The sequence below is a fragment of the Megalops cyprinoides genome, chromosome 4 (assembly GCF_013368585.1).
Source record: "Megalops cyprinoides isolate fMegCyp1 chromosome 4, fMegCyp1.pri, whole genome shotgun sequence".
In the NCBI taxonomy this organism is placed as follows: Eukaryota; Metazoa; Chordata; class Actinopteri; order Elopiformes; family Megalopidae; genus Megalops; species Megalops cyprinoides.
In genome coordinates, this window is record NC_050586.1 from 19,932,425 (window position 1) to 20,048,843 (window position 116,419).

General features: G+C 41.5%; 5 protein-coding genes across 7 annotated transcripts; 4 read left to right on the forward strand and 1 right to left on the reverse strand.

Moving 5' to 3' along the window:
- Nucleotides 1-28,538: 28,538 nt before the first annotated feature.
- hk2 (hexokinase 2) lies at nucleotides 28,539-45,202 on the reverse strand. The gene is made up of 18 exons (XM_036526236.1): nucleotides 44,961-45,202; nucleotides 40,251-40,413; nucleotides 38,721-38,869; nucleotides 37,503-37,622; nucleotides 37,288-37,383; nucleotides 36,629-36,728; nucleotides 36,353-36,536; nucleotides 34,049-34,210; nucleotides 33,661-33,894; nucleotides 33,175-33,479; nucleotides 32,662-32,810; nucleotides 31,488-31,607; nucleotides 30,930-31,025; nucleotides 30,731-30,830; nucleotides 30,330-30,513; nucleotides 29,698-29,853; nucleotides 29,141-29,377; nucleotides 28,539-28,982 (listed from the first exon to the last, which is right to left on the reverse strand). The coding sequence occupies exons 1-18, from the start codon at nucleotides 45,021-45,023 to the stop codon at nucleotides 28,838-28,840; spliced, it is 2,763 nt and encodes a 920-aa protein (XP_036382129.1). The 5' UTR covers nucleotides 45,024-45,202; the 3' UTR covers nucleotides 28,539-28,837.
- Nucleotides 45,203-56,677: 11,475 nt separating this feature from the next.
- figla (folliculogenesis specific bHLH transcription factor) lies at nucleotides 56,678-59,849 on the forward strand. The gene is made up of 3 exons (XM_036527984.1): nucleotides 56,678-56,863; nucleotides 57,355-57,510; nucleotides 59,670-59,849. Exons 1-3 carry the CDS (start codon nucleotides 56,678-56,680, stop codon nucleotides 59,847-59,849), a joined length of 522 nt encoding a protein of 173 aa, XP_036383877.1.
- A 974-nt stretch (nucleotides 59,850-60,823) lies between these two features.
- Nucleotides 60,824-78,829, forward strand: add2 (adducin 2 (beta)). Its single transcript, XM_036527502.1, has 15 exons — nucleotides 60,824-61,234; nucleotides 67,462-67,676; nucleotides 68,353-68,494; nucleotides 68,877-69,028; nucleotides 69,136-69,216; nucleotides 69,422-69,571; nucleotides 69,920-70,063; nucleotides 70,176-70,274; nucleotides 70,749-70,925; nucleotides 72,456-72,704; nucleotides 73,553-73,669; nucleotides 73,849-73,935; nucleotides 74,743-74,905; nucleotides 76,803-76,889; nucleotides 77,694-78,829. The coding sequence occupies exons 2-15, from the start codon at nucleotides 67,509-67,511 to the stop codon at nucleotides 77,984-77,986; spliced, it is 2,109 nt and encodes a 702-aa protein (XP_036383395.1). The 5' UTR covers nucleotides 60,824-61,234; nucleotides 67,462-67,508; the 3' UTR covers nucleotides 77,987-78,829.
- Nucleotides 78,830-82,856: 4,027 nt separating this feature from the next.
- Nucleotides 82,857-87,385, forward strand: snrnp27 (small nuclear ribonucleoprotein 27 (U4/U6.U5)). 3 transcript variants are annotated; one of them, XM_036527709.1, is made up of 7 exons: nucleotides 82,857-82,896; nucleotides 83,239-83,293; nucleotides 84,354-84,480; nucleotides 85,293-85,405; nucleotides 86,008-86,087; nucleotides 86,405-86,469; nucleotides 86,951-87,385. In XM_036527709.1, the coding sequence occupies exons 2-7, from the start codon at nucleotides 83,257-83,259 to the stop codon at nucleotides 87,003-87,005; spliced, it is 477 nt and encodes a 158-aa protein (XP_036383602.1). In that variant the 5' UTR covers nucleotides 82,857-82,896; nucleotides 83,239-83,256; the 3' UTR covers nucleotides 87,006-87,385. The 3 variants fall into 3 exon arrangements, with proteins under 3 accessions (XP_036383602.1, XP_036383598.1, XP_036383599.1); XM_036527705.1 differs by lacking the exon at nucleotides 82,857-82,896 and adding an exon at nucleotides 83,085-83,150; XM_036527706.1 differs by lacking the exon at nucleotides 82,857-82,896 and adding an exon at nucleotides 83,089-83,132.
- A 2,001-nt stretch (nucleotides 87,386-89,386) lies between these two features.
- Nucleotides 89,387-108,221, forward strand: mxd1 (MAX dimerization protein 1). The gene is made up of 6 exons (XM_036526501.1): nucleotides 89,387-90,186; nucleotides 90,959-91,058; nucleotides 97,211-97,240; nucleotides 105,913-106,027; nucleotides 106,177-106,336; nucleotides 106,533-108,221. Exons 1-6 carry the CDS (start codon nucleotides 90,120-90,122, stop codon nucleotides 106,724-106,726), a joined length of 666 nt encoding a protein of 221 aa, XP_036382394.1. The 5' UTR covers nucleotides 89,387-90,119; the 3' UTR covers nucleotides 106,727-108,221.
- Nucleotides 108,222-116,419: the final 8,198 nt, after the last annotated feature.

The following is a 116,419-nucleotide window of genomic DNA, read 5'->3' on the forward strand; positions in this document are numbered from 1 at the left end:
AAAAATTGACCACACATTTTTGGTCATCGTTTAATGTCATAAACCAAAGTGTAACAGTCCTTGACGGTATATCAGTAAATTAACATTTAATTGAGAGTATAAGTATTTTACTTGTAGAGTCAGCCCCAGCTATAAGCCTTATAGGTGGCCAGACAAAAACAATACACAAACAATACAAAACAAACAATAATAGATGCCAGTAGCAATTTAGGTTTGTAATTTACAGTACTGCTTTATGTAATAATTATCATTTTCTATTCTGGCACAAGGACTGAAAATTAGTTTTTGAACTAGGCAATATGTCTTTTGACAGACAGAATTATTGTTTGATGAAGTTATTTGGCTTTGATTACATAACTTTATTTTGTTATAATGGTTAATGAGTGAAATGTTGTCATTTCATTTAAAACATTTTCTTCCAAATCAAGTTTGTGTTATCAGTGAAACCTGACCAAAATTTTGAGTTTTGCATGTCTAATTTGTCTGTAACTGAAGTCCCAAATGAAGATTCAGAGGAAAATTTACCGGCAATCCCTACACAACCATCCTAGACAAACCGACTATAAAAATTGCACCTACCACTTCCTTTCCATGTCCGCTATTAACAGCATCCCTCTTCCACCCCATCTATCCCTTTCATTTCCCTGGGAATTAATATCTACTGAAAAACAGTTAATGGTTTTGATATTGTATTAACCAGTTTTGACATCTGGGTCAACATTAAAAAATATGTTCAAGCAACAGAAAAAACTAGGTTCTGCCAGATGTCCAGAAAGGAAGAGGGGTTCATACACCCAGTGTAATGGCTGCTTGAAGGGAACACAATAGAAAACAGAAGTTCCCAATAAAATGCATATCATGGCCTTTCAATGCAAGAAGCTAGGTAAAGGCTGCAACCCAGTATTACTGCAGTTGATCAACCAAGCACCTACATAAAAAAAAAAAATCTGAAAAATCAGCAAACAAAGTTTAGTGTATTCACATTCTTTTTATGTTATTTTTATTCAATGAAAGGGTGATGGGAGCTGAATCCTGCTGCTCTTCAAGTACAGTAAATACACAACCATTTACACAGTATTAATATCTTAGGAATATTCAACTTATTAATGCAAGATATAAAACATTTTTACTCAAAAGTTTAGGAACAGAAATATGCTATTATCATGGTAAGTTTTCTTTGTAATATTTATGTCATCTCTTTGTAAAGTTTGAAATTTTTTTCAGAATTTCTTAAAATGAATTGTTCAGCAATTTATGTACTCAAGTACTTGCAAAAGGGACATTGTTTTGTGGGACGTTAAGGGATTCTTTTAAAATAATTACTTCCCATATGTATTCTGTTATGGCACCTCCAAAATCCAAATATTTCCTACTGGCAACCCAGTCCAGCCACTGAATTGAATGCTGCAAATGACACACATCCATGACAGGAGAGGAGAAAGACAAAATGTGGACTGTATTACACTCATTCACCATGCAGAGGGCTGATGACCTACGAAAGCCTCAGATTCTAGAACACACCGGAGGGGAGGCAACGAGAACAGCCCGTTTCACCCTGAAGCGGTGAAAACTAAGCTGCGTCTAAGCTGTTTGGGGGGGGGGGGGCACTAATTCATCCCAGAGGGAGCCAACTGTCTAGCTAGTCTCATGGTCTCGCAGGATTCCAAGGTAGTCAGACACAGAGAAAGTCACAAACCACATAGCTGTGAGTACGATAAATCAGAGCTGCAAACCGAAGTCACCAGGGAGACCAGTGGACCACAATAAGGTCAAGCTACGCAGGCAGTAAACACAGATATGTGAATCCACAACACCGACACAGCATCGGCTTACGTGAAAGTCAAAAAAAATTATCTGACATCCTGTCAACTCATGATGCCAACTGTGCGTGTGTGCTGCACCAGCTGTAACAAAAATGTATCCCTCACATTTGAGCAGTGCAGACAATTGAACAGTATGTATGTAACACTTCCCTTCCAAAATGACCTTTCACCATAGTAGTGAACTTTCAGTAAATGCAAATGATCATTCTTTAGATACCTTGCTTTACAGTTATTATATGTTTTTTTATAAATGGGATAAATGGTAACAAAAATTCAACATATAAAATGTATAACTATACAAATGTGCGTGCATGCGTGCGTGCGTGCGTGCGTGCGTGCGTCTTGCCCAACCCTGTTTTGTGTCTCACAAGTCTCCAGTAAGGGTGGCTTTGTTTTCTTTGACCCACACCTTTTGTGTCTCAAGTCCTCTCTGCATTTGGGTTTACCCTGGTCCTTATCACAGTGCAGGCCCCTGAATTATGCATTCTTAACAAAGCAGTGCGTGTTCTCCTGACAGCAAAGGGTTTCTAGAAGGTCATGTAAGCCTAGGAGCATGTTGTCATGTGGTTGTGATATTGTGAATATTCATAGCAAATCCAACGATAATACACAAAGGCGCTGATATAACAATGCACTATATTAATATTATAACAATATTTACAGTATTTATAGCATGGTGACTTTATATTGTTCCTTTGTATGATGAACACTGCCCTAAACTAATTAATAACAAGCTCCTTAGCTAAATAGACAGGTCACAAGTAGCTTTTTACTCCACTGAACTCCACTCCACTTGGGCATGATAATGTTTGCACAGTTTCAAGATTTTTAGAACTTATGTCCAATGTGTATCTAGTGAGATGTGAGTTAGATATACCCTTAAGCCACCACTGCAGGAAACAATACACAGTCTTTAGGAGCCAATGGCGTACACACTGGGCAGATAGGTGCCATGGAAGGTAAGATACAGGGTGATATTATTTATTTTATTCAATTTATTCTTTTGTTGTTTTGATGTGTGCCGTGCACATGTGACACTCAAATTTCCTTCGGGATTAATAAAGTATTCCTTATTCTTATTCTTATTCTTATATGACACCCTGTTACATGATGTAATCAATGTTTTTGTGAATGTATAGACTTGCCTCTTCCAAGAAATTATACTGACAGGGGGGTGGGGGGTCTTGACCTTGTGTGTTCCCCTCTATGATTTCAGCCTTTTTGACCACAGTTATGTTTATTTTGACAAATGATCCTCTGTTTTATGACAAGTTTGATAGCTAAGTATCATCAACATGCAATAGGGCACCCATGTCATTTTCCTCTATTTCTATGATATGTACTGCATGACCATCAGAAATTTCAAAACAATTCTCTTAATTGTCATTTTTTGCTAGATAGTTATTACCAGGTCACCAAAGTAGACAAGAGTAGACATTGTAATAGGTAGTTCATGGAGTTCAGTCTACAACAGAAAAATTCATGGCAATAAGAGAAAAAAGGCAAAGGGTGCAAAAAACAAGGACAACAAGAAAGGTATAATAGAATGGGACCTTGGAGAAACAATATGAAGGGAGATAAAAAAAAATAAGACAAAGCAAAGATAGTGCACATATTGCTACTCCACACAATATCACTCTGGCAGCACTCTGTCACACCCACTCTGTCCCCTCAATCGTAATGTATTTAAACAATTTCCTCTCCCTCAACATCAATCTAAGATGCCGTGTACACTCACAGGTAAACTGCTGTATAACTCCACACAGAAAAATAGATTTAATGTTAGAAATACACACATAGTGTACTCATTCATCATGATACAGAACTGTCCAGTGCATCAAACATAACAGACAACCGTGGGGCATGAGTATATAACTTGTAAATATGCAGTGAAATTGTACAGTACTGAAAAACAGTATTGTTGACAAAACTTTCCTTTTCATGTTAACCTAGCTTTGCCTGTTGCCTTGACATATTGTAAAATGAAAGATGAAAGTGAAATGAAAGTCCTATAGTTACCACCTTTCTTGTTTGCTCCATGATGTGACAAAGCCTCTTACACAAATTCAATACCTGGTACAATGACAACAGGACCAGGAAAGAAATATACCTATTCAGCTTAGTTTTAAACTGTTCATGTCATGAGATAAGGAACATTTACTAACATCAGTGAAGTAACAATTCATGGCTTTTTCATCCAACATCCAAACCCAAAATATTACAGCAATGACCTCTAGCGCTAACCCAAGTCATATCTGTACCAATTTCAAATCTAAGACTGAGAAGCAAGTGACATGGCACCATAAAAATTCTTTAAGCATATTGTTTTTTTACAATTTGCTTAGGGGATATTCAGTGTGAATAACAAAGAGTGAAGCACCGGTATCAAATAACCAATTATCCCATTGGCTTCCAGCAGTGACTTCAACAGTTAGTCTTCCCCACCTGACATGTGACACAGGTAAAATGTGATAGGAAGGACTGTGCTGCCTATGCAGTGAGTGAATGAATGTCTTTGTTGCCTGCTGTTATCTTTGCTATCCCCGCCTGTAAATCATGCATTTTTCAATCAGGGTCTCCTAATCTGGTTCTTTGTTGTGAGACGATTTGCACTCTCTTGTTATGTGCAGACTCTTTCCGCATGCAAAACACAAAACAACATCATCTGAGTTGAAAGCAGGGAGTCTTTCTCCTTTCTGCTGGTTGACATCATCAGGCACACATCTTTCCTTTTCTTAAGAAATACCTTTCTTTACAGAGTTTTTGTAAGACGTTGGTGTGTCCCCAATGGCAGCCACAGGGTTTCTCCTTTTACTAGCGGTGCTGCTCTCTGTGGCATTTTAGAAATGCGTCATTTTGGTGACGATATTGGCACATGGAGCATTTGAATCAATATTCAAGTGCAATATTCAAGTGCTGGACCACCGCTTGTATGGGGGTCATTTTAAGCGATCAAAGCTGACTTGTCCTGTTGAGTCAGGTTTTGTATGCTACGATAAGAAGTGAAGGGTACCTGTAGCATTGATGCATAAGCTGCTGGATGCTTCCATGGCTCTATTCTCTCCAAATTGCCTGAATGGGTACCTGGCAGCCCAAGTGAAGTTGGATTTCCTTGAGTATTATAAGCATCTTAATTAATAACATCCTGAGGAAAGGCAATGGTTATCACAAATTATCAACATAAGACAAGCTTCAGGATCTGTCAAACTATGTAGATCCACTGACCGCTCTAGACTAGAAGCAGATTCCAATCGATCTGTCTTTGCAGGCTCAAACTGACTGATATGCTTATTCAATGATTCTATTTCAAATGTTACTAGTTTAACAGTGATGGAACAGTTTTTCACAGTACAAGTCCCAGAGTGCAATAGTAGAGTGAATGACAATCAGTGGATAGGTGCATTTCCCATCAACCAAGGGACTCATGGTCCCTGACAAACTGCAGCGTGCCAAGCATAGCAGGATGAGGGAACTCCAGTGGAATAAGGCTGTTTTGGTTCTGCTGTTCCTATTCACTGTTCTTGTTCTGACTCCTCAGAGTCTGCATGATAATGGATCAGATTGATCAAATAATCAGAGGGACCCTGAACTCACTCTGTCCTTTTTTGATTTTCCAATGTTAATCTCTCCAAATAGTGACTAAACTCTCTTAATTGTGCTACTTACTTTATTCAGCTGAACTCTAGCATGACAATGATATTCCTTAACAGAACCAGTGACTTCAGTTATTTTTGCCTGCCATTTTTCCCTCTTTGTCTTATGAAGCATGTTTTTTATACATTTTGTGTCTCGTCGATGTTCCTCATAAAGCAGTGGCTGCCTTTCCTTTCTTGTTTTTGGGTATTCTAGGATGTTCCTCAAGCTATGATTTTGGGTCTTCTTATCTTTCAGAGCAGGTGTTTTCAGTCATGAATTCAATTGAAAGTAAAACAAGAAGAGTACAGAATAGGTCCTCAGTCCTGTTTGAAAATGAAAACAAAGCAACAGCATACTAAACAAACATTAATATACTTCACAAAGAAATTTAGCAGCAGCATAAATCTTCAAATATTGCAAATGCAAATATTATTTATGTATACACCATATGAAAAGGGATTTTTGAAGTAACTAAATTTCAGTTAAAGGGCAGTCTACATGTGTGTCTCCTGTCAATGTTAATATTACCTGCTATAAAGACATTTTAAATCAACTTTCAAAACTTTAAAATGTGAGTTGAGTTTCTAAAGCAACATGTGACATCAAACAAATGTTGAAGAGGTCACATAGTTGGTGCCCAAATTTCATATATACATGTTGACATTGTGATGCAAAGCAATTGTAAGTCTCTAATACAAAACACATTGGAATACACAGTGATCAATTGCACATGAGTAAGCACATGTGCATGATCTTTCTTCATTATGTTGTATAACCTGTTCCCACATAAAATTAGAGATTAATTAGAAAATTCTTGGTGTAGTATATTTTTATCTGTCATCCACAAGGGTTTCTAGTCTGAAAACAGATTTCTCATTAAATGAATGAAGTAATTAATAATTTCATTCCTTGTTAAGGTCTGAGCAGAACAACCTGAAATGCAAAGAATCCCTTCCTTCTTTTTCTCTCCACAGTAACACGACTGTCATTTAGCTGTAGTCTCTGCTTTACACACAAATCTGGAAAGAAAAAAATATATCTGAGAATACAACATTAAGGTGGAAAGAAAAAAGAGAAATATCTGTCCTCCTGTGCTTCTCCATGTCAGTTTCACCATACAAGGTGAAAAAAGGTTTCTATGGATTTCCCCTTCAGGCCACAAAGCACCTCATAAATATCAAGCTTTGGCCTTTGTCAAGCTGGTCCTTCTGTTGGAGGCACAAATCAATCAGGTCAGTCAAAAGAACTTTTTATATCCTTCAAGGGAACATCACGTGCACTGTAGGAATGTAAAATCTCATGAAAAGTATGACAGTACACAGTACCATGCAAGAGAATGCATGTGATACCCCTGTATTCAGTAAAATTACAGCACCAATACAATGTGTATTTTGGAAAACTAGAGAGGCAGTTCTGATGCTCAGATTCATTCATTTGACAGCCCTACACAATTTGAAGCTGAGCTCTCTTTGTTTTCATTGATTAATATCAAAATCTGTGCTCTGACGGTAGCCATATGAATATATTAGGGATACACTGAATTCATATTATTAGCATTTGTATGAATTCTGCACTAAAGATTTGAGAGATTCAAATCAAATGTAGTGGTCATGGATTCATTGCTGTTATTTATCAGCTATCCTCTTTACTTTCACCTGAATATTTCTCAGTACTCAGTTGAGAATTTGTAATGTGTATTGGCATGTGCCTACTGTTGAAAAGCCTCACGATGGCACTTGTGTGATTGGAATAGTCATTCTTCAAGTGTGAAATTGGGCATATGGAAGACTGGAGAGCATACCTGTGTGTGACTCACACTTGATTGCTAATGCTGTCAGTTTGTCAATTGATTTGCCATTGCGCTCTGTTACGGCCCCATACATCTGCTGCTGTTGTATCAGAGAAAAAAAAAAACATTGAGATGATACCATTGATTTTATACTGCCAATGGTGCCATTGATTTTATACTGATTTCAAACAATTCTAACAGTTGTGTAAATCTGATGTCCTTCACAACAGTATAAGGCTGCTTGCCCATGGCCATCATCTAGCCTATCTCAACATGATATTGTTTCCACATGAAGCTTGCCCAAAGTTCATTGCTGTTTTTTGCTGGATACATGCAGTGTTTTCATGGAGTTTCATTTCTTTTGTGCCTAAAATCTCTGCTTCACTTCCATTGTAGGGCAAGTGGAATCTAAGGCATGCACTCACCAAGATGAGCGAAGTATATTTCCATGCTGTGCTACATGGAGCCACTTTCAAGAGAACCAAAGAAAAAAGGATTGAATCAACATAAAAGCATTGTACCAAAACAAGGAAGAAATGTTTTATGTAACCAACTGCTTTTATATGTGCATCCACAAGGTCTGCTCTCCCAGACTTTTTGGAATTTTAGTTTGGGGAAACCCACGCAAGAGGGGGAAATAGGGAAAATAATTACTACAAATGAAAACAGAGAAATCCTTGTAGCAAGCCCAGGATATAAAATGTTTAGTTTTGTGGTGCTGAAACCCAGTATCTAACACATGCAGATGATAAGACCTCTGCTGAGGGCTCTTCTTCAGACGGGCTGTAACATCTGAGTATTCCCCTTCTTCCACTTATTTTTTGGCTATGGGACCACAAGAGGGACATGGCAAGAAAGGTCTCAAAAACAGTTACACTATGAGGCCTCAATTCAAAATGTGGGACATGGCTACACTGAAATTTTGGTCAATGCTACCTATACCAGAGCATGGAACATAAACAGAAGTAAGCTATTGAAATGTGGTACAAGTGAAAAAAAAATAAGATACATACATTATGTTTTTCAAAATTTTTCATTAGCAACCCTGTCGTTAAGGCAGTTAGTAAAGAAGCACTGGCATATGTTGACAACTGGTCCTAAACTGCAATCTATATGTATCAATTTGGGGGTTGACATTGACAAGTTACTCCTTAAATGAGATACTTATTGGATCTAATATCTGGGTACAGTGACCAGTGGGATCCTCAGTGAAGAAATAAATTTCCCATTGGCTATTTGAAATATTTCCTTTTTTTATAACTGTGTTGTAGGTTGCTTCTGTTCTAATTGTTCCTACAGTAAAGTTACACTCATATGTACATCCATACAGATTCACATTCATCCATACATATTCACACATAATATTATGTGTAACCACTTTGTCTGGATATCCATGTGATGGCCACTTCACATGAAGTGAGACTTTTTTAATCTTTTGGGCTTTTTCTTTTCATCAATTTTATGATTAGTGCACTGAAGAGTTTATTAATAGGCCTTGCATTTTGGACACACACTTGTTTCGTGAGTAACACTCTTAGTGTTGGATTTGGAACCTGTTATTGATCGGTTGCTGGTGCTGTGAGTGACAACACTTATTATTTTACTCTGGTAGAGTATTGAATTAATTAATAGTAGAATCCACAAATTTGCAAGGGTAGTTGTTGTATTCACTTGATGAACATCTCATTGAGGCATGGTTTTTGACTTTGTTCTGATGAGTGACACTTCACTTAGCTGAGTTCTATTATCTTAGTGATTGGCTGTGTTCTGATGTAGTCCTTGTGTATTCATGCCAATTCTCTAACAGCACTTCCTTGAGAAAGGCCTTGTAAAACCTGTGGGCTGTGTGCTGGCTTGGTCTTTCAGTTTTGGCCATTTTTAAGGTTTGTGATGGATAAAACTCCCTATCTTATGTCTTTATTTCTTGTTTTACTTTGATCCCTTCTCAAAATTATTACTACAGCATTAAACAAAACTGATTGTGTTACAATTTGTTAGACACAGAATTTCCAAGGGTATAAAATGTGAAATTTAATGTACCTTCTCAATAAAATCAAGGTCTTATTATTTTTAATTTAATAATTCTAGTCTAGATTATTCTAATGCTTTTGCACCTAGGTCAAGATGACACTGTCGTTCTGAAACATTGTCACATTGTCATCTGTGCTATTTGATTTCTTAAGAAAAAATTCACTGGGACAGCAACCAAAACATAATTGCCAAAAAGGGCTGGTATTAACTTTTGAAAAATGTAACCGTGCGTCAGCATTAGGTATGGAAGATATGAGTTCAGTTCACTGAACTCTGAGAATATGGCTGAACCGGAATCTTTCTAAATAATGGAGGTTTTCAGCCAAATCCAAAATCACATCCTGGATTTGGTACACACTTAGATTATATTGATCACTTAAAGGGTATGAGGGTATGAGGGGTCAGATACAATTTCCCCCCCCTGCTTTTATTCTGGAGCAGAAGTTTTAGAAATGGCTCAAAGGCTTTTCTGCTTGCTCTCCACAATTTTACCACTCACTGTCATTGCTTTGTCCAGGATTCTCTGGTTTGCTGACTGAAAGAAAGAACAGTTTGAAAATACCAAACTGAAATACAATGTAAGTTGTTTACTAAAAAAAATCTGTCCAAATCTCCTGCACCAATGATTGGTTTAAATCTAGCTGTCCTAGTTTATCCAAGAGAAATAAACATGGCTGGTATTTAAAGGACCTGTTGCATTTAGAGACCATGTACTATCCTTCAAATGCAATTCTTCAAATACACATGTGTAACAGGTATAAGAGTTCTTTAACTGGGATGTGATGTTGTAAGTTGAGCCCAATAAATATTCCTGCCAATTTACCTAAGCCAATATTATGTGCAAAGCTCATTTTACTTTCATTTTACATTTCATAGGTGGGTGTTAACACTTGGGCCAACACATAAACAGAGTTGCCGATACTACAAACCATCAGTTTTCAAAGATGTGGTTGTTGTGTTGTTTTCCACAATAATAAAAAACATGCTACTAATTAAATGCTTGAAGAAGTCAATTTCAGGGTTACATACAGTTAAATACAGGTGACGGCTGCTCCTTCACATTACCTTCCTTCTCCGACAGTCTCACACACCGAGATGACTGAAGCGGTGGCCTGACAGTTTGAAATGGTCATCGAATATCCAAGAATCTTAACCACAAATTTGTGACTTTTGTGACTCAGAATAACTGAATTGAGCTCACTTGTGTGAGCCATTTTGTTTTCTTTTGTGTGGCTGTACAAGACTAACCGAGTCCTTAAACGTGACACTGCCATGTCATTATTTATATATGTATAAATTATATATATGTATATAGCAGATATTGTGTTTGTCTCCTCAGTATATATATTGCAGCCTCTTCTTTCGGGTCATGTGTGCTGCTGTATACTGCTGATAATGTCTCATTTAAAAACAGTTACGGGGAACTGAAATACATCACATTTCGTTACTTACCTGCAGGGTCACAGGTCTGTGTCTCTGACTTTAACAATGTAAGCATGATTGGAAAGCAATCTCATCGTAAAGGTGCAGCAAGTGACTTAATGGTACATAAACTAAGAGAAGTGTTGGTGATGATTCAAAGCATGGGACACAAAGGGGCTTAATTAACTTGCTACTAAAAATACTAATTTGTTGATCCAGTGTTACTTGAAGAAGGTAGCTAATTGAAATCTTGCCGCTTCACTAAAGTGTCAGATGATATTTAGGTCAGAATATTAGGTGAAATCCTGGTCTCCTGGCAGCTCAGTCAGATAAAGCTCTATGGCCTGGGTTCAATCCCAGCTGTATCACTCCTATCATGCTAGTCATGTCATAGCCACCCCTGATGCGGTAGGGGTAGTCATCTTTCTGCTTCAGGTCCTTCTAAAGCCTTGTGACGTGCTTCAGAAGTCCCCCAGGGATGCCAGTGGGGATCCGTCCCATTCTCCAATTGGTGTGCGTCCCACTGTGGTGCACTGTGGGACTTGAAATGTGAAAAATAGTTGTTGGCCTGCATCAGAGTTGCAGATTGCATTTGTCTCACTCCACCGCTCCTGTGCAAACATGGAACAAGTGTGTACAAAGAGTTACTCCCCATCTACAGCTGGTGATTAAAAATACAGGGAAAAAATCCATCACGTGTCAGGCAAGTGTTATAATATCTGTCTATGCCAGTTTAATGTTTGTCAGTTTAATTTAATTTTGCACTCTGGCTTTACCCGTGGAGCAAGTGCTCCACAGTAGTGTTTATCAAATTCCATCAAAATACTTGCTGTTCACTTTGTGAGCCTGATCTCAGACAACAGGAAAATGTAAAATCCAGTGCCACAAGCAAAATTTCCCATTTAGTATAGACAAAACAAGATTGAAAATGTAATACCACCTCCCAAAGAATCGATTTATCCAAATCTGTGTTTCCTGCTAAGGAAATTTAAATCACTTTCTGATTTCTTTTTTTTTTTGGGCTGGCCCCAAAATTGAATTGACAAACATTACATGTAACTATCTTTCTCAACTTACTGTTTTTTTTTTTTTTTGCTCTCAAATCAACCATGGTAATCTTATCAGATTTATCAGTATATAAACCTGATAAAAACCAGATGTGGCAACAAGCGTGAAAGAGTTATTTGCAACAAACAGATATGAATAGGTGTCTTTCAGTCATTTGTGTAGAACATAAATAAGATAGGAGACATGACTGTCACCTTATCAGAACTGCACCACTTCTGTCAAAATGTAATCGTAATAAATCTCAGTGTCGATAGTTCATCACAATTATTCACATACTTAATGACATGTTAGAATTATAGGTCATTAATATATCTGCCGGGAAGAGTTGGCTGGCAAGGGGCCAGTAAAATTTCTCTCCCTACTCTGGATGCTTGCTCCCTGTGGCTTCAATTCAGCATGAACAACCACTGAGATCAGGTGATCAGCTGACCAGCCCTGAATATCCTAATGGCTTACAAAATAATATAGCCTGAAAACTAGTTAAATGCATCAGGATTGATCACAAAAACCCATAAAAAACCCATCTGTCAACCTTTGTTTAGAATGACTTATTTTTAATTTTAAGTAAACATTAAGGTACAATTCTAACAGAACATTTGGATTGGATATACTGAGACAAAGAAAAAAAAAGCCTGCAAAATAGACACATTACATTCAGAAGATGAACTAGAGCCACATTGCAAGTGTTTATTTTTCCCCTTTTTCTTCTCTCTTTGTGATGGCTGCAGCCAGTTTGGACATTTTTAACTCATACGCATGCAACGATTTCCACATTCTAAGATAGATGACAGACTCTGACAACTCTTCACATCTGCTATTAGCACTTTGGCTATTAATGTTAGAATGTTTGCTCATAAGTAGTAACTCAAGCTTGATGAATTTCTGAATTGTCAAACTGAAATTCAGTATGACAGAAATTGCAGATTGCTTTAATTTTATAAACTGAGCCATCTAGAAGTAACGTGTAAAAAAAGAAACATTCAAAAATCCAGTCTCATTTTTTTCTTCATCATGATCTGTGTAGCTAGCATTACTGTCAGCAGTCCTAGCAACTGATTTTTTTACTCAGTGATGGATACGCAGAAAGGTTACAATGTTACTGTTAACGTGTGATTTTATGGACTTACATATGCCAAAGAAGTCATCTTCTAACAGAACATCGCAACATTGACACACATCTCCATCTTCACAGCAAACATGAAGAGTGCGCACCTGTTTCAGCACCTACTCTACACAGCTACTCGTCCAAGGCATGATGCTGTTCATCTGGACTATCGCAACTATCTCCTTTCCAACACCATCTGACTACTCCAACTCATCCGATGGCTTCATGCCTTCCAATCTCTCATTTTTCCCTCGGAAAGTGAAGTGTTTTTTCACCTTATTAAATACTGTCTTGGCTCATACTGTTTTGTTTCCATTCACTTGGCTTGTATTTTTTGTAGGTGTCATCTTGAATGAACAATATTGCAATATTGATTTTTAAAGATAATGTTTGTGAGGCTGGCAGAGGACTGTCAACATTTAAATAAATAAAGAGACAACCACAGGAAGCATGCTGTTATGGATATATTTAGTATATTTCAAAATGTGTTTTTATTACAGCAAAACAATGGTTATGCATTGGCTTAAATCAATCATCTGAGTTAATGTGAAGATTCAGCCAAGAGTAGTCATTTCACAGTTTCCTTTAGAACTACCTGAAAATTTTTATGTTTACTGCAATGTTGACAATTTCTTGCAGAAGATATGATATGGAGATATAGAGTTTTATGGATTTCATATAATACCAGATATCAGAGTGTCATATAGTTTTAGCCAGTGCCTTCAGTACTTTTTTTGCCATGCTCAGAACAACAATGATTGGATCGCCAAGTCACCTGACTGGCAGCTGGTCATCTGGCTGGCAGCATCAGCTATGCACCATTGCTGCCCATTGAAGCACAAATACAAGGATGGGGAAGCACTATCAGTCCATTATCACCATCTTTGGAATCAACTTTGTTAACATGGGAAGTACCAAATATTAACCAGTGTAACCAGCAGACTGATGTATTTGAAGGCCCTTCATCTGTTGTGCCTCAGTTTCACTGTCTGAGATAGATGCTTTTTTCTTCTCAGTTTTTCTCTATTTCCTCAGAATTTGAGAAACTAGTTGGTTCAAGCTTATACTATGTGACTTCTGCCATTGTTGGCTCACAATGACTGAGGTGTATACAATCAGGGGTACAAGCTTGTGTTATTACCACACTTTCATTAAGTCAGAGAGGTGAGAAGATAGAAAACAAAAGGTATGTCCAAATCAGTTCTGTATAAAAAAAAAACACAAATAGCAAGATTACATGGACTGGCGAATGCATACAGGGTGTGACAAAGGTGCGTGGAAACTAACCAATCAAGATACCTGCTACATTATTGTTGAGTCACTGCCCCATCACTCATTCTAATTTACACACATCACCTTGCAGAACTGGAATGCAGGTACATCCTGTTGTATACGTTATAGCAGGGATTTGTAAGGAGTAGACTGTAAATTGGGGAGCTCTTGTGGAAAATGGATTAAAATAGCGTATCAGAGGCGTCAATTTGTGAAAAACACCATGGCTTAGTTCAGTTTAATTTCATCATCAGAAATAAATAGGTTTTTAACTTATAAGAACTCCTCATCATGCAGACTATGACAGGAAGAAAGGACGCATCTGCAAAAGGCATAGAGATTCCGACTGATAGTCTGTGCAAGGAAGCAGCCTAATTGATATGTTAGCATTTAGATCAGAGATTTCATCCAGTATCAAAATGGACATGGCTGCTTTGTTTAACTCAGAAATCTGGGCTGTGTATGGTGAAGACATTTGCTTCATAAAAAGCAAATCATTGGCAGTAAAGTTTGAGTTAGGATCTAACATTACGGCAATGTGAAACAAGGTGGACTGAGTGAAGTCAAAATGTTACTGACATGAAATGGACTTTGATGCTCAGATGATTTGACTGTACTAGTTAAACTTTCTGCTGAAGCAGTCTACCTACTGTGGAACTGGGATGATTTGGTGGGGATATCACACTGGAATAATATCCGGACTATGAGAATACCAGAACACCAAGTACCTGAGTCCACTAAGTTTATTTCTAAACTGCTGAAAGAAGTCTTGAAATGGAGGAAGAACCTTTTCTGGGTGGGTGCCATAGGAATTTGCAGCCAAAACAGGGAGAGACCTTACACGTAATCATAACAGCTACATTACAGCCATAACTAAGGTTAGATATTGCTTTGGGTTTGAGAGCTCGAACTGCTTAACTGTTGGGGGAAAAGAATTCATGGCTAGTGTGCCCAGAACCTGATATGAATACAAAGATGTCAAGCACCTACTTTGCGGGGTCAAATGTCCTAATCCACTGTATGGGAGACACAGAGAACATATTTGTTATAGATCTATTTTGACTTCTGTTAAACAAAACAAGCCGAAAACCCTCCCATTTGGACCCAGTTACAAAAACTGAACATGGGGACAATGAACAAAGCCAGCAGGATGCTTGCTCATCAGGTCCTACAAACAGTGGCGAGCAATCAGACATCCACTTTGAATCTTTTGCCATGTATTTGGAATTTTTATAACTTTTAGAAAAAAAGTGTACATATCTGAATCTGCAGGTGATGATCCCTTACCTGAAAATCCTTGTGTTCCCACAATGGTCCCTGAAATTGTAGTGGAAGCATTCTCCATGCATGAGATTGCATCAACAATACAATCTAGGTAGAGCAATTAAAGCCCAGGGCCAGAAATGAACACTTTAAAAACAATTACCTCCTCTTTTGCATACTGTTTACTGATTTTTTTTCTTTAAAATCCCCACCCCAAATGCCATGTCAGGCAGCTCATCCACTCCTATTGAAGAAGGATAAGCATCACTAAGTACAGTTCCTTCCACCCTGTCTCGTTACTTTATGTCGATGTCAAGATACTTGAATAAATGATTGCCATCTGCCTTGAGCGGATGCTCCCCTCAGCCACCTCCCCAATCAATCAGACAGGTTTTTTAAGGACCGCCACACTTAAATATTAGATATCTTAAAATATTCTGTAGTCCACTTCCACATGTTAGGTCCCTGATGCTATCATTAGATGTGGAAAAGGTGTTTTAATCGGGTTGAGCAGGACTATCTTGTTTATCTTTACTACTTCTGGGCATGAATACTTTTGGGTTTGATCTCATCCTGATAAGATGGATCAAAATCCTTTACTTCTTCCAATGTCCCAATGGCAGCTGTAACACTAACAATAGTATTTCTCAAAAAAGATTTTGATGTGAGTGCTGTACTAAACAGAATGGCCCCCTCTCACATATTCTGTTTGCTAGTGTGAGTCAACCTGTAGCCATAGCTCTGCATTGCTGTGAAAATATTGAAGGGATATTTTCAAATATTTCTCCTTTAATGTAGCAGTTAAAACAAGATGTTGAATGCTAGAATACCTCTTTTTCTTGGTGGTCACATATAAGCAGCGTTAAAATGAATACTTTTCTGAAGTTTCTGTAATTACTCCAGTGTGTTCCCATCTTCATTATAAGGTCATTTAGATAGATTGATTGTCTGTATTATGCAGAATAAGAAATATCCCCATGATTGTAAAAATACTCTACAGAGACCTCTAGACATTGGGCCTTGAGACAAGGGCCTTACCAATATAAAAAAATAGCTTAAACATGAACATGCACTGCAAAACAAAAGAACGTAACACATCTAAACGTGCAATCGACGGTCCATACAAGCTGTTGACCGAGTGCTAATACTACAGTTCACTGAAGAGGTCATTAGAGAACCTGTGCGAATTATCTGGTCTTTCTTCACACATCCATACTATGACTCAGTGCCAAACAGTCCTGCTCCTGACACAGCTCAGCGACTTTCTCTGCACGGGCTGTGCCGTTGTTATCATTGTTTATTATGGAATCAGATTCCCATTTGCCTCTCACACTTCAGCATCATGCAGTGGCAGGGACAGAACATTTCTGACATGTTCGAAATTCATCACAGGTATCCTAGACTGTCCAGGAGCCGGCAAAGGCAATTATCAGGACGTGTATGACCTTCACACGCTGACCGACACAATTTTTCATCACCATAACAGAGGTCTTTCATTTTACTCCCTTTTATAGTGAAGATTATGCATTGATAATATGCTGGTAGTGCCTTATTAAGTTTAGACCTATTAAAATCAAACAAAAGTCCAACAGGGCTGACCATGAAAAGGAAAGAAGCATCAGAAATACCCATCCAAGACAGGTATTTTAGTCACAAGAATCTGGCATGCAACACTACACCGAGAGGTTCACTGTTCTAGTCAATGCCCCGTTGACACAAACACATACACTGCCTTCATGTTGCTTTTCTCTGTTTTCATCCAGTCCTATATATAGTCTGAAGAATGGAGTTCCAAATCAGTAGTAAGCTCAGAATCAGTAATGTCTCCATCAAACCATGCCTCTGTGAGACGGATGAAAGTGGTTTCCCTTGATGCACAGCAATATTTTAACTTAGCATGCTGTCCAGGTTGGAGTGAGAGGAGGAGCAGCAGGCACACTCGATTTCCATCTTGTCTCCGCTTCCCTCTCCTCTTCTCCCAGCTCCAGTCCTTTATTTTCCCCTCTCTGGCAAGCGTGTCCTGGTGGCTTTACTGAGTTTATTGACCTCGGCAGCATCTCTTTGCTCGGGTTGAAGTAGCGCCAGTGCCAGACCGCCATAGCAGGTGTTTACAGGTGACTCCATCACCATTAAGCCTGGCTGAAATCACACAGCTTCAGGAATAACGCGAAGCACTGTGAATAACAATGCCTCACCAGAGAGGAAATGTTGCATGTGAGGCAGTCCTTGCAGGTGGGTGGACACCTGCCTGCCTAAAAAATAAGGACTGGGAACAAGAATTGTTAAATTTTGGAATTACAGTACATATATCTAATTGATGAAAATTAAGCTGTAAATAGGGTATCTATATTTTTCGTGGCATTTATGTAATGAACAACAAATATGGTTATGGTTGTGTAAAGAAGTTGCTACAAGGGATAGGAATGGACAAGTATGGATGGAGGAGGATACAATCTAATCTAATCTAAAAGAAAACTAATCGCAAACAATTGAGCAATTTATCAGGAGCTTCTGTCACCTTGAACACTGAGCTTTGGGGAATATTGAATTAATATTGAATTAAAATTCATGCACAAGTGGTTAAGGTAGACATTCAAAATTGGAGACAAACCTGACCTTAAAATCAGGAGGCCCTGGGTATCATTTGTTCAAACCATGTTTAATAGTGCAATTGCCTAATGGAAGGCTGTTTTTTTTAAAAAAAAAGGAGCAGACCTCTGAATGGAAGTCTGCACACTGCATCTGCATAGAACCACTGTCCTTTTGAATGATATTGATGATTTATATAATAATGGTCAGATTTTTCCTAAGAAATTTATCAACTCATATTGAAAAATGAACTTAAATCCTGGATTTGGTTTGTAACCAGTCTTGATACAAAAAATATGGAGGATGAATTGCAAATGTAGCAGCCTTTTTTGTCTATATTACATACACACAGTAGGGCATTTCAGTACTGTCCTGGTGAAAATAAGATGGTAATTTAAAAAACAAAACCGATTTCTTATGTTGAAATGCCTCAAATGAAGCAGCTGTTAGATATTTCGTCCTGTTCCCTTTCTGAGTCAGTCACTCCCCCTCCTCTGTGAGACCCCATTTGTCTCAGCTTGGCCTTTTACCAGGATTCAATAGCTGCAAGCAGATATTGCTCTGAACCTCTCGGCTTTTCTGAGCCAAGTCTCAGCAGCTTGTCAAGGTGAGGCCCCGAGTGTCTGTTTTTGATGGGAGAAAGACTGACCAAAAAAATTATTTTCACAGAATTGTTTTGACAGTTAGGTACTTTATTGTACTCATTTATCAATTAAGACGCTCCTCTTTTAAATTAGAGTAATTTTAAAAACCTACCTCTCCACTTATGTGCAGCCAGCACTACACATATTTTATTCATACAGAGTGTGAAAGATGCTAACACCAGTGAAGGTAAATATCAGAATTGTCGCAGCTTTATACATGTATGGATCCACAATCAAATTGGGCTGGGCTTTGTATGGATACTTACACATCACAAGCTTGTTTCTTTTTTCAAATGGAAAATGATGCTGCATGACTTAAACAAATTACACTATGATGGGCTGTTGCAGGCTTATCCCAAATATTTTGTCCTGAAGCTTCATGTAACCAAATATGTTCCTTACGTCAGAATTATCCCCTAAAATACATTCTCTCCATCCTCCATCTACTATGGTCCTCACATTTGTCTATTAATTTCACAGTGTCTGACACGTGGCACTAATATTTGTTTAGTGAAAATAATAAGATAATGGCAATGATACTATACGCAAATAATAATGGATTATATTTATTTTTCAGCCTGACAAGCTTCTCAGAGCACTTTACAGGGAAGGGGCAACTCACCTCAACCACCACTAATGTGTAACTCCCACCTGGGTGATGCATGGCAGCCATTTTACGCTAGAACACTCATCACACATCAGATGAGCTGGAGAGGGAAGAAATTATTTAGCTTCTTACATTAGGGAATTATTAGATGGCCAGAGTGAAAGACTATGGTTGAGAATTTAGCTGAGGCACCAAGGAACTGCCTGCTCTTTGCAAGATGTTTCATGGGATCTTTAACAACTGAATGAATCTTTAGTTACGATCTGAGTCAGGACCTTGGTTGAATGTCTTCTACAGCACAGTGTACTTGTCATGGCACTGGGGCATTGTTTTTCTGTTAGGTCCAGTGGGAAGAGTGATCTCAACTATCGGTCCACTATCACCACTTCCAGCAGCAACCTGGTTCCTCCCAGATGGTCTAGCATGGAAGTAGTAACCCATCACAACCCTACTTAGCTTCAGCTACCAGGCAGAAGACAGTTGCAGGGAAATATGGCTGCTACAAATATGAGATGACTACCCATAGGTGCATTTCAAAGAAAATTTCTTTATCTGATGGTTTGAAGTTTTACAGTGAGATCCTTGAGTTCTTTTTGGTTTACATTAGGGAGAAATGTCTTACCCAAACTGCATCATACTTATGTATAGTGGGAACAGACAATCTGTAAACAAAAATTAGTTCTCTTGAATCCTGAAATGAATAAGCATCAAAATACCATTCCTATCATATGTCAAATATGACTCGCATGATACAGCCCAAAATGAATGAAATTACATAGGTTTACCTTTTTACACCAGACAAATGAAATAATTTTGTGATTGAGCCCTAATGATTCTAAAATTTTTCATTAAGAATCACTGCTACTGTGTAATGGGGACAGACAATTTGCAAGCAAACATTCGTCTGTTTAAACCAAAAATAAGAGAAAGTTTTAAAACACCAGAAATGAATTACATTTTTTGGCAATTGCTTGCCGGAAGGAATTATTTGCTTGACTAATTAGGCAATTACTCCCTAAAGGGCACAATTAAGTTTGCTTGCTGATTATGTTGTCAGTTTAGATTTGTTTGTATGTTTCTTTAGATCTACCCTGTCCCTGTCCTTATCAGGAGTTGTTAGCAGCCTTCAGCACACTGTGTCTTATAGAATCATAATTGTTAACCTTCAGTCTATTCAATTAGATGTCTATAGCTATGCAGAATACCACTGTACACAAGTATGTATCTGATACATCTGAAAAATATGGGAAAGAATTTCAAGGCATACAGAAAAGTGCGCTATTGAGCATAAGCTGTTTTCAGACTTAAAGTATACTTTCACACCCACAATGGGGAAGGTACATATTTTCCATTCTGCATCAAATCTCTCTGCCTATTTGCCTATAGAAGTCAGAGAACACACACAACTGTTACAGTGAAACATGCCTGAATAAGTTCAACACTGTCCACAATTCAGCATTCATGCAAGCAGCAAAATATAAATGTAGGAAAACCATTTGTTACAATTTAACCTTGCTTGGAGTGAACACCTAGAGTAAACAAGTAATTCACAATATCTTGTCTAACCCAATCTCCTCATATGGACAGCTAGACATTTTTGTCATTGCAAGTACTATTTGGCTCCATCCCTATTGACAGAGCACAGGTCTAGAATATATGGAGACTAGCCTTTACTGTGATGGGCAATTGCATAGTACAGCAGTGCTTTGTGTGATAAACGTGTGTGTGTGTGCATGCGTGCATGAAGTCTTCATTAATGAGGTAGACATAATCTCTGCTATGTATTTAATGTAAGTCCAAAATACTCCTGGAAACTCCAGTAAATGTGGAGTGCTAGGCCTAATTAATTTATACCTAAATAAATTATATAATAAGGTAATTGTGACAAAACAGGCATGTTTGCTAACAGTGCTGACTGATGCCACACTCATTAAAAACAGTTAATTCTTTAAAAGCCAATAAGACTACCCAGAACCAGCCTTGCCAATAGCTGTTCTAACATATTCACAGACATTCCTCACATGGGTATAACAAAACCAGACTGAAGATGAATATGCTTGAATGAGCTCAGTGCGTGAACTGGTAATTAAGACAGGGGATCGTTCATGAACACATTCATTAAGGATCACACATTCATGATATTTAACCACTCCTCTTGATACGAAGCAACATTACTAATTAACTAATACATTTTAAGGAAGTTCAAAGGTAGGTACAGGATGTTCAAAGGTAGGTACAGTTTTGAAGGTGAAATCCTCCTTCACACTGGTCAGAATCACATAACTTAAAAGCCAAACTGTTCTGATCTCTTCACACTGTGTCTTTACTATGCATAGTGAGGGACTGTATTTCCGCCTGAGTCTGGGAGAGTGGGACAGGAGGAAAGTGCTAATTAAAATTTGCATATCTAGAACAGCATCATTCTTTACCCATTGGCTGTTTGCAGCTGAGGTGGATGTTATAAAAGTTCAAATCATAGTTACTACAGAGAAGGTGTAATTATTAACTGCAGGTAGAGACTACTGTAGATTGTGAGTAGTATTTTGTTCCTGGGATGTAGTTTGTTCTGTTTGAGAGGTTCTTTTCTAATGTTGAATTGGGAACAAATAGTTCTACTAAAATTATTGACTGAGTCAAAGTAACTGACCCATTTTATGTAATTTAAGTAATTGTCACATTGAATGCACCCTCTAATCAATGAAATGATCAATGTCATCAAGTTTAAGCGTATTATTGTTAGTGCAATAAGATTCTCCTGCAGGAACAACATACTGTCTCAGAGAATATGGCTGTAAAAACCTCACTGCCATCTGGTGGAGATGAAGCATCACTACAATGGAAGCAGGTTGTAAAATCCACAATATGACAATATTTAGCACATTTATGGGCTTCACTGATGTAGCACATCTGGTACAGCAGTAAAAAGCATACTTGCAGAGCAGATTCTTATGACTTAGATCTAAGCCAGAGGATCGGTTAAGACCCCTGCAAGAGAAATATGTGTGAAAATTTGCAGCTGGGAGCAGGAATCCAGGGTACATAGTTTTTTACTGACCGTGAGACCTACCCTTAGATGATTCCCCTTTAGAGATACCATTGTCCCCTCTGAAGTCAGTATGATGAGAAGCTTATGTGATACTTGAGGGCAATTAGGGGGTGCTACAGTTCCAACATGAAGAGGAAAGATGGCAAGGGATGCAAAATCATAAGAGCAGTGGTTTGGGGCTGGGGTTTCCCAGAGGTAAATTGAATTTATTTTCTGCATGCTTACCATTTTTGGGGGGCGTCTGGTATGATACACATATAAACCATATGTTACAGTCATTACATACTATGATACACTATATGGCCAAAAGTATGTGGACACCCCTCCTAATTTTTGAGTTCAGGTGTTTCAGCCACACCGATTGGTGCATAAAATCAAGCACATAGCCATGCAATCACCATAGGAAGTAGAATGGGTCATACTGGAGAGCTCAGTGACTTTAAATGTGGCACTGTCATAGGATGCCATCTTTGCCACAAGTCAGTTTGCGAAATTTCTGCCCTGTTAGATCTGCCCTGGTCAACTGTAAGTGCTATAATTGTCAAGTGGAAGCATCTAGGAGCAACAACAGCTCAGCCATGAAGCGGTAGACCATGCAAACTTACAGAGAGAGGCTGCCGAGTGCTGAAGCGCATAGCATGTAAAAACTGCCTATCTTCTATTGAATCACTCACTACAGAGTTCCAAACTGTCTCTGGCTGCAACGTCAGCACAAGAACAGTGTGTCGGGAGCTTCATGAAATGGGTTTCCATGGCCAAGCAGTTGCACACAAGCCCAACATCACTGTGCACAATGCCAAGCGACGGCTGGAGTGGTGCAAAGCACACCGCCACTGGACTCTGGAGCATTGGAAACTTGTTCTCTGGAGTGATGAATCATGCTTCACTATCTGGCAGTCTGATGGACGAATATGGGTTTGGCAGATGCCAGGAGAGCGCTACCTACCGGAATGCACAGTGCCTACTGTAAAGTTTGGTGGAGGAGGGATAATGGTCTGGGGCTGTTTTTTAGGGTTTGGGCTAGGCCCCTTAGTTCCAGTGAAGGGTAACATTAATGCTACAGCATACAAAGACATTTTAGACAATTGTATGCTTCCAACTTTGTGGCAACAGTTTGGGGAAAGCCCTTTCCTGTTCCAGCATGACTGTGCCCCAGTGCACAAAGCAATGCCCATAAAGACATGGTTTGACAAATTTGGTGTGGAGGAACTCCAGTGGCCTGCACAGAGCCCTTACCTCAAACCCACTGAACACCTTTGGGATGAATTAGAACGGCGATTGTGAGCCAGGCCTTCCCATCCAACATGAGTGCCTGACCTCACTAATGCTCTTTTGGCTGAATGGGCACAAATTCCTACAAACACACTCCAAAATCTTGTAGAAAGCCTTCCCAGAAGAGTGGTGGCTGTTATAGCTGCAAGGGGGGGGGGGGCAACTCCATATTAATGCCCATGGTTTTGGAATGGGTTGTCCAATAAGCTCATATAGGTGTGATGATCAGGTGTCCACATACTTTTGGCCATATAGTGTATCTTATAGCTTCTGAATATAAATTTTGCTTCACTAGTTTTAATGTCTCTATATCTAATTTGGCAACACTGATAGCTTTGTGTTAATAATTGTGAAGTGTAAATGCTAACTGTAAAATATCTCATACAGTATCATGAATTGAACAGAATCATGGAACACACTAAGCAAGGATTTCTGGGTCCTAATTGAATTTGTAATGTCCACAGTTAAGTGGCTATATCCCTTTTAGTCAATTTCAATTCCCCTGAATGCTTTTTTAGCCTGTGCTTCACAGCAGGTTTATTCCAAAGGTAGAGAGGTGGAGAGAATGCTGCAATCTAACATTTTCCACTCACCACTCATTTAGATGGTGTAGTTAGATTGATGGTGGGATTTGGTATTAGATGGAAAAGAATAAAACCATCTGTTTGTCTATTCAGTTAATATAGTATTATAAATTTTTCATTCAAATTGCATGTGGAATGAATGCAAGTTGAATGCGCATTTAAAGCAGCAGACCCCCTTTTCAGTGTGCTGTGTATCGAAGAAAATAGCTCTAAAATTAGCGCTACCATTTTTTCATCATTGTAGCTACATTTAATTTTCAGTCAACAGATAATTGCTTGGCTAATGGGCTAACTGATCTCAGTGCATGCACAGGCAAAGCAAACAAAGCTGTGTGGCAAACCACTACCCGTGTAACTAGCCAGCATGGATTTTGACTTAAGGAGGACCATGATACTTGAAAATTTGTTGACCGGTGCATTTAGGGTGATGGTAAGAGGATTTAAATTTACGTCCAACTGCTACCTAACTGTGCCACAAGTTCAAACTTGTGTGTATTTTAGCACACTACAGTTCTGCAAAATTGACGTCTGGAGAGGGTGTGTACACAGTAATTGCTCCGAAGCAAGTCAAAAAGCCATTGTTGAACAGAGTGTGATTTTAGAACTCTTTAGTACTCAATGAAAAGAGGAATAGCATTGCGAATGAAAAAAAAGCCCACTTAGGTTTCAATAGGAATGGGATCCATTAACATTTAATGCTGCTCAGTTCACAATTTATGAGGGCCAGGGTGACACAGATGGAGTGTTTAAGTATGTTGTCATTCTTACAAACCTACACGCTCAAGAGTACACTCCTGCACTTAAAGATTCTAAAATAAGCTGTTGAAGTGGGGCTCATTGAACACAGCACAATGAGGTTTTTGCTTTCTTTCTGTGACTTGAAAATATTTTTTCATTAATACTTACAGCCACCTGACATTTTAGGCATTTGAGAAACATAACTGATCTTTCAAGGGCCAGAAAAGGAGGTTTGTAGGAAATAAGTATGTCTTGTCTTCAGCCAAAACATATTATAAAAATTATCATTTTATGTCTACAACTTTTGTTCATTTCCTGGACACATGACATTAATGTGTTAAGCTGGTTTTGGAAAGAGATGCATGCTGAATTTCACCCATAGGCAGCTTCAGAGTCAAGCTTTTCTAATCTCAGTGCAAGGGAAACATGCTTTGCACTGCCTATCCTTGCCACCCTGGCAATTCCCTGTGACTGTTGATGTATGAGGAAAGCAGAGACAAACTCATATTTCAGCGTGACTATTATTATGCTTTGATCCACCAGCCACTCGTGGCAAAGGTGGGAATTATATTTAAAATCAGTCACTGTAATCAACAGAACTGTAATTACCTCAGATGGAAACAGCACTGTAAACATTTCAGGTGAAAATCAATGTCCATTTTCGGAATTTATTATTGTGTAGCACTGATTCTGATTTTAGATGAAATAGAGAACGGCATTTAAACATTTCAAACTCACGTCACAATGCCCCATAACTTACTGCAGCCAAATTGCCTAGTCACCCCCATTCTAATCACTAATCTCTTCCCCTCTCTTTCTCCCTTTCCTCCCATCCAAGAAACAAGTGCTTCTGCAACATCGCCACCTGCTGATCTAGTGGCCATGACAAACAAGATAAATGGACCATCGCTGTACTACCTACTGTCAGATGGAGGGTACCCACTCATAGCCTTCCTATGGCCAGCATGCCATCTCTTGTTCTCACTGGCTATAGAATGGAAGTGTTGAACTGATGCCTTTTATGTGTTTTAAATGTTAACATTTCCACTCTTTCCTAGGTGTTCCTCTACTGCCGTTTCCCTGGGTCAGGGAATAATTTTCCATTTTCGGAAAATATCTTCTCTGGAAAATTCACTATGCTACAGTAAAGCCCTTTTTAACAATCTTGATTGTAAAAATGCACTATGCCAAATAAAATTTGATTAACTGATTGAAAGGTAATTTGTAAAATACCATTTTACACAGAAAAAGCTGTAAAAACATTACTGACCTCTAGTGGAAGTAAGGCAAATTAGAAATATAAAAGCATTGATTACCTGTGAAAAGATTATTAAATAATAGGCTGGTGAAAAGGTAATTTCATTTTCATGTAGAATGGATTATGGATTTAGGAATGAAGAGTTCAACTACTGAATGCATTTTAATGCATATTTAATGTGTATTCCAGCCTTCTGGGATAATTCCAGACAATGTTGGCTAGCTAGCTACAATCTGCCATTGAGCCAACAACCCACATAGTGTTCTTCACACACTGCCATATGATGTGCCTACGTCATACCATTTGTATTATTCAGGTAACCGGTTTCAGTAAAGAACAGTATCCACACTTTGTCTGAAAGAGAGATTTGTTCTGTGCCTTGGAACACACCTTTGTTCATACCTTTATTTTAAATTATAACGAAAAAAAAATTACTTCACCTAAACGCCTACAGTGTTGTAACTGTCCTTAACAATCGTCCAGATGTCCAGGTCTTGACCTGGCTGAATTTGTCTGTAATAAGCATGAGGACTATTTGGATTATAAAAACTTGTTTTAAATTCCAAAAGATTGTTTGGTGTTAGCCAAACATTTCAACATGCAAAACACTGTCCTGATCAGTAAAGAGGCCAAGCAATTGTGTACATACCAGACAGCAACAGAACAAGATTTTTTCTTTTTTTAGAATCCCAAAAATATAATTGAGTGAAAAAACCACACACTTAAGATTAAGCTTTTCACATTGAAATACAATTTATTTTCTAAATGGCCTACACTACACTACAGTATAAATTTTACCATTTGTGCAGCATTACCTTGTCCTTGATTAGCAGAGACATAACTGAAATATTACTTTTATTCTAGAGGTGGAAAAAAGTAGCAGCATTCTTGATCCAGTCAATGGAAACAGAATCACTTGTTTACACATAAATGACTAAGGGAGAAAACAGTGAAGGCTTTGGAACAGCTGACAGTATTCTGATATTCCATTATAATCAAAGACAATGACAGCATGTTCACCTAAATTAATGAGTTAACTATATACTCATTCTTGGTTCCAGAATCAGCTTACCTTTTTAAATCAAACCAATTTAAATGTACAGCTTAAATGCAGCTTTGCAATATTAAATGTAATCTTACAGGAAAAATCGAACCTATTGGGGCTATTAGAACAAACCACCATGCTGTCATTGTTTGTTTAAATGGAATGTTTTATTAAATTGGTCTACATTTATTTCTTAATGTAATATCATACAACCATCAGCATTTTATTAGCATTGTGACATTTTGTGGTATGTCCGTCTTACCTTATTGTGTGATGCTTTGTGAGGATTTTACTGTAAGATCTTTAGTTTTCTCCTGAATCACTATGCAGCGTACCATCTCAGATTGTGAGATTTCAAATGTAATTGCTTGAAAAACTGCTGAATCAAAATTGTGTATTACTGAACAAATCGGTAACAGAAACCTTGTGCCTACTGAGGGTTTCCAAAAGTTTTAACAGCTACAGTATCAACACAAACATTTTACATTCTTGTAAACAACATCTGAACATAAAGATTGCCATTATTCAAGGTTATAAAATGATGTTACAAATATTACAGGTCTGTGATTTATCTGTATGTGAGTGAAAGCTGGGAAATTTCCCTTGACCCACAGCTGTGCACAAAACAATGTCTGGACCTAATGGTAATAATAAGAGCTCTCAGTACTTCAATGCTGCATACGTGACATATTTCCCTGCACTGTCATAAACACTCACTCTACCCTCTCCCCATTCTCTACAACTCAGCACCACCTCGCACAAGGAATTCCCTTTTTAGCCTTTTATAATTGGACAACTACAACACAGATACACTTGGGTATAAAAACTATAGTGTACTATTCCACTCTACACTATGTAAAATATTATTGATACATTTTCTATAAATAGGTCTGTTTATTCTCCATGTGGAGGTGGAGAACTTCAAGCAGGGAAGGAAAAAAAAAAAAGACTTAAATTATTGCGCGCGCACACACACACACACACACACACACAAACTTGGGAAATCTGAAAGAACTCAAGATTCCCATTCATTCTATGTTGTTAGATTCATGTAAATTAGGAGACTGCCAGAAATGTTTGAGCTACTACCCCATTTCACTCAGTCCTGCTTGACTCCCAAACTTAAGATTCCTCACAGTCCTTTTACATTAAATTATTTGCCTCATCGCTGCTGGTGAGAGAAAAAGGAGTTTGCGTTATGCTGTCTGAAAATACAAAAATAATTCATAATGATTGTAAAGACAAATACAATCAGTTCCGACAGAACACTCACAGAAGCATGCCACGCTTGAGCCCAACCCTTCAGGAGTGGACCAACAATCTCCTCACACACACACACACACACACACACACACACACACACACACAATAAATTCTACATATACTTTTAAACAGGTAAATATAATCTCTTCAGCTTCACAAAGTCCCTCCCTCTCATCTGTTGCTGCTCAGTGTTGCATTCCAGTAGTCCTTCAGAACACACCCCCCACCCATACACACAGCTGCTTTCCAGGTCAAAGAGATCAGGTATCAGCAACCATCTCAAAGACACGAAAACATTCTTTGACAAACATAATGTGGCACAGCACAGCCCCCCTCCCAACCCCTACCCCTGCCAAATCTACTGAAGTAAGTCCGGACCGGCTCAGTGCTGCCCTGCATCCCGGATGCGGCAGGCCACCGCTGTGATCAGAGCCGCGCCCTTTCCGCTGCCATCCTCGGACTGGATGAGGGTGACATCGCACTGAGGGGCCAGGTCCCGCACAGTGTTGAGCATGATGGTAGAGAAACTGAGGAAGAGGGAAGGAACGGTTTAACATTTTGGATCTGGCAAACAACAGAAATGCAAACATGCTGAAAAGACACATACACAAGCACGCAGGCAGACAGACAGACAGAAAGATAGAGAGACGGATGCACACACATGGGTACACATGGAGGAGCTTACTGTGGATGCAGCTTGTACAGTGTGCCGTCCACCCCGACAGTGATGCGCAGCTGGTCTAGGTCACGGTTCTGCCGGATCTTGTCCACCACGGCAGCGAGGCCAGCTCCGCAGAGCTGGGCGGCCCGGCGTGACACCACACTGCACACCTCCTTCACCAGTATGCTGTCGTCACAGGTGCTGCTGGTCAGGCCCAGGTGCTGCAGGATGGAGCGCACCTGCCTCAAGGCAAGCCGGTCGCTGGGTGCACAGGTGGGGGCGGGGGGGAGGGGGAGAGTGAAACACCACTACACTACAACATATGTGCTTACACACTGAATGCACATCAAATGATTGGTTCATGACGGAATGGCTAACATGATGGGCGGCAATGTAGCATAGTGGTTAAGAAGTAGGCTGGTTTGATTCCCCGCTGGGACACTTCTGCTGTATCCTTGGGCAAGGTACTTAACCCACAATTGCCTCAGTAAACATCCAGCTGTACAAACGGATAACATTTATAAAACTAACTGATGTTAGTGAGATAAGGGCGTCTGCTATGTATGCCAATGCACACATACCTCTCGATCTGCGAGAGGAACCTGGTCTCGAAGATGCCGCGCGTTTTCAGCCGCTCGGACAGCCTCCCACGGAACAACAGGCCCTTGGCGGTGAAGTCCAGCAGCACGTTCCTCACAATCTCCCCCAGGTACATCCCGCTGATCATCTTCTCATACCTGAGACAGGGGCGAGACGCTGTTTGAGTCCTGCGCCACAGCATGGTCCAATCGAGGGACCAGATCCAGAATGCGGCACATCAAACTTGCGGCATGCCAGAGGGGTGGGAAAGGGAATCACGAAGTATAATATGTATGACACAAACGCACCTATGGGAGCACACCTATGTCCAGGCCCGCATGACTCATATGGTCAGAGCTTTGCCCTAGTACTTTGGTGTCGTATCTGAATGTCTCTGAATGGACAGAACACGGCATGTCCATTACCTCAATATAAGTCTTCAATGCCAGAGAGATGGAAAAGACAACATTTTTAAGTCTATAGTATGACTCAGTTATGACTCTCGTATACGACTGTTTTTTACTGGTTAAACGCTGTTATTGTGTGTTGAATATTGTTCAGGCTAAACACTATGTGATAAAACTCACTTTAGTTCCACATCTACCTCTCCATCTCTCTGTGTCTTTCTCCATACCTCTGCTTGCCGGGGTTGGTGGAGTTATCATCGACGGCTCTGTCGAACTCAGTGCAAAAGTCGTCCAGCTCCCCCTGGTCCCCAAAGGCTCCCCACTCCATGTTGACACACATGCGCCCCTCGTCCCCCTCCACTATCTCCACATTCCGCATCTCCTCCATGTAGCAGGCGTTGGTGCCCGTGCCTGCAGAGGACAGTCAGAGACAGGCACACGGGACCCAGTTAAACACAGACTGCCAGCCAGGACATGCTGAGGGAAGGACAGTCAGAAAAAGACCAACACAGCCAGAGCAATACAGACAAATAAATACAGAGATGATCAGTATCGGGCAGTGTAGCTTAGCAGCAAGTAGGGCCACTTTGTCACAGACAGACAGAAAGCAGAGTGATGGGGAACGCACCAACGATGAGCCCCACTTCACACTGGGGGTCCTCGTAGCCACAGGTCATCATGGTGCCGACGGTGTCGTTCACAACGGCCACCACGTCCAGGTCGAACTCCTGTGGAGAGCCAGCGAGAGAGAGCATGAGTTTTCAGCAGGAAGCGATTTTGGCGGGGGGGGGGGGGGAGTCCGTGGGGTGTGACGGGAGCATGCTCACCTCTCGCCGGTGGATGGCATCCTTGAGCAGTGAGACCACGTCCTCCCCCTCGCAGCCTGAGGCCTTGAAACCTTTCGTCCACTTCAGCAAGATTCCCTGGAGAGGCAATGAAGGAGCACAGTTAATACAGCGAAGGGTATGATATACCATGGAATGACCATTCTTTTCCTATGGTGTTCCAAGTCTTTGACACATATACAATGTGTCAATGCGCCAACATTAAAACAGGATTACATTCTGGTTCACTTTGTTCCCGCATCCCACATTAGCACAAGACTACAGTCTGATCCAGTTTGTGAATATGTGCCCACCTTGTGCAGAGGACTACAATCCACAGAGACGGTTAAGAGGGTGTCTGGCTATATGTGGTTCTAGACCGATGCATTCTGGTTGTACGTTATTGAATTGCGATGTGTGCATCATCCTCTGCTTTATCATCGTCCTCCATCTATGTGTGTGTGTTTGTGGCACCGTATGTGCATTTCCATGTGGAGGTGCACGTGTGTTTGTGTGCATTGTGTGCTCCTGCATGTGGAAGCCCACGTGCTCTGGTCTGACCTGGTCCAGCTTGTTCTGATGGCAGGGGAAGGAGAAGGTGAACCCCAGGGGCAGAGCAGCACCCTTCATGCCCATGTACTCCAGGAAGTCAGCGATGCAGTGCACAATGTGGTCAAACAGCTGTCATACATGTAGAGAGAGAGAGAGAGAGAGAGAGAGAGAGAGAGAGAGAGAGAGAGAGAGAGAGAGAAGCCATTTAATGCCATGTGGGAAAGATGCAGTCAAAGATATATAGGGGGTGAAGAGTAAGGGACAAGGGAAGCAATAAGGTCCTTGGAGTTCATCATCCCTACTACATCAAGCTGACTTTTGGAAACTTAGCAGACAGCCAGTTTGTCAGGACAAATTAGCATTTCAGTTCCATTCAGGACTGACATGTTGCATCTATGAACAGTCCCGACAGGTCCTCCCACAGAGCCTGAATGACAGGAACAGAATTAACACTCCAGAACAGCAGGATAGATTTTAAAATGAGTTCATGGTGGCTTCCTTTCATTTTTGAACAGGAGAAAGAAAAAAAAACCCTTATTTCAGTAGACGAATAAAAATGGAACTACCACTAAATTAAAGACATTCTTCAATCTCTCCCCAAGCATTATATGTAAGGGTTCTGTCCTGGTGACTTTTGTATTACAAAGTTTCTTTGTAATAAGATTTTATCTGTCCAAATGCTTGTCTTTTTCCCAAAAAAAGCATAAATTCAACAGTGTGTTCTGCTTCTATTACTTCCTGTTGAAGCAACATACATATCACTAGTACCCCACATGCCTCTGAATGGCTCAAGCATACGCAAAGAGTGTTCAGGGCTGCTTCTATCAGTCTTATTACTTTGACCTCTTAGGTCCTACAACCATGGCATTGGAACTGCTGCTTGACTAAATCTGCTTGATATTATAGACCCTTCTAGACATGACAGGCCCAGCACTGCAAACCTCTAAGATACAAGGAATTTCACCAGCCCAAGGATCGTATTGGAGTAGCACAACCTGTTTGGACTCATCCATTGGAAAACCCCACTAACCAGTCAGACAGGACAGCATTCCGTACATTCCTGCCAAAGGGAGCTCATCAGAGTGGCTTGTTGGTTTGCATAACATAGGTGCTACAGTAGGTGGTGGATGGCTAGAGGGGATAGCGGCGAGCTGGGTGTGTGTGGTTTTCAGGCGGGCCGCACCTCCTCCCCCGTCCCGTGCATGATCTCCTGGGGGATGGCGTAAATCTTATTGTGCATCTCCACGCTGCGCCGCTTCCCGTTCCGCACGCGCACCAGCAGAACCCGGAAGTTGGTCCCGCCGAGGTCCAGCGCCAGGAAGTCCCCACGCTCTGGTGCAGAGAGAGGACGTGTCAGTATAGCGCATAAAGTACAGCATTAAAGGCAATAAGGGTCGAACGGTGCACTGGGCACTGGAAAACGGAGTGCTGCAGTTACTCTTTCGGAAAGTTGAAGATGTTGCTGCAGCAGCTGTGTAAACCTGTCTCGTGCTCAAATGACGGCAGCAGCCACCATAAGAAGTGTTGGCAAAACATACACACGTGCGAACATGCAGACACGCACCTCACAAGTCGCACCGGTCAAACAGGAATGGGATGCACGTTTTGTGGAGAGGCAAATTAGTGCATCGCAATCGCTGAGCAAGCAGAGGAATGCCTGGACACAGGCTCACACTCCAGAGGCTCTGCCCCTCACCTGTGCCGTCCGGCGTGGACCTGACGTAGGTGGGCAGCATCCTAACGCTGGCGCTGGCGTGCATCTCCCTGCTCAGGCCCCTGTTGATCTCCTTGGTCATCCTCGCCTTCACCTCCAGCAGCTGCTCGCGGCTCAGCCTCAGTGTGTCCAGCACGCGCTGCCGCTCGGCCTGCTGGGTGGCCAGCCGGTACGCCACCGCCGTCACCATGGCAGCGCCCTTGCCGCTGCCGTCCTCGGAGCGGAGGAAGCGCACGTCGCAGTCTGGCACCAGGCGCCGTACCATTTTGTGCAGGCGGCGCGCAAACCTGGGAGACAGGGGAGATGCATTCGATCATCCGTTTGTCCATTCACTCACAAACTCAGATATGCTCTGCAAAGCAGAAGCGCTCTTAATACATGTGACATGTGTGACCATGCACACGAACGCTCACATCCCGAAGGGAGACGGTTTCACGCACACGCACACACATGTACAGTGCTGCTTACTGCGGGTGGTTCTTGTAGACGGAGCCGTCCACTCCGATGGTGGTGCGAAGCCTCTCCGCCGCCTTGTTGTCACGGATCTGCCTCAGCACGGCGGCCAGGGAGGCCGCACACAGGTGGGCGGCGCGCGTAGACACGATCTGACACACCCGCTGCGTCGCCACACAGTCCTCCGCGGATGGAGACAGTCCGAGTCCCAGCAGCACCTTCTCCGCGTTCACTAAACCCTCATTGTTTCTGCAGGGGGAGAGGGGCGTCACATTCCAAACGCTCACAAAGCTACGAAAACACAGACAGGGTTTGACCACTATTTGCATTTCATAATCAAAAAATGCATAATTACAATGAAACAATAAACAGAGTATAGTTACATAGAACAAGAGCTACTGACTTCTCGTTCTCGATGGCGGAGACAAAGCTGGTCTGGAACCGGCCTGTGGTGAGGAGTTCAGGGGTGGCCTTGCCCTGGAAGAGCATGTCGTCCTTGGTCATCTTCACCAGAATGAGGCGCACCAGCTCGCCCATGTACATCCCGCTGATCATCTTCTCGAACCTGCACACAGAGACTGTCAGTTGTTGCCAAAAATACGTTCGTTGTGACACATAGCCTGTTCGTTTGGCACAAATCTTCCTCCAGGGTGACATGGCTTATATTTATAATAACACCCATTTATAGAGCCAGATGGTAACTGAAGCGATTCAGGAGGAGCACCTCGCTTTACCTTACATCAAATGACTTTTTTGGAACTATTCCATCTGGTTTCGGAAGCGAGATGCCATGCAGAAACATCCCCCCTTAGAATAGCTAATGATATCTTCATGGCAGATGATACCAGGCTTATTAAAATACTGCTGCTGTTGAAGCTCAGGAAATCACAAAATTCTACTGAGTCACACAGAGATAATAATTAGATTCTCTAGAAATGCTCTCAGGTGGTTGAGCTCTAATTAAGTGGCAGACAAGAGTTCATAACACTCAGTAACTGCAAGTCTAACCCCGCTAAAGCAAAAGAAGGAGCTCTGCAGAGCTCTGCTTAAGGTCCTTGACAATTTCACATCCATATCCATGCTCTGAGCAATATTACTAATAATTGTGGATTTATCACTTTTGGAATGGAGTTATCTTTTTATGTACACCATCTTAGCATTTAAAGTGCACATAAAATACTGTCTAGAAAGTTCTCTCTTTTCATTCAGTTTATTCCATTCAGATGAGGATAAACTGGTGCAGGGTTTCACCACATTATGCATGGACCATTATAATGCCCTACTAACAGTTCCTGCAAGGTTCCTCACCCAGGGACAGATTTTTACAAAACTTAGCTGGAAAAATCCTCCTCTACATTGCCCCAACTGGCTGCATTAATTGTGGCCTGTTTAATCTGTGCTGATTCCCAGTCAAATTGTGAATGACGTTCATGGTCACACTCCTCTTGCAGGTGTCTCTCCAGTGCACCGCACCCTCTACATTAGTCAGCTGCTCCGTACTCAAACTCCAACGACCATGTTAAGAACCTCAGGCTAGTGAGCTCACTGTCCCTCCCGCAATCACACCACGGTGACAGAGCTTTCTCTTCTGTAGCTTCCCTTCTCTGGAGCTCCTGAGAATTTAGCATTAAAACCGCAGGTGGTTTAGCTGTTTATAAACCTCTTAGCACTGCCCTTACATTTGTGATTTTATCTGTGTTTCAATAGATATGAATTTCCATACAATCAAAACATGAAGATAGCGTGTGAAGTGACTATAGCAATACTTTTATTTGGCTTGGGCCGAGGTTGTTGACCCCCCCCCCCCCCCATGTAGACATCATTAACAGGGAAAAGAAAGGGGGAAGATTGGGTAGAGGAAGGATGCAGTGAATAGGAAATGACACGGACAGAAAGTGGTAAGTGGGATTTTTATAGCTGTGAATGGGACCGGTTTGTTAAGGTTTGGTTGTTAATTTTTTGTTAATTGCACAGGGACTGTCTGAAAATTCTCCACCCAAATCTATGTTTGGAACTTTAATTTAACATTCTTATCTCTTAGCAATGCTTTGTTGAACTTAAAAGTGATGACCCCTTTTTTTTCCTCATGCCATTTTCAAACTTCCATATGTATGCATCATAAATAATATGCCCTGTTTATATCATTACTGCTTCAGGGTTCAACAGCGGTGCTCCTTACCACCACACCGTGCTACCTCATTAAACTACCTCATACAACTAACCTTATACTAAACTAGCTCATTCAAGAGCACTTTTTGTATCCTATAACCCCTCACTGTCTCCTACCCCCATGTCTATACTGCCTGAGCAGAAACCAGAGCATAATGAACTATACAGCAGCATCTACAAGTCTCTACAAGAAAGTTAGCAGCTGCAGATTCCCCTGCGGACCTATGCTCACCAACTGAACACAAAGATTACACCTCTAAATCATCACTGTTGCATGTTATAGATACTTTTCCATTTGTAATTGTACCTTGTTTGAAAAGTACACGTCCTACTCTGCATTTGACTCTGTGTGCCTGCAGGGCATTTTATTAGCTGTTTCTATTTATAAATATGCCATCGCTATGCTTGGAATGAGTGTTTTGCAACAGATTCTGCCCTCTACTTGCACTGTCTTGTACCAGACTATCTGCTCTAGAACTGGTAGTCTGTCAGGCTTGACATTAGAGCAGGATTTTAACCACTCATCTCTCTGACTCACAGCTGCTTTCCCGGGTTGAGGGAGCCGGCGTCTATGTCCCTGTCGAACTCCGTGCGCAGGTCCCCTAGCACACCGTCATCCCCAAAGGCGCCCCACTCCATGTTGACACACATGCGCCCCTCATCGCCCTCCACCAGCTCCAGGTTACGCATCTCCTCCATGTAGCAGGCGTTGGTGCCTGTGCCTGGGGTAAAACAACAGGCGGTGACTGTGAAGCAGGAGTAGGCCCTGGATCGTAAGAGTGTTTGTGATTGGCTAGGCGGCGGTGCGGCTCACCAATGATCAGGCCAATCTCGCAGTGATGGTCATCGTAACCGCAGGTCATCATCGTGCCCACTGTATCATTGATCACTGCCACAATGTCTATGTCAAAGTCCTGAAGACAGACATTGTTATGCGCTTACTGATGCTACCATCCAGGATTATAAACAGTTTTGGTGACTGATAGGGCTGAAAAAACACACTCAAACCATGACAATATACTAACTATCCTCAGAACTTGAATGTATATGAATTTTAAAAAGCTGATCATTTAGCTGTGCTACAGACCTGGCCTCACACATAATTTTTTTTTTCAGTTTATAAGTTGCAATGATCTTAGCTCAGTTTAAAACAGTCTTATCTTACCAAGAAGCGGCTGCATAATATTAGCACAATTTAGCCACGTCATTTTATTCATACAAATGTGTTTTCAATACTAATCTCTAAGGATTTAAGTGAAAAAAATACCTTCAGATAAAAAATTGTGAACGTAATCAGAGGAGAGGGTGGAGCAATGTAGTGAATATTTGCATGGCTGGGTGTGTTCCTAGACACTGGACACAGCTGAGAAAGTAGCTTTGGTTAACAAATTCATTAACTTCACATCAGACTCCAGGACTGGTCTGGAGTGCAGAGGAAGGTGAGCATCTGAGCAGTCCACTGTCTCCACTCACCCCTCTCTTCTTTATGGCTTTCCTCAGCAGGCTGACCACATCCTTGCCCTCCACCCCACTTGACTTGAATCCCTTTGTCCACGTCACCAGGATGCTCTACAAACAGAGGCAACACCACAGAGACAGCACTGGAGATCACTGTTGTAACCAGTACCAATGGAGATAACGTTCTTCCCTCACAGTCAGCATGCAGCCGTGCTCTCTCTTCCCCCTACCTCATCCAGCTTGGTCTGTTGGCATGGGAAGGAGAAGGTGAATCCCAGCGGTAACTTCTTGTCTTTGATACCAAGCTTCTCCATGAAGTTGGCGAGACATTCAGCAATGTGATCAAACAACTGTAACAAACAAAACAAACAAAACAAACAAAACAAAAAGAACAGAGACAGACAGTTCAGTTGTGACATCCTTTTTTGTGACAAACTGATACCCATTTACAAGTAACAGTTCCCTTTTGCTTCCTCACACTCTCCCTCTTTGGGCACTTTAATATTTGCTGCTCCACTGCAAGCATTTCACCTTCTGATGCATCACCTACGTGTGTGACAAAGTGTGTGAAATTGTTTGCCTTCACAGTAATCAAAAGGTATCTGTTTTCTTCCTCAGAGATATGCAACAGTGTTTCTGTATTTAACAGAATCCGAGACATTCCTTCGCGATATGACTTCGCATTGTGATTGAGATCATGAGTGAACCAAGGACACAGGAAAGCAGGCATCAACTGATATTGTGAGTATGCTCTGCTGCTCGCGCCTGGGCAACCAGCATACTGCTAGAGCACATTATAACCCCGCATAGCTACACGGCCAGTGCTGACTGTCGAGAGCTGGAATTCAATAGTGAATGACAGCAAAGTCACTCCACCTTTTCTATTAATTGCTGAATACCTCAAAACATCCATAGTATATTAGCAAATGAAAAAAAAATAGAGGTGACCCGTTTTCCACAAAATTCATACCAGAATAGTAACAATAACAGATTGGTATTGAGGAAATGAAAGCAACGGGCAGTAAAACCATGGAGGTATGGTCATTTAGCACTGCCAAGGAAGTGATGTCACATTTTATAGGTATACATTTTACACAATTCACAAATGTCCACAGACGTTTGCTTTTTATTCTTCGTGGATTCATAAGAGGTCTACAAATGTAACACTTGCAACTGGAGTGTGTACTGCTTTCTCCCCAAACTGTTTGCATATCCATCTCCTCAGAGAGGGCTAGCGAACTAATTGCTTCAATTAAGATTTCACATTAGTCCTAGAACTTGTTTACCTAGAGCACATGGAGGCTTAATTGATTAATGTGATCATATGAGACAGACCCCATCAGAATCTTCCCCGCCCTCCTTCTCCACCTCATCCTCCTCTCTCCACCAACCCATCCCCCTCCCTCTCTCCTCCCCTCTTCCCTTTTCCTTCCCTCTCCCCATCTCACTTCAGAGCCAGGGCCCCTCATCAGATGTTCAGGAATGGCGTAGATCTGGTTCTCCATCTCGACTTTCTGTTTCCCATTGTCTGAAACCTTCACCAGCAGCACCCGGAAGTTGGTCCCTCCAAGATCCAGAGCCAGGAAGTCCCCTTTCTCTGGAAATGCACAAACGCCCCCCCACACACACATACACATACACACGAGCACACACACAAGCACATACAGCTAGTGAGCATTCAGACTGACTGCCAGCTACATGAAGTAAGCCTGTCAGACAGGCACAGTTATTTTTCATACTAGTTTTCAAGTTGCCAGTCACTGACAAGTCTTCTGCTGTGCAGTTAGTCCCTTCACGCTTCTCTCCGTTCAATCCTTCCATCCCCTTGTCCTTCAGTCCCTTCATTCTCTGAATAGACTGAATGGATTTCTGTAAACCTGCTGCCACCTCTTATTCACTCCCATACTCGTTGTACAAACCCTTTTATTCACCACAGGCATGTAACGCTTGACTTCCTTAGTGCAATGACCTTAGATTGTACACCACAATGAAACCAAAATGAACGACTGTATTATGCTACAATAAAATAACTGTCGTGTAATGAACAGAAATAAAGACTGTTCTGTCAAGGGAATAAAAACATATCCTGCCTCTGACAAAAAAAAAAAAGATTTAGCGAACATTCCACCTCCAAAATACATGCATTCACACATAAAGGACAGCAAATGAGTTCTTTGAGTAAGGATGTACAGGCATGTTAATGTGTAAGGGAGAGGTCATAGAGAGTTTCCCACATGACCAGCTGGAAATGAGGAAGTCAAATGGAGATAAAAAAAAATCAAAGAAAGGCTATGAAAAAGAGCAGAGGCCCGTGAAAGAGAAAGGAACTAGTCCAGGTGGCGTGGCACTGTTAACAGGCCGACTGCAGCTTAATCAGCCAATAATGCCCTGAGTCAACAAGCAAGACAAACAGAAATCCCGGCCAGGCACTCCGCTTCTGTCTGAGTGGCCAACTGCCTGAGAGCTGCCTCCAGCCTCTACACAAAATGCCACATATCACTCCTCGCACTGCTAGTCTGTCTCCCTCACAGCTCTGTTACTCACTCCCTCACGTTGCTGTTACTCACTCTCTCACACTGCTGTCACACACAGCGCTACGAGTAACTCATACATATGCAGAGCACGGACAGCCTGGCAACAGCAATACCGCTTCAGTCACCAGGCAGCAAGGACAGCAGCCGCTCTCGCAGTGCAGAAGGCTGTCACTCCCGACTTTACAGGTGGCAGGCTCCGCCTCAGTGGACGGGGCCTGCAAATGTCATTTGTCTTTGTGAATAAGCACCCTCATCTGCATACTTGGGACTCAAACACATTAAAAAGGGCATCCAACTGTCTTCCGCTGGATGACTAAGCTTTGACTACAGCTGGCTGCACCTCATGCTGGACAGAGATGGAAAAGGGACAGCTCAGTCTCACTGTCACTTAATCCCCCCTGATGTGCCCCAAACACACACACCCCCCCACCCCTTTTCCCTCACCTGTCCCGTCAGGGGTGGAGCGCACAAATGTTGGCAGCATCTTGACAGAGGCGGTAGGGTTGGTGTCACGGCCGAGTCCCCGGTCCATCTCCCGCCGGAACCGCATTGACACGTCCATCAGATTCTCTTCCGACAGACGCATGTGAAACAGATATTTGTCCACCTGACAGAGACAGAGAGAAATCTTAAATCTGTATTTTCAATCAATATGATTGAATTACTTTCAGTGGCAGTCTTAATGCGATGTAGTACAGTGTGTGAGTATGTCTTAGGTTAAGAGTCAGTCTGTCTAATGAAAGCTGTGATTAAATAATCATGGGACTAAATGATTTAAATCATCAATAATGTTTTCGCCATTGACATCATGACATTTGTGCTCTTACACATCTAATAAACATTTAAACATCGCTGGTGGATAAAGAGGATACACTATTACTGCCAGCCATAAATGTACAGAATGCTTCTGTCACCCAAATTATCATATATTTTACTAAAATGTCAAGTTAACTGATAATGCCACACCTTACTATTAAAATTACCCTTTTGTAGACCAGGAGATGGGAACAGATTGTAAAAACTCAAACTGCGTATGAGTTAACATTTCCACAAGTGTGTATGTGTAGAGGTGGGTGTGTCTTCTGTCAACACTATTTACATAGTGAGTGTTTGCGTCATTCAAGCAGGAGAAGGGTTAACACAGCCAGAGTTTCCTCTTGATCTTGCTGACAGAAGCATCTAGTATTCCTTCCACACTGCTGTAGTGCACAATGCTCTATTTGACGTTTATAAATTACCGTTCTATACAAAAAAAACACTGTGTGACTAAACCCTGTGACTTGTCCCTCTGTTACAACCTATCACCTTCCACGTTCCTTCCCTGCCATCTCCCTCCCTCTACATTTTTCAACACTGCAATGATTCATTTCATCCACTACCTCCTTTCAGCCCCCAGCCCCCAGCCCCTGGCCCACAGGGTCCCCCGCCACCCCTCTCAGACTCCAGACCCCGCTGCAGTGTGCCCCATGGTGAATGTTAGGACCGTCCAGGCTTGCGAAACCTGCAAGGCAGCCAGCATGTGACAGGGGAAAAGGGGAAACATGGGACCTGGTCGTAACTCACACGCAGTAGGAAACAGAGACCCCCCACACACACTCACACACTCTACAGCCATACACACAAAAACGCTGACCCCGTCTCTGAAGGGCACAAAAGCACTGAACCGAAACAAGGAAAGTATCACAGCCACATTTTCACACCCTTCTTTCATTCTCTCACAGACATACATACACATACACACACACACACACACACACACAAATTCTCAGGATCCTCTTTACGCAATGCACAAATTTTATTGAGCTTTGTGACTCATTGGATTACTTCGTGAAAACCTATTCCTGGTAGCATTCAGTATATCATTGGCAGGAGTGTGTGTATTACACAATCACATTAGATCCAGGCCAGTAAGAAGAGATCATGGTATAGTCACCTTGGTCTGAAGGTTCTTCCTAGGCCTGAACAGATACATATGATGCACTAACAGAACACAAAGTTCTGGGTATTGAAAGGGACCAGACTGCACACCGTTTATATTTGTAACCAGAACAGGGAGGGCGAGAAAGGAGGGGCAGAGGCTAGAAACACAAAGTAAAAACAAAATAAAAATAAGAAAAATAAAAATAAGCCTGAGGACGAAAGTGAAACAACTGTGGTAGGAACCAACAGGAAATCGTAGACATCAAGAGCACGTAGTCAAGATCAAGAGATGAAGAGCATTAGGGGGTTTATTTGAGAGAGAGGTAAGAGAGAGGAGACAGGGTGGGGGGGGGAAGCGAGTAACATAATATTGCAACACACTGGATCAGCAAAGCCTAACACACAATCAGATAGAATGGGGAAAACAAAATGGACTGACAGGAAAAGAGAGACGAGGAGAAAGTCAAAGGGGACACGGACAAAAGGGCAATGGAGGCAGAACACGCATGTGCCAGGCCACGCTCCCTCCTTCCCAAAGAATGCCACCGTGAGGAGAGCGCCGGGACCAACACCAACCGGTTTTCAGATGCACTCACATAAATCTAGGCCGCATCAGACGGACCGTAAGCTACTGTGTTACAGCGTTCAGCCTGTCTACAATGCACCCATCCTGCAATCCCTAATCCGTAAGTCACACTATCCACTGGCACAAATCCAGGAGAGAGAGAGAGGTAGAGCACAGCAGGGGGATCCAGAATAGGGCAGCAGTACGTGAGACCAACAGAGCGTCACACAGAAACAGCATGGACAGACTGACGTAAAAAGACTGGCAGAAACAGATGCTACGGAAGTGGACCGAGGAATGAGGAGCAGCAACGGAAGGGTCCCTCTAGAAGTGGCTGTTGTTTAAGAATAAATACAGGGACAAGGCGAGGGGTGGAAAAGTGCCATCACCAAACTGGCAGCGTAACCTTATTTCCACCCTGACCGTTACGGCCAAGTGACTCCTCAGGAGGTTCTGGACCTTTAAGAGTGGCAGAGAAGCACATCACTCCTCTATCTCAGCAGTGACAGCTGACCCGCTCCTACGGCACATAAACCGCACACACACACACTGCCTGACATTTAATACCGCCAGCCCATCAAACTGTTACCTCAGGCAAACTCAACATGCAATGTTAATTACGGTGTACTTAAATCCCTCTCCATACAGCTTTTGAGGACATTCAAATGAGTTTGGACAATAGGATGAGGACAGGGTATGAAGTTGTCTGGTGTACTGCAGTTTAGTAGGTTATATAACTTACTGTATCTAATGTTGACATGGTAAAAGTTTATTAAGCATGACTGGTTTTCAAAACTGATCAATAAAGTAAAATGCCTTGAACATGTCTCAGAAGGAGAAAAGTACTAGCCTACTACTTGTAGTGCTACAAAAGTATTCCCACCCCAAGGTTTGTAGGTTAGGTGACAGTATCAGGTACATAACATAAATTAAACATCCACCAGTCTTTGCCATAAAGTCCACCACCTCGCTGTACTTTATAGCATAAAATTATTTGATGTTTTATGTTTCTTGACACAGGACTGTTGCACTGAAACCCTTGATCACTAGCCGATGCACAAAGCAGATTCAGTATATGTTTCCCACAAACTCCGTTATACCTACTTCTTAGCGAGCATTGATCTACATAAATCAATAAAATATACACTGAGTTGGAAGATTGAACATACATAGGCATCTCTCTCAGTATTTCTAAATAGCAATATGGCATACTATAGACGTTTGTAATTTGACAATGGCCAGCGACATCTGAATAAAACTGTAGCGACTTATTCGTCACGAGAATCCTCGAAAGACACCGGTCCAGTCACGTAGCTGTGACTGGCAACTACCTCATTAAAATGCGAAAGTGGGAGGAAGTTGCGATTTGTTAATGTTGACGCAATACTGGGTGAACAACCGGGGTCACGTTACAAGGAGCCCCGTGGTTTCTGGACACTCATGGGGGTTTTAAGTGCAGTCGTGGCAGTCGATGTTGGTAAGACTGTGGGTCCTCTAAATGTCAGTCGTTCAAAATTCCTTTGAATAGGGCCAAATAGGTTATTCTACATAGCTAGCTGACATTGTGTAGCTAGCTACGTGACTTGAGCGTGATGATAAAATGAACGCCAGCTAGCAAAACTTTTGTTGGAAGTAATTTAAATAGCTACATCTACACTAACTAATTTAGGATAACGTTATAGTTACTATAAAGTGTAGTACTACACCTTGTTTGATATCATAGCTATACTATATATTATTTGTGATCAGCCTAAAACGTGCTTTGGAGTAAGTTAGCTTAGCTAGCTACAAGATGAAGTGTGAAAGGGTGTTTTCCCTCTAGCTGACAGGCTAACCAAATCGGTAGCATAGCAATCTGGTCAGCTTCATCGATTACAAAAAAAACTGCACTTTGCGCAGTATATGGGAACAATTTAAACAGTTAGGTAATGTGGTTAAATTAATCACAATCAGAAATTTCTGATGTGAATCAAGCTACTTGTTTTATTCATTTGAACGCTGATAATGATGTAGCTACCGATGTCAGTAAGCTGGTAGCGAAAATAAATGTAGCTGGGAACTCTACACTGATGAACTGCAATCGTACGCAAGTGACCTGATGACGTATGTGGTTAGCCAACGGGGTTTTGCCGGGCACCCAACACCAAGCCTTAATGTCCCGAGTTTCGGAAGGTTGAAATTATCATTGAAATTAAATTAAAAAAAAAAAACCAAGTGAGCTGTAAGTCTCGGTCAGTGCAAAGAACTATTTCGTCTAACCCTTGAGCTAACTTGCGGCTTGAATTATATCGCTAACAAGCTCGCTATTCACGTTAACTAGACTGCTCTCCCGTAACTCAAAACTCATTTATCTAATGTTAAATCATGTTAGCTGGCAAGCAAACCAGGAATGCTGGTAGAGACAGTCGCCCACCTTTCCACAGGCTGCGCAAGTAATTAGCCACCTCTACTTGGTCACAATGTACGGGTGGCTGAACCTATCAGACACGTGTGACATCTTCTCATTTCACACAACTTAGTCACCTATTTTGCCATCCAGCTAGCCATACTTCCTATTCTTGGCGGTATTTTCTCTGTGTTTGAAGTTTAAGTCTCACAAGCAACGTTTTCAACAGACAATAAATATCTAATAGATATATTAGATATATTAGGTCACTCAAGTTACTTACTTTCTGCACCTGGTCATGGTGGAGCTCGGTAAAATAGTACGCCAGAAGATGCGAGGCGATCATCGTCCCAATTTCCTGCTTCGTGTATAATTTATATCCTCTCTGTTAAGTACTCGAAAACTTATTCCAACCTGTAACTACTTCTCAACTGTTTGTGGTCTTCACATAACACTTAAAAAGACGTCTACAAACTTTTTCCGATCTTCCCTTGTGATGCCGGTAAATGTGGGGGGTTTACGGATGTAAAGTGAACGCATTCAACTTCCACATCTCACATGAAACTCGAGCCTCCCTGGCGTCATCACACTCCGTGTCGCCAATTGGCCACAAGGAAGGTGTGGTTTACTTCTCGGCTAATCAGTGGCGCCTGCTCGAGCCAAGTCGATTTCATTTTAAGTCCTCTCGAAATTCATTTCAACTAATTTTATAGGAAGTTCGTAAGAAAGTGACCGGACATTTTTAGCATGGAGAATGCTTGACTGGAATTTTGAGATTTAGAAGGCGAAACAGCGGTCGTAACGGGTCTCGTAGTATTTCTCACACATTAGTTTCTTTTTCAAAGAAGGAGTAGTATTGTATTTTTTTCCTGAATGTCAGTTACTGTTCAAGTGATTGTGTGAGATTCTATGGTATGCAGTAACTGGCCTTTTTAAAACTACTTTTTAAGCTACTAAATGTAGTTTGTTAATAAATTTGTTCCATGTGAAGGCTGAAATACTGTATTGTAGATTCTGTTTACAGTATTATTACTTTTATACATTTTCAGATGCCCATTTCTAAATCCATCCAGGATAGGGCACAATGCAACATTACATCCTGGTCACAGAAACATACAGAAAATATGAACACGAGCTACAATATGTTAATATATTTTATTAATGTATACAATAGTAACCATATATAACCATATATATATCTCCATGAGAGTGCAATGAAATATACTTATGTTTTTTGGTGTCATCTGTAAACACAGGAAGTTGGTTGTTGGGCACACCTTGTTAGAGGGCCATTAGAATAGAATAAAATTCAAGTACAAAATATTTTTTTGGTAAAATGACAATTTCTCATATTTATGTGCCTCTCCAAAATGTAATTATGTATGTACCTATGATTCTGTATTACTGAAGGAGCCAAACAGTGGCTTTTTTTTTTTTTTTTTTTTACTATTTTAGATAATTCCTTGGAGTGTATGAAACACATCAATTAAGTTTTAAATATAACATTCATCAGTTCATATTTTTAGTCATTTTCTCTTATAGCTTCTCTTGGTCCTAGAAATGGACAGGCTGTTTCAGTGGGAGAAGCACATTTGGTCATTCATTTTCATGATCCAATGCCCTAACTGGCTTACAGTGCTATCAGACTACCACTCAGGCTTCACAGGGTTTTGCTAGTTAATGTATCTAACTAACACTAGCTAAGATAGGGCAGCTACTGAGATGTTATAGATACAATATTGCTAGTAAGTAAGTATTGCTAGCATAGCTGGTAACATAGCACATGTTTAGCTATCATCTGTTATCACTACTATCCGTACATGACTTAGGGTTCTCTCTTGCACAGTTGTGGTTCTCCCCTCACCATTGCTACCACTGTAATGATAGTCAGCAATGGATTCCAGTCAAAACGTTGCATTGATTCATGCTAAGGGCAGGAGATGAGCAAAGTATGCCTTTGTTCAGTTGCTGAATGCTTCACTTTAGCTGCTTAGCAAGTCATGATGTTCCACCACACCAAGTTAGGTGAGCTACCAGTAAAGCAAAAGCTAGATAGCTAAACCTAAACTACATACACAGAGATTTATGTCCCAACTAGCTGCTTACAAATCACATTGTAAGCATTGTTGGATTGGTTTGTTGGCACTGCTCCTTGTTTCAGGATCAGTTTTCCAGAAAATAGTGTTCAATTGTACCTGGTTCTCAAAGCAATCAGCTAAGAAATGTGTGCGGATGACTCACAATTAAATGGTAGTACAATTACGAGGACCTGTAGCTATTATATGTGATGTATACTGCAAACTGACTATTTGAGTCATCTGTGTTTGTGGCTTTCTTACTGGTTTTACTGGTCGTGTAATCTATTTGACTTGTAACTTGTAACTAGCCCCACCCCAGACTGGGATGCAAACTTACTGGTTAGTCAGCATGTAATTTTCATTATTTTCACAACCCAACACAACACAAACCATCTATTGAAATCAGCAGGAAAAAGTTCAACAGTTTTCCCCCTTAAATGCGGAGGCAATTCTACAATGTATTTTTATTATGGTGAACTCTGAATCCTTTCCAATAATAAAAAATAACATCATGATGCAATATAATATCATTGCTTTTGGCCCAGAATGTACCACGCAGGGCAAAAGGAGACAGACAAGATTGTCATATAATTATATTGTTATATAAACTGGAGGAGTCTTGAGAATCAGATGTATTGAAACTGCTGGTAGTATCGAAAGTTCATAGTTCAAGCAAGACAATTTTTGATTATTATTTTGGTGACAAAGTCTTCACTCTACAAGAGATGGTCAATACACTAGCATCCTGTACACATGAGCTTTGAAGCCATTGGTAATTTACTACTTATCAAAGGAAAACATTCATAGTCACCACCTGAACCTTGGATCTTGGCTATTTTCACCTTAAAATGCCTGAACTTTGGCTTGGAGACACATATGTATTTTGAAAAGTACTAATACTGTAGTATTTAGAAACATCTTATGTTTTTTCTATTCCTTATAAACTTATTCCTCAAAAATTCCTGATAAACGTTTGATAGTACATTCATTGATTGTTCCACAGAAATGTGTCTGTGCTGCAGGATGAATCACATGCTTCACTGCCCTGGCTGTCTCATGGTCTCCAAATTCCAATGTCCCGATTCATCCCTGTTGATTCTAACAATCTGACAGCTCACCCCTTCTTCACACCCACAGTCCCTCCCTCTCAGTCTTGATGGGGAATGGACAGACTGGAATAATTCCAAAATCACACTCCCTGAGGGACTAACGAAGTGTGTCCATTACCAGTCCTCATCTCTGAACTCTGATATCTCTGATTACAGAGAGTACACAGTGTCATTCACTGAAGACATCCAAGTATGTACAGTACTCCCACATCCAGCCAAAACACTCAAGAACTACGAACACATTGGAGAGACAATGAGAATAATGTACCCAAGCAGATGTCGTACCAATACACCAAGCAATATTTAACTTTATAAGTCCATGCCATCACATGCCCAAAGCTATTCAACAAAAGCAAACCTGTATCACTGTTATATTACAGCAGTTTTGTATATGTATGATTACATATGTAAGTGTTATGTCAATATTATTTTACACAGTAGTTACTTCATGGGAATCTGTCAAAACGTAATGTAATTACACATATGTACTTAAACAATACTGCCACGTGTAATTAGACTGAAACACATAATGTAAAGAGTGACCTGCTATACACAGGCTCTGCTGAGCACGTAGACAAGGGCACACTTACATGCACGTGGCATGCACGCAGACTGTAATAATACATCAGGGTCTGTGTGCATTATTTATGTTCAGCTGATCCCCAGCCTCCCCTGCTCCCTTGATATCCACAGCACCAGCGAAAACTTTCCTCCATCACAAGAGACCCATCTTGTTGACGATGACGACGTAGATAGTGATGGTTATTATCGCTATCATGCCTGTCAACATTAGGTACATTTTAGGGCACATTAATCAAAGACAGCTTTCAGCTTGCGTCACTGTTTGGCATAATGACACCTCAACCACATTCAGCTGTAATTATTAAAACACAGAAGAGAGCAACTCTATGACAAAATTGTTGAAAATCATGTGAAAGTCCATTTCTTTTGATCTGCTTTTAACATTCTTGTGTAATATTCTACAGTCTGAAGGTCTAATTTGCCTTTCACATCCAAGAAAATTTGGTTGATAAACATTGATATGTAATTGAAATATAAAAGCCTTGCTAAACAAGTAGGTAGGCCTTAAAATGCACCAATATGAAGGGAACTGTGGCCATTCCTTTGTCTGTGAACTATAGACTTTCATTAACTGAAGGAGTGTGTGTGCTCCTTCAGTACACAAAACAATAGTCTCATAGACATTAATGTGGGATTTTCTGCATACCAGTAAATTACGAAGGCGTGGTTATTGACATATCATTTGGCCAGTATGCTGATCAGCTGATCATAAAAAGATTCAGGGTCATGAGAGTCAGGGTTACGGAGGAGGAAATGAATTACGTTAAGGTCTGTGTGCTGTGTTCCTGTGCGTGTTTGTGGATTTGAAGTGGTGAGGAAGGTTATCAGGTCTGGTTGGGGATGGAGATACTGTACAACAATTGTGTGCTGCTTTGACTCTGAAAGCAATACACTGTCATTGTATATGACTGTACGCTATTTTAACACATGCATGTGCTGTGCATGTATTTATGTTTCACTTTGTGTTGTGTGTGTGGGTCTACCTAATAGAGCAGGTTAACTGCGCCCTTGGTGAGCCACAACTATTCAATTAAAAACGGAAATAGAGGGGAGATAAACATGAGGAATATCACATTTGTATTATTTTTTTCTCCCTTTCTCAGTTCATTTTCCAAATCGCATTTGTTTGTGTGTTTGTTTGTAGCCTAGCCAGATTCTCATATGGTCATTACAACTGATTCCAATTCATTTTAATCTTACCTGGGGGAAACTGGGGGATAGAGAAGACAGCAAAACAGAACATACAGCAAGAAGCTGTAACAATAAATACAAATAATTGATTATATCATGTTACCTATACTTTTCACAATACTGTTAGCATTAGATCAAGAACTGAGGGTAGGTTTGAGAAACGTTTTGTTTTGGATCTTTCCCATACTAAAATCCGTAAGCAAACATATAACAATACATATTTCAGAATTAAAAATCACAGGTTACCTTCACTGCAAGTGTAAGTGAGTTTGAGAATCATTCACAATCAGAAAATGACTAGGACTATGTATGCATTCAGTATCTAAGAATCCAAAATGTAAAAATCTAGAAATTTACAATGAGAGGGCATTTAAACAGAGTGTGCAATTTATCATCTGGTCACTCATTCTCGAAGCAATGACAAGGGGCATAACAGAGATCATGTACAGTTTAACAGTGTATTAACCAATGAGGTAAATCCCAAAAGTATATAAAAGTCTCCTTCCAGATGACATGCCAGTCTTCACTGATAGTGTGAGCCATTCTCTGCACCAAGCATGTGTTACACAAAGAAGTACATTGTACTGTAATCTGTGCCTTGTTTGTGTTAAAAACACTATACAGTGCAGGTAATGGGTACTGGATCTTACTCCAGGTTGAAATTTCCACATTTTCAATTAAACTGGGAAGCTCCTATGTCCACAGCCTTAGTGTATGTTATTGTCTTGTCTGATGTGTATTCATGGTCAGTTATTATAACTTTCTTTATGTAATTTTTTTCATGAAAATGATTATGATGTGAAAGTTAATGCTGGAGGTTTTGATTTTGACAATGATATTCGCAAACCAGGCAGACTAAGTAGATTGAGCTGGTTGTTCTGCTTGATTAACAGTTTATTCTGTACTGTAAAGATAAAACATGCAGTTGTGAGATAGAAAAAAAAATTATCATTATGTTTTGACTCACTCAGATATTGACCTTCAAGTGAGTTGTACTGCTTAAGCGTTTTCACTTTTTTTTAGTGCTGTTGCCACTGTATAGCGTTGGTTAACACCGATTGACCCCTTTTCAGGAATTCCCCCCTGTCTCAAATGACAGTATTTTCATTTCAAATGCACTGAAGAACAGGAAAAATGGAAGGATATCAGTCAGCACATCCAAATAAATGATTCCGAATAGAAACTAGAATATATGAGTGGTTGGGCGGTGACTAAAGCTGACTGCGGGTGGTGTCCAGAGCGTTGCATTACTGAATTACAGAGAAAGGAAGTGAACAACGGTTCATCTGACAGTACAATTGGCTGTGGGGGATGTGGTAGACTGAGAGTATGTGCAGCTCTGCACGTTCTTCAGGAGGCACTGAAGTCATGTGTAACTTCTGTGCGTGACTATGAAAGTGTTTTATCCATTGTGCCTTTTTAAAATCTTGACTCATGTTTTAAATGTGGCAAATATGCAAGTACGTCTTATACTTTATTTTACCCACTTTATCTGGAAGAGTCATGAAGTGCTTTGTAATCCACACCCTTTACATTAAAGATTGCAAGCAATTATTGCAAAATGCATAGTGCCTGCCCTTACCACTTCCTATTCCTGTTATAGATTCCTGTTTTATTGTATGCATGATAAACAATTCAATGATAAGACGCATCTGTTCGCTAAGAGGTGATAGAAAAGAATTCCAAATATGGTTGGTTTGCCTCTTCATTCTCCATCATTATTGCACAAATTCTCTCAAAAAGAATAAAGAAAATATGGATAAATGACTGACCAGTTATGCAAGGTTTATCTTTAATCCAATTTCTCATGTGATATGTGCATGCTATACATTGTTGGCCAACTGGACCTGCGTAAGAGTGAATCTCACTGTGTCACAGACCACAACTAGAATAGACCCAAGCCTCTTTGTCTGCAGTATAGCCTTGTTTTGTCCACTTCTTTATTGATCCTACTCAATACCTGTGTCAGGAAATCCCACTGGATTCTGAGCACATAAGCCTGGAGAGAATGTAACCTTCAACATAATAAAATGTATGTACTGAAACCCATAGGAGCGATGACTACAAAAGTCAACTTTAGAGTCAACCTTTAGAAAGAACATAATCTTTTTCACACAGGTTATAGAGGGGCTTTCTGCCTTTTATATGCCATTGATGAAAAATGCTGTTTTGAACTAAAGTAACAAATGTTATATTTCTAGGAATTAAAGATGAAGGAAACCCCTTTCTACCATAAAACATAGTAATGTCCCTCCAGACCTGAACCATATTGTATTATAACAGACAGGGTTTTTTTCACCTTAAAGTGGGCATGGCTCATTGTGTGTCAGAACACTTGTCAAAGAAAAGGGTTTGGCAAAACAGGCATCTATAATGGTAGAGAGAATTATTATGAATCTACTATGTAAAAACTGCAGTCCAGTTATAAAATCCACTGTAGGGTAGGCTCAGTCTTCCCTATCCGTTGGTAACATTTTAATTTGAAGACTTTCCTGAGACAAATCATTTTCAAAACATGCCTTTCCACATCCATAAATATGTTTTTAGTTAGGACCAAGTAGATATAGAGGTCTTGTGAGTACATCGATTTTGATTAAGGTCATTCTTCCTATCCAAGAGAACTGAACTCATTCACCTTACAGCTCTAACAGCTGGATCAAAATTCAATTCAATTGCGACACAATTCAAGAATTGGTGAGAAATTGGTGTTGAAATAAAAGAAACCATGCGTTGTCCATTTTAAAAGACAAATTATCCAAAGCAGCTGGGTCTCCAAAGCTACCTAATGGCATTGCCTCTGACTTATTAAAATTAATTTTATTCCCCTTCATGTCTCAAATAGATTTGGCAATAACTCCCGTGATGAGGAAAGACAGAGAGAGAGGTAGACAGGGAGGGTAAAGTGAATGGCTCGAGGTAAAGAATGCCAGTGAGGAAATAGTGCAAATTTAACATCACACTGCCATTGTCTCCTCCCCTTCCTCTGAGAGATGCCAGGAAAGCCCCGGCCATTGGTGTGCAGTTGCTATGGCATTGCCACGGTGACAGTGTGCTGCGTCCTTGCACAATATAACCCAGGTAGCCTAATGTTTCTCACAGACTGATAAGCTGTAACATTCTACCTCACTCCTTCCCTCTCAGCTTCTCTCTATCAGTGTTTGGCCCAGTTTATTATCCGTCAGTTTATGGCCAGGTATTATTTGAATTTCATTTTTGTATGCACACAGAGGAATATGGCCATAAACTATTCACTGCAACCCATGGGGGAACTAGGAGGCTTTTGAAAATTGCATTAACCAGTCAGGTCAGAGGAAATAGTCACTATTTCCCCACCCTCACATGACAACAGCACAGGTCAGGACTCTGGGCCCAAATTCCAAGCCTACAGCTGCCATTGTCCGGGAAAATGTGACAGTACACACCTACAGCAGCCACTGTGAAGGGGACAGAGCAATGCAATTCCACTGGCCAAAATACGCCTCATTCACTATCAGGAGATTGAGAACAATGAATCAGGGAACAGCACGTCCTGCTGCCAGCCAGAACCTCTCTGAGGTCCTTCTATTCTTCTGCCCATCATCCTTTTTCTGTTTGTAATCACATTTCTCGTTCTTTTTTTGCTCAATTGTTTTCCTGACCTTGTTTTTGCATCATCAATGCTTGTACAATCCATTCCAATCTTGTTCCCATTTGTGTTTTACCAAAACATTTCAGATGTATAGTCATTTCATCTGACCTCTCCATAGAGCAATTGGGATTTGTTTGTAACATATCTCTTTTCACTAATACATATAAGCAAGTGTTTGAGCAGGAGCCTTAGTTAAATGAGTATGTTAATGTGTGGACAGGGAGATGCAGTCTGACAGTAGGCTTATGTTAAAGACATGAGTAGAGCTCTGTGCTGCAAGGTGCAGTGTACATCTGCCCTTGTGTCACAGAGGACCGCCACGCCCCAAACACTGATCAGGGGGAGTGAGAGTCTCACAGGCCGCCACCACTAGGGAGCATGAGAACAGTTGAAGATGCAGCCGGTGTTTTATTCAGAGTGCTCTCTTTTGTTCATATACAGCTTGTCCTACTGACACAAAGGAGAGTAAATAGACTTGAGAGATAAGCAGGTAATCCATGATGCAGGTATTAAAAGATTAACTATTTATAGCCCTGGAGTTTAAAGCTAGGTGCAACAGATGAGCCGAGTGCAAAACAGACCTCAGAATGTTTACTGAAGTAATTAGGCAAATGTACGGAAATATTTATCTTGAAGAAATGTTAACGTATATGTAGGGTTTTTCAGCTCGAGTGTATTCACTTGAGACATCAATACCACATTTGTGATATAATTTCAAGTGGCACATGTAGACTTGGAAAAAATAAACTGATGGATGATAGTCATATCAGCCATTTATGATTTGGCCTTGTAACAGCCATTTATTCCCCTTATCTCTGATATGATGCTAATTCCCATTGTCGGCTCATGCTGCACTTGGCGTACCAGAGATACCGAATTGTAGTAGATGCAGTGGGAATTTAATTTTTGTTTGGTAAAAACCAGACAGTGTAGGCATTACCCAATCAGATCAGTGGCTGGGGGCTTCTTTGGGCAAGAAAATATACATCCTTTACACATTAGCTGTTTCTGTTATTTAAAAGAAACATTCATAGATATAATTTAGATTTAAACATCATATATTTAATTCAAAAATCATTTTAAGGATAGTATGGTGCGTGGAAATATGTGGAAGCACTTTATGTAAATATGCAGATAATGTAGTGCATTTTACCACTTATTGTACTTGCTTGGGTGCCTCTTTGGTTGGTGACAATAATATATATGTAAACTGAGAGAGACAAGAGTGGAATGGCTTATTATATAAGTAATTAACCTTCCTGGAAGGGTTCACTGAGATGCAGGATGTCTCCGTACAGCTGCTTCCAGCTGAGACATTGGAGGGGTATACCCATGTCAGTTCATTTTCTGGGGGTTGAATTTTCAATGAGTGTTATTGCCATTAATAAATGTTGTATGCACAGCTGAGAAAAAAAAAAAAAAACATAGCAACTACATGTTTAGGTTGCTACTGATTCTGCACGTAAAAACAAGTCATATAAAGATAGCTTACTTTCCATTGGGGAATGCAAAGCTAATGAGACATGCCGTGATGGTGTGTCCATCCAGTTAATAATAGATGGAGTTTTGGCAGTTCAATATGATTAGTTTCCACTGTGTGAGTTCAGCCAGGGCCGGGCACAGCTGGGAGTGCGCTGCCCTGTACCAATGCAACAGAGTGTGAAAGTAATAATAATTGTCATTGATCTTATGTTCACACAGACACACACATGTACGTTGTAAGCATAGGCTATCACATGGAGGGAAGCACGTACGCAAAAAGAGCATCGTCTGATTTTGTAATAAGCATGAATCAACGATCAGAGAAGGTTAGTGAAGAGAGAGATAGACTGATGCATTATTATTATTATTATTATTATTATTATTATTATTATTAGTGTTATTATCTGTACTACTACTAAGAATAATAACAAACTTTTTTCAGTTCCATGTGCTACTTTTAAATGTTTAAATGCAGATACAGAATGCTACACTCATTAAGACACGCTTACGACATACTTGTTATTTTATCTGTCCTCATTCTTTTATTTATTACAAAGTCACAGTAACACTCTACAAACTGTGCACAAACTCTAAAGGATAACTCTGGCATTTGTTTCCCAACCCTATTCCTTAGGGCACAACCATGTTTTAGCTCTAGAGCTGTGAATGAATTAGATTTGAATAAGATGTGAAGTGAAGACCTGTCGGGATTTGATTCTATTTAACATGTTTCTGCTGTTGCGTCTTTGTAGAGGTTGTTGGAAGGGTTATTGGGAATATGTCTATTCTGACAGCATCATGCAAGTTAATTTTTTTCTGTACATGTATAATTTGTGTTTCAGCCCCTTTAACAAATTTGTTATGCAGACAGACAGCTATTTAACTTTATTTACTGAGGGAAATTAGTTATGCACTAGGGCCTAGAACAAATAATTTAACAACTAATTAGGTGTAATTGTCACAGCTGCCCCGAATTACGTTCAAATAGCAGATGTTGACAATAATGTATTGGAAAAAATAAAAGTTTTTGTTATAACAAATGCTGCTGCAATATAACATTTGTGCATCTAAAGCAAATAATATTCAGTTAGCTAGTCGATCAAGCACCTGAATAACCGAGAGCTCTGACAAAAATCACTATATTCAGCGTGTCCCCCGGAAACAACAGAGAATGTTCCTATGGTGCCATCTAGTGGCTAATTTGAGATGTTGCGCTCCATAACCGTTCAAATGAGGCCAACATTCGAATGTCTTACAGAAGCAATATTTGTAGCTAAGGAAGAAGGATGTAAGTAAACTTAGTGTGTACACTAATAAATAATACTTTCTCTGGTAAGAATAGTTGCAAAATAGCGTAATGTGAAAGCTACAGACGTGTTGTCTGTGCAGACAGCCATCCCAAACTTAAAACTTCACTGTAGCAAAGCATCTTGTCTAAGTTTAAGAGAGTGACAGATCGTCACAAATTGTTACAAATAAGACCAGCGCCATCCCTTGGTAACTGTTGTGGACACCTTGCCTACCACATTTTAATATAATATTACGACATCTGACTATTTTAATTGCCTCAAGTGAAAATAGTCGTTGTATCCCTCGGTGTAATTTATGTACACGCCTCTGATTGGACAGTTTCGAGGTATCCTAAAAACAGTGCGCTGAAAGGTTCGAGGAAATCTCAAGGGAAAAAAAACGCCGACAGGTGCACAGGTATTTCCGTTTAAATGCGTAATTAGGGTAGCGCGTGGACGAGGAGAGGCTGTCTGCTTAATGCCCCTTCACCCCCCTTGTGATTTAAGAGCCTGAGAAAAGTTACTGTATTGTCTGCCTGAAGTGTTACCTGTAAGATAGAACTGTACTTATATACATAACTTATTTTAAGGATAGAGATATCAGATCGACTGTTATGGCAGGCAAAGGGGCCAGTGCCCTAATGAGGGTCCCCGAACACGAGTTGATGGGCGACGTCCTTTCGCGCATGCATGGGGGCATACCGCTCCCTGTGTATGCTAATATTGCGAAGTTTCGACGAGGGAACAACGGTCTGTACGTAGATACAGAGGACTGGAATGAGGTCTTGAAGAGAAGGCAGATGGTTAACGCCAAAGAACGTTTGCGAGTAAGTAGGAAGTATACCTGCTCCTGACAGACTTTGCGAAGAATCACAGTGTGCATTTCAGTGTGTGAATCTTTTGTTTCCAAGTTATCCTTGTTTGTATAAGTACATAAAAAACTACCGTACTGAAAATTAGTCTTAAACTAAGATTTCAATACACACACTAAAAAAAAAAGTATGTTTCAGGTCGAGTCCCCTCAGGTCTAGAGTGCTGCTACCCTCAAAGGAGCTACAAGTTTTCAAGACGTCTGCTCGTGGAAAAACAATAAATTTGTATACAAATCAAAGCTCTTTATAATTTTTTTGTAAGGGTGATTATTATACAACACAACTGCATTAAAAACATGGATGAATGTTGAACTTGGGTAGTGGATGGAGCCAAGCGTACTAATCAGTTGCAGAGCTGAAGGACATGGACAGATAATGGAAGGAATAAAGCAGTGAAGTGCACGTGCTGTAACATTGGTGTCCCTGTGTTTGCCTCCCTCTCTTAGATTAAGAACCTGAACAGCATGTTCTCCCGCCTGAAACGCATGGTCCCGCTGGTGCAGCGTGACCGCAAGCCCAGTAAAGTGGACACACTCAAGGCTGCCACAGAATACATCCGCCTGCTGTTGGCTGTGCTGCATGATACCTCCAGCAGTGTGAGTGTGAGAAAACCTGCCTGCGTATGAGGGGGAGGGACGCATATATCAGCCAGTACTTATACTGTATAGTGTTTGCCTCAGAATTACCTACTCATTTACACTTACTGTTGCCTCCAGTCTGAACCAAAAATTTATTGGCCATACCATGGTCTGTGCAGGAATTCCAAGGTCCTATTCCAAGATTGGGTCTGATACAGTGATCTGGACTGTTTCTGTGAATAGAATGTCATATGCTTGGTATCTCAAACACCTCAGGTAAAAACTTAAACATTTACATTTATTCATATAGAAAGCCAGATATTAAAGTCTGTGGTCTATTCATTTTGAGAACCTAAACTGTATGACACAAGTGCCTGATACAACAGTCTTGGGGTAACCATAAATGCATGAATGTATCTTGAACTGAACTTTTCAAAGTATGATATTGACAAATTCTGCACGAATCCATTTCAAATGGGCATTAGCATACAGTCCAATTAGCACCTTTTCATGTTTACTATGGGCTAAATGTTTATTTCCTGTAAACGGTAATATTACGTTTGAATAATTCAAAATTACAGCCATAAGTTCTATAAATTACCATTAAGGGAAAATGATTAATATGAGACCTCACCTTTCTGTAGAATCTCATGGCTTTGTATATTTGGTATAAAGACCTAGTGCTTTTCTGATTAATTCAGGCCTCCTTGGGTTAGTTCTGACATCCATTTCCTTTCTTAATGTTCATTTATTTAATTAAGTGGGATAAAATCAGTCATTCACCTATGAAATGGCATCTTTTTTGGATTACTGGTGAAAGATTTTGAAGAAAATGACAAGTCTGTATCAAAGGAATTTTTTTTTGCTGTAATGGGTTTGTTGACATTCAGTTCTGTGCTTGATTTGAGTTTCTGTTTCTCATGACAGATTACAACATACAACTTACAACAGCTCCCGTTTTTTTTTTTTTTGTATAGGCATTTCCTGCCTTAAACATTCATCTAATGCTCTATCAGACCATCAGTGAAGTTCTCATTGTGTATATTGGTGGCATTCTCTATTCTAAGCATATAGTGAAGCTACTTAATATGACCTTTGGAGTGCTGAAAAAAATCCATGATGTTACGGGAGGTGTCATTTTAATAGGAGCCCAATACTACCCAATGGTCCCACTGCACAGGAGGACAAAGATTTGTTTTATATTATTGTCATACTGTGCTATTACAGTGTTACACAGCAGCTTAGTCCAGTATTTTTGGTGATCATATTAGTGTGATCATATAGTGTGATGTTATAATTAACATGCAGCACAGCAGGCCAGTTAAAAGCATGTCAGTTACTGTAACTTTAACCACAACTGAAACAAATCACTATGCATAGAGATGCAACATTCAACTTTTTCAACAGTATAATTTAATAAGCTGAAAGTTTAAATACAAATAAATACAAACCACACCTGTTATTAACTGCTTTGAACGGAGAGCATGCACATACATTTTGGCACACTTGACAAGCTCACTAACCAGTGTGTAGGTGAACACACACCGTCTCCATACCATCCCACTGACTTTTTGACTGTTCTCAATGTTTATACAGCTAATTATGGTGTTGTTGTCTGTATAGCAATCATTTTAAAACTATATACCTAAATGGCAAAAAAACAATAATTGGCTATTCTGAAAGCAACAAACATGTTTCCCTATGTTAAGAATCCACTTAACATTTAAACTGAAACTGTGTGACAAGTTTGTTTGGGAACAAAAAAACATGACATTAAGAGGGTTGTGATTTTAAGCAAGATTGTGTTAGATGTTCATCTGTAACTTAACTCCATTGTGGAGTGCACAGATTTATACACCTAAATTCAAGTCTAGCTGCTCAGTCTCATTAATGCACTCATTAGCACAGTGTTGTTAATCCGGACACAGCACAACACATCTTTCTGTGGAATATAGCCATTGGTTGTTGCTGCACCCTCCTGTGCGATCACATTATGGCCCTTGTGATTGTTGAAAACTACAAGGTCTGTGTAAATTTGACTTGTTCTCTGATTTTCAGAATTAATGTGATGATGGTGTTCATACTTTATTTCCTAAGAACTTTGCTAATGCGTGAAAGAAATGACGGTAGACATGATGGTGGCTTTTGGAGAGATGTTTTTTCTTTTGCCCCTCTTTGCTCAGGTGCTGGGCCTAATGCCAGATTCAGAGCTGACAAAGGGAGTGACGATGACTGTTCCCATGGTCACAGCCGGAATAGGAGGGGATGAGGGAGGACACGTGGGCGGACTGTTATTGCACCACTGTGTGCTGCCTTCATACCAGTACATCATACAGATGACCCCGGAACAGGCCATGGTATAGTACACACATGACCTTTCCCTTGCAGTCTCCTTTCTTTTACCTGCATCATTCTGTCACTCTGGGATTTTTTTCCTCCCTTTTTTATCCCTGTGTCTCATATCTAACTCCAGAGTCAGTTTTTCCTGTTGTCTTTCCTTCCAAAAGAACTGGCAGCAATATCTTCCCCATATGGCACATGCATCCTGTCCCCTGTCAGGACTGACTTTCTCCCCTCGAGTTCCCCCTGCAGTCAGCCTACTTTGCTGAGCACATATGCTGTCCTTACAGATGTTCCAGTCTGGCTGAGCTCAAAGAGTTGGTGGTTTCAGTCACCTCCAGGTGGGTCTTTGTCTGAGCAGACCACAAAAGTGAACTCAGTCAACAGAACGGTGGAGAGTATGACCTGCTGTGCTGACCGGGCCAATGCTGTGGTGTCTATTTTTGTCTAAATGGGACCAGGAGTAAAGTTTATTTTCTGTTATTGCAGTGTGTCATTGTATACATATTATAGGTGATAAAAGACCATATTTCATTTAGTTCATTTATGATCTGTGGCACTGTCAGTGTAACCTTGTATTTTTGTAGTTTTGATTTCCTGGAGAAAAAAAAAATTGAAGAGTCAAAATGTCTGACACTATGCTACTTTATATTTATCTGTTACATATATCAATTGTTTATCCATATGTAATAGTCTTTTCACAATTAAATGTGTCAGGTGGAGCCTTATAATAAAAGCAATTATCATACAGTGTGTTGAACATTTTCTCATTCGTACAGAATAGTATGAAAGCATTGAAAGCATTTTATTTATTTTAAATAATGACTCGTTATGAATTGTGGTAATGAATGTGATGGAGACGTGTTTTTTCTGAAGTCCTCAATACAGTACTAAAAAAGCTCGTTCGTGCAATACCGATATTAAACACCAGAGGGCAGAAATGTCACATAACTCAGACACATCTGTACGGTTGTGCGATGTAAAGAATAACAGACTGCTGTAAGACATCTGTGAAACAATACCACCTTCGTATATGGGATTGCATCGCATTTCGTGACAAACGTATGACACCCGAATCTGCACCGGTAGAATACAAGTGTAAATTCTATTTATTGGTTTGTATTCCAAGACGAGCAGTTTCTGGGAGCCTACATGCAGCGTGCGAATTGTGTTAAAATCCACTGAGGTCACGATGTCGGCAGGCGTGGCGATGGGCTGGTTCACTCTGCGATGAAAAATAGCGGGGAGAGAGGCACTGCGGGCGGTTACTAGACATTTAGAAGGCGAGAAGGAAATATAAATTCCACGGAAGCGGCAGATACTATATCTGTGTAGTATTGCTGAATATTGTTTATCGACTAAGACAGAGATTAACAGCCGCTAAGGACGAGGCGGAGAATGCAATAAGGTAAGAACCATAAGATGACAGCGCTGGTCATACCTGAGATAATACGTGCACATTTGCTTTTTATTTACATGCAGTGTCTATATTACTGCCTGTTTTCCATAATGCACAACAGTAGGCTACACCGACTGTGCGGATATCCCTTATACCATTGCATCCATTCATAAGCACATACTAACTTGAAAAGGCGTAAAAATGGACGACAGAACGTGATGTTGTGTTTTGTTAGACGCTGCCATGCATATCACATTTGTGCCTGCTCGCACCGAACGATGCCCGTTGTTTGTGATCACAAGACAGTAGCTTTGCGTGAGAGGTGGGGGCAAGAGTGGGCTACACGGGTGGCAGGGAGGACATACCTCTGTGTACTAAATGTAAGGGCTGTTTAATAATTTATTTAAAAATTTCGCCCCGCTTTAGTTGATACACACAAAATATGGGAAAGTAGGATTGCGTGTCCCCCTGCGTTCGATTTTACTCCAGTTCAGTGTTGTTCAACTATCTTGCTCATGGGTATTTTGATGTTATCAGTATATCGCTTCATTTTTGAGTCCAGGCCCATTTATCACTATTATTCTGTGATTAAGTCGTTTCGCAGGCCTGCGCTGAGATTTCAGTCTATTGTGTTTGCTTTACGTCTGTATTACGTTAGAATGAGTTTAACGTTTAGAAAGCGTGTCTTCTATTCATCAGAATCGTGTGCACAGGCCGTCAGTTCGCGTGGTTTGTCTTGCTCTGCGAACTAGACGATCGGCGGAACATCATTCCTGTATTAGACGTATGACAGCAGGACGGATGTGTCGAGGAATAATTTGTGTTTTATTATACACCTTTTTATAAATAGCTATTCATAAATGAAAATGGCTTTTGATTTATTTGGTCGTGCGTTTCTATGCGTGAAATAAAACGGCACACTCTATAACAAAAGCCTGCGAGCAGCAACAAACCCCGCCTGTTTTCCAGCAGAGTGTTGCGGGTGGCCATAATTTAAAACCCCGGGCAGCCTCGAGCCCCGAGGCTCGGCCGCTCACTGGGTGCTGATGCTGCAGCGGCACTGGCGTGGTTGCTAGGCAGCCGTGGGGAGGCCAAGGGGTGGGAGCGCGAGGGAGGGATGCCGTCATGGGGAAAGAAAAACAGGACAAAACAAGACCACCGTATACTGTGTCTGGTCATATTCAGACTACTTAATACCTCGGAGTTTTACTGTAAAAGCTTACGAGACTGTTTAGCGTGGAATTGCATTTAATTGCATTTTAAAATATCGAATGCGAGCTGTTTTTGTGTTGCAACTAAATAAATTTTACTTTAAATCAAAAACTAGTAAAGCGACTTCTACCACTATCACAACTACTACAATTAATACTACTTCTCTGTTAAATATTCCAAATAAGCAGTTACTTATACTGCTAATGTTTTGCTTATTGTCAGTGTACTAGGGAATGTTTCGTTTTGTCTCTTCTTGTTCAATTATTGAAATTGAATGGGTGCAAATGAATACTGTAATGAAATGAGGTGGCAGACAGTCTTTCAGCATCTGTTCTTGGCACACAAGCCTAGTTCTTCACAATGGAGACACTGTTTAGTCCCCACTCAACAGCCCAGCTCTGCCATAGATACAGTACAGTCCAGCATGAACTCTGCACATGATCATATCAATTTACACAAGCATTTGTTTAAACTCATGCTTTAAGCAACCAATGTTGCCTCAGTCTGATTATTTAGTTTCCTTTAGACTGAATTACATGGGATTTTCCAATCTATGCTAAAAGACAAGGTGGATTTGCCCTTAATGTTCATCTCTGGGCACTACTAGGTTACCATTTCCACTTTTTGTTCTTCACCCTGTTCTGTTTTTTGTCACTATTCATCCTTTCAACAGCAAATATAAACTGTCACATTAGGAACTCTATGTGAGTTTATTCCCTGTTTTTCACTATATGCCACTGCTTCTACTTTCTCTTGTGTTTTCATATTGGATCTGAAAAAAATTTTAATTGCTTCTTTGTATCGCACTTTGTGAAGCATTCTCTGACGACTCCTGTTTAAGAGCATTGTATGAGATTTTATTGATTGACTTAACAGGAAGCACTTAGTGCTGTGTTTCCGCAATGTGTCCACAAAGTCCAGATCATCACTTTCATATTCTTTAATACTGTGGTACTAATCTTTAATATTTGGCATTTGTATGTCTTCCTTTTCTACAACTGTGACATTCAATCCGTATTATTAAATGGGGAAAAAGATCAATTTACACAAGATTAATTTACACAAGAGTGTGAATATGTGAATTAGAAAAAAGGAGACTGCTTATTGTATTGCTGTAATTGCTATAAGAAACTGCAATGACTGAAGACAACAAGGCAAGAAAACACATTTGATAAATGCTGAAAACAAAAGGCAAGTGTTAGTGAAGCCGAAATAATTTTAAAATACCAGATATGCATAATCAGTTCTGAACAATTCCAAAGCTCAGAAAAAAACAAATGATAAAAAGGAAGGAAGAAGGTAGAGAAAGAAAGCCAACGAATTAGGAAATTTGATTTGAAACATGAGACATAAAAACCATTAGCAGCAAAGTTCTGGCAGAAAATCAATCATTAATGGGGCTGAGAGAACAGCAGAGAGACAACGGAAATGTTGCTGTCTGGAACCGTGACTTCGTTAAACTCACGGGATCAGCTGTACAAGTCCAAGACTACCTTGTCTTAAAATCATTTAGATCTGTGTGTTTCTTATGTTACATAATCACAACATTTTGCTTCTAATGATGATATCGATGGCAAAAATAAATAAATAAATAGGTGCAAGGCTGCAAAGCTGCCTTCTGTGGAGAATAGCTGTCTGATTAATGATACAGAGCTCAGAAGAAACAGCGAAGCTGCACTGTGGGTAGCAGTCTACAATGACTGAATTACTGCAATAACGTCTAGCATTTTCAAAATACCTATTGAGCAGTGCAAATGCTCATTTGCTGTTTGAGCTCAACTCTGTCCCCCTTGAGATGGGTAGTCATTTTTAAAGGTACCAGCTACACCCCCAGCCTTACACTGGTGAACAGTTAGCACAGGGCTCCTTCATATCCACACAAGGAATAGAGAGCAATGATCAATATGTTGGAAGGCAATAGGATGCTAGTATGAATCCTCTGGGGAATGGAACTGCTTACTGGTCCTGCAGGATCACACTCAATACTGCAACCAATATGAAGACTCTAATCCACCCTTATACTCTAATATGCATTTTTATTTGGTTGGACTCAATCATTGGGCACTTTGTGGTTAGACATCTGAAGAATACAAATATATAAAGCATCAAAATTATTCCACACAAATAACTTTACTGGGGCTTGCATGACACCCTTCTAGACTTAATGCAATCATGGTAGGGCAGTTAGTGCATCATTCCGATATTGGATTTTTTGTGTCCCTATTTGGTTTTATTCGCTATATGAAACTGACAGAGGTAAGCAGATGCTTTGAATGCAGATTATCTTCTGAAAACTTAAAGCCTGTTTACAGCATATTCATTCCATCCAAATATGCTGGCTGAAATACAGATAGACCACTTTCAATTTTGGGACATTTCTGAGTTGACTGAAGAAAACACTCTCTGACTTTGTGCTGCAGAAGAGCTTAAGCAAATCATCAAGATCTTGCTGGCACACTTGCATGTGCCTGGCATCCTCACCTACCTCTCCCTCCTGACAGTGCTGAGATCTGGACTGAGAGGAGACAGTCACTGCACTTACCCAGGGAGAGGCAGAGTTGTGACTGATCAATAGCTGAGTGTTTGTGTGTGCTTAACAAGGGGGCTTTTATTCATTTATGCGGTTGCAGATACACCTGTTGAGGGCAGGTAATGGCACAACAGTGGCAATAAAAGCCTCCATAGTCTGAAGCTCAGCACTGCAGAATGTTAGGGCACAGGAGAACGCCTCACACACAACCCTCCCTTCCTCCCTCCCCTTACCTTCCTCCTGTCACCTCCTAACTGCTGTGGGGCGCAGGTGATGAAGCCAAACTAACACAAGGGTCGGGGGGTGTAGAGGGAGTCGGTCCTCTGAGACGCCCCAGTCATTATCACCCTCCCTGGAGAGAGGAACCTCCAGACTAGCCAGCAGCTGCGCTCCCAATCATACCCTGTCCGTCCAAAGGACACACAAAGGAGCAGACACACTGTGAAACAGAGGGGGCACAGCCCATTAGGATGAAGGCTACTGCCTGTCTGATAAGAGTGTGTGCGTGTGTGTGTGTGTGTGTGTATGTGAGTAGACTTCAGAGTCAAGGAATTCAGTATGTGATCAAAGGTCCAGTTATTTTTGCAGTGCTTTTCATTAACTTTAATCTGGTCTGCTTACTGGATCCAGCAATTATTCTTCAGAGGTCTAATATCATGCATCCTCTTCGTATTTTTAGTTTCTTCCTCTGGCGCGCTCCTCATGACTAATCCTGACAGTTTGTATCTATGGCAGTTAGTGAGAGGTAGGGCAGAAGGGAGGGTGTGGTTTTTAAAGACTTATCTGCTCCCTGCAGATGAGTCTTGAGTGTAAGCCTGCACTCGAGAGGGGCTGCTGCTGTCATAAAGTCAACCGCTACAGTTGCTGGCTTACTGTCTCTGTGATCTCTAAGGAGTATTTTTATGTACAATGTACATTGGATATTTCTAAGTCCGCTGTCTCTACTACTCCATTACTACTGCTTTGGCTATTTCTCCTCTGCTCCTGAAGGCATGTAGGCGTTTTACCTTAGGGAAGACTGGGGCAGGGGCCAAAACTGTGTCTTTTTGGCTGTGTTTTTTTACAGAGCAAGGAGGAGCAGCACTGTGGATGAGGGCGTGATATCCTATTTTTGTTTCTTCTCTGATGCTTACTTTTACAAGACAAAAACCAACCAAAAATGAATGAAACTGTCTTCTAATTGATATTAATATTTTGAGGAGAGGGAAGTTAAAAAAACATTTTTACAGCAGTTTTACAGCAGTAGTTAGCCTCTGATAATTACATGGGTTTGGTATGGCTGTGACCCTGTGCTTAACTGGAGTGTGCACATAACCAGAGTATGTTAAATCAGTGGGATTAAAATGAGACCAGCTGTGCACTATCCAATAAAACTGTCGTTGACAGACTGTGCGGTTATCCAATATTCAATTATACAGAGCTGCCTGTATATATTTTTTCTTAAGATAAATAGTCATGTCTATATTTTCACCATTTTTGCAATTTTTTTGTAACATTTTTACATATCCATTTAATTTCATTGTGAAATTTTAATTTGTGGTGTAGGAGTCTTTTTTGTGCTCACCGGCCACTACAATCAAATTGCTTAAATTAATTAGTTTATTGAAAGTTTCTTTTGCTTGAATAGTTTCCTGAGCATAGACCTTGCTGTTCTGTTGTTTTGTTTGATTATGGTGCCGCTGAGCTTTATGCAAATTGTTCTTGCTTTCTTTTACAAAGCACAATCCTCAGGAATTTCACATAGACACATCCCACTAATTAGATCAGAAATAAATAGCTTGAATACTGAGTAATAGTGAATAAGCAATACAAAAGAAATGGGGTGGGGGAATAAGGAAAATGAAGTCACAATAACTACAAAGTTTTACACTGCCAAACTCGCACTTGTAATAAAATATGCTGATTTTATTTGATGTTATGATTTAATGTTGTCTCTGCTCTTAGCTTAACCTTTTTGTATGCATTTACATTTACATTTATTTATTTAGTATGCACTTTTGTGAGTCACTCTGGACAACACTGTCTGCCTACTTACATCAACAACAGGCCAATTAGCAGGAAAACATAAGAAATAATTTCTGGGCATCATTCCCCCTATGAGGACTGAATGTTATAAAGCAGCTTATCCTCTGATTTTTCTGGTGAACTGATATATCAGTAAGGTCCTATTGTTGTCTGTATTGTCACCCAGGAAGTGTAACATTCCAGCTTGTGGCTTTAAGGAGCATGCTGAGGAGATTGTGGACTGACAGCAGCATTTACAGTAAAAACTGCATATGCATCTTTGAACAAATTAGAGGAACGTCCCCATTTCAAATGTGATGAAACCCCACAAACAGTGCAAAGCTGAGTCACAGTACATGAGCATAGTTTATATGGAGGGCATAGATTTCAATACTGTTCAGGATGTTTTATAAGTGATTAATGTTTGGTCATCTCTCACTCTCTCTCTCTCTCTCTCTCTCTCTCTCTCTCTCTCTCTCTCTCTCTCCAGCTTTTCCTCCTCCTCTTCCTCTGTCTGGCCCTCTATAGGAAAAGAAGATGAGCACCTCACCCACCCCTAAAGGAACCCCAATCCTGCGCAGCCCCAGCGATGGGGAATGTGAGGTTCCCCAAACCATCCAGTCCCCGCAGCACCCCGATGGCCACTCTACGCCCATTGGCGTAGCCCAGCACAAGAAGCGGGTTTCCAGCATCCTGCAGAGCCCTGTGAGTCCTAGTGAATGTGTGTGTGTTTGTATGTGTATATGTTTGTGTGTGTGTGTGTGTGTGTGTGTGTGTGTTTGTGTGTGTAAGTGTAGGTATTTGGCTGAAGCATCAGTAGTAATGTCTTTGTTCGGTTCCTGTAACGGTCCTCCCACGCTCCCCCCCTTCTCCGGCCCATCATCCCTTTCTGCCACCCTTTATGCCCTGCCTCCAATCCCTCTGTCCTCCTACCCTTCCCCCTCATTACACTCCCAAAGATGTGATTATCTCCAGCGCTCCGATTTAATCTGCTCTGAATCACCACTTGACAGCTGTAGCTACAGCCAGGCTCCACTACTGAGAGTGGCAGAGAGTAGGAGGTAGAGAGAGGACAGATAGAAGACAGAGAGAGAGAGAGGGAGGAAGGGAGGGAGAGGGAGACATAATAAGATCTGTTTAATTCAGTTAAAATCAGCGTTTTTTGGCCTGTCTACTGCATGGCAGCGTGTCCTTGATGTGAATGATGTACCCATAACGCAAGGACTTTATTGGGAATGGAGAGTTCAGAGGTAAATGGTGAAGAATTTACAAGGATCCCAGTAGTCATCCAAAACTGAGTATGTGGGTGCAGTGTGTGTGTGTGCCTTTGTCTGTATGCGCACGCTGACTCGCATGCTCTTGCTCTCTCTCTCTGTGCCAGTCCTTCAGGGAGGAGTTGGATGTGCTGATCCAGGAACAGATGAAGAAGGGCAGCAGTTCCTCTAGCCTATGGGCGCTGCGTCAGATCGCTGACTTTATGGCCTCTCATGGTTCCCCAGCGACTCTCCCTGTCTCCCCCTCTAGTATGTACTGCTCATTGTTGCGTGACATACACACACACACACACAGACACACACACACATGCATATATTCAGTCCTTTCATTCCCACTGATAATCCTCCCCCTGATATCAACTCTTGGATGTTTTCAGACTGACATGTACTTTCCTCCAGAAGGTACTGCACAACCAGACAAGCCAATATCAAAACATCTTTCCAACAGCTCCCACTCCCGTACAAAACAGGACCAAATGCTTGTACATCTCATATATACTGAGTTTAACTGATCACTGCATCGGTGCTCCAGTCAACTGCAAGAGTAAACACTGTGATTATCTTACTTTCAAACCATGAATTTGTTTACCCCTCTGTCTGTCTGCCCCCTCTCTGTCTCCTACCTCTGCAGCCATGACCATGGTGACCCCCATAAACGACATACACGGCTGGGAGCCCAGCTCCATGGTGAAGGGCGAAAGGCTGATGCGCTGCAAGCTGGCCAGCGTGTACCGGCTGCTGGACCTCTACGGCTGGGCCCAGCTCAGCCACACCTCCCTCACCGTGAGTACCCCACCCCCCCCCCCCCTCTCGGGTTCCGCCATTCTAGCTGAGCCCCAAGTGTGCCGCTGTCCGTGCGTCTGACCGTCCATCTCTCCGTCTCCCTGCAGCTGCGCGTCAGCAAGGAGCAGGAGCACTTCCTGGTGCTGCCGGACGGCCTGGCCTACGGCGAGGCCACCGCCTCCAGCCTGGTGAGTGCGGCTCTGCGAGCCCTGCGCCATGGAGACGGGGCAGCCAAGGAAACTGATGCCCTTGGCAACAAGGAAAGGGGGAATCATACTGAGCTCTGTGGTCGTAACGATCCATATTTCATGAGATCAGATCAGACATATTTTATGAGCGCGATCAGTGGCCGATGGAATCCGCTCTGACAGCTGCCTCGCTCTGTCACCCCAGGTGAAGGTGAACGTCCTGGGGGAGGTCGTCGAGAGGGGCAGCACTGCCCTCGGAGTCGACGTGGCCACTTTCAGCCTGCACTCCGCTATCTACTCCGCCCGGCCGGACGTGCGCTGCCTGCTGCACCTGCACACACCAGCCACCGCTGCGGTACGGCACGCCTGGGACAAGGCCAGGGACACGGCACAGTCAGCACAGAGAGATCACAGACACTGCAAATATGCAGGGAGAGGAGGGACAAGCCAGTGCAGGGATGAACTACTGCCAATAAGGGTAGAGCCAGGACAGTATGCCCAGAGGATCAAATACACACACCAGAAGGACGTAATGAATGGCACGCAGCCATGTTCTACTCTTAGAGGGTAGCGGTATTACAAACACACACTGAGCAAAGTATCCAAAACAAAAAAACACACTGCTAGTATACTATACACTATTCATCTGCTTTCCACGTTTTCCATTAGTGAAACTGACACTTAAAAGTACCCATTTGTGCAGGTGTCGGCCATGAAGTGTGGTCTCCTGCCTCTATCCCATGAGGCTTTGCTGGTGGGCGAGGTGGCGTATTTTGACTACAATGGAGTGATGGAGGAGGAGGAGGACAGGGTGGAGCTGCAGAAGAGCCTGGGACCCACATGCAAGGTGAAAAGAGGAAGGGAAGGGAAAATCTGGGAGGAAAGGAGACGGGTGTGGAGGAGGACAGAGGGTCATGAATGCACCTCCCTGCTAAAGCCAGTGTGATCTGTGTGCCCAGGTGCTGGTGCTGAGGAACCATGGCATCGTGGCCCTGGGGGAATCTGTGGAGGAGGCCTTCTACACTGTCTATCACATTCAGGCTGCCTGTCAGATACAGGTGAGCTGAAATTGCCAGCGATGTTTCCATCCACAGGCAATGGACAATGTACAGCTGTCCCACACACTGTCAATGGCATTGTGTGTGTGTGTGTTTGTGTGTTAAGAGTAGTCCTGTGAGCTTATATTTTTATACATACCATGTCTTCTTTAACTCAAGACAGATTGTAAAGTGTTATAATACACATGAGAAAAATCAGGCTGAGTGGCCAATCAGAAGGTGACATTTCTTGAATGTGAGTTGGGAAGAGTTTGGGGAAACTTAGTGAGTCTGGTGCAGTGATATATTTAGCTATTTTTGTAACAGGAAACATTGCTGATGTCATGTTTTTTTTTATCATTGCTTTAGAAAAATAATTTATGGAAAAGAGAGCAGAGGGAGATATTGCTATGTATTAATACAGCATGTGTTATTAAAACCTGAATGAAATCTACTTACTGAAGCATTTATTGTAATCCCGTGTGTCACCAACAGGTGTCAGCGCTGTGCTGTGCTGGTGGTGAGCAGAATTTGATTATGCTGGATCGTACCACTCACAGACCCAACCCAACTGGAACTGTGGGCTGGGCAGGATCTACCTTTGGCCCTCTGCACAAGAGCCGGCTTGGGGAGCATGAATTTGAGGCGCTCATGAGGACCCTAGACAACCTGGTGAGACTATAACACGACTGAACACTCCACACACTCAACACGACTCAGAAGATATATCAGTGCAAGGTGGGTCTGGCTGCAAGACAGAACTGAGGCCTATGGATGGAGCTCAGGTTGTTGTGCATGAGGTTTTCATCCTTATGTTTGAACCAGGTTGAGATCCCTAACCCAACTCTAAATGAACTTTCATTTCATCACCATATTCCCCCCACCCCTTCTTGTAGTCTGATCACATTGATAACCTATATTAGCACACATTAGTTGTACTGCACACAACATCCTGTGCTGGCATGTACCTTTGATATGTGCTCTGTCTCCAGCTTGTAGCCAGATATACAGTACTCTGACCTGCAGTGCAGGGCAGTGGTGACAATACTGCTCTGCAGGTGGGGTTATTTTGCAGGTTGTCAATCTGGCGTCTGCACTTATTGTGGCACAGTATTTCCATTCACTGATAATAGTCAGTCTCTGATCTATTCAGATTCTCAAAGACGGATTTCAAATTGCTAGTGAGTTTTACTGGCAGGAGGTGTTGTTTGCTACTTGTCTTGTTTCATTCTTCATTCAAGTCTTTCCTGACCCCTCTAACAAGCATCATTAAGCACTCATGCTCTTCGTTTTAAATGCTGTGTCTGCAGATGCACATGTCAGCAAGTCTACAGCCAATCTGCATTACAGTAATGGATGTGAAAGAGCATTGCTTTACTCTAAATTGTGCACGCAAGTCAACATACATGGTCCTTATTGGTGTCTTCAGCCCAAGGCATCCAGGTTGGGCTAAATTGCAGTGTTTTCCATTACCAAGAGTGGCTGTTGAACAGAATAACTAAGCTTCTAAACAGAATAAAAGTGAGCAGCAAAAGTTGCTTGACAGAAGAAAAAGATGTTAAGACTAACCGTAAATATAGTCACACTACTGGCTTCTACCTGGCAGCCAGATACTTTGTCAGGAGCAATGCAAGGCATAAATAAGATTGGTAAGAAAAACCAAGATATCAGAACAGCAAAGCTATGCTGGACAGGATTGTAGTCTTTGCTGTGTTTGATAACATTAAATGGTGTGGTTGATTGTTGGTCTTGTGACTGACAGCAGTTCTTTTCCAAGAAGGACTCCCTGATGTCCTACTGGATAGGGGCAATGCTTTGATGTCCTGCCCAAGTTCTATGTCTGTCGATGTATTTACCCTCTGTAGTGGCTAAGAAAATCTTTGCCTCTCCATCGCTGCTGATACAAGGTGTCCATTCTTGCACAAAATGGTCCACCTAGTGGTGCAATTTAGCAGTGGTTGAAGTGAGTCATCTTGTCTCTTAAGCATTCAGAGGTGCTTATATGAAAATTACTGTATAAACAAATAAACTCCACTGCCTTCACACACACCAATTCCACTGACTCAACCTCAGCAGTGGGCATGAATGTGATGCATAAAGGTGGACCCCACACTGCTTCCTGTGTGTGTGGGAACAGTGGATGCGGCACACAGGGTGTACAGACTGAGCCATTAGCATGTCCCACTCTCTCCTTCCGGTCAGGGGTACCGTACGGGCTATGCGTACCGTTTCCCGGTCCTGCTGGAACGGGCCCGGACCAGGAGGGAGGTGGAGGTTCCCGCCACCGTCACTGCGTTCAACTTTGAAGATGGAGGTGCGGTCCGCTCTCACCCGCGCCACCCACCCCATGCCCAACGGCAGCAGCAGGAGAAGACACGCTGGCTCAACACCCCCAACACGTACCTGCGGGTCAGCCAGGACCAGTCCAGCCCCGGGCATCAGCGCACCACGGTGGGAGTCAGGGAGGGGTGGCTCAGTTCTGCAGTTCATTTTCATTGGTCCACGCATGCCGAGGCATGCAGACGTAATTCATGACATCGATCTGCCTGTCATTTCATGTTTGCCTCTCCATACAGCCTGTGTCACTGTACACTGCGGTTCTTATTAAGGGCTTGGTTTTTGCCTCTTTTCCCATTAATGTCTCGTCAGAATAATGTTCATTTTGTACATAAGACATAGCTGCTCCTCTAAGCAAGCAGGCCGTGAGGAACAAACACCATTTTATGTGCATGAAAATGGGTGGGGCAGGGCTCTAAAAGGGGTCAAAAAGATACATGGAAACAAGTTATTTTTCATCTGGATAATGAAAAATATCACCACTTATATTGTATGATGAATAAACCAGGGAGAATACAATCAGCTGAGGTGGAACAATAGCAAGGACTTCCTTGCATATAAAAGAGACATTAGGTGAAGTCATTTTAGTGGGAGGGTTCTCTCTCTCTCTCTCCTCCCCTGTCCCTCCCTCCCTTTTTCTCTCTCTCTCTCTCTGTCCCTCTGCAATGCAGGGGAATTCCCAGTCCTCATACTAGTTACTGCAGTGTCTCTTCTGCCCTCTGGTGGTTGAATCACACACTAACACTGTTTTGGTTCTGCAATGTGTTGGGCATGGCAAGATCTCTGTTATCAGGCTGTACTTAGAATTGCATCACAGAAACCATTCTACACACTGTGTACCACTCTGTTGCTATATTATAATTATTTTTGTATTATCAAAATTGAAATTCTAAACAATACAATCTAATTGGTCATTAAATGAATTTTACTGTATGGACTGTCCGTCTCTCCTTGTCTTTCAGTGGCTGAAGACAGAGGAGGTAACCCAGGGCAGTGGAACAGCCATTAAGATTGACAACCCCAACCAGTTTGTCCCTCTCTTTACCAACCCCCAGGAGGTGCTGGAGACACGAAACAAGGTATAGACCCAATATGGACACACTGGAGACAGGGCTTTGCCAGTGGGTTCCACTAGCATTCATGTATAGCACACAGACTTGAGCCTGAAAGATGGCATGTCTCAGGCATATGTTACTTGAGCATGACACAGATGTTAAACAACTTTATTAAAATCAGCTTTTTCCCTCCCTCGACTCAGATCCGTGAGCAGAACCGCCAGGATATGAAGACCGCTGGACCCCAGTCTCAATTACTAGCCAGTGTCATCTCTGACAAGAGTCCACCAGTACGGCCCAAAACCTCACAGCCACATCACCCGCACACCCAGCTACATAACATGCAGCCACAGGACTAGCTCACACAGCAACATAACATATGTTAATATAGCCATTACATAGAGCAACACAGCCTCACAACATATGGCTACACAGCCAGTGCACACAGCTATATGCCACAGATCTGTGTAGCTGGCTACCTTGCTGTTTAACATCACAGCAGTTCAATAGCCCACTGCAAATGCATTACTTCTCATAACAGACATATATGATGATTGCCAAAACTTACGGCAATACTCTAATAATTCTGTAATACAATGGTCCATATTGGTAATGCAGTCTTATTCTTCTGTATATTCAAGACTGTGTCCCTCTGTCCCTCTGACTAGATATGTATAATTACTGATTATAATTAAAGAGTGGACAATCTACATTGAATCACTTCTGCATAGTGCAACATTTGCAGGAAAGATTTTTCACTCAGCCAGCTGTTGTTTTATCTAAATAACATTTATGGAGTTGCATCATTTGCGTAACATATATAACAGCGGTTCATTTAAATATTTTCATATTGAAAATACAAATGAGTGAAAAATACAATGAAAGGCCCATAGCAGCACGTGGGGAACAGATTAAAGTAGGTCATCTCCTTTCAAATGCGGATTTAATTTCCCTGATGTGTGGCCTGATATGGGAATTTGTAGTCGGAGGATAGTCGGATAGTTGGAGTTATAAAGGAGGATTGTAAAAAACATGCAGAACATATTGTTGAGTGAGCTCTCAATATGCTATCCCTGTGGCCTCCTCTCTCACTCCAGTCCACAGACGAGGCAGGACAAAATGGCCCAGAAGGGGGTCCCCCAAAACCTCCTCTCCCACCAGAGCCAGAGCCCCCCAACCCCTTCAGCCAGCTGACAGACCAGGAGCTGGAGGAGTACCGGCGGGAGGTGCAGAGGAAACAGCAGCTTGGCCTAGATGATGGTACATCTCAAGCAGCTTATCATAAGACACTGCTTACCGCATCTATTCATCTCTCACTAACTCGTCAATACTTTCGACATCTCTTCATCTAACAGTAACTCGTCATCACTCACTCACACTGCTCTTCCTCTCAGTGACTCATTACCATTCTCCTCTCCTCAACAACTGCAGTTTTTGTATTGTGTGCTCATACCATATTTGCGCATGGGGAAGCGGTTTTGTTGCAGATTGGACAGTTGGACACATATAGAAATCACAGAGAAATGTTATTTCACCAAGCTGTGTGGGCACAGCAGGGGTAGTATGGAAAGCTCCTTTGTCTGGAATGCAAACCCAGGATAGATTGAACGCTGTTGTGAAAGCCTGTTTCCTCTTGCTAACTTCATCATCGTATGCTCGTTACCACAACAAACCTCTCAGTCATCATAACTCGCTCAACCTTCTTCCCCTGTCCTAATTAGGGTCCTCAGTTTTTTTCTAGACCACGTGGCCCGCTGGGATTCAAACCTGTATTTCAATTATTGTCCTCTAGGTGTAGATGTAGGCACTCAGTTATTAGTAGTACAATACAATTAGAGGCAAATTGTGACATTCTTAAACAAAAGCAATCATATTACCTAAGGGTAGGAGGAATATAAAGGAGCCATGGAAGGAACATCAAGAAACATCCAAAACAAACAGCATATCATTGATAGAGTGCAACAGGATCCACTGTCATTCCTGATTTGACAGCATTTGGAAATGCATATATTCCTGATTTCTGTTAACAGACAATTACCTCTCATGTACCATATTTCGAATCCAACATCCACTATCTGCATTGCTCTACTTCTTAAAAGGTTTCATATTGGTCCTTTGTTCAAGTTAACCCTTCTGTTTATTATGTCACAACAACCATTTACAGTCACAGAACAGCACTTGCCACTGGGGATGCCTCAAAGCCTCTGTGTGAAATCAAAGACTACATATCTACAGTTTTTTAATGTCAATCAAAAACCATGCATGGGTGTGGAGCATTTGTGCGATTCTTAGCAAAGAGACTGTGATAGATTCAATACACTACGTGTTGCATAGCAGGGAACAAGGTAGCTAGATGCACAACAGCATATGATGCCATTTCATAGACTTTCCAAGGTAGCATTTCTGTGTAATGTCCCACTAAAATTCAAGTATTCAATATTCAATAAGTAATATTCAAAATAAGAGCTAAAATGAATGAATAGGTCTGAATTAATTTATTGTTGTTGTGCTTTATGGTGTTCAGAGCCATACCGTGGTGTGCACTAGCGTGCAATGTAATGGGCATAGTCTAGCTGAAATATGCCTCACAGAGAATATCAATTTAGCAGAATTGCAAAGTCCGTAGAATATATCAGTATAATGTTGTCTTTTTGGTACACTTCTGATGCATTATTTGATAGTAACAAATTGAACTGAAAACTGAATTGCTTACTTGTGAAAATGTTGATGAGAGAAACTTTGTAATGACAGATTTTCAACCCTGTCTGTCCTTGTAGCAGATGAAGGTTTATCCTAGTGGAAGGTTTGATTCCACTTGAAAAAGTGGAGAATCCCAAATAAACGGGATTTCATTAGCTACTCTTTTAACTCATCCATTCCTTTTCTGACTAACTCACCAGAGTCGTCATACTGTTTCACTTACCAACACTAACCCATCATCACCCTTACGTTTCACCTCCCTCTAAGTCCCTCCCTCCCTTACCACCCACTCCTTATACTATTTCCCCTCTTTAACTCATTACCACTTCCTCCTCATGCTACCTTTCCTCTCACTAACTCATCATTAACGTAACACTCCTTGAGCCCCGTCACCTTCACTAACCGGCCACACGCTATGTCCCTCTATGTTTCTATTTCTCCTTTGTCTCTGTGTCAGGTGGGGAGGAGCTGGCGAATGACAAGGGGACTCCCCCTGCCACCTCCCCCACTAAGAGTCCCTCCCCCATTAACCCCCCACCCTCAGGTGAGACACAATAGTGATCCACACGTACGTGCATGCATGCAGAGGACTCGTGCACTGGCACAAATGCACACACGCAAAAGAGTGTGATTCTCTGTACTCTGTGTGTCTCCTCCATTCCTCTTCAGCTGTTAAATGACAGCCCCTGTTACTCTCAGCATAGCTTAGAAGATGTCTACAAGTACTCCCTCAATTGACAAACTTAATGACATATCTTTGCTAAAGTTACTGTATGCAATCAGTTCTTATGTTCTGGCTTACCAATGTTGTCCAATGCTCTGTACATATATGAGATTAATGTAATTACAATTATTTGAGGCATAATACATTGAATTATAGTTTGAATAAAATATATTTGAAACAAAAAATTGTTGGTGTTGTACTTTAAGTACAACAGTTAAAATATTGTTTGTTTGGAATCTCAGGTTGAAGGTTGGCAGAATGTCAGTGTAACATGGGGTGTCTGTGATTGTCTGTTTGTGTTGCTGTTGTTAATGTGTAGCATCTCAGCGCTGTGTTGTGGTCTCCATCTGTCTCCACAACTATGTATCTCTCTCCTTCTGTCTTTCTGTCTGTCTTTGTCTATGTCCCTCTGAACTGTCTGATAGGGATCTCCTCTGGTACTGAGATCTTGTCTCACTAGTAAGTACTGAGAAACTGTCAGATGTTATCCTCTAATTAATGAAAGCGGCATGCTGGGCACTAAGATAATGCTATGGCACCCGTTTCTGTAGTTGAGTGTTTGTAAATTGAATTTGCTATTCTGTTTTTCCTTCACTGCCTGCTGGGAAACTCTGTCCTCACTAGATGAGAGAGATGTGAAAGAGACCACAGACGCTGCCAAGACCGTGGTGCAAAATGGGAAGGAGGAGGACCTGAAGCAGCAGGAGGAGCTGGAGAAAGGGATGAAAGCTCTTTCCACCACCGACACATCGCCTGCGCCACCCACCGCACCTCCTGCTGCGCCACCCACCAAGCCCCCTGGTCTCACTCCCGAAGGGTCGCCCTCCAAGTCCCCCTCAAAAAAGAAGAAGAAGTTCAAGGCCCCTTCTTTCCTGAAGAAGAGCAAGAAGCAGAAGCAGGAGAAAGTGGAGGCTTAAGGAGACACAGGGACACAGCATCATATTTACTCACACACACTGCTACATATTTATTCATGCACACAGCTGTCCTTCTCTGCTGAAAGCACTGTACATTCTTACTCTCACCTCTATATATACACCTATCAGTCGTATCCTACCCTTTTTTTATTTGTTCAATTATTACTGGTACTTGTTTTTGTGACAAAAATGCAAACACTGTTTCAAAACAACCTGTGTGTTTCTCTGGTGACAGTGGTCCATAGCAACACATATTTATGCATATCCGTCAAACAAATAACACATGAGTGTAAGTCACATAATTATTGCAGACTTTAACAGAAAATCAATCACATCACTCAAGCATCCTCTTTTCACAATTTTTTTTGTTTGTCGGCTGTCAAGTGTACACAGGTGTAAATAGCATACTTTGCAAGTGCTTTGTATTGATAATAACTGACATGTTTTCTTTTCATTTCTGTTCCTCTACAATCAACCATGTCATTCTGAACATCAGGGAATAATTAAATAAAATGGTATATAAGCAAATTAAATAACAAACTAATTGTTAGCGATGTCACATATGTTTAATCTCTCTAAAAACAGACTGGAAAAGAAAAGGCTTCTTTGTGGCTTGTGAATGCAGTTGAACCCAACTCTGAAAGGCACTATACATTCCTCTTGTCCCGTTTTCTTTTAAATGAATCCTATGTCTACACAAAAGACCTCCTCACAGTTGTAATTATTATTCTTATCATTAGTTTCCATTATTTAAATGGTATTATGTGTGTATATTTGCTGGTTTTTAAATGAATGTAATTTCATATTAGAATGCAAAGGTGAAAACATGTTAGGATAGTGGTGCACCAGTCATTAAAGACCAATTCAATATGAAATCAGTTTTGTTAGATTTTTTTGTCTTGATTGCAGTTTGAGGAATAAAACTGTACTTGCGATGCAGTAATGCATTAAATAGAGTAGTTACTTGGTATGGGTGAGCATTGGATGTGCAGAGCAAAACAGTAGAAGAGAGGCCTCTGTTAGTGTGGATGGAACACAGTCCTTTCAAGCTCTCTTCATTTGTTGAAATAACCAGTTTCATGGAAGTCCATTCAATCAGGGTACCGTTCAAAATGTTGTAGAGAAGCAGCAGGCCTGGAACAAAGGCCTAGAATAAAGCATGCCCGCACACTGCCTGTGTGCACTCCCATGGATCTGATATAATTTACTTCAGTTATCTTTGTGCAGGTTTTTATAAAGGAAAGATTATATTCAATAGATAGTTATAGATCATTATCTAAATATGGATAAACTATATACCAATAATGAGCCTTCCTTATATTTTATTGGAGACACTTGTCTTCCAGAGTAAATACAGATGCAAAAGCCTGGATCCATGACTCTTAATGCCAGTTTCACACACTCCAGCCAAAAAAGAATCCTCAACAGTGAAAAATGTCAGGCAAGAACCTGTGAAGCGAAGGATGGGCTCTTTGTGCATGTATAATCTTTAATGATACGAATGTGTAAAAGGACACAAAGTTACATTATAAAGATAAACGCTCACGTGATAATTTAACAATATTAACTCCAAATGAGTGATGCAACATGCCAAACAGCATTCTCCTATTGTAATTCCATAAAATTCATATTTTGTTGTGGAGGAAAGAAATGCATTGCATCACTGCTGACTGTGAAATCCCCATGCCCTCTGTGTTGCGGTAAGCAGACAAAGGAAGAGTTGGAGGAGGAGGAGGAGGAGGAGACACGTGTGATAGAAACAGAAATCTATTCCCTTAATGTCATGGCTAAAGCCCTCTGGGCAAAGAAGGCTTTTAAGGCTTATAAATAGTGGATCCTGAATTGAGGAGGAGCTGCAGAAAACAGACCAGTGCTGCAAGGCTGAAATAAGAAAGACTATCCAATGTCACACTCCCCTTTACTCCCCTCACATTTCGACTGGATTTTATAGGTAGTATAGTTGGAAACTTTCTTTGCACAACTCACCACAGTGTGAGCTGTAGCAAGAGGGCTATAGGGATGGGGCTGGGTTGAGGAGAGAAGAAAAGGTAGACAACAGTTTATATAGGTTAGAGGAAATCCCTTGAATTATTTTCATAAAAGGGTGCCTTAGCAAATAAGCAGATCAAAAAGGCAGTGAGCAGAGACTGGTAGCTGGGCAGGCGGTGATGTTGAATTGTTTCCCTGTTTTACTTCCACTCTCTGCAGTTTGGCACTGTGGATCCAGAGAGTGTATGATAGCAACAGACTGGAGGAGGATGGTAGCGCAGGCATGAGAACACAGGCAGATTCCAGGGAGGGTGTGAAGGGGGACAGGAGTGTTGAGGCAGCGAAACGTACTAACATACTGAATATAAGAAAGACTCAACAGACGTTAAGGAGTGAAACCATCATGGAAGAAAGCGTGACAGGGCGGTCAGACAGGTTACATCAGCAGGAAACTGTGGGGTGGAGACAAATGGAAAGAGTTAGAAGAGAGGGAAGAAAGAAGTAAAATGAAATCATGGACAGAGAGTTCAAGGGAAGGCAGTTCCCTATGAGACTGGAGGTAGTACAGATTGAAAGATGCAGCTCACCTGATTTCCAGCAGGGTGAGGGTGAAGAAGAGGAGCAAGGAGAGTAAACCGGTGGTCTGGGAGTTCTTGTATTTGATAACGTCTTCCAGCAGAATCACTGGGGTCCCGGTTTCTAGGAAGGAGATGAACAGGTAGTCCAGCTCATCCAGAAAGCTCTCAAAACGTCCTGGTGAGCGATAAAGAAGATTTTAAATGAATGGTAACAGTTACTGCATGTTACTCAAAAGAAGAGACAGAGATGAGAGAGGTGGAACAGAGAATTTCTATGTATTTTAATGTAAAATAGGTCTGCACAGAAGCATATTTATGGCATAGGTGTTTGAAATAGATTGATATTATGCACTATATAGGCATTTCTATTCAAGAGCATTAAGGTGCTATTGCCTAGCAACTATGACTGTGAAATGGGAAATGTAGTCTTTTTACACATAAAATGTAGTCCCCATGGTAAAATGGCTGACACCTCGTAGATGAACATACACCTTCCATGATCCCAATTCACAAAGTGTTACACTAGTGTATGTTTAAAATGAGTTGCAAATAAATCTATACAGAAGGACATTGCTGAATCCATTCTTAAGGAAAACACCTCTATGAATTTGGCTGTCATTCTACTTGTAGGGGTAGTTTAATATACATGAATGCATCTTTGTCTTATTTGAATATATTTATCATAAATTATTTGTTTTGTGCCTGTATTTTGTTTAAACCATGTAAATAGAATCTTCGAATTTTCTTGACCATGTGACCAGTGGACATTTAAACCTCCTTTTTAATCGTTATCCTCCACATGTAGCTGTAGGCACCCAGTCTTCAGTAACAATCGGCACATTCATGTAATTACACAATTAGTGGCTAGTTGCGACGCTCTTTAAAAAATCATTTGACCTACTTGGGGGGGGGGAGAGAAAAGGTGTCATGGAAGGAACGTCAAGAATGTCCAAAACAAACTGCATATGTTTGAGCGGAAGAGTACAACTCTATCCACTGCCATTCATGATTTGGCAGTGTTCGAACAGTCTGCATCACGGACCAACAATTTACATTTCTACAAGTTTCAGGTTACAATGACGTTAACAATTTACAACAGTCTAGCACAATGTGAAAGAGGCTGCGAGCCAACATTAAACACTATATTGACGGGAACATTTGATAAGGTGACTGCTGTCAAACACACAAGAGCACAAATAATGTAATTCCTAGACTTTTCAAATTAGCTTTTGAAAATGTTCAAGATTAGTTTTGTAAGGCAAAGGGCTGAAATAAAAAAAAAAACTGTTAAACTGTTATATTTATAACTGTTTACTTGAAAAAGGGCTGTATCGACCTCTTTGTATCAGGGGCTGAAGTGCACGCACGAAAACAAGTCGAGAAAACTGAGGGCTCTGCATACAGTATACCACCTTAAATGTATGCCTTCAATTTTCACTTACATTAATTTAGTAAGGCTGCTTCCACACATTTTGTTATTGGATTAAAAACAGAAGTCCCTCACACTGGTATCAACCTCTGCCAATTCACTGACATTCATCAATAGATCAAAGTGCAATATTGAAATTGCTAACATGCCAGTGAGGTACTAAACCAACATGTTTAAAAAAGTTCCTAAAATACATTTTCATATGCCTAGTCTGCAAATTTACTCTTTGCTACAGTAGTCTCTTTTGACAAAAAGAAACACTTTCACAGCACTTATTTCTATTAGACTAAGCTGTTGTATCACTAGAAAAAGAGGTAGTCCAAGTAGAATGTCTAGGCTGATGAAAGTCTGACCACTGTTTTACTGACATTAGCACGTGTTTGTGGCCCCAGATTGGATGAAATCTATGAGATTCATGTGAGATCTTGTTCAGTTTTTCTATACCATTACTATAAATTACAGTATAGTGGCAGACACTCATGTATGCATTACTAATTGTAATGTCGGTGATGTTTTTTTTAAATATATAAATAAACAAATAAATAAACCCATTCAGGAATTTAGAACATTCCAGATTTATTTCTGAGAACAATATGGCTAAATGAAAATACGATAGTTCATGCTGGCATCATGTGCATCCCTTGTGTTTGATTAGATAAATTATGAACAAATATCTAAATAACAATATAATCTTCAAATGATCACAATTAATCCACTTTCTTTATTAGTACTTTAGCTTTACTATGCATGCATTTTGTATTGTATAACCCATTTATGCAGGGGTTTAGCAGTCTGTGTAGTCCTGTATCAGTCCAGGGCTTGGATTAGCAGCTAGGTGGAGTGCGTGATGCCATAATAATTGACAGGAATGAAGAGCTACATCCTATGGATGCGTGTGTTTAAAAAGGCACCCGGTAGAGGCTCATGCTTAAATATTGGGATTACGGTTACCGGGAGTTAGAGTTAGAGTGTTTATTGTCTTCACAAATAGAAGATACTGACTGCCTAGTTCTTCGAATGTTTTTCAAACTTAAATGCCAAATGCTTTAAAGGCCGGAACGCAAATGACACAGCATGTTTCTACAGGGACTGAAATTGAGTGAGCTACTTCATGTTCTGGAAGGATAGGAGAAGGTTTCGCTGATCACGAGTAGATAACTTTAGCTTGGTAACAGTTACTCGCTTGTTTGGTGTAGCGATTCCGCTGACCATTCATTGAACATTCATTGACCTTTTCCTGTTATTTTTCACTTTAGAATATTTACAAGGAGCGAATGGGGAGAAGTCGGAGCAGATCGCCACCAAGAAGAGGTCTGTTGTGGTAGACTAGCTCGCTAGTTAGCTAGCTAAAAATCATTGTGTTCTTTAGCAAGCTAGATTATAGTATATTGAATGTAAAGGGTACTGGCTGCCACTAACTCGCTAGCAACACTAATCTTCACAATTACACCAGATTGGTTAATGCTGGGCTAACGCTGGATAGCACAGTTGGTAGCTGTTTGTTCTAAGGATAGCTGACTAGACTAACGATGGCTAACTAGCTCAGAAGAGATTGGGGACTTCAGCTACTTGAATAGCGGTGCTCACAATTTTCTTTCTAGGTGGCTAGCTCACACTGTAGAAAGTATTATATATCGTCAGCTAACATTAGTTATATTTGTCCAGTAAAGTGAGCATTGCATTTGCGGAGAGCATCAACGTACAGCCAAATCTATAGTGAAAACGTCAACTAGCATACTCGCTAAGTTTACAAACTCTGAAATCTGTCAGACTTTAGCATCAAAGGAGCTAACTAGCGTCTTTGCTTGTTGTCATACTTGTGTGCCGCTTTTTAATCATGCTATTTACCAAGATTGTTCATTTATATGCTGATAATATTATCAATACACGGCTAGTTGTGTTATGAATTATGGAGTTTGAATGGACACTAGGGGGCAGTGAATCCTTTGGGAAGTTGCTATGTCCGACGAGCTTTTACAGTGCACTAGACATGAGGACTGGCTGATCATTAAAGGTTTATTTGACACTTCTCTGTACCTCTGCCTGGCACAGTGTGCTACAGAAGTATTTGTACCTCACATATTATTCGCATTCACTTCACACTGATTAAGGCTATGCAAAGACGTTAACGTTATCTGCCCGGCTTCCATATCGTGAAGTGTGGGAATCCCACAGTGGGATGCCTTTACTTGACTGGAATGTTTATATGGTCTCAACACCACGTGAGGACGTTGAGGACGAAATTCAGTCTCGACAGAACTATAAGATACTCTGGAGGCATATCTTGAATGTGAGGTAGCACTTAACTGAACACCGCCGTTCGTCTTGTGTGAAATGATGCAACTTTTTACCGTGTTTTTTCCCCCAACAGAAAGACGTCGCTCTCGCTCCGCCTCAAGGGACCGCGAGCGGCGGCGGAGAGAGCGGGAGCGCTCCAGGTCCCGTGATAGAGACAGAAGGAGAAGTCGTTCGCGCTCACCTCACAGACGCCGCTCGCGGTGAGCCATTGTGGAGTGTCCGTTTATTGATGTCTGTGGTAGCTCTTATTTAACCTGATAAAGACATATCCTCATATTCACTGAAAATGTTTACTTACTTCTTCATGTAGTGCCAGACACAGCTTGAGTGCACACACTCTCCGACGAAACGGGATGACCATTTTATCTCCCCATTTTATCTCGAGGTGGTTCATATTTAGTTCGCCGGAAGTACAGCAAAACCGAAGAACTTTATTCACTCCTGTTTAAGATAAATTTGAGGAAAGATAAATTTAAGGGAATCGGTAGGCATGTGTTTCTACATGGAAAGTAGTGATCACAAACATGCAGCAAGTATGCAGTCTTGCATGTCTCCCCTACATGAAATTTTGGCCTTGAATTTTACATTTACATTTATTCATTTAGCAGACGCTTTTATCCAAAGCGACTTACATAGGTTACAGTTCTTTACAATGTTATCCATTTATACGGCTGGATATTTACTGAGGCAATTGTGGGTTAAGTACCTTGCCCAAGGGTACAGCAGCAGTGTCCCAGCGGGGATCGAACCGGCAACCTTTCGGTTACGAGTCCTGCTCCTTAACCACTATGCTACACTGCCACCCTTTGACCTTGAAACACGTGTCCTTGCAGAACATTACATGGTGTTATAATTCTGCATCTTGCTATAATGCAGAATTAGTGCTCAAGTTGAATGATGATTAGATGTCATATTTTCATTTGGCAATGCTGACTCCCTGTCTCTGCTAAAGCATATTGACTGTTACTGTTTTCTGTTACTGTTTTCATCCAACTCTCTCTTCTCTCCACAGGTCTCCACGTCGGCACCGCTCCTCATCTCTCTCTCCTGTACGGCAGAAAGACAGACGTGAAGAAGAGAAGAAGGATGTTAAAGAGAAGGTGGTGAAGGAACATCAGATCTCAGGTTCTTATTTTGTTTGTCGTTTACCTATTATTTATGACCTAGCAGACATTGCTTAATTAGTTTCAGTTTACATATGTTCATCATGTTCATTTTTGCAGTTAGGTTCACATAAGAGTACAGCAAGAGTCACAAAGAGTGTTGTAATACATTTGTAGGTGTGTAAATGTCAATCCATTAGGAAATTTACCCTGCAGATGGAAATAGTACATCTTTGACTTTACTCTGAAACTGAAATACGAAATAGCATAGAAATAGATATGGAGTCAAAAAGCTACAGCTGAAATAAATGCAAAAGGGTCTTTGCAGTTTGTGAGGCAGTTTAATTGGTCAATTGTAAATGATTTGTGCCAGTGGAGATTTGGACCAGCAATGGTGACACACACATTTGATGAGCACCACAATATAACCACTTGCAGATTAACTGCTGTGTATAGACCTATGCATTGTGTTACACATGGCTTCTGACTCTGAGAGGCATGAATCTTGTGTTATGTTAAAGTCAACACCCATTGAAATACTGCAGAATACACCATGATTTTTATTTATAAAGAATTTATTGTGTAAGTATATGTAAGGATATGATAATAAATGTTGTGTTCCAGAGGAGGACCTGCAGGGAAAAACAGAAGAAGAGATTGAGATGATGAAGATTATGGGCTTTAGCACCTTTGACACCACCAAGGTAAGGTTGCTGTCTCCTACCATCACATCTCTCAAACTATGTATTCTTTTACTCTTCTCTGTTGAGTTCTTGGTAAATGTCTATTGGTGGTGGTTCACTCAGAACATGGGCATCTGTAAGGGACACATTTAATAAAAATCATTCGGATGAACTGTTGAACATTACGATTCTGCCCAAACTCAGTGAGAATGCAATCCTGCAATTACATAATCCACCACATGGTGGTGACACATGCCTCATAAAAATAGCTTTGCGGCTTTAGGTCTTGGATGGGACTGTAGTAAAGTGTCTGGACCTCTTTTTCTCTCTTGAAATAGGGGAAGAAGACAGAAGGCTCAGTAAATGCACATGCTGTCAATGTATCCCAGAAGAGAAAGTACAGGTCAGTCTTTTTTTGAAACACGAGGATGCTTGATCTGTAATGACTTTCAGCTTTTCCTATACACACCTCTGGGTAGGAATATTATTATTTCACAAGTGTGTCTGTTATAATTCAGTAATGTATTGCAGCTCTGTTTGCAAGAAATGTACTCAGTTTTAATCATCCATCCTTCCACTGCACTCAATTGCTTCATATATGTTTGAGGATGATTTGTATGGAACTATTTTCCATCATACATACAAATATATGAGCTACGTAGACAAGGTTGTGTGTGCTTGTTTGTGTATCTGTTTTTGAGGCATAGAGGACTGCATGATGCTCTCCAGAGTCTGTATGAACAGCAGCCAATCACAGTGCAGCCAATCACCTCAGCAGGTGTTTCTTGGCTGGGAGATCAGCCCTCCCATTGGTAGATGATGATGTAACATATTAGTGCTAGGGAGGAGGGAAACAATGATGTAATCGTATTCTTTTTTCCTAGGCAATACATGAACAGAAAAGGTGGATTCAACAGACCTTTGGATTTCATTGCTTGAACAGAGGGATGCGGTAGAGGTGTTTATCGCAGTGTCCTCAATATGTCCTTACTTGTGGCTTTGATGGCATGTCTGCATATTACACTTCACTTGACATCTGTGTACAAATCAGTGTATTGATTTGTTTTTTGTTTTGTTTTTTAGTATATTTTTCAGGCATTTTCTTCCTTTTACGTAAATGTCAAGTAACTTGCAGATGATTCACAGTTTGGTGTTAGAAACAGATGAATTGCTTGTCTGTCGAACTCTTTTGATATTTATCCCATCACCCTTGTAGTTGTTTTTTAAAACCATGAGGACATTGTGTGTTGTAGTATTCTGCAGTTATGTTCCTGATAAACTTGATACATACAATAAAATGTTTGAAATAAGAAAATTTAGTCCACTGTTCATTTTAAATAATAATTGTACATGTTCATTTGTAACTTGCATTCTTTTCTGGCTTTCTTGTCATATGTGTTCATGTGTTAAGAGTTTGTTGTGGCCATTTTGGCTTCTTTGCTTGGGGTGATAGAGTGTTAGTGTTCCTTTGTTACAACTTTAATGTGTATAAAGTTTCCTTTGCTAGAATTTCCTTCATAAAGATACTGGGAAAACTGGGAGAATGCACCACCATAGAACCAAAAATCTGCTCACAGTTTGCTCACAAAACTCATTTATTTGGTGTAATGCATACAGGATAATGTTACAGCCCAAAGTAGATCATCCTGATGAAGGCTTTGTGTCCGCTGTTGCTAGTCTTGATGAAATAAGAGGGGTTTCAGATATTTGGTCTTTTGATTAACTGCTTTCTGTCTGACACCTGACAGAATGGGTTGTGTGTGTTTCCTTTCTATCATTATCATTCATGTGTCACCACCCCAATTGCCTACTTGTCTGTGTAAAAGGGGAGAGGCTGGGGTATTGGACAAACATTAGTACTGCCTGGTCTCCCAGTAGTTCTTTCATCTTGGTTTTCACAGAAATGACAGCACTGCAATTCCCATGGCTAAACTGTATTTTATTCACACTAAGTTGCTAGTTTCCAATTTTGTGATTTTTATGATTCATTTTCATGTAGCTGTCTTCCATTTTATTCTCTGTCAGCTTTTTCTAGTTATGCAGGTCTGGACTGGAATGATATACTATGATAACACCTCTCCCATGCCTTCTGTGTTTGTCTTGTGCAGTCCTAACAGTGGTATCAAAACATGTGTTGGAAAATAATAAAAACGTGATTACAAAAACAAGCGTTAAAGCCCTGTCTTAGTCCAGAGAAAAGATCAAATAGGTTAATCCTGGAGAAAAGTGTTGAGAGATAGTTACCTTGCAATGTGTAATTAAGGATGGCCCCGCAAGAGTTGCTAAATACACACATTATTGAAGAATTTAATAGAACAGAACAGCGTTGCGAATTGATTTTGCAATTGGTTTTTTAACAGATTTCTGCATGTTTTCTCACGTACACTATCCGCAGCACATTTCCGCATTACCTCATTGAAAGTGGGGCATCTTCAATGGGATGGGACGAGAGGATAACCAATAGTATAGAAACATATGTGTTCAGCCAATCGCAGCTCACAAAACAAGCCGACTCTACTGACAATCCAATCAGTTTTTCCATAGTTGACCACAGCGTGCAAAAACAGCCATGTGTATGGGGCGTGACTTTCTATGGATGACGGGGTGTTGCCACGGCGGCTCTTGAGAGGTAACGACCAATCAAGACTGCCGTACACTCACGGTATGCGGTGAATGTAACCAATGGGTTTCCTAGAGGACTCACATGGGCATAATGAATACAGAAACGGTGGCCATTATGGCTCTGTGACATGACCGCGAGCATATGACTTGTAGCAGCTGATTTGAGCCAAAATGGCTAACGTGGCTGTCAGTTGCACATGTTCTGCTTTTTGACAGCTTGACAACAGCTTTTCGGATATTGTTGTTGTTGTTGGAGAAACTGGCAGTTGTTCCGTCCAATACTGAATCGGTATAATCTGTCACTTCTCCAATCACAGCAAAGTTCACACAGGCTGCCTGAGACGTACAGTAACTAGTGCAGAAAAAACGCGTAGCTAACTGCTACCGGTTAGGGCGACGTTCGTGAGTAGCTGGTGACGTTTTTGTACCATTTTTTAATAAACAAACCGCTCTCGTTGCTGTCAGTCTGTACAGCTCGAGCGGAGGAGCGAGTCTCACGTAACAAGCTAGCTACTAAACTGCCAAACAGGCTAGCTAGGTAGTCCAGCTGGCTGTATTTGAATTTGGGGAGGCTGATGTTCGTGTTAATAGTTGGCGAGCTAGAATTTCTGTAATGTTTTGGAACATTTTAAACATTTTATATAAGTTTAACTTAGCTTGCTAGCTAGCTGTCGAGGTGTCTATCTAGATAACTAGATAACATTATTGTTTTCTTTTGTCAGAAACATTTTAAAGCTATATAGCTATTGTTTATAACTAAGTTAGCTGGCTAGCTAACGTGAGGTTACTGTGTAACTTTAAAATATAGCAGAAGCTAGCAATATTTTTGACAAACCGTTTGCTGTGGTTTTCTTAGTTTTGTTTTTTAAAATCGTTTAGGCACCCAGGTCGGTATCAAACGAAGGAAACTTGACAGAAAATATCCTATTTCTAACAATTACATTGCAAGAAGATTTAACGTTGGCCACTTTGCTTGCTTGCAACTAATCTCGCTAGCCAGCTAGCTATTGTTGTTGGTTGCTAGCTAGCTGTCGTTCTAGATAGCTGCAGGTAGAAGATACAAGGACAACAGTTCTCAGTTGGATTCAAATAGCTAGCACCTAGCTAACTACCTGGCTAACTAAATGATCTCTGTAGAAATCTGTTAGCCTGTCAGCTAAAAACAGCAACATTTCGTTTGAACCCGGGTTTCCCTACCACAACAACAAAAATAATCAAGCATAGTTAAATAAATAAATAAATAAAAACAGCAAGCTAGCTGGCAGACTCGACGTTTTATCACGACGTACACGAAGAAAAGGACAAAAAAGTGCATAATCAACTGTAAATTCCACTGGAAGACTGACACTGTAGTAAAAGTGTAGCTCAGAGCGGCAGGTTCTTTTTCCATTTCTGACCCGGATTGTCATTTTATCGGTGTTATTGTGGAAAATGGCGGCGGTCGGAATGGTGCAGATGTTGATCGAAGCTGCTGAGTACCTGGAACGCAGAGAAAGAGGTAACAATAATCAACGAGTATTCATATTTTATTGTTATTATTTTGACGTAAAAAGGCACTGTGCATCAGAGCATGCTGGTCTGCAGACATGTTTTGACATGCACTAAAACAAATGAAAAGCATTGCATTGACTCAGGAAAGATTTTTTTTATTATTTAATTGGTAGTGCTACATGTTGCATTACTGTTTTTGCATCGATGTCATGTTAGGATATACTGACTTGCGCCTACATTCGAGAGGACGCAGCGGTATGTATGGCGAGAGCCAGGCAACGTTGCCTTCATTTCTGAGATGCACATTGCTACCAGAACTGTGTACAAGCTTCACTGTTAAAACTACAGTCATCAGTTAAAATTATATGCTGTAATCTCGGTTTGCCATGAAGGCATATTTGGATGCATGTGTACAGTAACCATGTTACATATGTTGCTGGCTAGCCTGTTTCATCGGATCTTGTACACGATCGGATATGTCCTAGCGCACCCCGTCTTCTCTGTTGTGGTTTGGCTGGGTAACGGGTTTACTCAAGTTCAGATGACATCATTGAATCGAGAGCGATGGATTCTCACGTTGAATCAGTGTGTGCATTCGTACACACTCACATGGCCAGCACTGAACCTGTTTGTGTCTTAAGTGATGAAAACAACGCTCTCGATAAACCTACTGAATGATCTTTTCCTTTTCCTGTCGATAATTATTGTCCAATGTATGGCAGTTCAAAATCTATTGATCTCACTGGTGTAATATCCCTTATTATAATTTTTTTTTACAGAAGCAGAGCATGGCTATGCCTCCATGTTACCCTACAGCAACAGCAAAGAAAGGGACAGTCTGAAACGAAAAAATAAAACTAAGAAAAGTTCCAACAGCAGGTAATATGACCCAGCTGTGCAAATTGTGCATTCATGTGTATTGTGTGCATATTCATTCCCAGAGTAATATACATTCCGCATTTTGTTAATGGTGAGGGAGCACAACAGAGATGGTGCAGCCCTGTTGTTACAGAGGGTGAGTCCAGTACAATTGCCCCCCGCCATTTGTTGCGTCTGGATTCCGCGTCGCATATTCCAACCATCCTACACAGCTACAACTGACATCAAATCATTTCATCACTGTGAAAACACATCTGCTGTCTTTTGCTTGCTTAGACAAGTAGCAGGCGCCTGGTCACTAAGATGTTCAGTTTCATCAGGGTTCGTCTGCACCTTTTCGTGAGACAATTTGCGTTTAATTTCATTCACATAAAAGAAGCGATGAGGGAGAACATTAAAAGAACGTGTCTAATTGCCCCGGAGGGAACCTGGTGCTCAGCAGAACACAGTCCAGGTTTGAAAACCCTGCCCTTAGCTGCAGCTCTAACATGCAGATAAATTCCTCTATTTCAGTTTACTGGAAATTCTTTTGTGAGGTTGGTTTCATAGAAGTGTAGTAGATTAGGAGGACAAGCAACACACAAAATAGCCATATGAATGACATGCAGTCACATTCCGCTCAGGGCTGGAATCATATGTGTAAATGTATTTATAGGATTATTTGTTGTGATGCAACACGGCCAAGAATGGTATATAATATTTGCAGGACTTAGATGTTTTGTATCATACTGTGATGTGTAGGGGTCTGTGTGCATGAACAGCTGACTGTTTTACATTATTCAAATAGTGCTAGAGAAGGGCAAAATAATTTGGGGTAAGCAATTGGAGCAGTGGGGGAATCAAACCAGACTGAGGTCAATTCAAGGTGTCTGCAGTAGAGCAGTGACCTGAGACTGAGTCTGCTGGAAGGGCATGATGTTCTGCTGTTATCCAGATTATGGAGACAACCAGCTCTGAAAACTGCTACCAACCTAATCTGTGTCAGGATGTCTGGGTAGCCAGTAACTCTAGATAACTGGATATTAAAGCTGAACAAGGGGTAAAGGAGGGGTCGTGTCTATTTATACCAAAGCTGTCTTGGTAATAGGAACCCTGTGTTATTCAAATATTAGGTTTGGCCTGTTTGGTAGCTCTGTGTCGCAGTCCTCTCCCTTGTACAAACATAGAGAGTGAGAGAGACACGCACATATGCAGGCATTCCTATGGCTTCTTTCTTTGGTACTGCTACTAGAATATGAATTCATATGCCAGTGGTCCAGTTTTAAGTGTGAAATCACGTCTTTTTATATTTCCAAGTGTCACAGTTCCTCCAGCACTGGGCTTGCAACCTCCCTTTTGCCACTAGGCATGTATAAAATCCTTTGCAGTGTCCTAAACGCAGCGTAGGAGCTCTGTAACCACAGAATGCAGAGAGGTTAAAGCATGCACACTAAACAAGCAGACACCCCATTCCACTCATGTAAACAAAATCATGTTGATTGAATACGCTACTATCAACTAGCATACTAGTATAGCAGGGGTATTCCATGCATGTGTAACGCTAATGGGTGTAACGTGCATGTGTGACCGTGGATATATTTATTAATTCACATATAGATTCACCAGAGGCTGTGCTGAACTAGCCATTAGACAGCCTTCATATTCAATTCCATATGCTACTTTTCCTGAATAAAACTACAGTATTTTCATATTAAAATGTGAATTGACTTCTTTCACATTCCATCAAGCAATCCATTTTTGTGTAATATACTACACATATTACATAGCACTGAACAATTTCTGCAGTGTAACACAAGGAAGACTGAAAGATAGTTTTGTATTGTCAAAGATGTAAGCAGAATAATAAAAATCTTCATAATAAAAAGGAGGATGAAAACAAAATGCAATTATAGAGAGATGATGGGATGGTGGAATAGTGATAACATGAGTGATAATTGCATTTCAGATTTCAAATAAATGAAAAAACTGAGAAAAATCTAAATGGGCTGATACAGACAAGAAACAGTAAACAAAAGATAAGCCAAAAGAAAAATAAGCCAAAGTCATAGCAAGATGATAATATAATACAGCAGTAACAAAGGGATGGTTTCAGCAAGGTCACATCTAATTGGTGCAGTAAGATTAATTCCCGTTCCCAATTAATAAGTTAAATTGGAACCATATGAGGTGTGCAGTGTAGAGAAATTGAAATTAGTCATGTTTGTCAACACAGATAGGTTCAGTTGCAGCAGCTCAGTGTGGTGTAAGTGGATAGCAAGGCAGTTTATGAATGAAACCATAAATATCCCCAATAAGCAAGCCAGAGATCACACAGGTGATGAAGGATTCAGGGACTACTTGACTGGGTTTATCCATTTTTCTCAGGTCAGCAGCATGTCCAGGACACAGTACTACCAGCAATGGCTTCTTTTCCATATAGGTTAGTCAGGAAAGCAGGAAGAGGCAGTAGACACTGACCATATATGTGTAATTTTGGATGGAAGTCACTGAAATTGAAGGCTTGAACTTGATATTCCATGAAGTGACTGGTCAAATGGGGGGAGAGGAAGGAGGTGGCATTGAATAGAAGTTCACATCAATGTGACTGTTATTACACCCCCTAAAGTATACCTTCCTCACTTTAACATGATAGAACACCACTGTAATATGAGTTAACCATCTCAAAGGAGTGGGGGGGGGGGGGGTCCTCGTAAACCCTATCCACTAGAGTTAGAGTTTACCATAATTAGTTTTTCTTATAACTTGTCGACAGGTCAGATTGCCAACCATGCATGTTTGGCCTTGAGCAGTAGTTCCAGTTATTGGTTTATACTGCTTAAAGAGTACAGTGGACATAAAAATGTAGTGAAGCTTATAGGCTTGTTTTGCTAGCAACATGCACAGGTCCCCCCAGAGTAGGGTATACATAGGAAAGTAAGACATTAGCAAATATGTCATAATAATTTTCAGCAAATATCACATTTTTTTGGAAATTGTAACGCACAATTGACATTCAGTTGTCACATTGTCAAGGAAACTAAACTTATCTGCAGTCGCCTGCAAGATGCCCAGGAAACACAAAATAATGTAACCCACTTGGTCCCTGTTTGCTTGAGCAAAACAAATCGCAGTGTTTAATCAGAACATTGAAAAAAATTATGGGCAGTAAAAGAAAGCTACCTCTTCATTTTAGGCAGCAGCACTCTTTGTAATGATGTAATTACACGATTTTAAATTTTAATTTCAACCTGTAGTCCCTGTATATATGCCAAAGTTGTGAAGTACGGTGAAATGCTATGCAGATACAATGTAATCAGCGTGCCACTATTTATTGAGTCAGACAGAAACTGGTGAGGAATTCTTTGTTTTCCCTGAGAACCCTTCTTCCTTGAGAACCCGTTTTCCTTGAGAACCTCTGTTGCTTCCCTGTAGTTTACGGTATGACAATCACGAAGCCGCATTGGCAAACGTAGAGATCAGGCCTTCCACTCACTCTGCTCGAATGGGATTTTTCCACTCTTCCTGAGTATCCCCTTCCTCGCTCATCTCCCCTCCCACATCAGCACCCAGAGGGAGCGTGCTCCCACCTTCCTTTCTTCTCTCCTGCACTGACATGCAAACTCGAGCACACACACGCTCAGATACACTGACTGCCTGCTCTTCCATGTTCACATAGCTCTCTGCCTGAGTCACCGAACCCTGGCATTAATGAATGTGTGTGCCAAGTTGCCAGCCATCTACAGATATGCTTTTTACAATGGCATGTGTGGTGTTTGTTGGCATGGTGTTGAGTGAGCTAGAAACTGGCAAATCAAGAAAAAGAAGTATTCTCTTGGGTGTGTTCAATAGTGTACGCATTACTACCAAGAAAAAACTACAAGCTAATTGTATCAAATATTTGTTTGTCAAAAGGGAGTAACCAAGGAAATCACACGTTGAATGACATGTTATGAAATACTCGCATTTTGACAACATTAGTATACTGTCATATAATGTTGTGAGCTTGAAAAAAATATGCTATCAAAAACTGGAAGCATATCTGCACTGGTTGATCCAGAGTTCTGTCTCATCGAGACTTGTGCAGTTGCCCCAGCTAGCACTCACTAAAAACCATTGCACTGACACGTCCTTCTAACAACGCATGTGTTTTCTCTTCAAGTTCATGTGTAGGTTAATCACTTCGTTGTATTTTACTCACAAAACCGTGGTAGAATGTGGGGCAGCCCTTTGCAAGTTGGCTCAGAACAAACGTGGCTCCCAGGCCCCCTCCCCCTCGTTTTCTGTCCGTCACTCTCCCTCGCTCACTAGTGGCGTGTGGGGGAAGGGAGTGTGTTCCTGGTGGTGTGTAGTGGTGCCTCCCCTCCCCCTCTTCCTCCTCCTCTCTCTCTCTCTTCGAGCAGTCACTAGATCGCCTCCATTACAGAGAAGGAGAGCAATCTCCCAGCTCTCGCACACATCTTCTACATTAATACACATGGAGGGCTATAATTGTGATGTATGGATACATCTCTGTGTGGTCAGACTTTGTCTGTTACCAGTGGGGTCATCATGGAATACAGAATATCATGAATGCATATTGGACCACGTAGTAAAGGTGTGTTATAGACTAATGCAGAAAGTTACAGCATATGCATATACAGAAGAAGTGTATGGCATTGCTCTATGGGATTGTTGCTGTGCAGCATTGAAAAATGACAGCGTAGCTGTGTGTACATCTGCAGAGGTTTGTGCAGCAGAGGAACGTGCAGCAACATACTGTAATATGGTTGCGTACAATGCAGGGAAGAGGGGGTACGACAGTTTTACACAGAAATATAAGGGATGGTTGTGTTTGCCGGCGATATGCCGTAATGCAGGCGAGCTGACACTGAGGTAGAGCAGCATGTAGAGTTAGAAATGGCACTGGCATGCACAGTACTGGAGAAGAGTGTTATGTCACCGCTGGCTCTAGCCCACCTTAGGAATGTGTCTTGCCAGAGATAAGAGCATAGGAACCGAAAGTATCCTTTTTACATTCTTCAGCCACATGGCATAGGACTCACTCCCAACCTTAAGTAATGCCTTAATCGTTTACAGTAATATGTGTTTGTTGTTGGTACTATCGATGTTGTTATAATTTTTATGAAACTTGGTTTATGCTAACTATCCAAGTGCATTGAGAATACTTAAAAAATAGAGAGAGAAACTGGCACACTACATCTTGCATGAACTTCCCAGACAGAAAGGATAATATTTTGGTCACAACAACCTTCAGGTGAGAAACCCCAAGCACCATGCCTTTATAAATTGATAACAGCAATACAGTTGGTCAGATCAGAATTCATATTTTTATTGTCTTGCGTCTACAATGTCCTGGCTTCATAAGGCTGAGTAATTTCCAGGGTCAAGGTTTGAGGGATGGCTCAGTGTGGACAGGACAGGAGTCTGAGTTAATTTTGGAAAAGGGGTCAAGTTGGGAGGGGGGTCAGTTGGAGACGGAGGAGAGTGTCAGTTAAGCTCCCGTTCCGCTGACTTTTCCAGCATGCTGTCACTCGCTGGACTTTGCGTTCAGTGATTTCAGAAAAGATGCAGCCCTTCTCTGTCAGTGCACCCCCACATCGGAGACACTGCTGCGCTCCGTGGGGCAGGAGATGAAGGAACATCACGCAGGGATGTGGCCGGTGAGGGGGCTCTCCTGCGGCGGCCTGTCGCTGCCAAAGCCCCCCTGTCCCACATGAAAGTGCGTACCCACAAGCCGGAGGTAGTCACTTTATAGCCTGGTATCATGTGCATGGCGTAATAAAGCAACCGGGACACTGCTAAGTTACAGAAGCTCCGTTTCTGTCCTGTGTTTCTGGTTACTGTTGCTAAGTTTACCCCCCGGGCCTCTGTGTGGAAGGGGAGTGTGCACAGTTTAGGGTGAGCTTCAATGTACCAATCTCTCATACTGACTCCGCCTCTACACAGTTTCATTTTGGTGGTATTATGACATGTTGAATCCCCTGCCTCCTCCCTAAAATACACATACATGCATGCACTCACGTGCATTTGCACAAGCACTCAGCCCTTCGCTGTATTCTGCTTATGATAAAAAGAGTTAAAGACGGAAAACAAATGTTCACAGGCTGGTTGCTCACATTATCTGATGCAGAGGGTCCATAATGTTAATACATCTGTTCTCTGTCTCCCTGCAGGTCCACGCACAATGAAATGGAGAAGAACAGGTAGGCCCAGTTCTCTGTCAGTCCGACTGTGTCTTATGATTCTGTTCCCTTATCTGTTAGATTGTAAGATTATAGTGATGTAGTGAAGATAAGAGTAACTACTGAACATTGCTCCAGCATGTTGCCAGAATAACACTGCATTCATACAAAGTTTGAATGTTTAGCATAAGGTATGAATCCTAGGCCCCTACATTTTGTCTCTGACTTCGTATACTTCTGAGTACACGTGTGTGTATGTGAGGGCATGAAGTGCACACCAGACAGCGGTGGGGTAGGGTGAGGATGTGGGCCGAGACGGGGATTCAGGAGCGATGCTAATGAATTAGGCTCTCCCTTGTGTCCCTGACGGGCCTGTGTGGCGGTCCCACTCTGATGGGACAAAGGGCACCGCTGGGAGGCTGCGGAGCCCAGACACCCTGAATAATGCATGGCATGGAGGCCGAGGCCTGTGGAGGTGGGACAGCGTGTCTGTGCGGGTACTACTGACTTAATCAACTTACACACTAACAATGCACATGGCAGCCATTTTACCTCTCCCCCCTCGCTTATTCTACCAAAGACAGCTTCATTAAAATGTGTTTCACTCTGTCATCTGGGGGCAGAAAAAAAACTAAATGGAACATGGCAGAGAGCTCTGAACTGACTGTCGAACCCCATTGTTCGGGCTCCTTGGTGCACCAAATCTGTACTGTTGTGTGTTTTGTGTGTCCAGTTAGGCAATGCATCAGCATGTTAGATGCGTGACTTTTTGTGTATGTGTGGACAATGACCATGCATTTACTCTGGAAAAAAACAGGGATGTGATTCTCTTCCTAGATTTTGGCTATTTTGAGCCAAAAAGGAAAAAAAAAAAAATCGACCCACGTATTCCGACGAGAAACGCTGAAGTGGGCAGGAGGGGTGGGTGAAGTCGAGACTACTTGTTTACTTTTTTGTGTGGTGAAGCCATTTTTGATGTGGCTTTCCAAAAAAAAAAAAAAAAAATCAGGTGACCAGATTCTGTGATGTTCTCATGCATTGTTTGGAAAGGCTCGGCAGTGCTCTGATTCATTCATGAATCCATTTCAGTGCTTAATGCTGTGCTCTTTATAAAACATTGTCTTCTGTTTTTAATTCATGGAAATGTGCGTGCCTGATTTTCTTAATACTCCCTGTTTGTAATAAAACAATTCATGCCTGTGGTTCTTTATTCTGGGGAACACTATCAGACTGCCGTTTGGAATAGGCTTTACCTTGATTGTTCGGGCATGGAAATTTCACCATGATTTAAGATTTTTGTTAATTGGAAATGAACTGAAATGGAAATGAAAGGAAAGCTTATTTTCCTGGAAATTCCCTCATAGTAGTGGACTCCAAACTTAAAGTAACTGTAGCGACTGTGAATATGAGGGGGGGGTTCCCCATAAAATAACATATATGTGTAAAAAATGCAGTTAAACCTATAACTACAGAGTAGCCAAAATTGTTAACACTAATTCAAAGTGTTGAAACAACACCATTGGCTAAAATGAAAGCAATGGGTAGAGAGTGTAACAAGGGGATAGGGTTTTTTTTATTGCTTTCCCCTTTCCTATGTTGACTTTTGAACCACTCTGTAGGCATGAACTCAGACTAGGAAATCCTGAAATGAGGTGCGTGCCAATGTACATCCTCCAATACTCAACCACAGCAGAATGCTGTTTCATACACTATTTAGGCTCTACATTTTGTAAAAACAAGAATTGAAATTTCCTTACAACTTATAAAATAAATATTACAATGGTCATGTTTTCAGCATATTTTCATCCAGGGGATGAGTTTAAGTCCAGTATTTTCAACACAGTGTGCTCAGTGTAATCATAAATAAGTAACATAACGCAGTTCTGTAAGCACACAGCAGCTACCATACAGTGTTCCTCAAAAGTATGTCAATGCTTCTTGGTTTTATTAATGAATACAATAAAACAATAATACAATTGCAATAATCTGAAAGAAATGTGCATATAACATCTATTACAAAAGTAGCTAATAAGTAACAGACCACTGCCTGCAAGGATTAGAGAGACATACTTTAGGCTTTGCTGTTAGTAATTCAAAAAGCAGAAGACACAAAGAATAAAGCTAAGTTGCTAGCCAAATGCTTTCCCATTTTGTCCCTGGACACTGAGTAAACATTCAAATGTTTTAAACAGCAACTAACAGAAATTTGTAGGCATGCAAATGGTCATTCAGCACCTTTAGCTAACGTCTAGCTTCTCTGCAGGAGTAGAATTTTTGAAGTCTGGGGTTCTTGCTTTAAACGTGAACTACATCAGTTTTCATTGTGCTTGTCACACTATTCATCTGCATTAGCTTTCAAGGCGCAACTCCAGGACTTTTGATAAGATACCAGCCACCTAGCAGAAGAATTGAAGCCTAAACAAGCTAATAATAAGCTAATCGTGACAGCATATAGGTGGTACTTTAGATAGCCATTCCTGTTGCAGATATCTTGACAAGCATCAGACACAACAGTGAACATGAGCCAATTGGTGAACTGTAAAGAAGGTGTGTATTGTTTGCTGCCTTGAGATGAGTATACATGTGGACATTTTTGACACAGCTATAACAAGGCTAGCCAGTGCTAGTTTAACTAATGATATCCCTGGAGTATTCCTTTGAAACACCATCCCACACAAGTGGCTGTTCAAACTATTGCTGCAGCTAATTATGGTATTATTGGTTAAATCGGTCATTTTAAAAATATACATCTAAAGTGGAAAAAAGGTATAATTAGCTACAGGGCACAGTAAACAGGTCTTCCAGTGTCATTAAGATTCTGACTTGAACTTGGATTTAAGAGGGCTGGCATGAAGGAATGCAGTGAAGTGATTTTAACTGGATTCATGTGCGCTTACAGCCAGTTCTGATTATTTTAAGATGAACTGACACCCCCCTACTAAGCTCTATCAGTGGTTATTATTAACTATTCAAAATGGTACAGTTAGGCCTGTCAGGAAGCTTCAAAGTGCATAAAATGCAGAGGCTACCAGGGCTTCCCCAGCTGGAGCACCGCCTGCATAGCTCATCAGTCATCAGTCTCATAAACTCATTTGCCTAAAGTCACATATGAGTTACATGTGTGGTGATACTGTGTGGGGATCTCTGCATTTCTCTGAACTCATTTGGGGACCAAGAGTCCTGTTTAGACAGCGCAAAAAGAGGGTGTTACGGGCAATGCAAGTGATAGTGCAATATGGATATAAGGATGGGGTGAATGGCAAAATATTACACTTCTGCCAAAATAGCTGATTGTCTCCTTGGTTTTCCCAACGGTTTAGCTGTATTGGTGGTTAGTGTTTTATGGGGTCCAAAAAATCCACCAGGTAAAAGATGGCTTCCTACAAGTATATTTATAACACCAGTGAAATTGACAGGGAACAGTCATTAAAAATATAAATATTTATTGAATGTGTGGGTGAAGTATCTACCCACAGGTGGTACTACAGAAGTAGCAATATTATGTTTAAACTTGCTGTTGGTAAATAAATAATTATATAGATTCGATAAATACAACATTATTTGATCTTCAGCTAATTTCTTTTGTGTTTGTTTTACTAACTACGTACAACTATGGATGCAGTGCATATCAATGAAGTTAATTTCGAAATGACAGAGCACCAACAACAGGGAAGGATTACTAATCAAATATATGTTGTGTCAAAAATGTGACAAGAGCCTGGATCCAGAAATAAGCTGCACCACACTTGACAAGTGGTTTTTGAGATCATATTTCATGCTCACAACTGATTTCAAAACCCATTCCCAGTGTAGAGGAGATTGTAGCTTTTGTGGTCCTTAAACCTGAGGTACCATTGTCCTGACCAGTAGCCAACTGTTCAGTTTTATTAGTTGCCTAGGTACTTGTATACTAACATTCAGAAGACAGCAATTTTGCTGCAAGCTTTAGTCTCATGTTTGGTTACTTTTAGGATTCTTGAAGTTAAAATATGTCAATGATGGACTAAAGTGGAGCTAACATTAGCATTGAGTTTATAAAAGGCAAGGGGGAGTGGCTTTGTTGTTAAGGCCTGTGTGTCCCATTTGATTTTTGTCTTTTGTGGATTTATTTCTTGTTTATTAATGAAAATCACTGAAGGAATACATTTTTATTTTTTACATTTTTTTAAGTTTATTTATTACCTTTGCAACAAGTGTTGAATTTTAGTGTCGTCCACCGGTTTTTGGTGTTTTATGTTATGCTGGTGCAAATGTGCATCTAAAAGTGGCAGGCGTCCTGGTTTGGCCAGTGCATAGTCACACCTTCTTCCCAGCCAATCTGCTGCTTGCAGCATGTGTGCTAGTATTGAAAAAGTCCCAAAATTGATTCAGACACACCTCTTTGACATTGGTGGCAGCCATCTGCATTTGATAACTGTACTACCACTGCGTAAATAGGGCATGAAGGCTCTTTTCAGTCTTGCAGCTTTCAGGGTGAATACTAACAGCATTCGTCACAGCTCTGTGTTAGTACACATACATGCGTTTACAGTATTGAATATGCTCTATGTCTGCTCTTCTGCCTGATAACACAGTGATTCCGAAGCTGTCACAGCCCAGTGTGGACTGGAGGAAAATGACTTGGTTTTTTTCCGATTCCTCTCAAGGTCCTACTTAATGTTAGTTTCATCCCTCAAATTAATAAGAATTCTCCCAATCGACAGCCAAGGTCAAGCTATGATCATAGGCCACAGCTAACCTTAATCTTTTAATGGGGTTTGGCAGCAAGTGCCACTGTCATAGTCTCCCTCCTTTGTGTATTCACTGTAAAGTTACAAAGCTGGATGGAAATTTTTTCATTGACGTATCATCCTTGTGCTTTTCTGCATTGCTCATCTTTAGTCAAATAAGGTGCTAAGGTACAGTACACACTCACAGTTAACACTGGTTAAAAAAATGAAGCCGTATTTTCAAGGGTGCTCGGTATCTCAGAGCAGGATTAACCTCACCCAGGTCTGGTAAGTGTGGACAACGTAGAAAGTACAGGTGTAATCCGTTTTGAAAATGTGTATTCACACCCTTCAGCCAGGACCCACAGACAATGACATACACGCATATACACACACTCCTTTGGCTTCCACGGTGTGTAACCAGATCTGGAGTGTGAACCTTGTGACCTCAAGGTCATGTGATGCTGATGGTATTCTCTGCGCATCGCTTCTGTCATAAAGAGTGCAGAAACCCTTCGGTTTTCCCATGGGGAGCGCCAGCTAGACACCTGACACCCACCAGAGCTGTGGAGTGGGCTCTGGTCCCGCTGCAGAGAGAGAGGCTGCAGTGTTGCATCAGGGATACTGTAAATCACTCTACAGATGGCCTCAAGAACGAGGCTTAGCTTTATGTCTCAGCACCGCTTAATTGATCTGAAATATTTCCCCTGATCTTTCTTCTGCCACTAGAGAAGCGCACGGCTTGGCCAGGGCTTGTAACGTGAGCCCTGAAACCTGCAACCCTTTGTGTCCCCCTCATTCTCAGGTTGGAGGTAATTACTGAGAGGTCAGGGTCAGGACTGGATGCGAAAGGGTGGGAGTGAATTGACAGTTTTAAGAGGCAGGTGCTACCCTCTAACCTTCTTTCTCTTGCTGGGGTTTCCCAGAAAACTCTTCCAGCTCTCTTTCCTGTACTTGGGTAGGAAGTATCAGGGCATTGGACACGTACATTAGCCAGGAGATGTGACGTCAGTGCAGCAGTCATGGCTTCTGTCGAACAGTCCAGAAACACATGCAAAAATCTCACACTTCAAAACACAGGGCCCCAAACTGGAATAACCTGCTGCAGAAGAACCCATGAGCACTCCCTCACACACCTCTCCCCATCTCCACATCTTTGTTGTGGCCCACCACTGCATGTCTAAGAGTCCAGCGTGCGGTTTGCATTGTGTAACAAGCAGCAGGTCCTGATCCCTCCAACGCCACAACAATAAGAGGTATGCGATTCCTGCCAGCTCCCTCCAAACCGGTTTGAGGGAGGCTGCAGGTAAGCGAAAGAGAAAGAGGGTGACGCAGACAGGACCTCACGCCCTGCTCTGCCCTCTGTGAAAGGGGATGGAGGGAGTGTTCACTGCTGTCCTCCTCGCAGCTCCACCCAGCAAACAAGCCTGTGTCTGGCTCTCTCACGCAAGGCCACCGTCACGGACGTGCTCAGTTATCACACAGCGCTCTGATACCCTGTGTGATTTCTTTTTTTTTTTTTTTTAATTCTGCTTTGAGTTCAAGTTTTCAGCAGCTCCACAGCGTAGAGCTTTTCAGCCAGCCTTGTGAAATGTAGCACTGTAGCTTGAGAGAAATGTAATTTGTTTGAGATATTCATGAAGGCGATGCCTGTAAATAAATGTTTTATGATTCTCTTAAATTAAATCATGACCTGAGAGTGCTTGCAAAATCATAAACTGAGCTGTAATTTCAGCATGGCCACCACAATGAAATGTGAAATTTGAAAATGGAATGATATAAACCGCTGCTTACAAAACCTAAATAGTATGCAACTGTATAGGAAAGAGAATTGAATTAGTTTGGGAGGTAAAAGCATGGTAATCTTTACTAATAGGATCTCTTTTAGTCCATTTTGTAAATTGCAGATTACTATTCCATTTTAGATGTTAATGTGACATGCATTCTGTATTTGATATGTAAACATTACTAAATGTTTGGTGAACCACTGGGGGAAACGTTTAACCTTAATCTTTGATTTAATAGAATAGAAGTTAGCTGGTAGGTTCCTGGAAAAAAATGCTTCCCTGGGGCTGATGAATCTCTTTTTTGGCATCATGCAAGTAAATTGTATTCTGTCTCAAAACAAATAGTCTATAAAGTACACATTGCTAAAACTAAGAATATTTGGCATTTTTGCTTTCAGTTCAAGTCTAGTCATTATCATGGCCCATAGCTTACCACGCAGAAACCGTTCTTAAGGTCTGAATTTGGGTTGTGTAGTCATGCTGCGCTGTACAAACCCCCACCGCTTTTGTACAAACTTCACATATCCTCACCTCCACACCCACCCACTATCTCTCTCAAGTAAAAGGGGCTGCTTCCCAACACGGAGCCACTCCTCTGACAGGAGTGCTGGAACTGATTGATGTTACTCGCACTCAGGCAGTAAAATAGTAAGGTCGCGACCCCTGCCTGTGTGCGTGGAGCAGAAGCCTGCCGGGGGAGGCGTGTTGTGTAACAGAGGGTCATGTGGTCACAGACACCCACCCGGCCTGGAGCAGCTGTGAAACCTGTCAATACAGACAGCAGAGAGGGAGAGAGAGGGATTGGGAGCATGCGAGATAGATGGAGTAAAAAAACATGGAGGGAAAGGGACACAAGAACTAAATGCTTTGGGAACAAACAAAATCTGTAGCAGGATTTTATGTGGTGCTCAGCACGGGTAAAGTCCTCACGAACAAACCCAATAGAAAACTCAAAACAGGTCACAGACCACCCCCCAATTCTCATGCTGCACTCATGACTACGTTCAACAGTATGGAGTTGTGTGGGTTTATGTGAGTGAAGCACAATGCCTGTTTGGTGCCATGTTAACACCATAGACCTTATTACAAAGAGCAGGATGTGCATGATTACATACCTCCTCTCCTGTGCTGTTGATTAGAAACCCACGCTGTGTGTAGAATACTGCAGCAGGTTTCAAACAGGCCAACCCACGCAGAGGTTTCAAGCCCACTGTGAAAAACCTGTGAATTGAAAGGAATAGAAAACATCCATTTCTATCTTGCTGAATTGCCATGAAGGTTCATTTATGTGCAGAAAGAGTTTGAAATCTCATTTGCGTGTGTGTGTGTGCTCACGTGCAAAGGGTGCGCACTTCGCAGGTGTGAATGTGTCTGAGGGTGAGAAAGCAAAGAATCTCAGTGAGTTGATTCGATGCCAGTTACAAAGTGTACAATATGTGTTGGCAGGACACTTTAACCCCTTGTGACGGCAGTAGAGTACATGCAGTACATTGTAAATAGACCAATCAAACAGTCACGTTGCTAAAGGCTATGTTAGGAGAGGAGGAGGGTGGATAGAAGAAGGAAATTAATGCTGCACACTTCCCACAGTAATGCTCAGAAATATTCTCAACGTAGAAGAAATGGTTCAGATGTAAGTTGTAATGTGAATTTTTCACTGAGCTGATCTGAAGAGTATTATTCACCTTAATACATATGTAGAAAGAAGTGTCAGGCTTGTACTGTTTGAGGGACACACCTGCTTTTCTCTGCAGTTACACTGTCCACTGGACAGGAGCAGGGAGGTGGACACTGGTCCCCCTGAAACCGTGAACAGAATGCCGGACAGCAGCAGCCTTGTCCCCACGGCTGTAGCTTAGGTGTCTGTGGGACTCATTGTTGCTTAGAGTAAACCATCGCACTGGAACTAAACAGGCGAGGTGCGTGCCAAAGGAGCCTGTGTTTGCAAAATAAGTAATCAAGCAGAAACTTGGCAGCAACATGACAGTACGAGGCTTTACAGATTGGAGGACAGCTCCGATGGTGTGAGGCACAAAGCCGCGAGAGGAAGAACCCACGTGACGCGTTTGTCTCTCTCTCTCTCTCTCTCTCTCTCTCTCTCTCTCTCTCTCTCTCTCTCTCTCTCTCTCTCTCTCTCTCTCTCTCTCTCTCTCTCTCTCTCTCTCTCTCTCTCTCTCTCTCTCTCTCTCGCTTCCAGGCGGGCACACTTGCGGCTGTGTTTAGAGCGCTTGAAATCACTTGTACCCCTGGGACCAGACTCCAACAGGCATACCACCCTTAGCCTGCTGATGAAGGCCAAGGAACACATCAAGGTATAGAGCCTGCTCGATGCTACAGAGATCTGTATGTGTATGTGCAGCTGAGTGTGTGTGTGTGTGTGTATGTGTGTTGTAGATATTGGAGAAAATATGTGGAGATGGGAGGAGGGGTGTGTGTGTAACTGTGTGCCCGTGTGCTGCAGAGGTTGGAGGAGAGTGAGCGGCGGGCCCAGCACACTATTGATCAGCTGCAGCGGGAGCAGAGACACCTGCAGCGCCGCCTGGAGCAGCTGGGGGTGGAGCGCACACGCATGGACAGCATGGGCTCCACCGTCTCCTCCGAGAAGTCCGACTCAGACCAGGGTGAGGAGGGAAAGCTCACCGCTGCACACACACATACACCATCACATTCCTGGCTTACGGCCTTTATTTCCCATGCCTTTCCGTTGCCCGTGCATTTCTCGCCCTACTCTCTGTATGCCGTCAAGAGCTGAGACGCAGTTGTAGAGGCACAAGGTCAGCCCAGTGGACTGACCAGCGTTGTGTGTGTGTGTTACAGAAGAGCTTGATGTGGACGTGGAGGGCACGGACTACCTTCTGGGGGACCTGGAGTGGAGCACCAGCAGTGTGAGTGACTCAGACGAGCGCGGCAGCCTGCGGAGCAGCTGCAGCGACGAGGGCTACTCCAGCGCCAGCCTTCGCCGCCTCGCCGACCCTCAGGATAAGACCACGGTGCTGGGCTGCAGCCTATAAGAGCACAGCCCACCGCCCCTCCACCCACAACCAGTCTCTGCGAGTCAGACCTGACACCCAGCATTACTGGTCCAACCAAGCCTGAGCCCTCCAGCTGAGAGACTGACCCCGTCCCCCGTCCCCGCATACACACACACGCACATGCAGACACAGACACGCGCACAGCCTGATCTGTGCCCCATGCCCGCACACTTCTCCAAGACACACCCAGGAGCCTTTTTGACCTGCTCACGCCCACTTCACTCCTGACAGTCCAATCAGGTGGACTCACTCGACACTGGCACAGCCCGCTCTAATTCCTCTGGCCCGGTCAGGCGCATGGACTCACAAGAACCCCCTTCCCTCTCAGCCGTGTTGCATCCAGCCAAGACTCAACACGCTGCCTCTCTCTCTCTGCTGGTTCAGTCAGAAACGGACATCAGCCATGAGAACGTGGTCAGACCACGCGGTTGCCCTTCTGCGGGCAAATCACAAGCAGCCATAACTACTAACTCCAACCCCCATTCATGAGGCTGAACCCTCCAGTGATGGGGGAATGGACACAAGGCTGTGACTATCAGAGGATATTTTGCACTTAGAGAATAGGAAGGATTGTCTTGGTCTGTGCTGTCTTTTATATGTCTCATAAGGAATTGCAGCTACAGTATGTTTGAAAACATCTCCCCTTACTCTCTGCATCCACGATGGGCATCTCCCCAATGGGGTTTTGGGCACTGAGTGCTGGGTTGGGGTCCTGCTTAATAACTGAATATTGCTGGAACGGGCAGTGCTGCTGAAGCGGCATGTCCTTCAGCCTGGTTTATCGGTGGGCTCCCTCATTTCCTTTATGGTTCTTTAAAATGAGGGGTTATTCTTACCACACGGTCAAGTAAATGATCTGTTCTACGGTCAGATTTCATACCCATTACTTTTAGACCACATCGGCCATCCTCAACTTTTATTATAAAAACAAGAAAAATATGTTGTTGTGAAGAGCAATGTGCAGCATGAGATTGTGATGGGGGAGGGCGGGGTACAGGGGGGTGGGGGTGACGGGGCAGGGCAATGTCAGGTTGCCCCACATCTTCCTCTCTCTGACGACAGCGGCGTTTGTGCATCATTTAATGTGCGTCGTTTCTAGGGTCAAGTAAACGGTCACTGTGCCATTTACGTGTAAGAAGGGAAGACTAACTGACTGACTAACTACAAGAGAAAAGCACATTCCATGTAAAAGTACTTAGAGCAGGCCGGCTGAGGACTGTGAGTTTCTTTGAGGAGTGTCCTTTTGTCTCCTCATCGTTATTTTCGTGGCTGGGGTGGGGCAGTTCTGCAGGAGTTACCCTCTAGCGCTGGAGGTCGGTGACTTGCCTTGGTTTCTGAAAAGAACATACGCAGCAGGTGTGTTCGCGTGTCCCCTCAGATGAGAGCCAGAATGCTATGTTGCACGGACACTCCGCCATCTTGCTTCTGTATTTATTATTTTTGAGAAATGTAGTCAGTTTTATGTAAATAGTTTACAAAAAGATATATCTATATGGATAACTATAAAGTATTTATATTTGATCTAAGTATACTAAAATATATTTACTTAATATATTCATTAAAGTAGACAGTCGTTGCTTTGATTGCATTTTGTTCTTCCAGGTTGTGTTTTAAATGTGTAGTTGGTTGGCACAGTATAGTGAAACTACAAGTTTAAAAGCTGTTTTTTTTGTAACTAGGCTTTTGTGTCCATTCAGACAGTGAGAAGTTGCTCCTAGAACTGAAGCATTTTGCCCATAATTCATGGTACACGATATTTAGCCATTTTTGAAAAGCCATCTTTCATGCCAGCGAAAAATTTAAGAAAGCCACCAATACAAATAATGGAAAAAAAGACAAATAATTAAAAAAGGTAATAAAAATGTACAAAAGTGAAAAAGGGAGGCAGTTAGAAGAGGCTTGGTAGTGCTGTGATGGTGCGAGCAGAGAACAGGTGTGAAGCGGTCTCTCATGTCTGTGTGCCTTAGGCTTCCCCCTCTTCCTCTCTTTACTCCAAGGCAGCTGGTGGACTATCTGCACAGCGGAGAGGGAACAATCACTGAGTTCAGGGCAGGTGCCCGAGGTGGTTGAAGCTTTCATTTGGTCAGGATGTCAGATGATGTTTCACACTATGAGGAAGTGAAAGGTAGCTGTGGGGGATATATTGCTACGTGGAAGAGGAACAGGGTATAGTGCTTATCACCAGCCACCTCTCCTGCACCATCACAGCATAACACCAAAGGAACTTCAACTCGCGTGACAAGTGGCACCTATTTAAAAAAAAAAAAAAAAAAAAAAAACAAAACCAAAAATGAAAGAAAAATAAAGTAGGATGTTATTTATTCAGTCTGTTTGTGCAATGCTGCTTCATTGTAGTTCTTAAAGCCTAAAATGCGACAAAAAGAAATTAACTGAAAGGAACGATTTGTGATCAGCGATGGGGGTTCTATGTTCATGTGGTTTGCACTCGGGAGCGGGGCATGGTGGGGCCGGTTTGTGTGTGCGCTGGGATAGGGATAGTGTCTGTCAATCCGTGTCGTCGCTGTCTTCAGAAAGAGAGGAAGGACTGGGGGGGAGGGAGGGATGGGGGTGGGTTTCTCGTTTGATTAAATAGCCATTTGTATAGTTATGCTTTTGTCTTGTTTTTATTTGTTATGAGTAAAAAGGTGCAAAAAAAAAAAAAAAGTCCACTTTCCAAGACCTCATGTGTTGCGTCCCGCGTTGAAAGACCTCCCCCGGTGTGTTTCCTGTTGGTGTCTTCCACACCACCCCTCTCTCCTCGTGTGTGAACATGGTCAGTCCCTCCCCCCAACTCACTGGCAGCAGGGAAAGTGGTGCAGAGGGCCAGGCATGGCCTCTCTGGTTCTGTTCCCTTTTCCCCTTTTCCATCCACCACTTTGTATAGACCTTGGTGCTTCAGCATCTGCCTGAAAGCAGGTGTGGTTTATTTAAGATCAAGACTGCGGTTTTAAAAACCAGAGTTGCACATTATCTGTATGCAGTCCATGTACACCAGGTGACATCACCTGGGAATCATCGTTTTTTTTTTTTTTTTTTGTATGTATAGTTTGTTTATGTATATACAAAGTGGCTAAAGCCTTAAAACAGACAAATGTATGATAACCACAGCAGTATATATATTATATAATGTATATAATATATATACATTATAAACATAGCTATATATATTACAAAGGTCATTCCTTCTCATTGTGGCTGTGTCTCAGGTGTGTCGCTCTCCCACTCACACACTTACACACGTGCACACACACGTACACACACAAGTCAGGACAGACTTAAACTTAAACATAAGGGTTTACGTCTGTTAAACAAGCAGAACATACAAAAAGTGGACATTTTTGTGCACTTATTTTTAGAACTGAGGAATTTGGACGATGTGGACTTTAAAAAGAAATACATTAAAAATGAGAAAAAAATTCTGTGAAATGTGGAGCAGTAATTTATATTTGCCAGTGACATGAATAGAATAAAGAAATAAAAACAGTTGTTTACCTACATGTTGCTTGGTCTTGATTTATTTTTTCCTAACACCAGTGTCATCCAGAAGAGTGAACTACTGTGTTGCCTATCCAGGCTGCAGAAAGATGACACATTCCAAAGTGGCACAACAAGCTTGCCTCCATCACGCAGTTTATCTGTGGTGGGCACATAAAAATGCCAACATCTTGAGCATTAATTTTAGCTCCTTTTCAGGAGTACTTCTCAGACAGTAATCTGCTGCTTAAGTCATTGGTTGTGACCAGATAAGCCTGCTGGTGTTCAATAACCAGATCAGAAGAGGAAGGGGGGGGAGGGGGGGGGCACAAATGCATTGCACCAGCTTCTCAGTTCCTGCCCGCCCTGAGCTTATGGCAAAGAATGTCCATGTTTCAAATGGCCCTGGAGTGTCCAATACAGATTACTGCCTTTTCCACAGCTCGCCTCATGAGAAATGCCACCACGATTCTCCCTCCCACCTCTGTCCCCACTCACTTCAAAAGCAGCTGGGGTTTGTAAATCTCAAACAGTAAAATGGAATGAAAACGAAGCAATCTTCCTCCAAACCTGCCCGCCTCGCTCAGAAAGGCAGGAAGAATGCCAAGACCCCGAGCGTGCTGTTCAAAAGGAGGTGTGAGGCGGAGGGAGTTTATGCGAGGTGCCGTCTCAGCTAACTCCACTCTTAAGGCCAGAGTTGGGGACTGATAACGTGCACCCTGACCTCCCCTTATCGTGCCGTCTGTTTGCCTGCAGCCCGTGACTTTTTCCCAGATAGCGATTCGCTCTCCTTCGCTTTTGTGCGCTGAACCGAGGGCAGTTGTATTCATTGCTGAAGTGTTCCACTTCCAGATGGAAACCGAGACCCCTATAGAGCAAGCTCTGCATTCACTACCTCTCTGAAACTGACTGCTGGGAAATGATGATGATGAACTGCACTGACTGTCTCTTGCATGGGGGGCTGGAGAGAGAGGAGAGGAACGAAGGGTTTCAAGGCTCACCTTTGTATGGAAGAAAAAAAGAGTTTCAGGAAGTATGAGAGTGATGGGAACGGTTTCAGCCTGATGCCTTGCTGCTCTCGCAGCCACTGAGTTTGGTGGTGTGGAAGAATTGATGTGATAGCAGGGCAGCAGACCAGGCCTTTCTCAGTGGGAGGGCTGCTTTGAGCTCAGTCAGTGGTAAGAAGAGGTGCGCTTTACTCTGAAATAACGGCCTCTGTGAACTCAGCAGTGACAGAAAGGTTTCTAAATTCCCTGCTGCACCTGCCTCATTCACAGTCAGAGCTGCCTCTGGACCTGTGTTAAAAAAATAAAATCACATTAATAGTCTTTGTCAGTTATAAACTTTGCTGGTACAGATCCCAGACCTGCGTTCAGTCTCAGTACTCCAACGCAGTTGGAGAGGAGAGGAGGTAGAGTGAGGTCAGAGTGCAGTGTGACATGTCAGCGGTGTGTGCCTAAGCAAGACAGTTGGTTTATATGGTTCAGTGTGCCCATATGCTTAGGCACTGTGTCAGTGCAAGGGTTAGTGTCCTGCTGACCTTTTTCTCCCCACGCCTGTCAGATTAGGCAAATCCACCAGCTTATCTCGGTCCAGTAGACCCGGCAAGCTGCCATTCAAGACTGCTCTGGCCACAATGCCCATTGCTGTTGCACGCATGCAGACGCGTACACCAAATCACATCACAGTATGCATGCCCACATACATGCTCAATTACACTTACTGTACAAACACACACTCTAGGCCCCCATAATGAATGCAATCACCCACACGTACACACTCTGCCAGGACACATTTACTCAATCGTACACCCACACACTACCTCACATATTCACATTCGCATGCCCACGTCATCACTTGCAAATGGTCATTTTCAGACTCACTTGTATACGCGCAAACAGGCAGATACTTTGCCAGTAAAGGAGGTGTGGGAAAAGATGTGGGAAAAATGAACAGATTGAAGAAAATGGAGCAAAATGGTGAAGCATTTGTGGTAAGTAAGAGCAGGTGTTCTGCAGTGAATATGCGTGGCACAAACGAGGGGGACAGACCAAAATGATAGATCCTCAAAAGAGACCACAGAGAGAGGCAACAAGCAGAGAATGAAGGAAGTCATCAATAGATCATTTCAATCAGGGTGCTTAGAAGAATAGAAGCAAACAGGGACCATCCACTAGGAGCCATTCACTAATACGCCTACACCCAAAAAAAAAACTTCCTCATAACTACACCTCAAAAACATTTTTTTTCAATGTTGACATCAGTAATCTTGGAAAAAACCTCACCACATCCTTTGACCATGCAACAGTTTCCATTCCTAGATTCATGTTCCTGAACTGAAACAAAAAGCTGCTGTTACTAATACTGACAGTGATACTGATAGCGATACTGATAATCTCTGAGATAATTATAATCATGCACCCAAAAATGGCAACAGCTCTACCTGTACTACCCCGCCCCCCTGCTGCGTCAAAGCCCTAGGCCGCAGACACCTGGCTGCTCCACAATAACCCTGGCAGTAGCGCTATTCCACCCTCATGCTCAGGGCTTTGTTTGCCACATGTTTTAGGGCGGTGGCAAAGTGGTTGAAATGACTGCCTCAGTGTCATGGTGACATACTGAAGGGTGTGTGCGTGTGTGGAAAGGTAAGGTGATTTCCAGGAGATCAGCTGTTTAGCATCTAGCTGGTGCAATACATGTGACTGTGGTTGCAGACTCGCGTGTGTGTGTGTAATAGGAATTTACGTTCAGGGCATGTCACGTGCTTCTTACCTGGTTTTAGGCGTGTCTTCTATTTATGGTAGATTATGTGTAAATGCCTGTGGTGGAATGTTTTTTTTTTTGCCCTGGCAACAGTCATTGCTGCAATGAGTGACACGTAGTGAACGACAGACCAGTTGTCTCTTATTAGTGATCGCTGCAAACAAAATGAACGCATGGTTTAGCAACAGCAGGACAAAGAGAGTAATAGCTGAGTAAATGAAAAAAAAAAAAAGATGCAGAACTGAATGAGGAGCTGAGTGTGACACTACATATTCTAAAAGTATATGTTTGCCTCCAGTCTCCAGTCTGAAAATCAAACATGGTTATGCATCTCTCTTGCTCTCTGGGGAAACTGTTGGAGCTACAAGGAAGCTGTGAATTTACTTTATGAACTGATTCACTGTTCATTAAAAAATATACTGGGGCTAAAATGATGACATAACAAGGGAAAATATTTGCTTTATTCATTAAAACCCTGTGAACAGAACAGCCATTAGGTACGGTACATTGACAAAATACCTTAATATTTGCTTGTGTGTGTAAAACCCTCATTCATTGTGATTTTCAATGTTTATATTTTAACATATTACATGTTTATACAGTTGAACATTTGCTAATGCAATTCAGGGTAATCACCTTGTTCAGAGGTACAATGGCCATGGCCGCCCAGGCAACAAAGCCTGGAACCCTTCTAGTTAAAAGCCACTTCAGTAACTATTGTGCCACACTGCCACCCATACCATTGTAAAGATATGCACCTCTCCATCTGTTTCCACTTTATTACGCAATAATCTCGACGTTGCACTGATTTTGTTAAGGCTATTTCGAGAAGGCCTTTAACAAAAAAGGGTCCCCTGGTGGACAACATTGTCAATATCGTTGACAGATTTGCTGAAAGCGGACTGATGCTTAATATTACTTATTATGCAGTGCCCTCTTGTGGTGTTAAGAAGGTACAAAAGAAGCTTGCAACACCCAACAAATTGTCCCGAGCGGTAAACGTCATCGTTGTTGACTCTTTCCACACAATGGATTCAGTTCATGCACCGACTTTAAAACATTACATCCTATAAATATCTTTTAAATATTCTTTTCAAAGTATTCAGCACTCAAATTTATCAAATGACAAATTACGCTACGAGATCACTATGTGATCACAATATAGAAAAAAATAATGTTATATAAAAACTGGTAATTTTGCATGCATGTGTTAAAGCTGTTTTTTAGTTTTAGCTTTTTACTATTCGTAAAACTACTTCAGGTAAATGCGTTCAGTGGTAAATGTGCCCAGAGCAATATCAACAGCATCTTCACAGAGCAATTATTCCCTAAAAATATTATTACACGGGAAAGATTGCCCCCGTGTGGAAAGGAGAGTCACTACAGTGTCTGCACATGTGCTTCGATTCCTGCATAATTCAAAGGACTGGGGCCTTAAACATATAAGGCCGTTGGTCCGGGTTAACAATTGCAATATAATTCTGTGGAACCAGTTTAGAAACGAATCTATGGGTTCAAAATGCTATCATCTCTCAGTTTAATATATTGTCCCCTTAAAGTCACATTTATTTTCACCCACCTGTCATGTGGCATCTGTGTTAAATTAACCTTAAAGTATCCCTAAAAGAAACCTGCCTCTCATGGGCAAAGCTGCACAGCTTTATGTGAAGCCAATACACTGGTCTTTGGAGGTGGCTTATGGTCTCATTCACCAAACTGTATACCTAGATGTACAGTACATTGGTGCTTTGGCAAAAGGAGGTGAAACAATAGTTATCTACACAGTCTTTTAAAGGAAGATGCACTCCTCCAGCTCATAAGCAAAGAAGGCACACTCTTTTTACTCTTTCACAGCAAAAATTTTCATAATGAAATCATGGTGATTACTATGAACGTTTACAATGTATGTCTTATGTCGTTAACAAATCAATCTACTTAATTTTATCATTGTACTTTTATTACTGTACTGCATGTGTATTACACATTGATAGCTGGTTATGTACATTGTATTGAATAATAATTAATGGAATTGCAGCATTAAAGTTTAGATAAATATAAACAACTAACTGCAGACTTTTGCAGGTTTGATCTGTGACAAAGAACTTCTGATTTCTAATATTAATAATTGTTTAGGCTTTTTATACAGAAAGCCAAATTATCTGGCACATCTCTGCAATCCCTTGCACAAAGTACCATAGAATGTAACTGGCTGTCTCATCAACACATCTGTGGCATTCACTCTTTCTCTTACTTGCTCCCTACAGGTGCATATGACATAATAATAATTCTGGGCTTACTCGATAATTTTCAGATTTTCATAGGCCTGTTTGAAAGTGATACACCTTTCGCACTCATGGAATGACTAAAAAAAGATAATATGTTCGAAATTTACTTCCGCAAATATGCTTTGCACTTTTTACTAGTCATTGCTTGTCTGTCGTACTGCAAACGTATTAACCTTGTCATTTTATTAAACCATTATTTAAATTGTTTACCTTCTGTAATACCTATGGATACATCTGGGTAATTAATTCAGGCAAGGATGAAAAAAGAAAAAAAGTCCCGTAATTCATGGTGCAGTCCAGAACATATCCCGCGCAACTTGCCCATTGCGCCTGCAAATAAATAAATAAATCAATAAACTAAAATGAGGGAATGTGATGCTACTAATAATGTGTCACACTTGTTCTAGAACGATATATTATTTTTTATTTTAATATTATCCATACACTTATACGATTTGTTTATATGTCAATCCATTATAATACAGTGCTAGAAATGCAAGAGCTAGTTCAGGTTTTTATGTTCTTCTCGAAAGCTAAACTGTAAAACATGAATTAAATTTATTTTGCAAGTCATGAAAATGGAGTGGTGTAAAGGCCTCTTGACTTGCATGGCATTCTAGTTTGGGTAAAAAGACAAAGCACGTCCTGCTCAGACGTTTTTCAGCCGCTCACTGAAGAAAAAAAAAATCCATAAGAACTCCCAGGGGACCACGGTTGCCTTGACAATTTACCCTTTAACAAGGCGTGGTCAGACTCAGGGCAAGTGGAGGTGGAAAAACTCCTGCTCGTGCAGTAATCTTCTAGGTGCCCCCAACGGTGCAGTTTGCTGAATCACTGTGGACATGGGCATCGATTGTGTCGTGATATTCCGAATTTTAATCGCTTTTTTCTGGCAGTGTCTCTGTAGTTGAGTTTGCAATAGTTTTGCTTATTAAGTAAAACAAGTGTGTATTTCTGTAACCTTTGACAAGCACTTCACCAGGATTGTCGAGTGCACAAAACTACAACATTGATTTTAAGTATGTTTATGAGACCACCCAGGGTCATGTAAACCTGGCCATGGGTCTCATTCCATATTCATGTCCTGCGGAGTCCGGGCATAAGGGTAAGCAGCAACAGACCGCATTACAACACGGCGACACACACAATC

What these genes read in the sequence shown, in the direction of transcription:
- add2 (XM_036527502.1), top strand. Translation starts at nt 67,509, where the DNA reads ATGAGCACCTCACCCACCCCTAAAGGAACCCCAATCCTGCGCAGCCCC. An exon ending in CCGGGCATCAGCGCACCACG is followed by an intron (nt 72,705 to 73,552) that starts GTGGGAGTCAGG and finishes CTTGTCTTTCAG; the next exon opens with TGGCTGAAGACAGAGGAGGT. An exon ending in CATTAACCCCCCACCCTCAG is followed by an intron (nt 76,890 to 77,693) that starts GTGAGACACAAT and finishes TGTCCTCACTAG; the next exon opens with ATGAGAGAGATGTGAAAGAG.
- mxd1 (XM_036526501.1), top strand. Translation starts at nt 90,120, where the DNA reads ATGGCGGCGGTCGGAATGGTGCAGATGTTGATCGAAGCTGCTGAGTAC. An exon ending in CCTGGAACGCAGAGAAAGAG is followed by an intron (nt 90,187 to 90,958) that starts GTAACAATAATC and finishes TTTTTTTTACAG; the next exon opens with AAGCAGAGCATGGCTATGCC. An exon ending in AAGAAAAGTTCCAACAGCAG is followed by an intron (nt 91,059 to 97,210) that starts GTAATATGACCC and finishes GTCTCCCTGCAG; the next exon opens with GTCCACGCACAATGAAATGG.
- hk2 (XM_036526236.1), bottom strand. Translation starts at nt 45,023, where the DNA reads ATGATCGCCTCGCATCTTCTGGCGTACTATTTTACCGAGCTCCACCAT. An exon ending in TGAAGTGGGGCTCATCGTTG is followed by an intron (nt 30,514 to 30,730) that starts GTGCGTTCCCCA and finishes TGTCCTCTGCAG; the next exon opens with GCACGGGCACCAACGCCTGC. An exon ending in CTGTACAAGCTGCATCCACA is followed by an intron (nt 28,983 to 29,140) that starts GTAAGCTCCTCC and finishes CCTCTTCCTCAG; the next exon opens with TTTCTCTACCATCATGCTCA.
- figla (XM_036527984.1), top strand. Translation starts at nt 56,678, where the DNA reads ATGAGGGTCCCCGAACACGAGTTGATGGGCGACGTCCTTTCGCGCATG. An exon ending in ACGCCAAAGAACGTTTGCGA is followed by an intron (nt 56,864 to 57,354) that starts GTAAGTAGGAAG and finishes TCCCTCTCTTAG; the next exon opens with ATTAAGAACCTGAACAGCAT. An exon ending in ATACCTCCAGCAGTGTGAGT is followed by an intron (nt 57,511 to 59,669) that starts GTGAGAAAACCT and finishes CTCTTTGCTCAG; the next exon opens with GTGCTGGGCCTAATGCCAGA.
- snrnp27 (XM_036527709.1), top strand. Translation starts at nt 83,257, where the DNA reads ATGGGGAGAAGTCGGAGCAGATCGCCACCAAGAAGAG. An exon ending in CAGATCGCCACCAAGAAGAG is followed by an intron (nt 83,294 to 84,353) that starts GTCTGTTGTGGT and finishes TTCCCCCAACAG; the next exon opens with AAAGACGTCGCTCTCGCTCC. An exon ending in TCCCAGAAGAGAAAGTACAG is followed by an intron (nt 86,470 to 86,950) that starts GTCAGTCTTTTT and finishes CTTTTTTCCTAG; the next exon opens with GCAATACATGAACAGAAAAG.